A 116,087-nucleotide genomic window follows, 5' to 3' on the forward strand; every position below is an offset into this window, starting at 1 on the left:
ATCTTCTTATGTGTGTCTACCATGTTTAGTCAAAATTGGCCCCGCCCAAGGGGATATTCCTTATATGTTTATAGTAAAAACTTTCTTTTAAAAACCCCATAAATATAGAGGTTAGATATTAAGCATGATAGGTGTTTACCAAATTTGTTCAAATAGAAGCCCAGGGGTAAAATTGGTCCCACCCCAGGGGATCATTGATTTTTCTTATAATTATAGACACATCTTTTTGAACTGATGTTTTCCCTTAGCAATAGCAACCAGTAATGTTTTAACACATGCACTTTTTTAGATACAAATATGAACTTTGGGATATCAGCTTTAGATTTAGCTTTTATATCTGTTTTTGTTTATAGATTACATTATTACTTGTTCCTTGTCATGGAGAGCTTTATGTTCAGGAGAGCGATTTCAGGGCCATCATGGTCTTCTTGTTATTTGTTTGGACTACTCCTAAACTACTAATGTAATTTGAGTGAAACTTTACAGGATTGATCTTACTTCAAGTACTAGCCCATATTTAAAGGGATTTCCAGTTGAATGATATTGGTCTGAGTTATGGCCCTTGAATCAAAAATTCATTTTGGCCTGTTAATGATTTTGTATCTGCTGCTACACGGTAGCTGCAACATGCTACAAAGTACAATGTAGCCGCAACAAATTGTCTAGTCACCCCTCATTCAATACAACTGCTTAACTGCCTATCATCAGGTTACATATGATTACTGACACCCTTGTTATGATTTAAGGAACCAATCACATTTGCTGCTTAGTCACAATTTATTCTTGTTAATCAGTATCATCCTAAGGTCAATATAACTCTTGTTTTGTAGATGAGAAAGTAATTGTGGAGCAATAAAAGCAAGATGGAAGAATTTCCAGCAGTATTTGACAGTACATTTTACCCAATATCACTGGTATCATGTGTGATAGTTGTTATATTTTTCAAGTATCTCAGTCCGCTTGTTTCACGTATGATATTTCCTGGACTAGACACACTTTCAAAGGATAAACAAATTTACTGGCACACATGGTATGTATTGACACAATGTATAATGTTTTTATCAAATTAATTTTTATATTTAAATAGATTTAGATAGAAATGTTTATGCCCTGTTGAAGTCATAAAATGATAGTGAAAATGTCATAAAAAGGAGTTTTATATACATCCACTTAAATTTTCTGAACTTCATCTACTTTATCAAATTTGAACAGTAACTTCAGAAGGAATAAGCTGTGGTTTGTTAAAACTAGTTAAGAAATAGCCCATTGCCAGTTAGAGGTCATTAGACAAAGTCACAGTGACAGACTTTATGTGAAATCCTTGTATCTTCAATATCTAGATTATGTAACTGTTATGATGTTTAAAAGCACCATTTTGCTCTCAAAATGGAAAAAATTAAACAAACAAATCCATGTTCCTTTTTTTTCTTTTCAGTACATGTTCCACTGTACATGCCTTTGTTGTAAGTGCTCTGTGTATATATACTCTCTTATTTGAAGGCTATCTCAAAGAGGATCCTGTATGGTAATAATTTTACATGTATATAAATGTTGGTTGTTCTTCCTAGACATGTTTATATCAGGTGCTTAATTTATTCATGCAAAAAGAAGAAATTGTTATGATATTTTTTCATTAAGTGTTTTATACGTCAAATTTTTTGTTTAATATTGTACTGTAGATAAAAGATTTTATGAAATCACAAATTGAACGAAAAGAACCTTTTATGCTTCATGATGTTGAAAGGCAAATTAGAAGTCAATGGTTCTACCTGTGTGGTGGTTCTATTTGGTCTGTGGTTTTGCTTAGTTGCCTGAATGTATCAAGGGTATTTTTCAAAAGTTAAACTTGGGAAATTGTCATGGAAATTGGACAGTATATTTGACTTGTAATTCTGTTAAACATTTGATAATAATACAGGTTCATGTGGTCTGAGAGCTGTTTGTTTTGAGCTTCAATTTAACATTATTTAGTCAATGATATATATAGTTTGTGTGTTATTTAATGTGTGACAATATTGGTATATTTCAGGGGACACAGCTCTTTAGTGAAAACAAGCTGTGCAATTTTGGTTGGATATTTAGCTGCAGGTAAGACTGAGTGAAAAATACCTGTAATCTGCCCAATTTAAACTATTTTATAAGAGTAATTTAATCATTATAGTGAAAGTGGTATATAAGTGATTCAGTCAGATCATGTTGTATACTTATCATAAGGGAACTGTTGCACTTGCAGGGCTAGTGATAAAAGTTCTTAATTAGTATTATACACAAAAAGATTGTTGTGGTTAAAAAATATTTATTGTATATTAAATTAAAATAGAACCAACAATTTAGATTTTTAGATTATTATGCCTACCTTATTTAAGAGGCAGGGGTATATTGCTTTTCACTTATTGGTTCATCGGTTTGTCTGTAGACATTATTCTGTCAAAACAATAACTTGATAATGCTGTGTCACAGTCTGAAGGTTTGGTGGTAGAGAGGTTGGTTATGACCTGTAGATAACCCTTGTTGATACTTGGGTCAGGAGGTCAAATTTCAAGGTCACTGTGACCTTGACCCCAGTCAATCAATGGAATAATGCTCAGGCATACAGTCCTCATTTTTTGTGTGAATGTTGCTCATGTTCTAAAGATAACCCTTGTTAAGGTATCTGTGGTCACAGGAATGTTGGTCACAACTAGTGAATCACAATTGTTGATTTTGCAGTCAAGGTCACTGACCCTCACAACAAAAGCTGCTTAACTATCTACAGCTTTGGTAGAATGTTTGGTAATGATTTGTAGAGGACTCCTACCGATTTTGAAGTTCAAGGGTTCAGGTAATGGGAAAGAAAGAAAAAAAAAAATCTACTTTGAAATTGAGCGACACGAGGACAACATATCAACGTGACCATATTAACAGACATTGTCTTAATATAGTGAATTGTTAAGAAGTCCATGTAACATGTCTAATTGGTTATTTGTTTAACAAACATTTCTTGCTTAAATTGTATTATCTTTTTTCAGCTTTAATTGTACATGTATTATCTTTTTTCAGATTCTCTATTTATTTTGAGATACTACAAACAGATTGGAGATTGGTTTTATATATTACACCATTTTGCATCTGCATTTGCATATTATTATGTCATGGTATGTGTAAAAAGCATTTTCTTCCATGAATTTTTTTTCTGATTTTTACACTGATTACATATGTAATCTATAAGTTAGTTTTATATTATTGTAATGGTTAACTAAAATTTTGCTGTTTTATCATTTCTAGACAGAAACACTTAAGCAATAAAATATGCTAAATGTAACTATTTACTAATTTAAAAGGTTATCAGGAGATTTTATATGTATGTAATATAGATCAACATGTAACATGTAGTTATTCATTCAAACAGTCAACTCTTGTTATCTCTACCTAGCTTATCTCACTTTTTCGGTATTTTGGTCAAAGTCCTACTTTTCTCATGTCTTCTTTATCTATGCAAGCATTATTTGTTTATCTTGTTTTTCTTATCTCAGATTGTCAGTATCTCAAAGTGAAATTTCAGTAACGAGTATAAAAAGTCTGAAAGATTTTTATTTTAACAACTAAATCAAGATAACAAGATTTGACCATAATTTACATTTTTGATAATGTCCAAATTGCTGCAGCACTAAAAGAAGACATTAAAAAGTCTGCCTGTGAAATACCTGTAATACAATGTACAATGTATATATTAATTTACAACATGTGAAATACCTGTAATACAATGTACAATGTTTATATTAATTTACAACATTTGACCTTTTTTTCAGTCATATGGTGTGTTTGTCTATTTTGCCAATTTTCGTCTAATGGCAGAATTTTCTACACCCTGGGTAAATAACAGGTAATTATTTCATCTTTATTGTAAGTGACAAACTTATCATGGTAAAATTGAATGATCATTTGATTTCATCCTAGTTATAGGATTGATATATGTTTTACTGAATTTTTCATTCAGTCAGAATGTTTCACCAGAGTAACATTGCCAATGTCTTTTCCTGACAGTTATCATTCATTCTAGGTATTATATCACCTAGGGTGTTGTTACAACAAACTTTTAACTACTGGAGAGGCCATTTACTGCCGTAAATTTATAACTTTAATCTTGACCCTGTTTAATTTGTGTATTGTATTTGTTTTGAATTAAATTATTTAGAACTGCATGATGTTGATTTTAAGAGATTTCAATATCAACATACTAAATTATGCAGCCATCATTGTACAGTCTGTTCACACTGGACAGATGTGCTGACTCGCCAGGCTCTAAAAATTACATAGGCAAGATAAAAATGCCACCAGGATTCATAATGTTGAAATGATTATCTATAATCATATTAGTAAGTTACCGAGATACCTGGGGTGCGTTTCACCAACGTACTTACATGATAGTAACTCGAGTTTGAACGTAACTTTTTGCGTAAGCAGGACTTGTGTATTTATTTGTGTTTCATTAAACTTTGTTAGCTATGCATTTGCGTATGTTTAAACGTAAAGTTATTCTCACTTATTGCTTGCGTAGATTTCACGTTCTGTTTAACATATCACTAACATAAATTTACGTTTTGCGTAAGATACACCAAACTTACGGAAGATTAGTGAATAGCTCGCCAGTATTTTAGGATTTGTGGTTCTACTAAGATTCCTGCATGTGTCTGGCTGTGTGACATTAAACATGCTGGTACAGGTATATCCCTAATACCAATAAATTTACAGTCTCCTTTTAAAGCTACATGACCCAACATATTTCAAGAAATTCAGACTTGAGAAAAATGTACTTTTAAGTTCAAGATTCAAGTACATTTTGTAATAATTAAGCTGTTATGTGCGATTAATGACTGATTTTGCCGTATTTATCACCACATTATACTTCATACCTTACAAAGTAATGGCTATTTTTGCATATTTTTACCTTTTGTAATTTCTGTCCTTTTGCAAATGCCTTCTTTTACTGTGTTATATCATATTTCTTTCTTTGTAGAAGTGCATGCATTATATACATGACTATGAGTATTGGGCGGTAAAATCAGTTCTTTAACATTGTAGATACACTGTCACCTGATGTCTTGTATAATATAAGTAATAAAGATTTATGACAGAATATATGGCCCTATATAAACCGCTGTTTGTAAATATAACTGGAGCCACAAGGCAAGGGTTATATTGCAAACAACCGTTTATATAGGGCCATATAACTTGTCAGAAATATTTATATAGAATTTATAATACAGCAAGGATCGTTTTAGAGGAATAAAGAGAGATTTCTTTATAAATTGACAGCAGCTGTGTGTATAAAACTATATAAACTTCACGCTTATCCAATGAAAAGCGACGTTACAAACATGCAGTATTATAATATATATTTCAGGTGGTTTCTAGCAGAGATGGGGAAGAGGTCGAGTAAAGTATACTTCTACAACGGTTGTATACTGACAGCAGTGTTCTTCTTCTGTAGAATCTTTACCTTGCCACAATGCTGGTATATGATTTACTCAGTGTATGGAACAGAATCATTCAATCGTGCACAACATTGTAGATATGTACTGCTCTTTTCGTGTCTATTGTTAGATGCGTTAAATATCAAATGGTTTCACAGACTTCTGAAAGGCGTTCATAAACAATTAACTCAACCTGATCCCAATGCGAATATTAAAGTAAACAAAGAAGAATAGAATGTTTAAGTTGGCATGGTTACATCAGTGGAGATAAATGTGATCTGTCCTCTTGGCAGTATATAGAATTCCATGTGATTTTGGTAGATTTATCAAAGCTGTATAGCACTTTGTATTAGATTCCAGGTATTATGCCATAATATATATATATATATATATACAATACTGTGTAGCATGTAATTTTCAGTGTGAGAGACTCCTTTTAGATATAATTGCTTGACTTGTGATTGTCACTACATATTTGTAAATTTACACTGTTTGATTACTGAAATCCACTTGAAATTTTAAACTTTAGATTTTATTTCTATACTCAAGGCAAGTTGAAACCAAGATTTTGATAAAATTACAATGAAAGAAAAGAAGGAATTTTGTATAAAAACAGAATATTTCAATGAATGTAAGAGGATTGTTTCCTCACACTACATAATTGAGCCGCGTCACGACAAAACCAACATAATGGGTTTGGGACCAGCATGGATCCAGACCAGCCTGCACATCCGCGCAGTCTGATCAGGATCCATGCTATTAGCTTACAAACCCTATTACAAGTAGAGAAACTTATAGCGAACAGCATGGATCCTGATCAGACTGCGGGGATGCGCAGGTTTTGTCATGACACGGCTCATATAACAAAACATTTATAGCTATCCTTCATAATCAATAATCTATTACTTACATGAACTTATTGTTAAGTCTGATGTTTATTCTTTTACTGTAACATACAGATAATTTTATATAAAACAAGTTATCATTTCATAGTTTATGTAAAATTCATTGTGCTCATCATCATTGTATTGCATGATTTTAAAGAGAATGATTTGGTTGTAAGATAGTATTAATATTTGATACTACAGTCAACTCTAGTTATTTTGACCAATGTTTGTCACTACAATAAGCCTTTACTTTTGTTTTTAAACATATTATAGGTTATAGGACTGTTTGCTTCTGAATATTAGTTAAAGCGTATCAAAATAACAGTTAACAAATAGTTGTGTACTTGTTTAAATTGTTTTATTATTGATATAAAATGTTCACACTTTGTTTTGATTTGATAAAGTTTAATAAACATTGCTGATGTGTTTGTACACTGTTAGGTCTGAGTTCATTAATTGATAGGTAAGTGCGGAAACAATGTTATTTCTGTGCTGATAAATTGTAAGGTCTGTGCTGATAAATTGTAAGATTTGTGCTGATACAATTTAGATCTTGGCTATAACAATGTTTGGTCTTTGTTGATATATTGTTAGGTCTGCGCTGAGGCATTTTAAGGTTTGTTCTGAAACAAAGTAAGGTTTGTTCTGAAACAATGTAAGGTATGTGCTGAAACAATGTAAGGGTCTTTGCTGATATATTGTTAGGTTGATGCTGATACATATTGTTTCTATAGACCTGTCTTTTCATGTCAATATATATTTGATTTTTTAAAAATCTGATTTGATTGGGTTTGTTAGTGTATACTATATATTTGGGAAGCCATTAACTTTTTTTAAAGATTTTGTTTCATAATCTTGTGCAGGATTATAAATGTTTATATGCAGGTTAGGTTACTTCATTTTATTCTGGTAACTTGACAATTGTATTTTGTTTGTATTGAAATTCATTATAAGCATGTTAGGTTGTATATACAATGAAGTGTAATTGAAATTGGTTGTTTTTTTAAACATTTTTTTTGCATATATGCTAAGACTACACTATTGAATTTTAATGTTTCCTTGTATTTTATTTTAGATTTTTTTATTGTTACTTTCCAAGTTAAAGCATGTTATGGTTAAATATTGTTATGTACATTATATGAGATTTTATTTTTAAATCTAAAAAATAAATAAATATCAAAACCAAAATTTCAAATCATATCTTGCGACTTATACTTGTTTATCTTAATGTCTTGTTTTATTGAAGAAACAATATCCCTCATTAAAATATTCAATTGGGTAATAGATATTTGGAATCATAAAATGATCTGTCTATGTGTTAATACACTACATGAACAATATGATGGGTTGATGTAAAACCATTGTCAGACATACAGCAAAAAAAAACTAAAAACATTTGTATCTACAAATGCCATGGTTATTGACATATTTTATAATCAAAATGGCAATCATTGAAATAATAGTTGTATATATGATGTTTTAAATAAATCAATGTCTTTCACAATTAACATTTTACCTGTGAATTGTAATCAATAATTATTGTTTGTTTGATTTGTACTTTCCTATTGATTTTGCTTTATTGATGTGAAAGGTTGTATTTAAGATTTATTGTAATGAAAGAATATAAGTATAGTATATATGTAGTTTTAGATTTTTTTGACTTTTAAAATGATAAATAAAATGATTTATTTCTTTTTATTCTGGTATTGTTATGCAATTATTCTGATTTATTTTAGAGGTAAGTAAATATAATAAATAACAGGGCTGTGTGGTGAAAAAATGCAATAATGGTTTTTAATCTTTCTTTTTTTCTTTAACTAACTGTAAAAAACCAATTATTAGCCATGTCTGTATCACAATTTATTTCTCACTTTTCACAGTTTAACTAATATATCTATACACATTTACAGTTTCCATTATAAGTACAGATTTTAAAGGTAACATTGAATGGCAAATTATTTCAACAAATAGATGTTTTGGGACCACATTACCAGGCTTCCTTTTTGTTTCAGTTTTTGTTAAGAATTTAAGTCTCTATGCTAAATATTAAGTTATTAAGTTTTATTGTTTTCAATATGTTATGAGAGTTGTTCCCCTTAGATTTGTGAATGCCACAAGGTTGTATATGTATGTTCTGTACTGCATTTAAAGAAAATGCTTGTTATATCTATGTAAGCATATCACTTGTTTTTATTGTCTGCTGAGAAATCATCGGCAGTTATTTTCACATTCCGTCAATACTGTGCACAATCTTTTACTTTTGTTTTATGATTTTCATGGTATTTATTAATGACAGTAGTGGCATTGTGCAATACAGAATTTATACAAACTTGTACATGTATATACCCTCAACTGTGTACCTTATATTATAATATGGTAGTTAAATTAGTAAACTATTAGAGGGCATTGATTGGTCTGAATATTAAGACTTGTTTAGAGCTTTTAAAGTCGTTTAAACCACGTTGACTTGTATTTTAAACATTTTAAATTGTCTGAAATAGAATAGTAATGTTTTAGCTTAAAATTCCAGACTACATTTCCTGGTATCAGCCTAGATATTACAATGGCTTTAAATGCTAAAGCTGCTTACTATTTTTGGTTGAAAACTGTGCCATTTTTAAAAATCAGCAAGTAATTGTTGACGTCACATTGGCAGCTGATCGCAAAACTCGTAAACTCTGTAAACCTAGTTTTGTTACTTAAATCCATGTTTGTGTTCTTTTTAATTATAATTGCTTTACCATTAATGTTGTAACTACTTTTGTCATACTAGTCTTAAAAAGTCTTGTGTTGAAATTAAAGAGATATTGTTATTTATCTTCAGAAAATGCATTTGTGGTAATACATGTACTTTAGAGATGTTTGATAGATAAATATGATATATGTTTATAATCCAGTCAACATAATAATTATGTTATTCAGTCAGAATATACCTCAGTCAAACTCATCTCGGAAAACCATTCAAGGAGATAGTAATTTGTATTAATTAAGATGACAAATGCTGTCTTGAGACAGATGATTTTTCAATTAGGAAAAGTAAAAAAAGGGATACTTTATATGCAGGTCGGCTGGATGAAGGTAATATTTAACACGAGTGGTACTGTATTTTATTAACAGTATTTTATTGTTTTAGTATACATGAACTTGTGTTTTTTTTATAAATCTGTTACAGTAATGTAAGGCTATTTTATAATGCCTGAAGGTTATGAAGACTAGTATTGTAAAGAGAATAATTAGAAATGAGCCGCATCATGACAAAACCAATGTATTGCGTGTGCGACCAGCATGGATCCAGTCTGAGTGGTCTTCTAACTTTTACACTTCTGCTCTTACTGCCTTTATTTAATGACCATGTTTGGGTGTGTTCGTATTTTTGTTTTCAGAAAAAAGAAAATTGAGGAAAAAGCTGAAGTTTTATGGTGCTTTTTAATTATTTTATTTTCTTCCTTTATAGAAAACTTGAGTATTTATTAGTGTTATGTACTGATTTCTTTGTAAGTGACTCTTGAGTTGTTAACCATTATGACAAGGAGATTTAAGTACATGTATAAACAACACAAAACATACCTCTACCACATATCCTGTCCCCTTCACCTCATACTTTATTTTCATTTATATATAATTTTACATGTTGTTGATTTTTGCATTCTACTGATACTTTAAGTTTGTTTATTTATTTATTTGTTAATGATATATGATACTTTAAATTGTATACAACGTTGTTCTTTACTTAATTTTACCGAAATTGCACAAGTGTTATGTGAACAGCCTATTGTAGTTTGAAGTATTGAATCCATTAATGAGGCCAATAGCTGTCAGTATCTGTATTTTCTGTTTAGCTCACCTTGCACAAAGTGCAGGTGAGCTTTTAGGATGGCCAACCAAATGGCGTCCGTCGTCAGTCGTCCGTCCACATTTTAAATATTCTAAGGACATCTTCTATGATACCGCAAGGCCAATGTTAATGAAACTTGGCAGGAATACTCTTTGTATGAAGCTCTATCAAGATTGTTCAAAGAATTCCATTTCATGCAGAACTCTGGTTGCCATGGCAACCGAAAGAAAAATCTTTAAATATCTTCTTTTAAAGAACCGTAAGAGCTAGAGCTTAGATATTTGGCATGAAACATCTTCTAATGAGTGTCTACCAAGTTTGTTCAAATAAAAGCCCTGGGGTCAAAATTGGCCCCGCCCCAGGGGGTCATTGATTTTCCCTATATGCATATAGTAAAAACTTAAAAAATCTTCTTTTAAAGAACTCAAAGAGCTAGAGCTAAGATATTTAGCATGAAACATGTTCTAATGGGTGTCTACCAAGTATGTTCAAATAAAAGCCCTGGGGTCAAAACTGGCCCGCCCCGGGGGTCATTGATTTTCCTTATATGTGTATAGCAAAAACTTAAAAATCTTCTTTGAAAAAACCCAAATAGCTTGAGTTTAGATAATTATTATACATGAAACATTTTTAAGTAAATATCTACAAAGTTTGTTCAAATAAAAGCCCGGGGCTCAAAACTGGCCCTGCCCCAGGGGTGTCATTGTTTTTAACTATATGTGTATACTAAAAACTTAAAAAATCTTCTTTTAAAAAAATCCAATGAGCCAGAACTTAGATGTTTAGCATGAAACATCTTCTTATGGGTGTCTACCAAGTCTGTTCAAATAAAAGCCCTTGGGTAAAAATTGGCCCGGGGTGGGGGGGCTATATACAGGTGAGCGACCTCAGGGCCATCATGGCCCTCTTGTTTATTTTGAGCCATTATATATGAGTCGCGCCATGACAAAACCAACATAGTGTGTTTGCGACCAGCATGGATCCAGACCAGCCTGTGCATTCACGCAATCTGATCAGGATCCATCTGTTCGCTGTCAGTTTCTCTACTTGTTATCCAGGGTTTGTAAGCAAACGGCATGGATCCATGTTGGTCGCAAACGCACTATGTTGGTTTTGTCGTGATGCGGCTCATACATAATTTTATTACCCCTCACTTTTTTGTAATGTTAATTTCCCATAGATCAATGGAAGTTATTTTATATGTTAATTAAAATGTACCATGTGACTAAAAATTTTGTATTATTACCCCTCACTTTTTTCGTAATGTTAATTTCCCATAGGCCTCTGGGAGTTATTCTTACTGTTAATGCAAGTGTACCACGTGACTACGAATTTTGTACTGTTACATAGGTAACAGTATTTTTTAACAGTATAAAATCTAGTCACGTGGTCTATTTTCTAAATAAAATGAAATAAAATGGCCGCCATTTTTTTCTCGATTCATTCTTATTTTCGACGATAGGGCATCGCCGAAGTAACTATTACTCTGATAAAATTTAGTTCTTTGCACCCTAGAGTCCCTTTCGCGTATTAAATATCTTTTTGTTGAATAGTCAACAGGAAACATCCGTTTTCAGCGGAAGTAATTGTAATGTAAATAATTTTGTGTCAAACTGGAACATGCAGACAATTAAAGCATGCAACAAAGGATAATTTAACAATTTTAACCAGTGAAACGTTACAGATACAGTAGAGTTGGTGGACAGACATCTGTAGGATAGCATCGTTATTTTCTAAATACTATGCGAAGAATATTCTGAATGCAGAAGGATCAGATTTCACAGATCATAACCTTATAAATGGGTTAGTGTTTTGTTTTCTGAACAAAACACAGCTTATTTTATGTTTATGACTGGTAGATATCATCACTTGCCTAAGGAATAAAAGAAAAACATCTTCTCAAGTAGGCCTACAGTGCACTTAAAACTTGCAAGGTAAGGACAGTTTAGTTATTGCTTCTCTTGGCTTATTTTTGTTACAGTTAGATTTAGTTGAGAAATTCAGATCATCCCAGTATTTGTTCGGGGTAATAAAATAAATAGCACATGGGTTTGTGGGTAACAGTAAAAATATCATCCCTCGTATAAATACTGTTACCCTCGGCTACGCCTCGGGTAACAGTATTTTCCTCGGGATGATATTTTTACTGTTACCCACAAACCCATGTGTTATTTATATACTGTTACAAAGGGAACAGTTCTTTTTCACAGTAAAAATCAGAAAAATAAATTCCTAAAGAAACAGTGTCCTTATGAAGTATTTGTTCTAGGTAATAAGATAAATTACACATAGGTTTGTGAGTAACAGCAAAAATATCATACTGAGGAAAACACTGTTACCCACTACATGTAATATATGTGTTATTTATATGAGAATATTTGTATGTAACTGTGACACAGGAAGTAGTTAACTGTGTCATCTTGTCAGGATATTATATTGGTTGTATGATCTTGCCACTCTTACTGAAATATTTTGACACAAATTAAACATTTTTGTTACCATTTTTTCTCTGAGATATCCTCAAAGGGAATATTTGCTCAACATAACTGTTTTGTTAAACTTAATAAAAATCAACTGACATAAACTCATGCTTGTATTTTGGCTAGATTTTAATGTACATAATTACAACTGTTTTGTAATAGGTGAAGTAGTTGGATAATATATAGAATGGGCATGTTTTCAAAGTATCAGTTTGTTGTTGTTGTTTTTTCTCTTGCTGTTTGAAGATAGATTTTAAGATAGATTTTAACAAATAAAAGACTTTAGAGTTTGTCAGATACCATTGTTTTGTTATATATTCAAGTTCCAGAAGATACTACAAGAATCCTAGAAAAGATATTTTATCAAGAATTTTACAGACGGTATTACTATTAGAGTTATCTGTCCAATAACTGCTTTCAGTCTTAACAGATGCGACTAAAACTGTTGATAGAATTTGGACATTAACCAGTTGATGCAGTAGTGATCTTCAACTGAATCTTTGTTAAAGATAGGTACACAAAAGTATTTGATAAATTACTAGCAAATTTCCTTGACATATTTTTTTGCCGGTTTTTTCTTTTATGTATTACAAAAAGAGTACAAATTGTGAGTGTAAGTCCTGATGAAATATCGTATTCTCAACTCCACACATTACTTTATAATTAAGCTTAACCTTTATAAAAAAACGCACGGAATTCTGCTCATTTTGTTACGTCTGTAATACTGTCGCCCTTTCTCACAGGGACCAAGAAATATAAACATTCACCATAGATTGGTGCTGAATGTCGCCTAACCGGAAGTGTATAAATAATGGCTTTATAATTCAGTCTCCATTCAAAGGTCAGGATAAAAAAAAATCTGATACACAATATTATAGGACATTTATTTAAGATATGAAACTTACCATGCCACTCGACTACGGACGTCAATGACGGTCAATAAATAATGATTTTTTACATACTTACACGGAGGTTATTTCATGGACTTCTATTGACAAAGTTCCAAAGCTTATTACAGCAGCCGATTCACTTACTTGACGATTCCAATTAAACTTTTCGGACTTAAATCCAATTAAAATAAAGGGACAAAGCTCTTAGGAAGAGCGTAGCTTAATAAAAAAAAAATCATTTTATTTAAGCCAAGTGCACACTGCCATGCATTTATAATGAAATAATTAGAAAATGATACATCCTATTATTTTTAAAGTTCCAGAAATGAATTAAGTGTGCATTATGTAGAAAGTTCATGGACGTGTTTTACCATCTTGTATTTATGGATTAACCTTTTACCCCATGAGCATATTGTGAAAAATGGCCGTTTTCATTGAAAAGCCTCCTGTTACAAGTTCCAACTGCTAAAAAACTATGAAAAATGCTTCAATACTGATGAAACTTGGCACATATGTTGGCTGAACCATAACCTCTGTAACAACATGCTCAATCTTAAATTTCCTGTTACAATGGCAACGGGGGACGTCGCAAGATTGCGAAAAATCACTTTTTTGCATTGTTGTTGTTTTTTCATCAAAACTGATTTCAAAGTGCTCCAACTTCTCAATGCAATGAGATAGAGTAAAAGGCTTTTCAGCGTTGGTTTCACGTCACCTTAAGATCGACCTGAGGCAATTTTTAGCTTGTCACATGTCCAAAATTTTCTTGGCGATGAGGGGACTGTCGCCCCACTTCAAACACCCCAAACAGAACTTCTAGCAACCCCCTGATGTATCATTTTGATAGGGGGCGCCTCGAAAAAGGCGTCACTTTTTAGCAACATTTCTCAAACAAACGGTGTTTGGGGCCTAAATAGGACATTTTTCGCTGTTGAGGCCTCAAAAAGGGGGGATGGACAAAAAGCCGTCAAAACACGCTTCTATGAGGGAAAAGGTTAAGAACATGCAAGATGCTTGACACCTGAAGAAAATACCGCTGAATGTGAAATAACTGAGAAAACTAGGAAAATGTAAGCAAAGTTATATTTTGACTTCCAGTCACTATGAAAAACACTTTAAATTTGTCCTGAAGTGCAAAGCTGATGAATGTGAATACTTTATGTACTGTTGTTTTTATTGACGCAAAGTAAATCGTGACGTTCCGTAGGTGCTCAAACTTGGCTGCTTGCCAGACGAATCAAGGTATTGATTTAACACATATTTTTATAAGGGATATTTCTTTTAATACTGAATGCAACACACAATTGAACATATAAAATAAAAATTATAATGTAACTAAAAGGATAAAGGACTTTAAATGGAAGGAAAATTGAAATGGAACTCGCACATCTATTTCATTTTGAGAAATATTGATGAAATAAAATGCATATTTTTATTTTCCGTATTTTCACTGTAAAAAATTATTTTTCACTGGTATTTTCCGTATTTTCACTGGTGTTTTGCCGGACTACTTTCTTCTAAATTCAGCTAATAAACAAAATTAAAAGGGAACTCTTCCTATTCATAGGCTAAATGAGGAAAAAAGGTAAATAGTAAACAGAAAATTCAAGTTTTTTCCATAAATACAGGATTTATTTTCATCTTGTGGTATGAAAATTAACATATTTCACTCGTGGCTATTGCCAGTCGTGAAATATTTATGGAAGAAACTTGAATATCCTCTATATATTGTTTAAAACACCAATACACATTTTTTATATCAAAGTGAGAAAAGGGTTGTACTCAATTCAAAAGTGCTTTATGTCAAGTTAAATTCTCAAAATAGACATTAATGGCTGCGTTGCAATCGAATGCCCCGCTTTCTGCGTTAATTGTAATCATTATTTGCAGGCCGCTGCGACTGGCGAAAGCTATGACAGGTGTGTACATGTTTTCTTTATATTGATAAGAGAAAAGAAAAGGGCATTTAAATTACGTAAGTCTCAAGAATTAAGTGATTTACGACATAAGAAACCCCGGGACTTCTGGAAACATTTTAAACAAAATAAAAAGGATAATACAAGCAATATTACGCCAGCAGAATTTCATGAGTACTTTTCAAATATGTTTAACGAATTACATGCGACACAGATTGAAGAAATCGAAAACTTTGTAAATAATAATTAATGATTTTAACGTAAATAATCCCACGTTTGAGTCTTTGAATATCCCAATTACCACAGAAGAAGTTCGTGAAACAATAAGTCGTATGAATCGTATTAAATCCTCATGTCCTGTTGATAATTTACTTAATGAGTATTTTATAGAAACTGCAGACATACTTGCAGGACATCTAACCGACTGTTTTAATAAGATATTTGATTCAGGTCTTTTTCCTAAAGCCTGGTCATATGGTTATATCGTCCCAATTTATAAAAAGGGGGAATAACAAAAATGCTCCCAATAACTACAGAGGAATAACACTTAAAAGCAACTTCGGAAAATTGTTTACCAGTGTTTTAACAAAGCGTGTTGAAAATTGGTCAAGTCAATGTAAGTACAGTCGACGCGATTTTCGTTTTAAATTCGTTAATCGAATATTTCTTATCACAAAAGTTACGCCTTTATTGCGCTTTTATAGACCTAAAGAAGGCCTTTGATTCTGTGTACAGGAATGCTTTATGGTTTAAGCTCTGTAAGGTTGGTTTGGATGGAAAAATACTTAGATTATTCAAAGCAATGTACGCTACTGTGAAGTCATGTGTAAAACATTGTAACACTTTTACAGAATTTTTCGATATTTCGCTGGGTTTGAAACAGGGCCTAATTAAATAATTCGCCAATTTTATTCTCTCTGTTTTTAGAGGATATTGAACTTTTTCTACAAGAAAATATTGATAGTGGTATTTCATTATTCGATTTGTGTTTAATTATTTTGCTTTTTGCAGATGATATGGCTATTCTTGCCAAAACTCCTATGGATTTACAAAATAGTTTAAATAAATTATATGAATATTGTATGAAATGGGGTTTAGAGGTGAATACAAATTAAAACCAAAATAATGTTTTTAGGAAAAGAGGGCCTTTAAAAGATAATGAAAATTGGTATTATAATGATATTCTATTAGAAATTGCCGACAATTTCAACTATCTAGGCGTAGTTTTTAATTACAATGGATCTTTTACACTTAATAATCAATACGTAATTGGTAAAGGTTTAAAGGCAATGTCTGTTTTATTAAGAACATCAATAAATATGAGTTAACCCCTAGCATTGCGTTGCAGCTTTTGACTCTTTTGTCGGTTCAGTTTCTCAGCTATTCTAGTGCTGTTTTGGGGATTTTCTAAATCAAAGGATATAGAGCGATTACATACTTTAAATTCTGCGTAAATCTATATTAGGAGTGAAAACAAAGTACTTGTACTGCAGCAATCTATAGCGAATTAGGTCGTTATCCATTATTTATTAAACGATATGTGCAAATTATTACATACTGGCTTAAAATAATTAATAGCGATAATATCATTTTGAAAACTGCTATGTACGCTTCATTTGAATTACATGAAAACAACAATCAATGTTGGGCTTCTAAAGTATATAGAATATTAAATGAGTACGGGTTTTCTGATGTTTGGAACAACCCATTTCAATACGAAGCCAAATATTTTGTTAAACTTTTTAAACAAAGGATGATTGACTGCTTTTTGCAAAAACTTTCTAGCGATATTTCAAACAGTCCATTGTTAAGTAATATATATGTACATTTGCATAACTCATTTGAAAATGGCAAACTACCTGAAAATTCTCCATAACAGAACTTATAGAAATTGCATAGCAAGATTAAGATTAACGTCACATAAACTTCGGATTGAAACAGGTAGATATGGTGCTAATAGAATACCCGAGAGGAACGCATATGTCAGCTTTGCGATAGTAATGAAATAGAAGATGAATTCCATTTTATATGTGTTTGTAATATATAGTTACTCTAATATACGTTCTCTTTACATTAAGCAATACTACTACAGAAGACCAAGTATGTTCAAATTGATTGAATTATTAAGTACTGAAAAGAAGAAGTCTGAATTAATAGGTTTAGGTAAATATTTGTATTATGCTACAAAACATCGAATTGAACAAACTAAATGCTCTGTAAATCAATGTATAAATTTTGTCTCGTTGTTATTTAAAAAGTGATATTGTTTATTTCTTGAAATTACTTGATAATGTGTCTAGTATGAAACATTGATAAATGGAATCTTATTACAGCATATAATTAAGTTTAAAATCCATTTTTTTTATATCTTTAAGAATGTAAACGCTTTATAATAGATAAGCTCACTTTAGTACTAAATGGTGTTAACGTTCATTCTCCAGAAATATGTAAATTGAAAATTTGTGCTACAATCTATCTATCTATCTATCTATCTATCTATCTATCATCTATCTATCTATCTATCTATCTATCTATCTATCTATCTATCTATCTATCTATCTATCTATCTATCTATCTATCTATCTATCTATCTATCTATCTATCTATCTATCTATCTATTCTATCTATCTATCTATCTATCTCTATCTATCTATCTATCTATCTATCTATCTATCTATCTATCTATCTAATCTAATCTAATCTAATCTAATCTAATCTAATCTAATCTTATCTAATCTTATCTAATCTTATCTTATCTTATCTTATCTTATCTTATCTTATCTTATCTTATCTTATCTTATCTTATCTTATCTTATCTTATCTTATCTTATCTTATCTTATCTTATCTTATCTTATCTTATCTTATCTTATCTTATCTTATCTTATCTTATCTTATCTTATCTTATCTTATCTTATCTTATCTTATCTTATCTTATCTTATCTTATCTTATCTTATCTTATCTTATCTTATCTTACTTATCTTATCTTATCTTATCTTATCTTATCTTATCTTATCTTATCTTATCTTATCTTATCTTATCTTATCTTATCTTATCTTATCTTATCTTATCTTATCTTATCTTATCTTATCTTATCTTATCTTATCTTATCTTATCTTATCTTATCTATCTATCTATCTATCTATCTATCTATCTATCTATCTATCTATCTATCTTTATAAAGAACATATTTATGCATATTTATTTCTGTTTCCACCCATGGAAGTTATGCACAAAAAGACTATATTTTCATAATCTTGGTGTTTGACTTGGAGTATGAGGTGACATTATAAGATTGTTGTGATTTTAAAGAAAGGCCATGTTAAGTAACATTATCCATTTTATGCTTGTTTAGTGATTTATAGAAATGGTGATTACTGATCAAGTTACATGTGGAGAAATAAAACTTGAGAAAAAATGATGAGTAATTTATCTTTCCTGTCCGCATGATAACTTGATAAATTTGTTTCGGGATAGCTTTGGATATTGTATAGGTCTATAAGAAAATTGTCAATTGATGCAAACCACGTTCTGGTAAATATATTTCATTATCATTATTTATTATTTATTTATTTATTATTATTATTATTTGTAGAACGGTTCAAATGATTTTAAATGAGATTCATTTACTTCAAATTTGATACGCAAGATGACCCAATTAGTCATTTTAGATTTTGGAGGATAGTGCACAAAATACAGATATTTGATAAATGTTTACGGTGGTAATAAAGTATGCAGTTTACACGGTAACATTCAATAGCGTGTATTCATAAAAGTTAACAGGAAGGATTTAAAGCGAATTTATTTAAAAGTCATTAAAACATTTATTGTATTAAATTCTGACACATATGCGGTATAAAAGCTATTTAACATAGAAAATTTGAGTCTACTTGTTTTAATCATTTGTTTCCTATTACATTGGAACTATTACTGCGATTCAGGTCTTCGTCATCCAACAGTTGTCTGCACATTATCAGGAGGAAAGTGTTTAACATTTGTGTGTTTTAAATGTGTAGCCTAGTTATTTCATTTACTATACATATTCAAACTCAATACTTTATAATGACACTAACTGATTTATAAACAGCCGTACATTGACACAGAATATCTGATAACAATGATAAATATTATTACATCTGAAATGTACATGTTTTCACACTGTGCAATATAAATACTCATAAAATCAGTATGAAACCTACTTGTTTTACCACATCACTATAATTTCCTACATTTGATGTACTTTAAAATGTAATTTGAAAGAAGTGAGTGGAAACATCTTAATTAATACTTATATATGTTAGCCTATATATGTGCGATAAAGGAAAAGGAAAATAATTAGTAAGTAGCATTGTACATATCTTAACTTGTCATGTGGATATGTCGTAGAATTTGTAATTATAGATAAATCATTTTGTTAATTTATATTACAGAGAATGCGAGATCAAATTCTGGAGTACGATCCATCCTATCTAATATATGGAGGAGGGACGAGTTTTGTTATCAACGTTATTATTTTCCGGTTTGTTAGTCCGTTCCTATCGAGACGTATTACGGAAACATACAGGGACCTGCCGAATCACGAACAGCAAGAATGGAACGACAGGTATTCCTTACATTCAGATAAAGTTGTTGCTTTTAAAATAACTAAAAAAATGAGAATATCAATATCAGGTATGTTGTATAAATACCTATTAAAATTGTTACATGATACCCTTTATTGCCAAATTAAAAGATTACCTTACGTAGCCTGATAAATATAGCTTTCGGTTAGGACCATCGCCTAGAAGTGTGTTGCTTGAAACGAGATACTGGGCAGTACGATAATAAAAACCGAAAATTTCGATAGTACGGTATAGTACAACGATAATACGGCAGTACGATAATGATAACGCGACAGTACGTTTTAACGATAGTAATATTGCGATAGTGTCTTGTTTTCGTTCGCATTAATAATCGTTGTCGTACAATAGCGTTATTGTACGATACATTTATATTTGTCAGATATAAGTGTTTTCTTTATTTAGAATTGTAGGTAGTCAAAATATTTTGAAGTTCAAACTAGATTTAGAGATATTTTTGTGGGTCAGAGGGAAAATTGCTCATACACGAAATAACACCATATCTCGTTTCGTAGCTAGTTATACATGACTTGCTACTGTAATATCTTTCTTTTATGTTTATCTCGGACACGAAAGCTGTAATATAATTATATTCTTTTCGTTTTATAAATGAATACTGTAATAGCTTTCTTTTAAGTTTACCTCAAACGTGTTCGATGTAATATATAAAATAAACGCTGTAGGTTTATCGCTGTAACAAAGTACAGTATTATTCCATGAATGCCTGAATGGGCAGCTCATATATATTAATCAGGCGATTCCCGCCATTTATTTAACTAGATTAATTCACATCTGTGTTCTTATTAATTTACTGCAGAACTCCGTAAAATTACAACCTGTATATAAACGTACACAAAATTGAAAATATTACAAGGTTTATAAAATAAACGCAGTTATATATTTCCTTTAGGTCTATTTCAAATATGAACATTGTTTTATTGTTCTTTGAGGTTCATAAAATGAATGTTGTCATATCTGTCTGTAGGCTGAACGCTGTTATATATAACCTTTAAAATTTATAAAATGAACGCTTTATTATCTTTCTTGAAGGTTTATCTCAAACATGAACGCTGTAATATAAGTATGCTTTATGAACGCTGTAATATAAGTATACTCTTATGAACACTGTAATATACTCTTTATGAACACTGTAATATACTCTTTATGAACGCTGTAATATAAGTATACTCTTTATGAACACTGTAATATACTCTTTATGAACGCTGTAATATAAGTATACTCTTTATAAACGCTGTAATATACTCTTTATGAACACTGTAATATACTCTTTATGAACGCTGTAATATAAGTATACTCTTTATGAACGCTGTAATATAAGTATACTCTTTATGAACGCTGTAATATAAGTATACTCTTTATAAACGCTGTAATATAAGTATACTCTTTATGAACACTGTAATATAAGTATACTCTTTATGAACACTGTAATATACTCTTTATGAACACTGTAATATAAGTATACTCTTTATGAACGCTGTAATATAAGTATACTCTTTATGAACGCTGTAATATAAGTATACTCTTTATAAACGCTGTAATATAATTATACTCTTTATATCTGTCTCAAACGTGGCCACTGTAATATATTCTTTTAGGTTTATGAAATAAACGCTGTAATAATTTTCTTTTAGGTTAATCTCAAACGTGAACTCTGTGATATCTGTACTGTTGTCTGGATATTGCCTGTTATATGAGGATGGTTCGAGGGCAGATGTATGGTACAACAGTGGTGTAGCCAGAACAGCATGTGCTGTCATTGTAGGTTATATGTTTGCTGGTAAGTATAGTATCTTGGTAAAACTCTGGAAAAGGAGAGCCCTTTAGATCATTGAAAATGAAAAAAATGCATAAACGATCGAGTCTGTTCACGAGAGATAATAAAAATGCACTGTATGTTTCCGGCCCTCTAGCACCGGCTTTTATACAGTATTTGGAATCAATAATCCTGAAGGACCAAAATATAACATTGATAACACATATATACATGTATTTATATGCATTCCAACAGTTTGAAGAAGATTTGTTTTTCTGAAGTAATTATTTTATTTGGGATTTACTTTCCCCTTTGGGTTTTTATATTCCTTATTTTTCTGTAATAAAACCCGCAACCAAAAGGGTTTTTTTCTGTAAAAAAAAGTAAATTGATGAAAAAAAAAAGTAGAAATGTTTTACAACAAAGCATTTTATTACACATTAGAAACTCCCATTCTAAATTATTACCTTGTTTGAAATGTTTTTATCACAGATATTTTGTGTATGATTTTTTGGTGTAAAATGAAAAGAGGAGAGTTCCTGGGTTATGTTTTTCATCATGCAGCAACGGTGTATGCCTACTATTTTATTTCGGTAAGAATATCATTGAAATTAAATGAATACAGGTGGCAGTTATGCTAGAGAGACTTTCTGGCGCTCAGTTACTTACATGGTTGTGTTATTTCTTAATTAGTGTTATTCACTGTTGCGAGAACAAGTTATCAATGTTAGTAACGGCATTAGATATGTCGATCTGTTGTTATTCTTTAAGGTTTCGTAAGAGCATCGAAAGCACTATTATTTCTTGATTATTTCACCCATGCACAAGGCATTATCACTTGTCAATGTCAATATGTAAATACTAAGTAGTATGTATATAGAGCAATTTAACAAAATAAATGAAAAAAAAAATATAAAATGATTTTATCGGTAAATGAATGACATGGATAAAAATGAATAGAAATTTCACATATTGCTTTACTAGTATTTAAGACTTTAAAGTTGTTCTTTTTTGCATGACGGTAACATAACAAAAACTTGGAAACATGACAATATTATCAACACATTGATAATTTTAACATACTTTTTTCAGGCATATGGGGTGTTATGCTATTTTGGAATGTTTCGACTTATAGCAGAAGTGTCGACTGTTCCGGTAAATCAAAGGTAATTCATCAAAATATACACACAATTTAATAGTTCAAGCATAACACACGTTTTCTATTTTCATTTTCGTCCCTTCCCTTACTTCTTGCTTGTAACGACAAAGTTTCTTCATTTTTTAAAAAGAAAAGTACAACACTTTATATATGAAATGCTTTGTGCCTTTTCGTTGTTATTTTATTATGATTTCCTTCTAAACAAAGGAAAAACAACAACATTTTTCAGACCAAGCTAATTTCGTAGATATTAACAAATTTAATTGCTAACATGTATATATTTATTTTATATTGTAGGTGGTATTTCGACATAACAGGGTACCCTAGAGCACGTGTTATAGTGGTTTTAAATGGATTTTGCATGTTGATCACATTCTTCATTTTCCGCATAGTGGCAATGCCACTATACTGGTACCAGATTTGGATGGTTACATACACTGAGGCCGTCTGGAGGCTGGGACACATACAATTGATCATGTATATACCGTGTTTTGTTTTAGATGTTCTCAATATAATGTGGTTTTATAAAATGTTTAAAGGCTTTATTAAAGCACTAAAAGGAATTAAAGCACTAAAAGGAATTCTAAATGTCAGCGGTCCTGACAGTAAGGAGAAATTGAAAACTGTATGATAGTTATCTATTTGATACAATTACCTCAGCATAATCTTTTGTTTACATGTGTGCTTGTTCATTATAGCCAAAATAAATATGATGTTTTAATTAATTAGTGTTTTTGTCAGGACTGATATTGGCATTAATCTCTTGAATAAATGTGTATTTTATACATGTATGTAAATGCAATAAATTTGAGATCAGTTGCAGAGTTTTGTTAATCATTTATAGTAATATGTAAATCTCAGAACCATATCACATACGACGGTGTCACCTAATGACAATGCTACTGAATGGTGCTTAAACAACAACATTCTAACATTAAATAATACAAGGGCCATTAGATATGTATCAGTCAGGATCGGGAACATGGAGACAAAACAAACACGTTGTACTAGAAGTCGAGATTCTTGAACAGACATGGAGAAGAATGTTCATACGACAAGTAGGTCATGTCAGATGGTACTTGTCAACAAATATCACAATATCAATTGTGAACATAAAAACTAAACTATGGCTGTTTTTAAATAGCGTTTAACACAATTTTTTATGGTTTTATATCATAAATATGATGCTCAAACTAAGATTTATCAATTTTGTAAGTTCCAAAAAGGATTATTTATAAAGATATTACCGAATTTAACATTTCATGTAAAATAAATTTTTTTATAAAGACTAAGTCAAATTTTTCAATGAGAAATGATTGCATATATTTTAATGAATACATATAATATGTACAAATATTTGCAGTACATATTTTACATATTCTTCGATGTTTGAAAACTGTTTTATAAGCATAATTAGCACAGGTTACTGTACATTTAGGTTCTCATTGACCGCCGTACAGTGACCTACTTTTGGCTCAAAATTCATATCTTTGGTTAATACTCCGTGGAAATTGCATGGATGTAAATTATCACCACTTTGTGCTTCAAAATTAACTCTTTAAGGACATGACTGGTGACATGTCCGGGGTCCGTACTCGACAGCGCAAGCTGCATTTTGTGCCCGAAAGGTCGGATGGACCCTTATTAAGCTTTAACTTCAATCAACGGGCGGATGGACCCTCATTAAACATAGACTATAGATAGATTCTAAATACAACGTCAAGTACAATATACAGGATCTTTAAAGCTTCTTACACAATCCGTGAAATTTATTTGTATGTAATTCATTATGAAATGAAAAGATTATAAATGAAAATTTTGTTTAAAATACATTTTTAAGTTTGCCATTGAATATTAAATAACATATACAGAGCATCGCAGCTCTCTCATTGTCTGATTTCTTTGTAACGCTCACTAAATGACCTACATAGGTTGTCAGTTCATTACCGGAATTATCTAAATCTTACAGAACATTACATAATCACCGGTATATCTGTGTAACTTACCAGAAGTATGTATACCAACAATGTCGGAACGAATGCTTCTTAACCGGTACCTGTTCAAGGACTTCAAATCGATCCAAAACCATGTTCGTCGACCCTGAAGTGTCAAAAACTTAAACACTTTTTATTCGTTCAAAAGATCCCATTTACCGTACTTTAGATAAGATGTACATGAACTTTTTATGCTAAATGATAAATAACGAAAGGACCAAGATTGATCGCTCATCATGATTCTTCAACACAGGAATAATAATTTCATAATGAGGAGAAGGTCAGTTAGAAGGTCAGGTTACACGCCAAATATCTTATGGACATGTTCATTATGATGCAAGTCTGTGTCTAATAAGATCTCCAGAGCGAAGCCATTTTGAACACGAGTGCATGAATTATATAAAACTTGTAGAAATGCTGTATGCCAAAACTTTAAGCCCTGTGCATTTATTTTTAGTATTGAAATGTTTGTGGAAAAAGGGGATCTATACGGGAACATTGGAACATATAAATTAATTCACCTTAGCACTCTTACTAAATTTACCCCACAAGACTTAGTGATTAAAACAAACTGTTAATTAAAACGCTTTAGGGTTTGAGTAAATATATTTCATGATTTTAAGTTTGATATATCTAAAGTTCTTCTTGTACTGATGATTTATTATGAATAAGATGGTCATGATCCTGACATGTTGTATAAAAATTGGCATTCATTTCTCGAATATATTTACTCTTTATGAACCTTAAAATAGGTTTGGTTAACCTTTTTCTTCATATTAGGAATGTATCTGAAGTTTTACTTGAAAATTATACATCTCATACGCTCTACCATGAATCCTGGCAATTACATAAATGATGCATTTATTCTCGGCACCTCGTCCTTACAAAAAGGTACCGTTAATATAAACTATTTTGACAAAACATATATATTAATTTATCATAATACCAATTGCTGCATATTGTATAAATCAATGACCACATGGTACTCAAGTAACGTAACTTATGTTTCATCAGTAATCTCCATTAATTAAAGTAGCAATACTAGTTATTAATTAGAATTATGATTTATTTTTCAACTTCAACCGTTTAATAAATAGGACACATGCAGCATTAGATAACATTAGATACGTCAGTCTCATGTATCCCGCTATTCAATAATCTTTTTTCTGGTTGTCAGATAAAACAAAACAAACAACAACAACAAAAGAACAACAACAACAACAACAACAACAAACAAACAAAAACTAAAAAACAACAAAAAGTAAATGTCTATTCGTACATATTCGACGCATCTTGCCGGTGATTCTGTGAGACTGGGGAATTGCCGGTGGAATGCGTTCCGTGCATGAAAGTCTCATTACATATTAAATTAAATTAAACGAATTAAAATCAATTAATACATCTTAACTATATAATTAATGTACGTAGTTCGTGTAATAAAGAGCGATGATATATAAATATATAAACTAATCTGGCCGCCAGATGTTACCACATAATGTTGTTTATGATAAGTTTATACAACGTTGTTGTTCTGTGAACGTGGTTATATAGATCAATACAATGTACACCATAGGTCTTCCTTTTTTAAAACTTTCCTTGCCAATTATATTATGTAGAAAAATGATTCATTTATTCAATTATGGAACTTAACATTCAGCTAAAAAGTAATCTTATAAAATAGATAGAGACACGGATGTATGATATTGACTAGGATGTAGGAGTGAAGTATCTTATAAACAGTGTAAAGTTCTATTAACCTCATGCAAACGTCAACGAAGCTGAAACAACAGTTCAACATAGTAATACACGCTTGTGTAAATATATACAATGTACATGTTTATAGGTTATTTTCGCTATGGAAATTGGCATACTATTATAAGTGCAATTGCTAGATTATACTCTCTCGCATTTTACAATATTTGTGTTCAGCGATGATGAAATTTTCTTGATAATGTCAGATCAAGTTTTAGATTACGATAATTCGTACCTGATATATGGAGGAGGAACCAGTTTTGTTATTTATTTTGTCTTGTTCCGGTTTGTCAGCCCCTTCATCTCTAGACGTATAACTAGTTCGTACAAGGACTTGCCGAATTATGAACAACAAGAGTGGAACGACAGGTACTTTGTTTCTATTTCTATCCTTAAATAATTCATGAAGATTTTTATTGTGAACATATTTTGATAAGGAGATGTCGATAGAATATAATGTTTGTACGATTGTACATGTATATACGCAATGTTTTATATCAAGAAGCACTGTATATAGACTGTATAAACAAGATTCATCGTAGTCAAAAGTTAAATAAGCTCAAATTTTTTAACACCACGTAAAACATGTACAGTCTTTCGCTTTAAACTAATGTTTCATTCTTTGAAATGGGATAGCATTTAGAAATCTACGATGATTTTATAAGCTAGCATAACATTTAAAAAAATGTCCGGAATTTGATTTTCGAGCTTGTGACCAACAGTTTTTCATAGTCAATAAATATGACAATCTTTTTGGAACTTACGTGAAAAAATTAAGGGGAATTAAACGTTAATAGCCAGATAAGTTATGTTCATCATTGATAAATGTTGTAAATTTCATGCATATCACTAGTCTCAATATTTCGACGGCAAGACAGACCGATTTTATAATCTGATATTTCATAGATGTCTTTCTTTAGCGACTATCGTCAATATAAAAAAGCCCTAAAGCGCACAATTTGTTGGGCTAGCATATCACCTGATCTTCAGCCTTGAGCAATGAGCATACTAATGCGTGAGGCTATTGTGCGTATCATTCATTGCAAATCAATGTTTAACCATTAAGAAGCGATGAATCATGTTGAAACGCTTGTAATTATAGGGTTTTAGATACACAAAGAAAGAAATGTTAACTGTTGTAAACATACGTTTATTTAATAACATATAAAGGACATTCAAGCTTTTTGTATATTTTCATCGAGTTGTATGAAATAGTATAATAATTTTCACAGCATGAAATGAAAATAAATCCCGTACTTATAGGAAAAACTTTAATTTTCTGTGTACATAAATGTTGCTTTCTTTCAATATTTCTATGCCTACCCTCTTCTATAGCTAATTTGTGTGAAGAGCACAGGTCTTACCTTGATAACATGTTGTGATGTTTTACATTATTAACGCAACTTAGATACTTCTCTTGATTAAACTCTATTTTTAGCACATTATAGCTATTAATTTAGAAAAGGCACACATTTCAACGCACAATTGTTGCATTTGATGATATTATAATATTTAATTGTTATCATTATTCCAAAATATAAACCTAAATCTGACGACATATTTTAACATTTTTTTGACCAGAAATTTAATAAATTACCATTTGTTTCTTTTAAAAACACCAATTTGTATAAAAGAGAGTTTCGGGATTTCAGAATTCTGTAGAAGTACTTAATAATTCTGACTTTTTTGCAGAACTAATGAAGCAAATCGTTCTAAATTCACATAGAACCGCTGATGTTGTTGTCTGCTGGTGTACAGCAACTTTATTGTTTTATATTTTATATTTCAAAAATGATTTTTTTTCAAACTGAACCATAATGTACAAATCGGTAAATCTATACTTTTTTATCTTTTCTGTAACATTTAGGGAAATTAAATCAATTAACGAATTATAGAATACTGTGCTTTAGGTACTTGATAAGACATTTATGTTCACAAAAATTGGCTGTGTACAAGGATGCAATTGCAAAATATAATTTATCTTACTCTTCAGAAGAGAGAGCTATTCTTTTTAGAAATAGAAAATATTACAAATATCAATGGAGAAAATCAAATAATGTTTTTTTTTAACAATTCTCATAGTCGTCGAAAAATGAACGATTTAAGGAAGAAATCACCAAGAGAATTTTGGAAAATATTCAAAACTACAAAATTATGCTGTTCTACAATATTTAGATATATTACAGGTTCATATCAAACATCAATGCTGTCATATCTGTTATCTTCTCTGCATACGTTTTGCTGCTAGAACCTGAGACAAGAACAGACAGGATATGGTTCGACAGTCCAACAGCAAGAACAGCATGTGCCATTATTATAGGTTATATGATTGCAGGTAATTAGGTAGCGATTTATCTAGTGATATTTATGATATGCAATTTTAGGGATTTTTTATTGAAAGACTTCGCATTTTCATTTTAAACAGTTAAGCCGTTGTCGGAAAATGCGGATTTGGCCAGTGTAAAAAAATAGCTTCAAATCGGCGGTATACATGATGTAACATCTAAATTTTAATGTCATTCATTAACTGGATAATATAGGATTGTTAGAGATACCAGCAATTACTAATTACTGCATTTGCTGGATGGCGGCGTGGCGAGTGGTTAACGCGTCGGACTAGTAATCTATGGATTGCTGATCGCATTGGTTCAAACCCTGTCAGGGGCAAGCCGTTGTTTCCTTGAGCTAGAAACTTTACATTCATTGCTTAGTACTGCTGGTTGGTTCCAGGAACGGATTCGACACTGTAGCTTCCAACACAATCGAACTAAAATAAATTTGTATAAACTAATTTCTGCAGTTCTTGGTTAAATCAAAATTTGTTACTAACTATATATTCAAATATATTTTCATGTACATGAGTTTCTTTTATTTGAGAAATTGTCAGTTTTGTATATTGCTTGTCTTACATAATGCAATATTTCAGATTTATTGTGTATGTTTATATGGTGTAAGACGACAAAGGGGGAAATGTTCGGCTATATAGTACATCATGCTGCAACTGTCTATGCATACTTCTACGTTGTCGTAAGTAACTGTTGATCTAGAATGCCTATGTTTTAATCTATCTATTTTGTATGCTTTGATGATAAAGTTGATGAATAATGTGCTTTTTATGACACTTTACTAACGAAATAGCATTTGCCGACTCAAAAACGAGATCACTGTCGACCACACTGAAAATGTCCAGGGATTGCGATTTAACAAAAATATTTAATTAAAATTACTATATCTATGCATGTTCTCTTTCCGAAATAATCTTTTCGTCATGTAATATGACATGTGCTTTAGTTATATTCGTTCGTCTTTTGTTCAGTTTAAACATAAAGTAGAGAACCAAATTAGACAGAAAATGACTGAACTTTAACGGTTCAATTTTTAAATTCCAGGTGTATGGGATATTGTGCTATCTTGCCATGTTCAGACTAATTGCTGAAGCATCAACTGTTCCAGTTAACCAAAGGTCGCCTTACATTATTTTACAGTTTCTTTTATAATTAAAATACATTTAAAGTATGTCGCTTCAATGTGGGGTGATTTTTGTTCATTGTTCGATTTCCATTTTTTTCAAACTTAGCATGATTTGATACGAATCAGTAGATACTTTCATGTTGTAAATAACGTTACGGTGTAATTACAATGTATAAGTAAGAATATAAATAAAACAAATACATTGATACAGATCATTTTTTGCTACTTTCAGATGGTTTTTTGATGTCAGTAAAACTCCAAGGTCAAGGACAATTGTAGTTGTAAATGGATTTCTCATGGTGTTAACTTTCTTCATATTTCGTATTGCCGCAATGCCAATATATTGGTATAAGATAATCATGGTAATACGAGCAGAGTCCGCGCTAACACTTGGACATATCCGACACACTGTGCTTATACTAGGATTCTGTTTGGACAGCCTTAACTTATATTGGTTCTATAAAATGTGTAAAGGTTTTGTGAAAGCCATTAAGAACAAATTTCAACAAGAGGCTTGTAACAGTGAAAATAAATCAAAGATATCTTGACAATCGCTGATTTATTAAAAATCTACAGCACAATCGATTATCGGGTTGTATTTTGTGATACCCAAGAGGTTCGTTTTTTATATTCCAGGACCGCTTAGGTTATGACTGTCAACGTCAATATTAGGCTGTCTGATATAACTGTTTATTCTTTGTAAATAAGAGTCTGAGATAAAGTCAATCACATTTTTGAGTTTTCTTAATACTTCCGTCCTAATATAGTAAATGAAAAAATGACGGCTAAATTTGCCAAGATATATAAACATTAATTAAACCATTTATTAAATCACCAATAAATTAGGACTCGTGACCTTAATATGTTGATAATGTTATTGATATTCCTATTTTTCATATTCAGCACTATGCTATTGTTCTAAAATTAGAAAATACATAAATTGATAAATATAACTTTATATAGATTAAAACTTTCATTGACGTCAACGAATTTTAATTTAGAATTAACCCTGGCTACAAATATTGTTATGATATAGGACCCCGCGAGCCATAGATAGTTTAAATACTGTCTATTTAACACTATTGTTTTTCTTAAGCGACCTTTAGCTTTAGATTTCGTTGTTGTAACAGTATACACCTTGTGAGGTAATATCATACCATGTCGCATGTCAATCAATTCTATACCTTATACGGCTCCGTTCTGTCTAATAACTGAAAGGTCGGTCAGCTGGTTGAAAAATCAGAATTCTATTCTTTCGTACATTTAAAAAGAGGCAAAAACGCTATTTAAAATCTAGACCTTTATTCATTTCACACTTTTGTACATAAATGTTTGAGCCATCTTTTTCTTTAAAAGAAACATGTTCTATATGAACATCAATTTTCTATAACAAGCCTTGTGTTTTTCATTTATTTTTGTCATATTTTTTTGTTTAATTGTCTAATGAAAAACAATACTAATAAGAAATATGATTCTTGAGTATTTTTCTCTCTCTCTACATCTTTGCGCTATAACGGCCTTTAAAGGGACCGTGCCGTTGTCATATTTGGAGTATTCAGAATTCACCGTATATCGAAAATAGGATGATGAATTCTAGCTAATACATATGTACTTGTTGTAATAAGTATATTCGGAAATAGGCAATACAAAAGATGCTTCGTTCAAACATATATTTTATAAACAAAAGAAAATATAACTGAACTAAAGGGCATTTATTCATACATTTTTTTTAATCTAATATTCACATGTTGATAAACAAATTACTTGTTAAGTGATCACACATATCAGAACACTTATAATTCATGTTAAATGTAGAAAAGATTTTAACTTGAAATTTCTTCTTTTTTATGTTTCATAATTATGGATACAATCATACATAATTGATAATCTTTATTTTAATTAACAGATATTACTAAATAACATAGTATAAAGTTAAACTTTGATATAATGTCACATGATTTTATATATAAAAAAAAATGTTACGTAGATTCTACGTGTCTCTCTCCTCTCTTCCGGCGTAATAAACACATTCACAGTCAATATTAGGTAAGGCGAATGTTTTAATATTAAGTCAAGACTTAAGGCCTTCGTTAGCTGCCTCCTTTCCTTCAACGCTTTCTTAACATTGACTTGAATATCATCATACTTTTGTGAATGTTTCTCTTGTCTCCAACAGGAGCAGGTTTATTTAAGCATTCATTTTCCCAGGACTCTTTTCACAAAATTATGTTTCCTTTTCCGGAATTTTAGTCCAGCTGTCGTCATGACCTCAAACACGTGGTTAACGGAGTCATTATCGTACGCCGTACATTCAACAAATGAATCCGCACCAATATCTTTGGCAAGTTGTCGGCCTTCCTCGGCACTAATTGAGTCTTTGCTTTCATCTTTTCTCAGGTCAGTTTGAGTAGCCACGAGAATGATCGGTTTTCTACGACGACAGTGACTAACTTCCGGTACCCAGAATTCCTTGATGCTGTCAAGAGATGTACGATCAACAACAGAGTAACAAAGAACGATAACTTCGCTGTCCTTGTAGGAGAAAGAACGCATGTTCTCATAATCATGCTGACCAGCGTAGTCCAAGATACTAAAATTATGTTTGTGTCCCTGAACATCAAGACATCCTGAAATTATAACAAAGGCAGGGATATTAATATACATTGTCATAAACAAAAGTACAACGTTAAATATAAAATACAAAGTAAATCTAAATAATAATTATTATATCTGTTTAAACACATTAGAATAATTTGAGAATCTCATCCTGTAAGCTCAAAATGAAATGATTTTTTTACATTTGAATAATCTATATTAAAGACGAAAAAATATCAAAGTAAATATGAATTTACCTTCATAAGTTTCATGCACAGTTGCTACATAAGGTGTCTGTGGAAGATGTTTTTCCATGAACGCTTGTACCAACGTACTTTTTCCGATCATTGCATCCCCAATCAACATGCAGTTCACAGGTTTCTCTACTTTCAAAACCATTCTGAATTTATTTCGTCTTTTAAGAAATGCGACTCAATGTGATCCCTTGCTTGGTCAATTTTAGATTAAGTTTGGCAATAACGAGCACTCGTATTTATACACGCGCTGAGATATGAAAGGATTGGAACAGAAAATAGATATCATATCAAAGATATTTCAGTGAAGACCTCCTTGTTGAGAGATTACCCCCTCTGAGAAGGCAACTAGTGAAAATCCCCAAGTGTCGTTGTACTCTGTTGACATGGTGTAATCTTTCTTGTGGAACATATCAAATGTCTGTAAATAGATTAGCTTTCATTTGCGGTTTGATAGTATTAGTGTTAGAAAAAGTAAATGGATTCTTATCTTATACTAGGTGCTGAAGATGTAACTTTTCGGCATCTCTTGCAACTGCGGTTCATCGAGTGAGCTTGCATTCATTAGAATGACTTAAATTTAGAACACTTGCATATTTTTTCATATAACATAAACAACCTTTTTCTGATTATTATTACTTCTAAAGAAGTCGGATTTTAGTCATAGAATATTGACACTGAATTAACTGCCACATTTAACTAAATCAAATAAATATTATTGACTGAACTGATTGATTCTGGGTTCAATAAACCATTAAGGCCGCTAATCGGTCAAGTAACCGAAAAATTTAATAACATTTGTTACAAACTGATACACTTATCCCTTGTCAAACATGGCTGAATGAGAAATAGTTTGTGAGAAAGAAAAGCACAAGTTACAATAACATTTATTTTTAATTTATATTTAATTAAATGCAGAATGTTCATATGTCAATCGGTGTAATCGGGCTCTAAATTCTAAAATTAAAATAGAATCGCTGAATGTATAAAATTTATGAAATACGATTCCATGTGTAATTAATGGATTGATTGATAATGTCGTGTCACCGTGTATCTATTTTGCTTATTGTCTTAATGACCAAATTGTTAATCTACATTGTTTTGACCACTACATGGGGTATTTTTTATTACTAAATAGTTACAAAATGTCAAATCTTTAGCTGTCATACGAACCGTTGCTTATTTTCACCTTTAAGACAGGAGATACTAATTATCTGTCAGATTATGTTACCCCATACAGAGGTATTGTTTTATAAGACGGTCTAGCAGATTGAACCAGTTTAAAAACGAAACTTAAGTGCAATGTAATTCATAGTCGATTGAAACATATATACAGTAAAGTGAGAACGTGTATTATATCGTAATTTAAGACTCCCTATGAAATATAAGGGCGTTTTGTAAGGCACCATTTTATATCTTTTATCTTTCAGTGAGCACCGTACTGTCGCAGTTTGTAACACAGTTCACTTGATCATTTTGAAGTTTTGATTCGAATAGACGGTCACCCCAACCGACTACAGCCAGGCCTTTAAAACCAAATAAATTACATTTTAATAGATTTCAACATAACATTTATATAAACCATTAAACCTTTTCAAGCTAGAGAAAAAGTGTTGTTTTAAAAAAACAGAAGAGTCTTGGAGCCTTATGCAAAACACTGCGTACATACAGACTCTTCTAGACATTTTTTAACTGAAGAATATTGCAAAATATTTATGTCACCTTCTTATTGGGCCACTTGTAGAACGCCTACCAATAAATGAAATATTTCATAATCACGGATCCCCTTTCAAAATTACATTTCCTTAAGACGCATGCATTCTTTTATTTGGAGACCATATGGCGCTTTTCAAGGAATGGCACTATATATAACGTTTAACATTGAAGGTTTCATGATAACCGCCGTATGAAAACTTCTACGAATATTTCAACATTAATTTATATTTTATAAGTTTATGTAAAATATTGAGTTCTGCTTAAGCCGGTGCTAGGGGCGTGGATAGAATGACCGTCCGTAAACAGGCTTAACCAAAGCGAGCGTGCAACATTTTCAATATTTCAGTTTTGAACGTTCTTTTGGGATTTTTTTTCTCTGTTTTTGTTTTATCTCTTCTGCAATGATAAAGATAAGAATGAATCCCATGCAGTAAAAAAAAGGTAAATTGATCTATGTATGAAGATATTTGTATAAAATCATTTGATCAAGATATTGTCAAAACCCGCACTTCAATACTTTGACAATTGGCGAGTTTTTGTTTGTTTGCAATGATAATTATGTAATGTGTTTTTTTAGCATACTTTCAAAAGATCGACTTCCTATCGTTAACAGAATAGGGATGATAACATAAATAATGTTTTTGATAGTATTTTGTTGATACGGGGAAGTCAAAGGCCGGTCCCGCGAAACGAGCGGGCCCGGGGCTTTGGCTTGCCCGACAATAGACTACATGTGTATATTTAAATGGAAATTTGAAGTAAAAACAATTGAAAAATAAATTTCTATATCAGTCAGAAAAATTTTCAGTGTCATTCCCAGATGGGTGCCGCCATTTTTATGTAATATTCATTGATAACCAGCGAGGTATTCCGATACGATAGAATCGCAATATTTCGGTTATGAAATAATAATCGAGAAATTGAATAGAATAGAATAAACTTTATTTCCAATCATGGGCCTTTACAGGCATATAATCACATAATAATGATATTGTACAAAATAAACAGAACATAACTAAAGCCTAGTTATAATTAGCAAACACAATTAACAAAAGACTTTGTAACAATAAGAAACTAAGGCATATTAAATGACAAAAGTGAATTAAAAAAGAAAATGTATATACTTGTAAGCCAAATGATCCACTATGTAAGTTCAACGAGATATTACATATCTAGAAATTCTAGTCTAGATGAAAAACATTAATGGACAAAGTTTGCTACAGGATTAATAGTATCATCATTCTCACATTGATATATCATTCAAACTTCTTATAGTTGTAGGATTTTTGAGAAGTGCAGAGTCAAAGAACCATAACTCTACATTACCTAGTGTTTGCATTATCTAATTGCATAATTTTTAATGATACTTGCTCGAAAAATAAATTGAATTATTGGAGGAGTTTGACTTAAACTTCACACAGTAAAAGAGATTAGCATGAGGAAGTGCACCGTACAAAGGCAATCATAACTTTTAATGGCATGGTTACATGCATATTATGTGGTGCAAACATATTGAACATTTGATTTGGGTGTTTTCTTGATACTCATACAGAAATATATTTTGTATCATAATATTTTGTTCATAGTTTTGTCTCCATTTACTGCGTCTAGTATCTAAGTGTGACAGCTCTTGTCAAAAAGGACCAACATGAGTTTGTGATGGCCATACATGTATAATATACATACAATTAAATTATATATGTACATGTAGGTCAAAGAATAATTGATTCAACCTATAAACTGAATAGTGCAGTTTATTTTTTTCAACTGGCAACACTCATCACTCATTGAATTATATGTCCCCATGCCGCCCCCGGAAAAAGTAAAAATGGTTATTTTGAGCTACAAGTGACGCACCAATTCAAGTACGCCCTAACTGCAGTGCTTCAGCACTTTGATTAGTGTTATTTTGGTTCCCTGTCCTAAAATGGTTCCCATCCAAGAATTTCCCAAGTCTGTCTCATACTTGAATTCAATAATGATCCCAAAGTCAGCAACAGTGGAAATGATAAGGTTTGACCTTGTTTGTGAAAGCTTATAGTCTGTTATGCAAAATGTTAAGAAAACAAGCACTAAAGATATGTTTTGATAATCTAACAACAGTGTGATCCAGCTTTCAAGAAATTTTACTAGTATAATAATAAATAATCAAAACATTTTCTTCCATATTGTAACATTCAAATTGGCTCTCCTTTTGTAACATTCAAATTAACATTTATGTTGTAACATTCACATTAATTTCCTTACAGTAACATTTAGATACATTTCTATATTGTAACATTCAATTTAACTTGTAACATTCAAATTAACTTCTATATTGTAACATTTAAATAAACTTCTATATTGTAAAATTTAAATAAACTTCTATTAAGTAATCTTCAAATTAACTTCTATAATGTGACATTTAAATAAACTTCTATATTGTTACATATTTAAATAAACTTCAATAAAATAAAATTCAAATAACATCTATATTGTAATATTTAAATGAACATGCAAATTAACTTTCATAATAACTTGTATATTGTAACATTCAAATTAATTTCTATACTTAAACACTCAAAATTAATCTCCATGTTTTAGCATTCAAAATAAATTCCAAATTATCACATTCAAATTAAATTCTATATTGTAACTTTCAAATCAACTTCGTAAATTTTACGATAAATACGATATTTACGTATATTCTTTTAATATGCGTATATCACACTTCAAACACCTAAGTGTTATTGTAATTCCACAAAATCATTCTATAGACTTTTGGTTATTAAATAATTCCACAAAACATAGTTCCTTCTCTCCATTACAATAGTCATTTGAACTTTCACAACAATATTCCATTCCAATTCATTTTATTTTATTAACAATTATATATTTAACAAAGTTATTCTAAACCTGTACGATTATTAAAGGAAACCTGTACGATTATTAAAGGATCATTTTTTTCACAACTGATTTTGTTAAATAAAATGAATCAACATAGAAGTAGCAGTGTGAATGGCACCTAAAACAATACTTCAAAATTTCAGTAAATACAAATCAGATACAATTAAGGTCTTGTTTAGTGAAAAGATCTTACAACAAGAGGGCCATCATGGCCTTATCGCTCACCTGATTATTACGGCTCTTTATGAAGGAACAATAAATATTGTTAACTATGAATAAGAAGCAGATATCACATCTTTAACATCAACATTTTTTTACATATTTCCACGACATTTGGACAAAGGGTGGTAATAGGTTTTTCAATATTTGGGCTGTGTGGCAACGCTTTTGACAGTAGGTGGCCCATATTAAAAGATGATCAGGAAATCGTAGCATCAACCCTTTTTACATGTATCCAAGACATCTGGGCAAGGGTTGTAACAAAGTTATTCCATATTTGGACTATGTGGCCAAGGATTTGGAAGCAGGTGACCCATATTCAAACATGATTAGTAAGTCGTAGCATCAACCTTTTTCTTTTTTTTTACATATTTCCAAGACATTTGATGGTCATTCTGTCTGCCATCTTCCTCATATTGCACGAATATCAATAAAAGGAGAACAATTCAAATTCATAAAAAAAATCAATAAGTATATTGTATTTAGATCATATTGTATTATACTGTGCTTCTCTTAGTTCACGGTACTTAATTGCTTCCAAACAAGAAGGGAAACAATAAACTAATGGTACAAAAAATGTAATTAGCTGTACATAACATTTAGGTATTTTTCAGATTGATGTTTCCGTGCGCATGTACAACAGGAACGCGAAAATGCGAAAATGTAACAATGCGAAAAAGCAAAAATGCAACAATGCGAAATGTAGCAAGTTGTAATCTACATATTTTATTCCCAAATTGTTTCCTTAAGAGTTTATTGACTGATTCCATATATATTTTGAAAGTGTAGTTTTCCATTTTTTGTCATTGATTTCATGTTTATTATCATATGTCAAATCTACATTTTATTTTCTGTTTCTAATTCACTAGTATCACGTAAGTCATTTAATTCTATCATTTCAGTTGTTTCTTCTATTGTCGAAATAACATTGAATTTCGGAATTTATAAGTTCTTGCTATTATATTTTCAAGGGAAGTTTATTTATACAGACGTTTACACAAAGACTAAAAGACCAATTTCTTCAAGAATTTTCATCACATATACATAATAGTTCGAAACTACAGTGTCACAGTAACTTTAAAACAAACTTTGAAGACGAAAAATATTTGGAGATGGTTAACATAAAAATGTTTTAGAAGTGACCTAGCCAAAATAAGAATTTCAAATACTAGTTAGATTTAAAAAGAGGAAGATATAGAAACATTTATAGAGATGAAAGTCTGTGCGAAATATGTCAGGTGGACCATTGCATAGAAACAGAATATCACAGATTTAATTACAGTGAACTTTGATGATATATTTCCATATTTGACTAAATATTGTACTGTTTTGTTTTTGGCTGGTGACCTATGAAGCAGTAAAGATATTGTATTGTATTGTATAAAGTTACTATTTTTAACTGACAAATACGAGCATTATATTAAGCATTTATAAATTCTTGTATATCTATCAATATTGTAAAATTTGATAGAAAACAGTTAACGCGCTGCTCTTTCACCTAATCACATACATGTACTTGTATGATAAACATTATCAAGATAGCATAACACAGTGTACGCACTATGCACATTTGTTGGTCATCTCCCATTTACCGGCACGCAATTTATACTATTGACGAGGGAATAGTGAAAGTGCAGACCAATTTTGCAGAATTTAATTTGACTTTCACCTAAAAATTTCTCTCACTATATACCCTTGGATGGGCTTTATTAAATGTCATTTTAAGAATAAAATGGGCCATGCTAGTTATTTATCTTTTGTGTTAAGTAAATCATAAAGTTGAAAGGAATTATGGCAAAACATAAACTTAATTTGACTTTCACCTAAAAATTTCAATCACTATTTTACCTTGGATGGGCATTAAATGTCATTTTAAGACTAAAATGAAACTGTACAAAAACATATAACATTAAGCAAGTAGCTTTAAAACCATATTGGTCATGCTTTTCAATCTTAACATAACTGTCATGGTTTGACAGGAGAAAGCAAGATATGAAGAAAAAGGCATAATATAATGAGGTAAAAGTACTTAATGACAATTGGTTTGGTACTGACCTATACAATAATTTGATGAACACTTTAATATCAGGATTTAATACAAAATGATATCATATTTAACTGGATTTCACTGGAGCTTTCAACCTTTAAAGTGAATTGCTCCGTAATATTATTCACAATAAATAATTGTGTTGGCATTTATTAGTATCAGACATAACAACAAACCTGAAAATAATTATGTATGAATGTTGTTGGCATCCAATATGACTATATTTATATAGCAGATGATAAAATGTTCTAGAACAAAATATTATCATTCATCATATAAAATCAATGTCAAACTAAATCACTTAGAACTTTTATCAACATTTTTTTCAAGCAATATTTTATAAGAATATCGAAATGATACATTTCTATTGTTTCTATTTTTAAAACAAAATAATTTAAAAAAAAATAGAGGAAATAATTATTTCAGTCATGTCAGCGTTGCCTTTGCCATCCACAATGTTTAACCTTTAACTTTTGAAGTTCTATGTATATTGTCTTCATACTTGGCCACAACAACCCTTGGGACAAAACAAGTAGACCGGACTAACTTTGACCTTCATTCGTGAAGGACCTTGACCTTCAAGGTTAAATGTCTTAAATTTTGCTTGTGGCTATAGCTTTGTTATTTTTGAATGGATTGTCTTCAAACTTGAACATAATAATCTTTTAGGGTAGACCCTCAAGTTCAGACCTTCAGACAGACCTTGACCTTCACTTGTAAATGACCATGACCTTGAAGGTCAAACTATTGAAATTTTCATTTTTTTCTGTAACTGGCTTAATCATAATAACTTTGTTATTAATGAATGGATTGAAATCATATTACAACATAAAATTCTTTAGGATATGACCTTCATGTACATTAAACTCGAATTGACCTTGGTTCATTAATGACCTTGACCTTGAAGGTTGTATTATTGAATCTTTACTGATTTTTGCTATAATGGACTGTTTAAACTTGGTAATTAATCAATGAATTATCCTCACATTTGGATGAAACAACCTTTTGGACTAGACCTTCTTAAAGGTTGAAGTGACCTTGACCTTGAGCTTAAAATAATCTGACAGTCAAGGTCAAATTATAATATTTTGGTTATAATTGTCATAATTTTGTTATGCACAGATTTGATGAATAAACAAACATAATTTTTATTGTAATAATTCAGATGTGATTTATTGAAATTCGCTTATTTTATCCTTTAACTATGAAATTTGGACCATGTGCACAGTTTAAGATGTAAAATTGAAGTCTTTGATATCATCTGACCTAGATTTTGGTCTAGTGACCTAATTTCTTGTCCTTTGATGTACAGCTTTGAAATTTGGACCATTTTTACAATTTAAGATGTAAAATTGAACTTCGTTATCAGCTGACCTAGATTATGACCTAGTGGCCTACTCTCTTCCTTTGATGTACAGTACAGCTATGAAATCAATTTGGGCCATGTTCACAGTTTTAGATGTAAAATTGAACTTTGTTATCAGCTGGTCTAGATTTTGACCTAGTGATCGACCTACTTTCTTGGTCTTTGATGTACAGCTATGAAATTTGGACCACATGCACAGTTTTAGATATAAAATTGATCTTTGATTTTAGCTGATCTAGATTTTGACCTAGTGATCGACATACTTTCTTGTTTCTGTGATGTTCAGCTACAATGTATGAAATTTGGAACATGTGCACAGTTTAAGATGTTAAATTCAACTTTGATATCAGCTGACCTAGATTTTGACCTAGTAGCCTACTTTCTTGCCCTTTGATGTACAGCTATGAAATTTGGACCATCAGTACAGTTTCAGAAGTAACATTTAACTTTGTTATCAGCTGATCTAGATTTGGTGGCTTTTTTACTTTTTTCCGTAATTTTCTTTTTAAAGATTTATTTAAACCTTTTATTTGTTTGCTTTTAGGGAAAAAAGAAAAACGTTGAGCGTTGCACCCTCCCGTGGATGGCTCTTGTCAATATTTGATATGTCCCCGTTGTAGACCAATCCACTTAAATTGTGTTTGTTATAACACAGGAACCTTAAATTCTATCCAAAACAAAAAAATAACGATTTAAAAAAAAATCCCATACACATACTATAAGTGTTTTTTATAGTATATGTATGGGATTTTTTTTTAAATCGTTATTTTTTGTTTTGGATAGAATTTCGGGTTCCTGTGGTTATAATATTTAATCTGGTCCGAAATGTCCAAAACAATGGTCCGAAGTGTGTAACGCATGATCCGTAATGTCCAAAATATGTTCCGAAATGTCAAAAATCTGGTCCAAAATGTCCCTAAATATGGTCCGAAGTGTCTGGTCCGAAATGTCCATGGTCCGAAATGTCCTATTACCGTCGGAACATCCCCGGCTATTTTTCATAATAACCCAAGGTGTTCCGATTTGGAAAAAACGGGTAACAGATATTGATAAATTTTGTCTTTTTGACAGTCTTTGCATTAGCTGAGATAGTTGAAATATGCAATTACCTTATTTATTATGCGTAAAGTGTATAAATGATAATTTGATTTTCAGTCAGAAGACAAATCATGCAAAATTCATTGGTTTACGCGACCTGTCAAAAAATAAACTGATAAGGTCAGACTGCTGTATTTATTTTCCCATAGACTAAGATTATAAGAAATAACCCACTAACCTATCTATTTATGCTAAAGATGTAATTTTTGAAGAGAATGACGTGTCTGACACATTAAAATAATCTTGTTATATATACTGTAGGGTAGCCAAACAAATTGTGTGCTTTTGGGCTTTTTATTATATAGACGATGGTGGCTGTTCGCGTCAGACATCTATGAAAAATCAGATTATAAAATCGGTCTGTCTTGCAGTCGAAATATTGAAACTAACTGTAGCGTTGGCCAAATTTTTTTCGCAAAATATCCCTAAGATGATTACCCCCTTTTCACTGATTTTCTGCTGAATGACAGACTATTCTCTCCCTTACCAGTTCCTCTCCCTGACAGTTCTCTCCCAAACTGATTCCTCCCCTGACAGTTCTCTCCCAAATTTGAAATATGCAGACAGTTCTTCCCCATTTTTTATTTGTCAGTTATTGTCCCCCGCCTTTTCGAAGAAAAAAGGGGGATATAGTAATAGGCTCCGTCCGTCCGTCCGTCACACTTTCGTGTCCGGTCCATAACTTTGTCATTTATCAAAGGAATCTGAAATAACTTGGCACAAATGCTTGTTATAATAAGACGATGTGTCATGCGCAAAAACCAGACCCCTAACTCCAAGGTCAAGGTCACACTTGGAGGTCAAATGTTAACATAGTCTATTACAGGGTATATTTTGTGTCCGGTCCATAACTTTTTCATTTATCAAAGGAATCTGAAATAACTTGCTCATTCAAGGTCAACATTGTCTATTTGATGGTATATGTCGTGTCCGGTCCATAACTTTCTTATCTTTGAAGGGATTTTGTAAATACTTGCCACAATTGTTCACAATAATGAGACGATGTGTCATGCGCAACAACCCGTCACCTACCTCCAAGGTCAAGGTCACACTTGGAGGTCAAATGTTAACATAGTCTATTACAGGGTATATTTTGTGTCCGGTCCATAACTTTTTCATTTATCAAAGGAATCTGAAATAACTTGGCACAAATGTTTGTTATAATAAGTCGATGTGTCATGCCCAACAACCAGACCCCTACCTCCAGGGTCAAGGTCGCACTTGCTCATTCAAGGTCAAAATTGTCTATTTGATGGTATATGTTGTGTCCTGTCCATAACTTTCTTATCTTTGAAGGGATTTTGTAAATACTTGCCACAATTGTTCACAATAATGAGACAATGTGTCATGTGCAACAACCGGTCACCTACCTCCAAGGTCAAGGTCACACTTGGAGGTCAAAGATTAACATAGTCTATTACAGGGTATATTTTGTGTCTGGTCCATAACTTTTTCATTTATCAAAGGAATCTGAAATAACTTGGCACAAATGTTTGTTATAATAAGTCGATGTGTCATGCCCAACAACTAGACCCCTACCTCCTGGGTCAAGGTCGCACTTGCTCATTCAAGGTCAACATTGTCTATTTGATGGTATATGTTGTGTCCTGTCCATAACTTTCTTATCTTTGAAGGGATTTTGTAAATACTTGCTACAATTGTTAACAATAATAAGAAGATGTGTCATGTGCAACAACCGGTCACCTACCTCCAAGGTCAAGGTCACACTTGGAGGTCAAAGATTAACATAGTCTATTACAGGGTATATTTTGTGTCCAGTCCATAACTTTTTTATAGATCAAAGGATTTTGTAACTACTTGCCACAAATAGTCACTATAATAAGACAATGTGTCATGCGCAACATCTGCATCCCTACCTCCCAAGTAAATACTTGCCACAAATAGTCACTATAATAAGACAATGTGTCATGCGCAACATCTGCATCCCTACCTCCCAAGTTCAAGGTCACACTTAGAGGTCAAAATATAACATATTCTGTTTTAGGGTATATTTTGTACTTCTTCAGGATTTTGAAATAACTAGGCATAAATAGTCACAATAATAAGACAATATGTCAGGTACAACACCTGCACCCCTACCTCCAAGGTCAAGGTCACACTTAGAGGTCAAAGGTTAACAGAGTCTGTTGTATGGTTTATTTTGACTCCCATCTATAACTTCTTTATAGATCAAGGGATTTTGGAAATACTTGGCACAAATAGTCACAATGATAAGATGATATGTCATGCATAACACATGTGTCCCTACCTCCAAGGTCAAGGTCACACATAGAGGTCAAACATTTACATACTCTGTAATTGGGTATATTTTGTGTCCAGTCCATGACCTGGGATTTTAAAAATACTTTGCACAAATAATCACAATAATAAGATGATATGTCAGACGCAAAACATGGGTCCCTACCTCCAAGGTCACACTTAGAGGTCAAAGATTGACATAGTCTGTTATAGGGTATATTTTCTGTCCGATCTATAACTTTTACATAGTTCAAGGGATTTTGAAAATACTTGGCACAAATAGTAATATTAATTAGATGATATGTCATGCACAACACCTGCACCCCTACCTCCAAGGTCAAGGTCACACTAAGAGGTCAAAGGTTAACATGATTTTTACATTCCGTGTTTCATTTTACTAGTATTTCTTTAATAAATTCATTGTTGCTTTTGCAGATATAGCATGGATTATAATTTTGGAATGAAAGTCCTGACATCCATACCTCAATCTTTTGAAATAGCACAATTTTATGCTTCATATAAAACTTCCCCGAGGTGGGGGACGTTGGTAACTCTGTTACAAATTCTTGTCATTTTAGTTTTGACTTAATCTAATAATATTTCTTGAAGATTATTCAAAGTATGTATTTGATATTAAGTAAAGTGCATTTTATGTTTATTTGATTCTGAAAAGTGTTTGTAAATTTAACACCTTTTTCAGATATTTTAATCCTATTCCTATTAACACCTTCAATGTGAGAGGTTAAGATTAATGGACAGTGATTGATATACATACACCTGTAATTATGTGAAGGTCTAGTGATATTCATTCATTTGTTAAATAGCGAAAAAGGTGGTAACAATTATGTTATAGAAAATAAATAAGCAACAACTGGTATGCAATCACATTTCACATTTACTTTTACATTTACTTTTATACAAAATTGATTAAAGAACATGTAGTCATAAAATGAAACAATATATATTACCAAATAACTAATAAATATATTTGTTTATCAACACCTTTTGCTTTTCACAGTTATTTTAATCATTAGATTACACCTTGATGCTTGAATAATGAATTAATAAACACCGTAATTATCTCTCACAGCAAACTTAAACACATATGTGTATTGAACTCCTTTCTTCATTATACAAAAGTATGAAATGTAGCAATTAAAATTTATAAATTTCTTTTTTTTTCTTATAAATTTCAATTAATATTATAATTTAACAATAAACTTATCCATTTATTAAAATTTATCCATTTTATCTAAATACTTCAATAATAGTGTATTAATAAAAATGAAGATGGGGAGGAACTGTCTGCTTATTTGCAAATATGCAGACGGTTCTCCCCCAAAATAGGGAGAGAACCGTCAGGGAGGAACTGGTAAGGGAGAGAATAGTCTGACTACCTTTTCTGCTGATCAAGTATACTTTTACAGGACTGACATTTACTTTTTAAAATGCAAATATTCAAGTGAAAAATTATATTAGAGGCTAAAGACTTATAAAAAAGTTCATTTTCTTAAGAAAACTGTATAGTTTTAGCTTCTTTAACAATTTTCAAGCATTTAAACATTTTCATCCAATCACCTCAAGTAGATTCTACCATTTAACCAATTAACGGTTTTCCTTGCACTTACAATCGCTTTAAAAAATGATTAAACTTGCTTTTGTTGGCAATTATAGTAATGATGTTACAATGTATCACGTGATTTCTACAGTAGCATAGTGTAAGGAAAAGCATGTTGTGTGTTTGTCATGGTCACTTAAGTTGGCAGATTTAAACATCTGCAAGAACATATATATGCTAAAATAGACAAGTGGGAAAAAGTTCACCCCAGCTGCATGCAAGGTCTTAAAATGTACATTCATGATTCTTTTACTAAATATTAGTTTACAAAAGGTCAGAGGCAAAACATTAATATGCCAAAGAAAATAGAATCTGTTTAATAACATGAAAGTCTCATCATAGTGTATCATTTTAAGCCAATAATATGAAATTATAGGTGCTACCTATGGCGCGGAAAGCTCTTATGAATTATGATTTTAGCATAACATGTTTAGTGTACATGTAAACCAGATTTTTCTTGCAGGTATTTTGTACCGTAAACAAAACGAATAAATTGGTGGTGTCATCATCTATCATCAGAGCGCTCAGAATATTCCGAAAATCTCCGAACATAAAGGGGAACCACTGCGCATGCATCGGCGTTTGGAAAATCCCGTCCGACATTTTTGTTAATCTCTATTCACAGTTGTTGTTCTAAAGTTATTTTTTAATGTGCTAATTTACCAAAAAGGATATGTTAAAGTAACTTTTTATATTTATAATCGTTACAATAGTTCTTATCAATGAAATGCATGTTTATTTTAATAATAATAATAATAATAATAATAAAGACTTTATTTAAAGAGGCAACATAGTTAGGCAAGCCCAGTCTTCCCTATGAGCCTCTATCAAAAATGTACATATATACAGTTACAAACAAAGACTTATATAAACAAAGAAAGAAAACTAAATGTATACAAGTTATACAACAAAGAAAAGTTGAGTAATTGAAAAATGCAATAAGAAAATGAATACAAACATTTGAAAGTATGAAATTGTACATTTTATGAGACATACATGTATATATGTGATATTATAACATAGCTAGATTATTTGGTGCCCACCAGAGAACCACCATTTAAGATAATTTGTTTTGAATGTTTGTAAGTTGGAAGAATTTCTTATGTTTAAAGGGAGGGAGTTCCAAAATTTTGAGCCTGAATATGATAGGGATTTTCTGCAGAATTCAATTCTTGGTTTGGGGACTAAAAGAAGTTTTTGTTCATATGATCTTAATGATTTATTTTCTGTATTTGTAAAAAGATTTTGCATATAATCAGGGAGAAGATTGTTTTAGGGACTTGTATACTAAAATGGCCTTTTTATAATTCACTCTATCAGAGAATTTCATCCAGTTCAATTCAGAAAATAACTCATCAGTAGGCGCATCAAAATCTTTATCAAGTATTATTCTTGCTGCACGTTTTTTGAAATTTATACATGTCGTTTAACAGTTCCTTACTGCAATTACCCCAAATAGTGCAACAATAGTCTAAATGAGGAAGAATGTATGCATTAAAGAACATTTTCCTAACTTGAAGATTTAGAAATGGTTTAATTCTCAGAAGTAGATATAGTAAGGAATTGCATTTATTCAGCGTCATCTTGACATGTGTTTTTCCAATTAAGTGTATGATCAACATGGACTCCTAAAAGTTTTTCTGTTTCTGAGAATTGAATGCTTTCATCTTGCAGAGTGATGTTGAAATCACTAGAATTATTGATGATATTGTAGATATTATGTGAAGGGGAAATAATCATTGCTTTGGTTTTTTTGGCATTTGGAATCATTGAATTTCTGGTACACCATTGTTGAATAGAGTCAAGGTCAGACTGAAGATTTATACAGATTGAATTGATAGCTTGTCCAAATACTGTAATGGAAAAGTGTCATCAGCAAACATATTTGAAATGGAATGTGATAAGTGCAAAGGCATGTCATTTATGTAAATAATGAAAAGAAGAGGGCCTAAAACTGAGCCTTGAGGTACACCAGATGTAACATCTTGAGCATTAGAGTATTTTCCTGACACACATACTTGTTGTGAACGATTACTTAAATATGATCTGAACCAAGAAATTGAATTTTTTATCTATTTTATATACAATTTTAGTTTTTTTAATAACAATTCATGATTGATTAAGTCAAATGCTTTTTGTAAGGTCAAGAAATATTGTCCCTATAAGTTTCTCTTCATTTATTGCTTTAATCCAGTTGTCAACAATTGAAGTTAGAGCCGTTTCACAAGAATAATTTGTGCGAAAGCCAGATTGATTTGGTTGAAAAAGAGAGTTAGCTTCAAGAAATGATTTTAGGTGATCACTAACATGTCTTTCTAGAATTTTTGACAGGACTGGTAGTATTGAAATTGGTCTGTAATTGCTTACTTCATTCTTGTTGCCCTTCTTATGTATAGGTGTAACTTTTGCTTTTTTAAATATTGAAGGAAATATGCCATTTGATATACTGAGATTAAAATATCTTTTTCTAAGGGTTTGGAAATAATTTTAGAACTCATTTTAAGAAATTTAGGTCCTATACCATCTAGACCAGTTGATTTTTTGAAATCAAGAGATTGAAGTTCTTTGATTATGAATTGTTCAGTAATTTCTGGTATTGTAAATGGAGAATCAGTCTTTGAATGCATTTCAATAAACTCATGCAGTTTTATTTCATCTTCTTGTAATAAATTTGAACAATTTGCTGGAGCAGATTTAAAAATATCAATGAAATAGTTATTGAAAACTTCAGCTGTTTTTAGTGGGTCTGTAATTTTATTTCCATCTTCATCTTGAATATAACTTGTCTGGTGATTAGAAGATTTCCCTGATAATTGTTTGAGATTTTTCCACATTTCTTTAGCATTGTTTTTATTGTTATTTATTGTTTCTGAGTAGTAACTTTTCTTAGAACTAGAAATCAGGTTTTTAGTCCCCTACCGGTTTACCGGAGGGGACTTTAGGTTTACCCTCCGTCCGTCTGTCCGTCCGTCAGTCCGTCCGTCTGTCCGTCCGTCAGTCCGTCCGTCCACAAAACTGGATCCCGCGATAACGCAAAAAGTACTGAAAATATTTTAATGAAACTTGATATATGGATAGATGGCAGTATGGAGATTATGCACGTCTTTTTCTTTTCTTCCTATGTTGAAAATTCTGGTTGCTATGGCAACAAATAGACTGAAAATATGACAAATTTTACACATAAACTGGATCCCGCGATAACGCAAAAAGTACTGAAAATATTTTTATGAAACTTGATATATGGATAGATGGCAGTATGGAGATTATGCACGTCTTTTTCTTTTCTTCCTATGTTGAAAATTCTGGTTGCTATGGCAACAAATAGACTAAAAATATGGCAAATTTTACACATAACCTGGATCCAGTGATAACACAAAAAGTACTGAAAATATGTTTATGAAACTTGACATATGGGTAGATGGCAGTATGGAAATTATGCACATCCTTTTCTTATCTTCCTATATTGAAAATTCTGGTTGCTATGGCAACAAATAGACTGAATTTCAAGATTTCTTATTCTAGTTTTTAAGTTTTTTGACTATAAGTTCTTTATTTCTTAAGGTATTTTCTTCAAACTTTAAATATAAGTTGCTTGTCATCAACCACATCATATGTGACAAGGTTTACAACTCTAGTACAAAATTTATCAGAATTACCTCCCTTGAACTTAAAATTTTTATGAAAAAAACACGTTTTTTTTAATAACTTCTTTTTCTGAATGTATCTACTTCAAACTTCATATAAATGTTTCTTATTGTCACTCAACATTTGTGAGTGTTCAATACTCTAGCAAGACTATTTCCAGAATTATGCCCCTTTTGAACTTAGACTTTTTTTTGAGAAATTGGTAATTTTTACTCCAACTTCTTCAATCATGATAGGATTTTAAAAATGTTATATTTTGATAACAGGGATGTTTAAAAAATAACTTTAGAGTGTCCTTCAGTCCGTCTGTCTGTACATAAAAACTGTTTCCTGTGATCACTTTTAAAGAACTTTTTCAACAAATTTACTTGGCCCTTCAGAATGTTGCTTGGGCTCTTACCGGTAGGGGACTTATGGATTGCTTGCAAAACTATGATAATTGCTTGTTAACTTTGTTTCTCCAATACTTATAATCTTCATTATTATTTATTTTTTTAGCTTTATCTCTTTGTTTAGAGGCATGAAGAATATCAGGATTGTACCAGTCTGGAAGATGTGTGTGTTTTACACGTTTTCGTTTTAGAGGGGCATGTTCATTTAATACCTGACTAAATAAAGAGTTGAAACAATCCAAGGCATCATTTGGATCTTCAAATATTTCTATCAATGACCAAGGTTGTTGTTCCAGAGATTCAAGAAATTCTTTCTCATCAAATTTTTTAACATTTCGGTACTGTATTATCTGATGTAAAGACTTTTTTATAATTGTATTTGAAATTTTGCGTGTGAAACAAATTGGAAAATGATCACTTATTGACAACTGAGGGATAGTAATTTCAGAAATATTATGAGGGAAATTTGTATATAGGTGATCTATTATGGTCTTTGATGTTTTAGTTACTCTGGTGGGTTCTTCAACAACCTGCTTTAAGTTGAAACTGTTAGTAATATTATTCCAACAAGTGTTGTTAGTAGATAGTGTTAGTGGATCATAATTATAGTTGAAATCTCCAGTTAAAATAATTTCCTTGTTTTCAATATATATCTTATCTAATATTTGTTCTAAATCCAAGTTCCAGTTTGCAGGTGATGATGGGGGTCTGTAAATATATCCTAATATAAACGTTTTTTGTTGATTGTTCTTGATTTCAAGCCAGATGGCTTCAATGTTCTCTTTTTGTAAATCACTCCGCGGAAAACAAGAAAAATTTTCATTAACATATAATATAAGTCCACCCCCATTTGTTTTTCCTGTCCATTCGAAACATTTGATATCCTTTAAACTGGAATTCATTATCTGAGAAGCTGTCATTTAAAAATGTTTCACAAAGTCCAATAATGTCTAGATAAGAATGAGTATGCAACAACATTTTTAATTCATCCAGTTTAGGATACAGATAATGTATATTAAGATGGAGAAATTTCATCCCTTGTTTGGATAAAAAGTTGGGTTCTTTAAAGCTAGAAGGGCTGGTTTGGTCTATAGTGTTATTATCTGTTTTATCATTATTTTTGTATTTGTTTTCAAAAATTAACACTATCAATATTAAAATAATTGGTATTTGAAGATTCTTTATTGTCTGGAAGGACTGTGTGCATATTTGTTTGCTGTTCTAGTAAAAAGACACTCTGATTGTTTTCTATCTTTGAAGGGGTGGGTATCTGTACATCCATGGTGGTAAGTTCCATGCCCCAGGTGGGTGATGGAAGTGTTGAAAGCCCCAGGGGATGTTTGGTCTCTTGTAGTGTTGGTACCGTGGTGTTCTGTATGAGTGGCTGGCTTGACGAAAATTTCCTTGGGTGTTCCTTTGGTTGATGTTGAGTATTTTTCTTATTGTGGCTTTTAATAGTTTTGCAAATACTGCAGCGCCATGACTATTTAGGTGAACTTCATTTGAATAAAGAGATTGATTTGTCTGCTGATTTTTCAGAAAGGAATTTGTATGGTCAATAAAAGTCATACTGTTTTCATTACAGAGGTTTCTTAAGAGTTCATTTGTATTTGATATCTTTTCCGAGTACCTTTTATCTGTTTTCATAGGCAGTATTGAAGAAATGATTATTTTAACATGTGGGTTGATTTGCTTCAAAAGTTCTGTCAGGTCATACAAATGCTGCTTTATTTCCTCTGGCTGATCACCATGCAAGATGTTATTAATTCCAGCATGAATGACAAAAACATCAGTATTCTTCATATGTGGCTGGTTGGCATTGGGGGACATTTTGCTATGGATATCCTTAACATGGGCTCCTCCTTGAGACTTTATCTTAACATCAGTTTTGTGTGTTGACATTTTATCTGTCCTCAATACTTTTGTAACCGAGTCCCCTAGAATAAAGACTGAGTTTTTTGAGGTGTCTTCTTTGTCATTGAGGTCTATTTCAATGGGATTGCGGTAACTACCAGTATTTACAGTTCTGCTTGGTTGTTCTGTGTTTTCATATTTTGGTGCTGATTCTGATTGAGAGTTATCTTTCTTTGTCTGTTTCCTCATTTCTGAACTGAGCAAAGAAATATCATTTGATGATGCTGCTTTCTTGTGGATATTCATCAAGGTGCAAATATTTTGTTTGATGGTAGTCATATCATCCATTATTTCTTTTGAACATTCACATTGTGTTTTATCCTTATCACTTTCAATGCTTTTTATTGCAAATTTATTGATAGTCAGCTTTTGTGTTTCTTCTGTCACGACACTATTTATTTTCTTAAGGTTGTCAATTTCCTCACTTTGTACCAAGCATTTTGCATTTGCCTCTGCCAGTTTACGCTCCAAGGTATCAGATTTTAATGAAATTGAACGAATATGTTTGCTCTGTTCAGAAACTTTTTTCCTGGTATCTTCAAGGGTTGCTTTTATTTTTTCAGCAGAGTCTAAAGCCTTTGAAAGTCTGTTTCCTTGCTCGCTGTACTTTGCCTTCAACTGAGTATTTTCTTTCTCAAGCCTTCTTATTTGATTTTTCATTTCTTCATTTTTCTGTTTTAGTATTTCTGTTTCGTTTCTTTTATTTTCACCTATCTGTGTTGGATTATGAGGATTTTCTAGTGTCAAAGAACAAGGAGAGCTCACATCATTTTTTTCACAAAAGTTAGTAGTGATTACTTTACTGTCAGCTGTTTTACTGTCATCATTTTCTGCAGAAAAAGAGTTATTTGGTTCAAGTATTTCTTTTCTTAGTGTTTGATCATTGTCATGATTGCCATCACAGCATTCTTTAACTTCTATGCTCATTATGTGTTTGGTTGCTTTTTCTCTCAATTTGTTTTGTATGTGTGTTTCTTGTGGTTTTTAGCTCGACTTTTCTATGAAAAGGGGAGCTATCCTACTCGCCCCGGCGTCGGCGTCGGCGTCGGCGTCGGCGTTGGCGTCACACCTTGGTTAAGTTTTTCGTACCACCCCACTTTATTTCAGAAGTATTACAAGTATGGCTTTGAAACTTACCATACTTGTTCACCATCATAACCTCCATCTACAGACAAGAGTACATAACTCTGTCAAGGTTTTTGACAGAATTATGGCCCTTTTTTGACTTAGAAAGTGTATTGAGCTTGGTTAAGTTTTTTGTACCACCTCACTTTATTTCAAAACCATTGGAGGTATTGCTTTGAAACTGACCATACTTGTTTACCATCACGACCTTCATCAACAGACAAGAGGACATAACTCTGTCAAGGTTTTTGACAGAATTATGCCCCTTTTTGACTTAGAAAATACATTGAATATGGGTAAAATCCACTTATTGCCTTAACCCTTTGAGATATTGCTTTGAAACTTTTAATGCTATTTCACATCATTACCCCCATCTGTACGCAAGAGAAGGTAACTCTGTCAAGGATTTGTTTAATACTATTAAATTTATTTAAGGCTCAACTCAGTTTTTTTTTCTTTCTTACCAGCCCTCTTTTGACTTAAACATTTCAAACTTTGCTGCAGTGTTCAAGGGTATCACACAATTCAGTAAAATAATTCTTCACTAAATATCTTAATGCTCATGGCCATTGTTCACTTTAAAAATACAGAGATTCTTGTATTGCCTTTTACTGCAAAAACTTTTTTTATTGGCAAGCAATAAAAAAGTCGAGCGCGCTGTCTTACGGACAGCTCTTGTTTATTATATTGGTGATTTAATGGTGTTGCTGAGTGACTGGCTGGTTTAAAACCACATGTTTCTGATTTGTTTGACAGTACATCATTAAGACATTTGTTGAAATAATCTTTATCAACAGGTGGCCCTCCTTTCTTAGCTACCTTTTCTGCTTTCTTCATTTGTTTAGCAACTTTCAGAAGTCCTTTGTCTGGAGATGGGCCAAATAGTTTGGTAGAAACAGTTGTTAATATGTTACTTGACTTAGATTTTTTCTTCAGCTTAGGGATATATTGGTTCAATGTGTATGGTGAATTTGGTTTGCTCTGTTGATCTACAGTTTCATTTACTTTTGTTGATGTTTTAAGCTTTGTTGAAAGGGTCTGAAAAATGGTATTTTTCCATACTCTGCATCCTGGTCCCTGGATTAGCATAGTTAAGGTATTATAAACTGTTATTACAACCTTTTTGTCTGTAATGTAGATAGTTGTGGATAATCCAGTTTCATCTTTTGTTGGTGTAAATTGATACAACTGTTGTAACAACTCCAATAATTCTTCTTTAGTGGATTGGTGATAAAAATTAATTGACACACAATCTGCCACTTCACTAACAACCATATCAAAAAGTTTTCCATTATTGCAATCAGTATAATCTGCAGAAAGATCACATTCAGAGAAGCCACTAAAGCTGTCACAGTCTGTAGAGGTGTTGACATCCATTATATTTTAAAAGAGTATGATATAAGAAGTTAAGAGGATTAAGTTTTCACATTTTCTGATTTTGTACATTATTCTTTCACCGATTAGCATGCGTCTGCTAGCAATAGTCTGAATTATGTAGACGCTCATTAATAGCGCTCTGATATCTGTATTTAGCTCAAAAGGATTTCAAAATGGCAGCGCCCAGTTATCTAAGGATTTTTTCACAGCTCATTAGGTATATCCCAGGATATATATATTTTTGAAATTTTCATTTACTTTTAATTTGATTTCATTCATGTTATCTAAGAGCGCTACAGCCCTCACGAGGCCTTTGGCCCCGCTCAGACTTTCCGCGTATCAATTTTCTTTAAAGGTGTTAATATGTAAAGATTGATGTTTTTTTGGTTCTTTTTTATTAGCTCACCTGTCACAAAGTGACAGGGTGAGCTTTTGTGATCGCTTTTCGTCCGGCGTCCGTCCGGCGTCCGTCGTCCGTCCATAAACTTTTGCTTTAAATGACATCTCCTCATAAACCACTAAGCCAATTTCATCCAAACTTCACAGGAATGTTCCTTTGGTGGTCACCTTTAAAAATTGTTCAAAGAATTTAATTCCATGCAGAACTCTGGTTGCCATGGCAACCGAAAGAAAAATCTTTAAATATCTTCTTTTAAACAACCCTAAGAGCTAGAGCTTAGATATTTGGCATGAAACATCTTCTAATGAGTGTCTACCAAGTTTGTTCAAATAAAAGCCCTGGGGTCAAAATTGGCCCCGCCCCAGGGGGTCATTGATTTTCCCTATATGCATATAGTAAAAACTTAAAATATCTTCTTCTAAAGAACCCAAAGAGCTAGAGCTAAGATATTTGGCATGAAACATCTTCTAGTGAATGCCTACCAAGTTTGTTCAAATAAAAGCCCTGGGGTCAAAATTGGCCCCGCCCCGGGGGGTCATTGATTTTCCCTATATGCATAATTAGTAAAAACTTAAAAATCTTCTTTTAAAGAACTGTAAGAGCTAGAGCTAAGATATTTGGCATGAAACATCTTCTAGTGAATGTCTACCAATTTTGTTCAAATAAAAGCCCTGGGGTCAAAATTGGCCCCGCCCCAGGGGGTCATTGATTTTCCCTATATGCATATAGTAAAAACTTAAAATATCTTCTTCTAAAGAACTGTAAGAGCTAGAGCTAAGATATTTGGCATGAAACATCTTCTAGTGAGTGTCTACCAAGTTTGTTCAAATAAAAGCCCTGGGGTCAAAATTGGCCCTGCCCCAAGGGGTCATAGATTTTCCATATATGCATATAGTAAAAACTTAAAAAATCTTTTTTAAAGAACCCAAAGAGCTAGAGCTAAGATATTTGGCATGAAACATCTTCTAGTGAGTGTCTACCAAGTTTGTTCAAATAAAAGCCCTGGGGTCAAAATTGGCCCCGCCCCATGGGGTCATTGATTTTCCCTATATGCATATAGTAAAAACTTAAAAATCTTCTTTTAAAGAACTGTAAGAGCTAGAGCTTAGATATTTGGCATGAAACATCTTCTAGTGAATGTCTACCAAGTTTGTTCAAATAAAAGCCCTGGGGTCAAAATTGGCCCCGCCCCATGGGGTCATTGATTTTCCCTATATGCATATAGTAAAAACTTAAAAAATCTTCTTTTAAAGAACCCAAAGAGCTAGAGCTAAGATATTTGGCATGAAACATCTTCTAATGAGTGTCTACCAAGTTTGTTCAAATAAAAGCCCTGGGATCAAAATTGGCCCGCCCCAGGGGGTCATTGATTTTCCCTATATGCATATAGTAAAAACTTAAAATATCTTCTTTTAAAGAACTCAAAGAGCTAGAGCTAAGATATTTAGCATGAAACATGTTCTAATGGGTGTCTACCAAGTATGTTCAAATAAAAGCCCGGGGGTCAAAACTGGCCCTGCCCCGGGGGTCATTGATTTTCCTTATATGTGTATAGCAAAAACTTAAAAATCTTCTTTGAAAAAACCCAAATAGCTAGAGTTTAGATATTAAGCATGAAACATCTTTAAGTAAATATCTACAAAGTTTGTTCAAATAAAAGCCCGGGGGTCAAAACTGGCCCTGCCCCAGGGGTGTCATTGTTTTTAACTACATTGTATATGTGTATAGTAAAAACTTTAAAAATCTTCTTTTAAAAAACCTAATGAGCTAGAACTTATAGATGTTTAGCATGAAACATCTTCTTATGGGTGTCTACCAAGTCTGTTCAAATAAAAGCCGTTGAGTAAAAAATTGGCCCGGGGGGGGGGGGGGGGGGGGGGGGCTATATACAGGTGAGCGACCTCAGGGCCATCATAAATTTCTTTTCTATTTGTTAAAGTTAACTATCATTTATACTTGATACACAATTTTTTTTCTGAAATTTATAGATTAATTAACCAAAATGTATTTTTTCAAGAGGTGTAAAGGTAGTTATGGATAGCACTGTACATGTATGTAAAGAGGTATCATATGCTTGTCCATTTATGATTAATCAACATGTTTCTCAATGTACATACATCACTACACACATAAATTTGAATGTGGAAAGAATTTAACCAGCAACAGATTTTGTTTTGATATCATATAAGGAAAACCTCTTTTACAGGTTTTAATTTGTAAGACAAGTTATCTGATTGTGCAATAAGATTGAGAAAATTGGCTGTAAAAGTTATTGACCAAGGAACAAGTTGACAAAAATAGTAACTAGTTAACCAACGTCCAATGGACAAGTGGATAAAAGGACCAGCTTACTTGAAATTGTCCCTGTGCACCATCTGTGCAGGGTGGGTCTTTTACCTGCCAGGGATTTGAAAATCAGAGTCGCTGTTATCACTCTTTGCCTTATAGGCAGGGTTACAATTGAAGGTGCATTATCGTGTGGTATGTTTGGTGATATGTTAAATCATCAAGATAGGGTCATGTAATTGTTTCTTTGGTCAAGCCATTTAATTGAAAATAATTCCAAGGGCAAAGCTAATGATTATGTTTAACCTAGGAATTAAGATGTCGTAAAACATAATCATATTGATTAAACTACACATTTCAGGTGATCAAATATCAAGTTATGAGTGAGAAGAAACCATTCGTAAAACCAGAGCCACCAGAGGGCGGATGTCATTTCTTTGTGGATCGTAAAAGAAGATATTGCCGGTTCAAACCAACAAAGGATTCAACTTACTGTGCTGAACATGCTAGTGTCTTTGGAGTAAGAATTAAATACTTACAGCTTTACTTTGATGACTCATTTTATGTTCAGATATATAATTGTTTAATCAGTAAAATGATTGCCACCATAACAAAAGGCAAACATACTGTCCAGAACATCAAACTATTCATTTATATTTTGTCTAAGCTAATATATTGATCTGTAGCACAAATAATCTTATATGGATGACAGCATTGTCGTGTTAGTTGAGGTCACTACATTGTCTGACAATAACAAAGATGTAATTTCCTACATAGAATAAAATGAATGTCTGTGCAGCTGAACTATTTGATGGTTTGTTTACTACTGGTAGAAGCTTATAGTTTAGTTAACATAAAGATTGTGTTGAAATGTATATTTAATTTTAATTAAATGGTAGCATAATGGTTTTTTATTATACCCCCAAAAACGAAGTTTGGGGGGGTATATAGGAGTCACCCGGTGGTCGGTCGGTCGGTCGGTTGGTCCAGACGTCCGTTGCATTTTCCTTGTCCGGAGCATAACTTGAAGACTAATGGTTGGAATTCAATATAACTACATACAATGGTCAAGCACATTGAGAGGAAGTGCAGTTCACAAGAACCATAACTCTATCTTGACTAATTACAGAGTTATTGCCCTTTGTTACTTTTCCTTGTCCGGGGCATAACTTGAAAACTACTGGTTGGAATTCAAAACAACTTCATACAATTGTCAAACACAATAAGGGGAAGTGCAGTGCACAAGAACCATAACTCTACCTAAAGTAATTACAGAGTTATTGCCCTTTGTTGCTTTTCCATTGCTTTTTTTTGTCCGGACCATAACTTGAAGACTAAATGTTTGAATTCAATATAACTACATACAATGGTCAAGCACATTGAGAGGAAGTGCAGTGCACAAGAACCATAACTCTATCTTGACTAATTACAGAGTTATTGCCCTTTGTTACTTTTCCTTGTCCGGGGCATAACTTGAAAACTACTGGTTGGAATTCAAAACAACTTCATACAATTGCCAAACACAATAAGGGAAAGTGCAGTGCACAAGAACCATAACTCTATCTAAAGTAATTACAGAGTTATTGCCCTTTGTTGCTTTTCCATTGCTTTTTTTTTGTCCGGACCATAACTTTAAGACTAATAGTTTGAATTCAATATAACTATATATAATGGTCAAGCACATTGAGAGGAAGTGCAGTGCGTAAGAACCATAACTCTATCTTGACTAATTACAGAGTTATTGCCCTTTGTTACTTTTCCTTGTCCGGGGCATAACTTGAAAACTACTGGTTGGAATTCAAAACAACTTCATACAATTGTCAAACACAATAAGGGGAAGTGCAGTGCACAAGAACCATAACTCTATCTAAAGTAATTACAGAGTTATTGCCCTTTGTTGCTTTTCCATTGCCTTTTTTGTCCGGACCATAACTTGAAGACTAATGGTTGGAATTCAATATAACTTCATACAATGGTCAAGCACATTGAGAGAAAGTGCAGTGCACAAGAACCATAACTCCATCTTGACTAATTACAGAGTTATTGCCCTTTGTTACTTTTCCTTGTCCAGAGCATAACTTGAAAACTACTGTTTGGAATTCAATACAACTTCATACAGTTGTCAAGGACATTAAAAGGAAGTGCAGTGCACAAGAGCCATAACTCCATTTTGACAAAATACAGAGTTACTGCCCTTTGATGCTTTTCCTTGTCAGGAGCATAACTTAAAACATACTGGTTGGAATTCAAAACAACTTCATACAATGGTCAAGCACAATAAGAGGAAGTGCAGTGCACAAGAACTATAACTCTATCTTCAGTATTTATAGAGTTATTGCCCTTTGTTCCTTTTCTTTGTCTTTCTGGACTTATTACAGAGTAATTCAATTAAACTTCATCAATGGCCAACCACATTGAAAGGAAATGCAACATATAAGAACCACAATTATCTTTAATTGCCCACAACCATAACTCTATATTTCAATTCTTTTACAAGGTATTCTATTAAAAGTAACATCCTCATTTCAGAAGCAGTCTTGTGGGGGTATTAATCACATTTAGTGATACTTCTAGTTTATCTTGATAAGCTGCTAGCAGACATTTTTCCATTCCATTTTTGTTGATACATATATTTTGTCCTGATATTGTTTAAAGTACATTGTAATTAAATTATTAACAGAAATTTAATTTTTAGGTTGATTTGGGAAGAAAGAGAATTGAATGCCCATATGATTCGAAACAGTGAGTTAAATTACTAAAGTAAAAATTAATATTGAATCTAAAAATTTTGATGCTGTTTTTGAAAAAGAAATAATAGTAAAACAACTATGTGCTTTTACTTTTACAAGTGGCAAAAATATTCAAAAAAAGAGCATTTAGATTTATTTATAATTTGTGAACCATTTAGTAAAGGTTTTTTTACCCCGCGCACAACAAAGTTGTAAGGGGGGTATACTGGAATCAGCTTGTCCGTCCGTACGGCTGTCCGTCCGGCCGTCCGTCCGTCGTTTTTTTCTTCTCCGCCCAATAACTTAAGATTCCTTTGACCCTTAGTCTTCATATTTGGCATGGAGGTTAGTCATGATTAGTAGATGACCCCTATTGATTTTGAGGTCACTAGGTCAAAGGTCAAGGTCACAGGGGCCTTGACTTCAAAAAGCTTGTCCACCCAATAACTTAAGATTCCTTTGACCTACAGTCTTCATATTTGGCATGGAGGTTAGTCATGATTAGTAGATGACCCCTATTGATTTTGAGGTCACCAGGTCAAAGGTCAAGGTCACAGGGGCCTTGACTTTAAAAAGCTTGTCCGCCCAATAACTTAAGATTCCTTTGACCCACAGTCTTCATATTTGGCATGGAGATTAATCATGATTGGTAGATGACCCCTATTGATTTTGTGGTCACTAGATCAAAGGTCAAGGTCACAGGGGCCTTGACTTCAAAAAGCTTGTCCGCCCAATAACTTAAGATTCCTTTGACCTACAGTCTTCATATTTGGCATGGAGGTTAGTCATGATTAGTAGATGACCCCTATTGATTTTGAGGTCACCAGGTCAAAGGTCAAGGTCACAGGGGCCTTGACTTCAAAAAGGTTTTCTGCCCAATAACTTAAGATTCCTTTGACCCAGTCTTCATATTTGGCATGGAGGCTAGTCATGATTAGTAGATGACCCCTATTGATTTTGAGGTCACCAGGTCAAAGGTCAAGGTCACAGGGGCCTTGACTTCAAAAAGCTTGTCCGCCCAATAACTTAAGATTCCTTTGACCCATAGTCTTCATATTTGGCATTGAGGTTAGTCATGATTAGTAGATGACCCCTATTGACTTTGAGGTCACCAGGTCAAAGGTCAAGATCACAGGGGCCTTGACTTCAAAAAGCTTGTCCGCCCTATAACTTAAGATTCCTTTGACCCACAGTCTTCATATTTGGCTTGGAGACTAGTCATGATTAGTAGATGACCCCTATTGTTTTTGAGGTCACCAGGTCAAAGGTCAAGGTCACAGGGGCCTTGACTTCAAAAAGCTTGTCCGCCCAATAACTTAAGATTCCTCTGACCCACAGTCTTCATATTTAGAATGGAGGTTAGTCATGATTATTAGATGACCCCTATTGATTTTGAGGTCACCAGGTCAAAGGTCAAGGTCACAGGGACTTTGACTTCAAAAAGTTTATCTGCCCAATAACTTTAGATTCCTTTGACCCACAGTCTTCATATTTGGCATGGATGTTGATCATGATTAGTAGATGACCCCTTTTGATTTTGAGGTCACTGGATCAAAGGTCAAGGTCATAGAGACTTTGACTTCAAAAAGTTTGTCCACCCATTAACTTAAGATTCCTTTGACCCATAGTCTTCATATTTGGCATGGATGTTGATCATGACTATAAGGTGACCCCTATTGATTTTGAGGTCACTGGGTCAAAGGTCAAGGTCACAGGGACCTTGACAAAAAAAAAAGCTTTTCTTCTCAATTGCTAAAGAATGTCCTGTCCGCAATGTATTGATTTTGACATTTTCACATTTGAAGCATGTAGAATACATAACTTAGCAATGCACTGGCTTAGTAACCTCAGATTTGGCAGGGAGGTTGTCCTTGAGCTCTAAATGGCCACTGTTGATTCTGACAAAGTGGTATGCGGGGGTATTCACGCCATGATAGTGGCAGTTCTAGTTTTGACTAATGCAGTCACCCATTTGTCGGCGTTGGCGTCCCTGTGGTTAAGTTTTTGCGTGTAAGCAAGTATCTTCATAACTACTGAAGGGATTGGATTGTAGGTTCACACACTTTTTCTCTGTGATTATCTAACATGATTAGAACAAGTCCCATAACTCCGGTTGTTTTTTTGTGTGCATATTTATGCCCCTTTTTCGACTTAGAAATTCTTGGTTAAATTTTTGCGTGTAAGAAAGTATCTCCATAACTACTGAAAGGAATGGATTGTAAGTTCATTCACTTTTTCTCTGTAATTATCTAACATGATTAGCACAAGTCCCATAACTCCGATTGTTTTTTTGCATCTTAAAGTGACATTATGCTCATATTTTCATTGTCAAGTTCAGGTGAATGGACTTTATATTTCAAAAGATTGACTGTTTAAATGATGTTTGACCAACAGATTATATTGGAGAATGTTAAGGATAAAATTTGAAATCTGCTTAAAATATAAAAAGACTGCCCCACTCTTTTTATAAATTGAACGTTACAGGTAGATTCTAAATGACATTCACTGAAATTGTGTTCGAATCTGGTGGTTATTTATTTTTTATGCAAAGTAAATTATTAAATCAAAAGGAATGATGGCAAAATGAAAATTTATTTTGACTCTCACCTGTTCACTCACTATATACCTTTAGATGGGCATAATGTCACTTTAATGCCCCTTTTTCGACTTGAAATTCTTGGTTAAGTTTTTGCGTGTAAGCAGACCTGTATCTCCATAACTACTGAAGGGATTGGATTGAAACTTCACACACTTGTTCTCTGTGATTATCTAATATGATTGGCACAAGTCCCATAACTCTGATTTGCTTTTTTGCATAATTATGCCACTTTTTTGACTACTGAAGGGTTTGTGCCTTTTTTTGGGACAATTTTATGCATTCATAATAATGAAGCAGTGATTTACTTGGTAAAACATCTTAATAACAAACCTTTGTACCTTTTTGGACAATTTTATGTATTCATATAGGTAAGTATTATTATTCTCAATGAAACACCCTTTTGACAATTTTTTCGAATAGTCGAGCATCGCTGTCCTCCGACAGTTCTTGTTTTATAATGGTGCCAGTTTAGTTTGAGCTTCTGCTCTTTATTGTATATTTATATGTGATTCCAATTCTTACCAAATATCTCTTGCAGTACATGCTATGCTGACAAACTAAATCACCATATGAAGAAATGTCCAAGTAAACCAAAGCAAATGCCTGTAAGTTAATATTTCTCTTATAATGTTAATTTATCATTCAAAGTTGTTTTTGCTTAACTATTTATTTGGAGTTGTGCAGTTATAGGTTATCTGGTGGAATTCTTGTTTTTATTGTATAAAATTTATAACAGTCATGTTTTGATGTCTATGATAAAAATGGGACTAGAAATTGGTGCACAATCATGGAGAAAGCTTTGTATATGTGTTAATATTGTTTGATACAGGTACAATACATACAGGAATAAATATCTTATAATTTCAATCCACCATGCAAATTAAATATACTGGTAGGAAATCAATGTATCTTATGAAGAAGTTCTAACTCACGTCTCAGAAAGAAAACATATTCTTGGAACCTTCATCATAGTACATGTAAGTGATATATACCTTAACTGATATTAATGTACTCATGTAAAAATGTAAAAACTCTTCTTATAAATTTTATTTTATAAGTTTACTTTACTAACATTTTTCACATTCTCAATTTTTTAAAGAGAGAACATTCGTCCTACACTAGGGACTAACATAATAATTCTTTCTTTCAGGCTTACTACAGTGCTGGAATAAATTCCGGAGATGATGCTGGCGAGACAGTTCCTGATCCAAAAGTAATTTACTTTCTTACTTTCTTCTGTTTATAATCTAACTTCTATCTTCACACAGTTGTTAGCCAACTATCTTTATAGAATATGATACACAAATTCAGTGACTCTTTGAGAGGATTGTTCCATCTTACTGTTGGACGTAGACATAAACAACAAGTGTATTCTACTAAACCTGATATTGTTCAGCTTACCTTTATGAAGACTTTGTTAATGAAAAATGTATAGATTTTTGTTTGACTTTAACTGGCAAGAATAATCTTAATTAAATATATAATTATGCATGTATATATATTCTAAAAATTTAACAATTCTGCAAATTAACACACAATTCAATTTTTTTCTACTGACTATATGATGAACAAACAAAGAAACGTAGAATTTTGTCCTGAATATTGTTCAACTTGTACAATTATGATTGTACAATGTATTAAGATATGAGCCGTGCTATGACAAAACCAACATATTGCATTTGCGACCAGCATGGATCCAAGCCAGCCTGCACTCCGTGCAGTCTGATCAGGATCCATGCTGTTTGCTTACAAAACCTATTACAAGTAGAGAATCTGATAGCGAACAGCATGGATCCTGATCAGACTGTGCGAATGCACAGGCTGGTCTGGATCCATGCTGGTCGCAAACGCAGTATGTTGGTTTTGTTGTGACGCGGCTCACAGCACTATAAATTTTATATTACAGGAGACCGTGTTGACAGTTCCTATAGAGGAGTTACAGTCTTTCATTGTAAAAGTGAATAAGTTATATGATGGTAAGTGTTTATCTGTATCATTTATAAACCTTCATATAAACACTTTTTTTAACAGTTGACAATTAAACTCCTGCTGCAGAATCGTTCTTACTGAATAGTCATTTAGATAATATCATAGCATTTAGACATTCTTTTATTAATAAAACATTTAAAAATCATTTTACAATGCCAATGGTCCCTATCAAGATTACTAAAGACCATGTAAATATACAACTCATTGTTTGTAGCAATGTTCTGTCTACAGTGAACCTTTTATATACCTCCCAAAGCATATTGCACTATAATTGGTATGTAGCGACTCCCTGTGAGATGTGTTTAAAGGCTCTAATATTTAATCCAAAATTAGTTATATCATTTCTTGTAATGTTTTAGAACATGTAGGAGTATTAGAGGAGGAAATACTGACACATGAGTGTCTCAGAGACGAGTTAGAAAATCACTCATACGGCAATGCTGCTTTACGTCACAGAAAACAACAGGTGTGTGACCGTTATCTCTTACTCACTTTGATTAAAAAACATTTTTAATTGATTCTTTAGTGAATTCTTTTTTTATTGTATTGCTGGTTTTAACTGGATTTCTTTTATTTGTAGTTCTCTTTTAACAGTTTTTAGATTTTTTTCTTCGGTTTATTTTGTACTTTTTAACAGATCATTTTTGTGATTGTTTTTACATCTAAATTATAACAGGTAAAGTTTTCATTAATTTATTCAGGCATCACTTATAGGTCAGATGGAGAAGTTGGGCTTGTTGACAGAGGGGAAATGTTTCTTGGAAATGGGGGCAGGGAAAGGTGAGTTGGCTTGATACATCACATTAGTAAATATATTAATCCAGGGACATAAGTAGGTGATATTTTATTAAAAAGGAAATAATGTCTGTTAAAGTATCAAGATAAAATATCAAGTAAAGGAGCTAATAGTCATTAAGATTAATGATGATGTTGTTTTGTAGGTCAGTTATCACATTGGTTACATGGTGCTGTAGAGAAATATAAAGATATAGGATTTGTGTTGATTGATAGAAGTCATGTTAGAAATAAGGTAACTTTTACATATTTATTGATCCAGTTTCTAATATCAAAAAATGTTTATTTTTATTATCTCTTGAAAAACACACAACCAACATGGGCCAGTTTGATAATCCAATCTTTTTCTCAAACTAACTTAGATACCATTTATCATAGGGCTTATTTGACCTCTATTTGAAATAAATCATATCTAGATATTTTTGCATGAATTTCTGCCCTTAGATATTCAACATGGCCAAATATACATGTTTGTACATGTGCTCATAGAGCCTTCAGTTATTTATCTTTACATTAGAAATTTAGTCAAATTTAGATGGTTTGAATGAATGAAGAATATATTATGTTATTTCAGATGGATAATCTACATAAAGAGGAGATGATTATGGAGAGAATAAAGATTGATATTGAACACCTCAGACTTGGTATGTATAGGAGATATACACTTTCAAGTTACAAGCAGCTTATAATTACATGTGTCTGTATTGAGTTGGTGCCTTTAAGGACGTTTTTGGGAGTTTTCATATAGACATATAGGCAAAATTAAAACTGTTCAATAGAATTTATTTAAACTTAGCACATTGTTAGAATATGATATCAGAAACATTTTAAGCGGGAAAAAAATGGGGTCACCATTCTCATTTTCGAGTTATCTGCTCTTGAATTTGAGTTTTTCGTTAAATTCAAGGGCAGATAATTTACAATGAGGGGAAACAATACAATTTTTTTCTTATTTTCATGAAGCTTACCTTCCTTTTAGTCGATATGCAAAATTTCAAGAACAAATTTAGAGTGGGTAGTTTTTTTTCCATATTTTCTTTTTACCTGTGCATTTTTTCTTAAAAAATGCCCTATTTATGCCCCCATTTCGAAGAAAAGGGGGTATATTGCTTTGCACTTGTCGGTCCGTCGGTCCGTAGACCAAATGGTTTCCGAGTGATAACTAAAGAACCCTTAGGCCTAGGAACTTCAAACTTGGTATGGTGATTGGTCATGACCAGTAGATGACCCCTATTGATTTTGGGGTCAAGGGGTCAAAGGTCAAGGTCACATTGACCTTGAAAGCAAAAACGGTTTCCGATCAATAACTAAAGAACCTTAAGGCCTAGGAACTTCAAACTTGGTATGGTGATTGGTCATGACCAGTAGATGATCCCTATTGATTTTGGGGTCAAGGGGTCAAAGGTCAAGGTCACATTGACCTTGTAAGCAAAAACGGTTTCCGATCAATAACTAAAGAACCTTAAGGCCTAGGAACTTCAAACTTGGTATGGTGATTGGTCATGATCAGTAGATGACCCCTATTGATTTTGGGGTCAAGGAGTCAAAGGTCAAGGTCACATTGACCTTGAAAGCAAAAACGGTTTCCGATCAATAACTAAAGAACCTTAAGGCCTAGGAACTTCCAACTTGGTATGGTGATTGGTCATGACCAGTAGATGACCCCTATTGATTTTGGGGTCAAGGGGTCAAAGTTCAAGGTCACATTGACCTTGAAAGTAAAAACGGTTTCCGATCAATAACTAAAGAACCTTAAGGCCCAGGAACTTCAAACTTTGTATGGTGATTGGTCATGATCAGTAGATGACCCCTATTGATTTTGGGGCCAAGGGGTCAAAGGTCAAGGTCACATTGACCTTTTAAGCAAAAACGGTTTCCGATCAATAACTAAAGAACCTTAAGGCCTAGGAACTTCAAACTTGGTATGGTGATTGGTCATGATCAGTAGATGACCCCTATTGATTTTGGGGTCAAGGGGTCAAAGGTCAAGGTCACATTGACCTTGTAGGTAAAAACGGTTTCCAATCAATAACTAAAGAACCTTAAGGCCTAGGAACTTCCAACTTGGTATGGTGATTGGTTATGACCAATCAGATGACCCCTATTGATTTTGGGGTCAAAGGTCAAGGTCACATTGACCTTGTAGGTAAAAACGGTTTCCGATCAATAATGAAAGAACCCTTAGGCCTAGGGACTTCAAACTTGAGATGGTGATTGGTCATGATCAGTAGATGACCCCTATTGATTTTGGGGTCAAGGGGTCAAAGGTCAAGGTCACATTGACCTCTTAGGTAAAAGCGGTTTCCGATCAATAACTAAAGAACCCTTAGGCCTAGGAACTTCAAACTTGGTATGGTGATTTGTCATGACCAGCAGATTACTCCTATTGATTTTGGGATTAAGCCCAAAGGTCAAGGTCACAATGACCTTGTAAGTAAATACGGTTTCTGATCAATAACTAAAGAACGCTTCGGCCTAGGAACTTCAAACTTGGCATGGTGATTGGTCATGACCAGCAGATGACCCCTATTGATTTTGGGGTCAAAGGTCAAGGTCACATTGACCTTGTATGTTAAAACGGTTTCCGATCAATAATAAGAGAACCCTTAGGCCTAGGAACTTCAACCTAGGCATGGTGATTGGTCATGACCAGCAGATGACCCCTATTGATTTTGGGGTCAAGGGGTCAAAGGTCAAGGTCACATTGACCTTGTAGGTAAAAACGGTTTCTGATCAATTTACTAAAAACGCCTAGGCCTAGGAACTTCAAACTTTGTATGATGATTGGTCATGACCAGCAGATGACCCCTATTGAGTTTTGGGTCAAGGGGTCAAAGTCATGACCAGTAGATACTTTATAACCCTTATTAATTGTTTGATCACTGGGTCAGAAGTCATGCATAATAACCTTATCACATGACTAATTGGCTGCTGATAGGGGGCATACATGTTTTACAAACATATCTTGTTTTTAAGAATTTTAAAGTACCTTTATTTTCATTGAAAAAAAATAACAGAAACGATATAAGGAATTGCATGTTATTATGTATTGTACTCAACAATAAAAAGAAAAACATAATCCAGAAGTAAAATCAAGAATTGGTTTAAGTATATATAAGTTATCTGCCCTTGAAATGACCTCAATTAAGTAGAAAATTCTGATTCAGGGGCAGATAACTCAAAAACAAGAACGGTGACCCTATTTATTTTTTTTTGCTTAAAATGTTTCTGTTATCATATTCTAACAACATGCTAAGTTTAAAGAAATTCTATTGAAAAGTTTAAATTTTGCCTATATGTCTATATGAAAACTCCCAAAAACATCCTTGAAGTGATTTCTGTAGTAAAATGCTAAGAATAAGCACAGTCTATAGTATATAGTTTGGAGCATGCTTGTATGTTGTTTCATATTGATAACATAAGCAAGTCATTGCTGTTGTTACTGCTACTGTTGTAGAAAAAATAGGAAGATGGTGACCTCCTTTTAGTTCAATCAAGGGGATATCCTCCAAACTTTTATGGTAAAAGCAAAAAGCAAACATTAAAACTTTAATTATGGAAATATACCATTCTTTAAAATCCCTCGACCTGTGGGACCTTGTCATGATAACTTCACCATGTTTAAATGTTGAATGTAGTGATATTTATAATTTTGTCAACAATTTGTGGAAAAAAATGTATGAACTCTGGACATAATCACAGGTATTTATTTTCAGGTAAAGTTCCCAGTATAGAGTCACATGACAGAGGTGTTGTAGCATTTGGTAAGCATTTATGTGGACCAGCTACAGACCTTGCATTAAGATGTGCCACAGAAACTTTATCTATAGAGGGAGACAACTCTATCGAGAATATTCAACAAAGAAAACGTCTCAAATCTGATCATAGGTAAAAACTTTGTAATATTGTTGAGATTTGAATATGAAAAACTGAATTATTTATATGTTGTGGCGTATATTTTCAGTACTCTCACATAAGTGCAAACAGGTAGTAGTATTTGATACTTCTAATTGACACAGTGTTATCTTTTTGAGAAATAGAACATTTATTTATTGTGGGTCTTTCTTTTTCCTTTATATGAAGTAAGAAAAGGACAGTGCTAGAAATTATTTGTGTTTAATAGTTAACAAGAACATTGGGGTTTTATAACATACCTATTGACTTCAGTCTTTTAATAAAATGTTTTGTTTTGTAGGAAACTAGGTGGAGCAGTGATAGCTCTGTGTTGTCATCATAGATGTGTCTGGAAACCTTATGTAGGTAAACAGTTCTTCAAACAATGTGGACTTTCTGCCAGAGACTTTCAGATCATGTCCAGCATGAGCAGCTGGGCTACCTGTGCTTGGAAAGGTTGGAGTCATGAGAAGAAGGTGGGAGGTAAGAGTTGTGAAGCTACTGACGGACTCATAGATAATGATAATAAAGAAACAGTTAAATTAAATGAGGAGTCAAAATCCACTAAAGCAGACTTAGATTATTCAGATGAGATTTCTAGCAGAAGAGCTACAGACTTAGATTCTAGTAGCAATACATTAGAGGTCAAGGTTTCCAGTTCATCTGAAAGTCAGAAAGTTGATTTAGATGATGATGATGAAGACGAACATAGTCAAGAAGAGAGTACTACAAATACTGGGTAACTTTTTCATCTTGTATAATAATATATATAAAACTAAAGACAAATATTACATGCACCATGGTGCAAGAGTGTAATAAATTCATTTAATAAAAGCGATATTACACTAGTGTAATAGCACTTTGACTTGATGTCATTTGTATACAGATATAGTGTTAAAGCGCGTTAATGTTAACGTTTCTATGTAGGCACGCTGATGAAAAAACCTTTTTACTGTAAACCTTTCTTATTTTGACTATGTGATACTTATATTATATTCTTTTATATTCAATACTAAATTTATTGAACTTGTTGAATATAACAATATTTTGCTTGTAAATAACTTTAATATTAAATCTACACTCATTCAATATGCTTTGTATATAAAACTAAAGACATGCAAGCAATTTTTAAATAAGATAAACATAGCTAGAATTTTTTGATGCCAGATTCTCTGAAATTTAATTAAATTTCAATTTATAACTTCACTTCCATAAACCTTTTTCAATTTTGTTGATAGAAGTATAATTGATTTGATTAAAGTTTATTACATATTGCATGCTCTTTACTTAATCAATTGATAGATTTTCATTCTATTTTTATCTGCATTGTTTTCAGGATATCAACAAAGTTGAGTCAAGAAGAAAGGGAGGTCATAGGTAGAAAATGCAAGCGTCTCATTGATCTTGGTAGAGTCCATTTCCTCCAAGAGCATGGATTAAAGAGTTCACTGAAAGTTTATATTGAGGAATTCTTTACACCAGAAAATGTTGTTCTTGTTGCAAGTTAATGCCAACCTACAGATGTAAATTAGATTATCAAGAGGCAAAATGAAAAAAAAAATAGAATTTTTGGGCATTATTTAAAGTTATTATCATTTGATTGTATAAAGAAATAGAACATTATTATAGGCTTATTTTAAATAAATCCAGGCGTTAAAGAAAATACAAATGAATGATACAAGGCCTTGAAAAGTCTTTGAATTTTGTGTTGAGAGATCAGTATGATTTTTTAAAGCATTTTTGAAGGGCTTAGGTCTGAAAATAAAACAAAATTATTGTTGACAAGTCATAGTCTGATCAGTGGATGAACTTGTCATATTATTAAGAAATTTTTGAAATGATAGGGTGTACAAGTAATAGTTTTTACAGTGCCACGACTCGAAAATAAACAAAAGGCAAGATTAAATTGAAAAATGCATTGCTAAAAAAGTTCATTGTATTAATTTTGGGTTGAAAAATAAATATCAAATTTATAAATATCCATTTTGAGTGCTTTGTTTTATAGTCAATAATGCAGAGTTCCAGTTCATATAAGCAGTAATGTTATCATGAAGGCCAGTAGACTCAAATTATTAATTACAAAGCACTTTCACCATAAACCATGCATTATTATACATGTATAACAAAGCACAGAAAACTTGATGTATTTTTGTTGAACTATATGTATATTGTGATGAGAAGTAATTTTTATAACTCATTTGGTTTATTGATGTCATATGATATGTAAGCATTCTCTTTTTTACTCTGTGCATACAACATTTAATAATGTGCTCAACCCATTATCTAATAGAGGAATAGTATGAAGCATGCTAGAATTGATAGTTTATTCTCATTTTGTGAAGAAATAAAAAGGCACAAGTTGATGAAATGTTTGTGTTACCTGGTTTAATAAAAAAGAAATAGTTAATTTTCTGTGAAAACAGTATGTACCAAATGGTCATTGTATTTCATGTTTTCTTGTGTTAAGTACTGCTGAAGGTAATTGTGACATTGGGCATAGAAATTCAAGTCAACTGAAGAAGCATGAATAAGCAAATATTCAATATATCTTTGAGTTACATCTTTGAATCAAGTGGTATCACTAAAGAGAGTGTTCAATAGAACTATCTGTGTTATCAGTCTGTATTAAGTTTAATGATTATAAGTAATGTGATGGCATTTAATTTGATAAAATTATGACATATTGTTTTGCCTTGATTTGATTTACCAGAAATAGGCTGGGCCAATATTGACCCTAAAGGCAAAATTAATATCACTTTAGTGCAGGTTCGCAAGACATGGCTACATGCCAAATCAGAAAACTGGGCATAGTAGATTCTCAAAATGATACTTGGTGTTTTCTTGCATAATGCTCTATAAATGAAATGAACCCCAGAAAAGGGCCAATTTTGATCTGAGGAGATCTAAACCTGGATTCTGTATATTGTTATTGGAACATTTCTCCCAAATAGTTTTAATTTCCTTCCATCAGTTCAAAAGATGCAAAGTGGACAAACAATTTTAAAATTTTTACATAATGGCATCTATGACCTTCACTTTGGCCTGAGGAAAGTCAAACCTGTGCTATGCACATTGTTGTGTTATGGTTAACATTTCTGCCAAGTAGTTTCAATTTCCTTCCATCAGTTCAAGACACAGAGCGCACACCAAATTGCTAACACACAAAAGGACTCTCAGGTGCAAAACAGTATAGGCCTAAAAAAATTTGGGGGCATATAAACATAAACAATGTAAATGTTTTGAAAGAACTTTACTTGATACAAATGTTGAACATTTAACAAAACAAACGTATAGGAACTATCAATCAGCTGGCTACCAATACACTATAAATACAAACATTTCATCTTATAGCACATTGTTCTTATATTTTGTTCTCAACAGTTAACTTTATATGTAACATGAAGATCTATACTTCATATTAAAGCACATATATACCATTTCTTGTTATAATTTACAAATCAAGTCACAAAACATCACTATTCAAATGTAAGTTTACTCGTGCATAACGGAAATATAAGGTTATGTGCACACAAATTATTGAAAACACTACAAAACAAGAGAAACACCGTACACTCTCCAAAAATAACTATGTATATTCGTATTTATGTAAGCTTGTAAAATTATCATATGTATATTTACAATACAATAAAGTTTTGTGTTAATGCCAGAAGGTTGATGAATCAAATGTTGATAAAGCATGCCTCCAAATGAGATTTCATTAGATAAAAGTAACAGTTAAAACTACTATAAGTTAATTCAAACATTGTAAAATTATTTCATTATAGAAAAAGGGCACAAAAAGTGAAAAAAATGGAATTTCAAACAAGGTAACTATGTTATTATAATCTATTTCTTTTTAGTTGGTATCTTAAATTACTAATATTACAACTAAAGATTACTCAGTACATAATGTAGTGATAAAAACCCTGCCATGTGTTTGACACAGGATCTTATGTTAGTCTATTCATAATTATTTTAGAAGATGAACATTTATACTAAGTTTGAAGAGTCTTAACAGGTTATAGGATTCATAGACCAGACACAAAATTGTCTGTGACAACTGACCCTCAAGTGGGAACTTGAATTTGAGTTGGCACAAGGGTGGTATGGGTTGTGCTCATAACTAGCCTTATTCAGATGGATATGTTGGGCAAGTTTAAAGAAAATCCTGACAACTGTTAAATAAACCTGATATAACAACAATTCTAGTTTATATTTGAATCAACTTATACAGTACTGCTCTAAAAAAATGATATTTTAGGTATATTTTTATCATAGATACATTATGAGATGATATATTCTTTTATTTAAACAACAACAGAAAGCACCCTTATATATGATATCATGTATCACGCAATAATTGCAAACTAATGATATAACTACATGTATATGAAAGCTGATATGAATAAACATTTGTCATACTTCATTTAATATAACATATTAACATGCATCATTTATTATAACAAAAACATGCATTATTGAGATACCTGCATCAGTGACACTCTTCAATAATCATAATATATAGACACAAGATGAGTCATTTGCACCTTCAACTGTTATAACATATAGACACAGGTCAATAACGCGCTTCAATTATATGTTAAAATACAGACATGCATCATTGATACAAATCATTTCTAATAATACTTGGACATTTTTTAAACATGATGACATTACATTTTCAGGGTTTTGGCTGCAATTCACCAAGTCCGCAAATGATGAAAAAATATTGGAAAGTGGCAAATTTTTTTTTTATAAAAGAGCATTATAATTATTTTTCCAATGCTTATATTTTTCTTTAAAAATTTCCCTAATTGACTGCTGATTGATAAATCCAGATAAAAGTGTGTCTGCCTGCCATGATTACATGTCAATTTGACCGGACTGTTGCCTATTTTTCGGTCACATGCTGGGAGAATTACTCACCGAAATTGCACATTTTGAAATTTTTGTATTAAGTCGCCAGTGAAAAACAATGTTTTACAAGGTAAGAAAAAAGTGGGGTATCAATATATCAGTTTATTTTGAGTATCCTTATCAAACTGAAAAAGTTTTAAATGAAATGTACATTTAATCAATTGCTTATGTTAATAATGGAAAATCATGAATAGTCCACTGAACGTTTGGCTATAATTCCTTCAAGTTGAAAATATTGGTTATCATTTTTTTAAAGCCAGGTGTGAGCCCTGATCATAATAAGTCAATTGTTAGTTGCTAATATGATGTATGTAGATTTAGAAAATAGAAAAATATAAGGATTTGACATTTTTGAATTAAATCTAGAAAAAAATGGTTAAAGATAACAATCACCAAACCATCAAGTCATGTGCAAAACAGAAACTTCTTTAACATTATTTTTATACAGTAGGAACTAGGAATACAAATAATAGTTGGTAGCTTTAAAATAAGTAGTATTCTTCTATTTAATATTAAAAATTAACCTTGAACTTGTTTAAATACTTTATATTTTTAAGATTTCTATACATCGCATTTATTTCAACAGTGCAAAAGTTATTACAACATATTTATAATCATATAAAAAACACATTTCATAAGTAAAAGGTAAATGAAACAATTCTACTGTCTAAAGCAAATATTTGTTCTAATCAGTATATTTCAACTCTGGTAGGTTATAAAGTACAAATGGTATAAAAACTAATGTGATAACAAAACAATGCAATTAATAGTAGCATTAGACAAGAACAGTGTGGAGATACAAACATTCTATATCACCGTGACAAGCTAGAACTTGACATTTGGCACAGACAACATTTCAATATTCTAAACACATGAATATATTTATGACAAACTAAACATTTAATACTTCACTGTTCTATCACACATGCAGAGCATTTACATATTCAAACAGTAAATTCTTGACTAATAATACCGGTAACAATTATATGTACATTCTTGATGGGATATAACATAACGAGACAAGCAACTGAAAATTAGGGCTGCGTTATCTTTTCATCAAATCATGCACTCTAGCCACCATTTTGTCCTGTTGATCATTGTGAAAGATTATATTTTTGTCCAAAATAAACAGTGTAAATATCGGTAAGACAAATATAAGCAAATTGGCGTCAGTGTTTAAAAGTTCTTTAGTATTAAAATGCTCTTTACATTACTTTATGAAAATATGTCAATTTAATGTTTCATAATAACAGCATAATTATATGATTTTTATACACTACTTTTATAGATCAACTGGCTGTCAATTGGACGGCAACATAAGACTGCTTATCAAGTAGGTAGTTGCTTGTACCGTTATATTACCTCTCAGATTCTTGAAACAAATTTAATTCACATATATCCAAGAATTTGTCCAGTTCATATAAAGATCGAAGATTATAACAGCTGTTTGTAGGAAATACAGTTGATATCTTTTCTGAATAGCTGGAACTTTTCTTATTCAAGTTTATCAATAAAAACTTTAAAAAAATAAAAATTAAGAATTGAAAGACTTAGTAATATGTTTATATTCCAACTAGGCTTGTATTCTATGGTACTTCATCTGTGTACCAAAAATTGCAAATGTCGACCAAAGAGTTAACGGTATTGGCAACCAAAGAGCAGTATTAAGTAAACATCTAGGTCAATGAAGGCCATATTTGTAGCAAACTCTGTAGGCAAATGAGCACAAAATTGGAATTATACCACTGTGTGTAGCAAGCATGACATATCCAAAGTCAACATTCACTCTAGAAACTTTCAGTATGCTCCAAAACAACATTCTAGTTTCATTCAATTACACTATAAACCCTCAACCTTCCTACTTTGTGTAATGGATTTGCCCAGTTTTGAGTGTGGAACAGATCGATAGAAATTGAAAGTTCATTATCAAAATAAAATAAATTGAGCAACCAACAGTATAGAGCCTGGTCAAACTGTTTGGATATGCAGGCTGGCCTGGATCTATACTGGTAGCAGTGGCTAATCACTTTTAGTTATAGCAAAGTAATGGTTCAAACTTTACCACACAAAAAATGAAATGAAGCATGATAAAGCTGGTGGGAAGACATTAATGCTGAACAATCATACATACTTAAAGTTATTGTTTTTTAAATACAGAAATGATATAAATTTATATGTGTACCAAGAAAAAAATGGCTTATCAGTGGAAGGAAGTTTCTGTAATAAAACACTTTTACAAATTCCTTACAGAAGTAAAATGGTAAATGATGTGTATTCTTTTCAAGATATATAACTTAATTTATTAAATTGTGCAATTCCAAGTCATACAAGATGCTGTCAGGAAAAAAATATGTTATCCATTATAACCATTTAAATGATATATATAGAGGATAATGAATGAGTGTAGGTTTAATACTAAATTTATTGAACAAGTTGAATAAAATCATATTTTACAATCCTCTGGCGAAAATAATATTGTTTTATTCAACAAGTTCAATAAATTTAGTATTAAATCTACACAAATATGATATTCTATTTATCACATATACAAATTTACAGTTAAAATGAGGCATTTTTCAATGACGCGCCTATAGTATAACGCTAACATTAGCACGCTCTAATGCTATGTTTGTATATAACACAAATGACATCACGTCAAAGTGCTATTACACTAGTGTAATATCGTTTTTATTAACATGACTTTATTACACTCCTGCACCATAGTATATGTGATAAACATGTATAAAGCATATGTTTTACATTATTTATGGATAATAATCTGAGAATAGACTGGTATAGATAAAAGTCAGGGAAATGTATTGACTTGGTTATAACAGTTTATACATCTATTATCTTGTAATACCGGTATTAGAACCAATATCTAAACATCTAATATTGTTATTGAAACAAAAAGCATAACAGAACTTGTAAGTCAAATTTGGTCAGATATCATAAACAGGGAGAGAGAGCTCTTAAGCTTCTATATAAGACTTTGATAATTTCATCATATTCAACAGAAGTATTAGAGTGCTGTTGGGAGACATTTTACATTCGGTACATTACCAAATACAACATGATAATTTACACAGAATTAAATCTGTCTCAGACGACTTTTTGAAAGCCAATAAAATAATTCTCCTGAACAGTTTACAGTCCCCTGATTAAACTTTTATTTGAGTTTTTCTTTCAAACATGTTATAACCAAGGTACCAAATAACCATCCAGTAAATTATCTAAATCTCATCTCTGTTAACAAACCAATAAATATCAGCAACTGATATATCAGACAAAAGCTTTAGGCAGTTATCATTTACCATTCAATATTCAATTTAATCATAAGGCAAATTCTTAAATTCCTAATAGACATGTCTGTTAATGTTTCTTCTTCTTTTTTCTTTGACGTTTTCCTGCAGCTGTATTGGTTGGATGAGATTGGGCAGTTGAGTTCCATGTTTGACCATTAGACTGTGGAGGTTGCCATGATTGAGTTGAAGGTGTTCCGTCTGTGCTCATTGCCTGGTGAAACAGATGACTTATAAAGTCTTCCAGGTCTTCCGAACTGAAATTCAAATTATGAACTTCTGACTTCTTTAACATAAATGGTTCAAAGATATCAAACAATTTTCACAAGATAATCAATTCATTTACTAAATCAATGAAACAAATAATACTTTTTTGCGATATTGAATGTCATAAAAGCACCCCTATGATAACAAGCATTTGATAGTATTGCGGGCAATACAGTAGTCCCCTACCGGTCCCTCAAAAAGTTCTTTAATTGTCATACACACCTGTGTATTGCCATTTATAATGAATTTGAGGATGAAGTCTGTATTTGAAAATATCAACCACAAAACATAATAAATAAGTTTGTCTATATCACAGTAATGTGTTAAGTTTCCATGCTTAGTAAGGAAATTATGTTTATACAACCTTGTCATATTATTACGATGTGGGATTTTAAAGTAAATCCTATAAGGAATGAAGAAGTTGGAGTGAAAATACCAGTTTCTCGAAAATAATCTAAGTTCAAGGGGGACATAATTCTGGAAATAGTCTTGCTAGAGTATTTAACCTTCTCAAAAATGTCGAGTGATAATAAGAAACATATATATAAGGTTTGAAGTAGATACATTAGGAAATAAAGAAGTTATTTAAAAAAGACAACATTTTTTCCCCTAAAAAATCTAAGTTCAAGGGAGGTAATACTGATATTTTTTGTGCTAGAGTTATAAACCTTGTCACATATGATGTGGTTGATGACCAGAAACTTATATTTAAAGTTTGAAGTAAACACCTTAAGAAATAAAGAGCATATAGTGAAAAAGCTGAAAAATTTAAATCAGAAATCTTGAAATTCAGGCTATTTGTTGCCATAGCAACCAGAATTTTCAACATAGGAAGAAAAGAAAAAGATGTGCATAATCTCCAGACTGCCATCTACCCACATTTCAAGTTTCATAAAAATATTTTCAGTACTTTTTGAGTTATCACTGGATCCAGTTTATGTGTTAAATTTGCCATATTTTCAGACTATTTGTTGCCATAGCAACCAGAATTTTCAACATAGGAAGAAAAAAAAAAGACGTGCATAATCTCCATACTGCCATCTATCCATATATCAAGTTTCATAAAAATATTTTCAGTACTTTTTGCGTTATCGCGGGATCCAGTTTTGTGGACGGACGGACTGACAGACAGACGGACAGACAGACAGACGGACGGAGGGTAAACCTAAAGTCCCCTCCGGTTAAACCAGTAGGGGACTAATAAACTAATTTATATGAAGGTCTGGTGATGATTTTATACATGTCCCACACATTTTCTTTAAAATATACTGAAAATTTCATTCTAGAGAAGTAGGTATTAACTTATCATTTAAACCATTGTAATCACAATATAAATGTTACAATAATTTTACAGTTCAAAGACAGCAAATATATAGCTTTATATGCTTTAGGATAAAATGTTAGATTATTAAATGAGCCGCATCATGACAAAGCCAACATAATGGGTTTGCAACCAGCATGGATCCCTACCAGCCTGCGCATCCGCGCAGTCTGATCAGGATCCATGCTGTTCGCTTACAAACTCTATACCAAGTAGAGAAACCGATAGCGAACAGCATGTATCCTGATCAGACTGTGCAGATGTGCAGGCTGGTCTGGATCCATGCTGGTAGCAAAGGCATTATGTTGGTTTTGTCATGACGCGGCTCAAATATATTTCATTATAATAAACATACCCAGCACCAGTCCCATCCTGTCCATGTTTATCATTATTTGATCGTCCTCGGTGTCCACGGTTACCTTCAGTAGCAATACGATAAAACACATGGTGAGCATTAGCTTGCATGTGCTTGAAAAACTCTTTCTGCAATATATAAATGTGACAATATTACCTTCACTTCCTATTACAAGAAGAGTTTAATTCTTTTCCATTGACATCACTGCAACTTGATTTTATTACATTTATAAACAAATATGATACATCAAACACTTCTAATTTAATTCTAATCTGTGGACACGTGATTAATGTTGTTAAAACTTTAATGAAATGATAACAAATACTTTCTATTACCTTGCAAGCAACCCATTCTGTAATATCAAAGACCTTTCCTTCCATACAAGCATAATAATGCCAGAGAAATCCTAACATGGAGGTTTCTGCCCAAACATCTCCCTACAATATCAAAATATTGACACAAACAATCAGTACCACAAATCTATTATGCTTATATATTCACAAGGGCCATACCAGTAAAGATTTGCTTTTACTTCAACACTGATAAATGATATTTTAAATATATGCATCCTCTCTCTAAAATTCATACTGAAAAGAAAGCCAGGGTAAATGTATCTTTGTATCTATCCTTTATTATGTCTTCTCATTATAATAGAATACAGTATAGAGAAACTGACGTGTCCAGCAGTAAAATTGTACTCATCTTAATATACAAGACAAATTTCTAGTTTCTATTATATATTATAAGCTCACATTAAATGATATATCTTTATGACTCTTTATTCAAACAAGAGCTGTCGGTAGGACAGCAACGCTCGACTATTCTTAGTGCTTGATAGTAAAAAAAAAATGCTTGATACAATTACCTCCTCCTGTTTAAAGGTTGGGGTCATGATGGTGAACAAGTGTGCAAAGTTTGAAAGCCATATGTCAATGGACTTTGAAAATATTTGAACTATTACAAAAACTTTAACATAAATTCTAAGTCAAATAAGGGGCATAAATCTGTCAAAATGTTTGATACAGTTACCTCCTCCTGTCTACATGTTGGGGTCATGATTGTGAACAAGTGTGCAAAGTTCCAAAGCCATATGTCAATAGACTTTGAAAATATTTGAGGTATTACAAAAACTTTACCGCAAATTCTAAGTCGAAAAAGGGGCATAATTCTGTCAAAATGCTTGATAGAGTTACCTCCTCCTGTCTACAGGTTGGGGTTATGATGGTGAACAAGTGTGCAAAGTTTCAAAGCCATATGTCAATGGACTTTGAAAATATTTGAGGTATTACAAAAACTTTAACGCAAATTCTAAGTCGAAAAAGGGGCATAATTCTGTCAAAATGCTTGATAGAGTTACCTCCTCCAGTCTACAGGTTGGGGTTATGATGGTGAACAAGTGTGCAAAGTTTCAAAGCCATATGTCAATGGACTTTGAAAATATTTGAACTATTACAAAAACTTTAACATAAGTGGTTACGCCGACGCTCGGGTGACTACAATAGCTCTACTTATTCTTATTGAATAGTCGAGCTAAAAATTACGTTCATGATATACAAATTGTGTTGTAGAAATACACTAACCTCTTTGGCCGAGTGACGTATTTTACATCTATCACAGAAGCGGGCACTATACCATGGTCTCTCTATAGGCACACGTTTATGTTTACCTCCACAATTGTCACATCGCATCATATTACTGGCCTGATGGATTTTCTCTTGTAATTTTGTCAAAAGGTCATTGAACTCGCGCTAAAAATAGAAGCAACAATTTTTGTAAAGATTTTTGACAAATCTCAGTTCAAATGTAGAATCAGGCATAATCACAACAAGAACACTGACTACTGGTATGTAAAATCTTAAGTAAACATGCTAACAAGTTGTACACTATTATTACAAACAAGAGGGCCATGATGGCCCTGAGGTCGCTCACCTGTATATAGCCCCCCCTCCCCGGGCCAATTTTTACCCAAGGGCTTTTTTTTGTTTATTTGAACAGACTTGGTAGACACCCATAAGAAGATGTTTCATGCTAAACATCTAAGTTCTAGCTCATTGGCTTTTTTAAAAGAAGATTTTTTAAGTTTTTACTATACACATATAGTTAAAAACAATGACACCCCTGGGGCAGGGCCAGTTTTGACCCCCGGGCTTTTATTTGAACAAACTTTGTAGATATTTACTAAAAGATGTTTCATGCTTAATATCTAAACTCTAGCTATTTGGGTTTTTTCAAAGAAGATTTTTAAGTTTTTGCTTTACACAAAAAAGGAAAATCAATGACCCCCGGGGCGGGGCCAATTTTGACCCCGGGGCTTTTATTTGAACAAACTTTGTAGACACTGATTAGAAGATGTTTCATGCTTAACATCTAAACTCTAGCTATATGGGTCTTTCAAAGAAGATTTTTAAGTTTTTGCCATACACATGTAAGGAAAATCAATGACCCCGGGGCGGGGCCAATTTTGACCCCAGGGCTTTTATTTGAACAAATTTGGTAGACACCCATTAGAACATGTTTCATGCTAAATATCTTAGCTCTAGCTCTTTGGGTTCTTTAAAAGAAGATTTTTTAAGTTTTTACTATATGCACATAGGGAAAATCAATGACCCCCTGGGGCGGGGCCAATTTTGACCCCAGGGCTTTTATTTGAACAAACTTGGTAGACACTCACTAGAAGATGTTTCATGCCAAATATCTTAGCTCTAGCTCTTTGGGTTCTTTAAAAGAAGATTTTTTAAGTTTTTACTATATGCATATAGGGAAAATCAATGACCCCCTGGGGCGGGGCCAATTTTGACCCCAGGGCTTTTATTTGAACAAACTTGGTAGACACTCACTAGAAGATGTTTCATGCCAAATATCTAAGCTCTAGCTCTTAGGGTTGTTTAAAAGAAGATATTTAAAGATTTTTCTTTCGGTTGCCATGGCAACCAGAGTTCTGCATGGAATTAAATTCTTTGAACAATTTTAAAAGGTGACCACCAAAGGAACATTCCTGTGAAGTTTGGATGAAATTGGCTCAGTGGTTTATGAGGAGATGTCATTTAAAGCAAAAGTTTACGGACGGACGACGGACAGACGGACGCCGGACGGACGCCGGACGAAAATCGATCACAAAAGCTCACCCTGTCACTTTGTGACAGGTGAGCTAAAAATTGCAAGATTTATATAAATTATTTGTGGTGTGGTACCAGGAAACTTTCACTTCATATACAAGTCAATATCAAAAAGTAACCCATAGGACAGGGCCATATTTGATCCCAGGGGCATGATTTATTTGTACAGGTACCTTAGAAATTGCTTCTTACCAAATATCTAAGCTCTGGGCCTTGCAGTTTTCAATAAAAAGATTTAAATGTATTTTTCTATGGCAGTCTTAAAGTCTTTATAAAACTATTTTATGCCTGGTGTGGGACCAATTTTAATCCCAGGGACAAGACTGTTGTTTTTTAAAGTCTATCTTTAGCTCCAGTAACTTACTTTTGCATAAATTTTTTATTTAGTCATTTATGAAACTTTTGTAGAGAGCCTCCAAAGGATCATTCTGTCAAGCTTGGTCAAAACCTACCATCTCGTTAAGCAAATATTGTTGAATGAAATTGTGGATAAATGAAAAACAACACAATGCCACCACAAAAGCTCATATCTGATTGCATAGTGCACAGATGAGCTAAACAATGTATTAATATAAACATTAAGCCAAAGAGTAAACATTATCTAATTACTATATTAACATTATACAACTATATTCAAACACAAGCTTACCATAGCTGCCTCAGCTTCCTTGGCTTCCTGTAGCTGCCGATCATATGTCTCCCGCTTTGACTGAAATTCAAATAATACTTAATAACAACTCTATATAAATGATTTATTCATGTCACTTTTACATTTATATGAGCAGAAATAAAATCATTAAAATCACGAAAAACAAAAACCAAGCCCGATGATCACACAGATTTTGACAATAGGATCAAGATCAGAAATGATGACTAAAATTCACATAAAATTTAAGAAGAAAAAAAATACAATACAAAATTTGCTTTTCAAAAAGTACTCCATATATTGATAGTGATCCCAAAGTTGATCCTTATTTTGATCCAGTTATATCTGTTATTTGTATTGTTATTCCTATATTAAATTTTTTTGAGAGCCAAGGCATATGAGTTGCATTTTAACATGGCACATTATAACAGGATGGCCTTGTTGATGAAATAATTGTTTGTATTGAAATAAAAGTCTTACCAAAGTACCTTATGTGGAAAAAATATGGTTAAAAGAATACATGAAAGCATGTGACCCATGTATTAACAAAACAAACAAACATAGAATATCTCGTCAGGAAACATTTTATTTACTTGTGATATCCATGTGCTTAGAATAACAGAGATACAGTACTCTTGAACTTTTTTCTGAGAAATCATCAACAGGATATAAAAACACTCTTATTGTATTCTAAATTTGTATAGTATTTTCAACATTGTATTGCTTTACGCCATTTATAAATCATGAACTTAAGAAATGCTTATTGAGTTTTGTTAAAGTCAAATTCACTCGTTAAAAACATGTAAATAACAGTTTCCCAGTTCATACACAGTACTGAAATAAATTATAAACATACAAAATACATTGCAGCCCCGTTATAGAGCTCATGTTGGGGTCCGTGAACTCAAGGTCGCGTTATAACAGGTAACGGTTTAAAACACTCCTCTTATAATTACTGCGAAATTATCACATTACCCCATCCACCGCCGAAACTTATAACGCTAATTAGCGTAATTGATGTTTACTTACCTATCAATGGATATCAGTTATTTTCTAAGCATTTTGAATAATTTTATATTGTTTTGTGAAGTATTACTGAGTACCTTTAAAGGAAACAGGAAATTTACAAATTAAAAATATAAACCACAAATGTATATAAATTTCCGTATAAGGACAGTGATAACGTGAGTACTGTGTAATTATGAAAATTAATAACACGCATGTGTGATCTGGGACAGATAGATACACATAAAAGTTTCATTTTAAGTCCAAGTGTGATTTACTCAATTCATCGGTGTTTGCGTGTCACAGCTACGAATTTCAAGATTGTTAAAACAGTCCAAAATGATTCACATTCCTGTGTATGATTTCACACCTTCTGCGCTCACAAGTGACCTAATTACGACTGTTTATTGCACTTGACTGACACATTGAACAACTGTTATAGCAGATACGGCACATTATTAATATACATGAACAAAATTTATGATCGGCAAAAAACACGATTTTTGGGGGGCGGGAGGGGAGCCAAGGCTTACAAGCGATATACTGAGATAAGCGTTATATCGGAGAGCGTTATAAAGCGACTGCAGTGAATGTTAGTCTAACAGAACAAGAGTTGACAAAATCAGCATTTTATATAGAAAGATACTCACTGCATCTCCAATAAGATCAAAGGCATGTCCGAGAATTTTAAATGCTTCTTCTGCACCAGGTTGTTGATTCTGAAAAACAAATTTTAATTATATCAGTACTGTTTTATCTTTAGGTGTATTGTGACAGTACTTGTGGGGAGAAATTGAGTTGTGGGGGAGAAAATAAAGGGAAAAATTAAAGACATTACCTATACAATTATCCATTTTATGTAAAGTTTTAGTATTAATCAATCATCTTGTAATATGCATATAAAACAATTAACCTAAATTATCTCGCAGATCAAAGTTTTTACTTCAGTATTGAAACAAAAAGTTTTTATTATTCACATGTGTCAATCTCTGTTGTAAAATAATTCAGATGAAGAAACAAACCTTATCAGGATGGACTAGAACAGCCTGTCTTCTATAATACTTCTTAATATCATCGTCAGTGGCAGTAGATTTTAATCCTAAAATACTGAAATAGTCAAACACACAGTGTTAAAACCAGTACATCCAGTTATAACAGATGATACAAATCCATCTCAAAGACATTTTTTAAGTTAGTGATTTTAATAAACAGATTGCATGAACATTTATTTACAACACATTAAATAAATAAACCAAGTTTTATCAAACAACCCTCTCTTAAAGAGATACACAAGCAATCTAAGGCTCATTTTTGCATTATAAATTTTCTTTATAAACAAAATATTGCATGTTTGCTTTGTAACAGCAAGTTAAACACTTCTTTAACAAAATTTTAAGTTTGATATTGATGCACTTTTGCAAGGTAACTGTAAACATCTCAACAGAGATTAATTTTTGATTGTTTTGTCTGGTTTTTGAGCCAATTTTAACACATTTTTTCATCATATCCTTACTTTCAGAGTAAGTAACCAGTAAATTCTAATTTCTCCACAAGTAACTAATTAATAATCCCTCATGATAACTGAATCAGCAATGAGGGACAACTAACCAGACTCAATGTCCCGAGATCACTATTCTTCTAACTCGAGATAACAATGTTTCAAATTCGAGCTGAAAATGTTTCAAGGCTTCAGCTTGTTTGGTCAAGTTCATAGACAGAAATCAACAAGTTATAGTTTACCTATAAGGGTCCTTTCCTTTACAGGCAAGAAGTCTCTGCATGGCCTCTTCTCCTAAAATATAAAATTCATTTATTCTTAAGGCTAAAAAGGTTCTCAAAGAGAATTTTAATGTATTTTGTATAGTAAATTCAGCTATACAAAAATCAATTTTGTTCACGTCTATATTGTTCTCTTCTTTTCTACAAGTATAAATAATAGTTAAACTTTCAAATTGGTAGTTGAGAGAAGAAAGTAGCCTCGGCTTTTTTCCATCTCAAAAGATTTTCATACAGACACTACTTTGTAAGTTTCACAATTAATGTCATAACTACTGATATTGGGGTATACAAAAACTAATAGTTTCAGCTCAACCAACATCAGAACAACTAGGTTAAATAGCAGCATCCCCCTACTTTAATAGTCATCACAAAAAAAACTTTGTCACAAATACAACGACTGCCAGACAGACACTGGAGATTATCATTGTTGATTTATCAATATTTTTATATATCAAGTAATATAGAATTTTAAACATGAACACAAAATGGTCTGATATTTGACTTAAAGGTGGCAGTGGCACCATGAGTTCTGCACATTGCTGTGTTCTGGTAAACATTTGAGTCAAGTTTTAAGAATCCGTCAAGAAATATCAACAAAACTGTTTGATATTTTACATCTTCCCATTTAATCTTTACTGTGACCTTGACATTGAGGATGGCATTCATTGGTACTGTACATAACCTTGTTCAGGTGATCATCTGAGCTTATAAAGTTTGAAGAAAATCCTTGAAAGGGCGTAAGTTTTATAGAACACTGGAGTAGGGCAGATTATCTGACAAACACGACAATTTGAGTGATTCCAGTATTACCCCAAAACAGTAATATGATGGGAGTGTAATAATTTTCCAACAAGTACCTGTTGCTGGCAAGCTTATATTTTCCTCAAGTCCAATCTTCTTTGGTGTATCAGTGACTGTTTTTCTCCATCTATCTCCACCAAACAATTTTCCTTTAAACACTTTATTCTCCAGGAACATCCATAGTTTACCCCACAACCAACTGCTTATATGAACACAGCCAGAAACCCTGTGAAATACAACAATAACAAGTACTGGTTATTATTAGCACAACAACTGAAGACATAAGGCTTTATTTATATATTAATCATGGCATAAACAGTAATATTCTTTGAACTTGATAAATATTCAGGGCAATATTTGTGTTAAATAGTAAAATCTGGAAATGCCAATGAGATGTATGCATACTACATAACTAATCAAGGGCCATAAATCTGAGTTTTAAGTATCATGGAACAAGGCGTGTATATGCATATCTCCTCTTAGTATCCCATAAAGTTTCATTGAATTCCAGCCAGTAGTTGCAGAGAAGTAGCGAGGAAACAAATATTTTTCTATATGGATACTGCATAACTAATCAAAGTTAAAGTGTCTGACCGGAACAAGCCAACGATATGCGCATCTCCTCTTGGTATTGAAGGTTCCCATAAAGTTTCGTTGAATTCCAGCCAGTAGACCGGAACAAGCCGACGATATGCGCATCTCCTCTTGGTATTGAAGGTTCCCATAAAGTTTCGTTGAATTCCAGCCAGTAGTTGCAGAGAAGTAGTGCGGAAACGATTTTTACTCTATATGCATACTACATAACTAATCAAGGGCCATAACTCTGAGTTAAAGTGTCTGACCGGAACAAGCCGATGATATGCGCATCTCCTCTTGATATTGATGATTCCCATAAAGTTTCGTTGAATTCCAGCCAGTAGTTGCAGAGAACTATTCCGGAAACGATTTTTACTCTATATGCATACTACATAACTAATCAAGGGCCATAACCCTGAGTTAAAGGGTCGGACCGGAACAAGCCGACGATATGCGCATCTCCTCTTGATATTGATGATTCCCATAAAGTTTCGTTGAATTCCAGCCAGTAGTTTCAGAGAACTACTCTGGAAACGAAATTCGGACTGACGGACGGAAGGACGGACAACGCCAAAACTATATCCCCCTCCCGATTCCATCGGCGGGGGATAATGAAATGTAATACTTATGCACATGGTTATTTTACTATATTCTAACAAACAGTCAACAAGAACCAACTTGTTGTCTCATTGGCCTTGATTTACCTTCCTTTGAATGATCAAAGCAAAAATCTACCGCAATTATGAATGACAATTGATATTGCATATCTTAAATTTTGTCATAACATGTGATATCTCTTTCAAAGCAGAATACTTGCAATAAAGTTTTTGTTTTTTTAAAATATGAATACTTATGAGTTTCTAGTTGTACATAATGTTTATAACTTTATGTTTGACTGATTAAGGATATGATTAGGACTATGGAGTACATTAAAGAATGTTGGCTGTGAGATCATATTATGAATCAAAACTAATACATGCACTCCAGCCCCTCAACTAAAAGTGAAACGTTCAATAAATATCATCACCCCTACTGGTACATCTGAGGGAAAACCTTGAATGTGTCTTTCATATTTTTGTAATAAATAAAATTTACTTTTTAAATTTTTAAAGGTCAAATTTTTTTTTTGCATTCAAAAGTTTTTTTAAGTTTCTTTTACAAATTTTACTATATAATTTTTACTTTGTTTACAAAGGCTCATATAACAATCCGGAACATAAATAAATAATGATACAAAATATATACTTAAAAGTAAACAATTTTAAACTAACAATTTTCAGAAAAAGAAATACTTCAGTTCAAATGAATAGTAAAACAAAAGGGAAACGATGTACATACAGGTAAAACATGTGTACTACAGGGATTTCAATGTGTACATCAGGAAAAAAATGTGTACTACAGAATACAATGAGAACATCAGGTAAAAATTAAACGGGATCAATGATGAAAACAGGGATAAAGATGTACAAAAAGGGAACAATGTTACATACAATTTTTACAAAATTTTTACATAAGTTGCATAAGGGTTTCAAAGTGTACATCAGGGGATACAATTGTACATCAAAGGATCAATGTTACTTCAGGATTCAATAAAGTACTTTCAGATATATAATGTTGTACATACAGTTATACAATGTTGTACTTACAGGTATACAATGGTGTACATACAGGTATACAATTTTGTACATACATATATACTATGATGTACTTGCAGGTATACAATGATGTACTTACAGGTATACAATGGTGTACAAACATATATACTATGATGTACTTACAGGTATACAATGATGCTGAAGATGAGCAGTATCACCATTAACACAAGAGTCCATAGTTGATGGAGACAAAGTTTTGCCTTGTCATATAGAAAACTTAGCCATTCATCTGAAATATAAACATGAATTTTGATAACTATTATCACATAAAAGTGGATAGTCTTATTTCAAATCACCCATTTAGATATATAGTTCAAAACCCATTGGCCAATAACTGACTGACCAACTCTCTTCTAAATGACACCTTACATAGTAAAAATTCATTACAATGTTCCTGAGATTGGCTCCCTATCTAAGGAGTATATCCCTGATCCAATATGACCTTTGAAATGTCACATTTATCACATATTCGCAAAAGGTCGTTTATATACATTTTCTGATTTAGAATTTTTACAACATGTCTGGCCAATTGTATATGTCATTGTTGAGTGAAAAAAAAACACATCAAGTTTATTTCTCTGAACACTGACAAGCCTACATGTATGCCACAAGATATATAGCAAGACACAAGCATATCTCCCTGTTTAAAATATTCATGAGAACTAACGGGAATAAACTATATATTTATCACATGTGTTTTTCTTTTAATATCTTTCTTTATATGTCTTGTTGGATTTTTCTATTTGCAATTCCACAACTGTTATTATGTATTCACAATGCTTGTATATTCTATCATCTTACATTTTTAATTAAAACTCACTTTCTTAAACAATTATGAGAGAATGGCATATTTTCTATATGAAAGTACATGCAACATATTTACACATTGTAGCTATTCCCAAAACTGAAATTGCTTTTGTCCATAATGTACTTATTTTGATTTTTTTTTTCAAAAATGAGACGAAGAAATTGAAATTTATGCAAAAAATATAAATTTATAGGATTAAAACAATGTACATGTATTTCAAAAATGTTTTTGTAGTTACATTTATTATCTTAATCATACCCCTATTGAAACAATTCAAATCAATCCCAAACTGAACCTGGATGTTGATGGTAGTCCACAACTAATGTAAAGAAAACCATGACAACCCAACACTTTAATTACAATGTCAAGATTTAGAGACTTAATGTTAGAAATGTTTAAAAGGTAGATGGCAATGTAAAACAAAATGAAAACAAGATTGCATTTGAGAAAAATGCTATGCCACCGCATTAATACAACACTAAATAGTAGTGTAGGAACATATTTTTTTTGTTTCTATACAATTGAAGATTGTCATAATGCATAGATCCCTGACCTATCTAATTCTTATTATCAGATTAGTGATTAAATCTGTTGTTAATCAAATAAAAGATCAGAGCAGGAATATATCAATGCACTTGAGTCTAGTGAATTTGGTGGTGAAGGTCATATTTCACGCAGCCTAAATTTCATGACTACATCAAAGGACAACACAGTAAGACACTTTGTCAAAATCTAGGTAAGCTGATATCAAAGTCCACTTTACATCTAAATCTGTGCACATGGTTCAAATTTCATAGCTGTAGATCAAAGCACAAGAAAGTAGGTCACATTATCAAAATCTAGGTCACCTGATATCAAAGTTCAATTTTTCAACTAAAACTGTGCACATGGTCAAAAATTTCATTGCTGTACATCAAAGGACAAGAAAGTAGGTCACTGTCCCCTTGGTCAAGGCAAAATTTTGACCCAAGGGTTTAATTCAAAACAATCTTGATACAGGTCCACCAAACAACATTTCAAGTCAAATATCTAAGCTGAAGCTTTCTCCCATTCAGAAAACATTTGTTTTATTTTCTGTTTTTACTATGTGTACATAATGAGAATCATGCCCCCGGGCAGGGCCAGTTTTGACACCAGGGGAAAAATTTGAATAACTTTGGTAGAGGACCTATAGATGATATTATATAGCAAACATGAAAGCTCTATGCCTTGTACCTTCAGACAAAAATATTTTTTATTTTTTTACTAGATATACATAATGTAAATCAATGACCCCCGGGGCAGAACCAATATTGACCCCAAGGCTAAAATTTGAACAATCTTGGTAGAGGTTCACTTCGCAAAGTCTCATGCCATATATTTAAACTCTAGCCTTTGTCAATTCAGAGAAGAAGATTTTTCAAGTTTTTACTTTATACATATAAGGAAATCTAGCACCTCTGGGGCAGGGCAATTTCAACACTAGGGGCATAATTAAAACAACTTTAGTAGAGGACCCAAAGATGATATTATATACCAAATATCAAAGCTTTAAGCCTTGTACCTTCAGATAAGAAGATTTTTTAATTTTTTACTCTATGTTCATAGTGAAAATCAATGACCCCTAGGGGTGGGGCCAATTTTGACCCCAGGGCTATAATTTGAACAATCTTGCTAGAGCTTCACTACACAATGTTTCATGCAAAATATCTTACCTCTAGCATTTGTCAATTACTAGAAGATTTTTTTTAAAGTTTTAACATATCAGGATAACCAATGACCCCCGGGGCGGGGCCGATTTTGACCCCAGGGCTATAATTTGAACAATCTGGGTAGAGGTCTACCAGACAATGCCTTATGCAAAATATCTAAGCTCTAGCCCTTTTGGGTCTTTACAAGAAGGTATTTTAAGTTATTACTATATGTACATACAGTGAAAATCAATGACCCCCGGGGCGGGCCAATTTTGACCCCAGGGCTATAATTTGAACAATCTTGGTAGAGGTCTACCAGACAATGCCTTATGCAAAATATCTAAGCTCTAGCCCTTTTGGGTCTTTACAAGAAGGTATTTTAAGTTTTTACTATATGTACATACAGTGAAAATCAATGACCCCCGGGGCGTGGCCCATTTTGACCCCAGGGCTATAATTTGAACAATCTTGGTAGAGGTCTACCAGACAATGCCTTATGCAAAATATCTAAGCTCTAGGCCTTTTGGGTCTTTACAAGAAGGTATTTTTAGTTTTTTACTATATGTACATATAGTGAAAATCAATGACCCCTGGGGCGGGGCCGATTTTGACCCAGGGCTATAATTTGAACAATCTTGGTAGAGGTCTACCAGACAATGCCTTATGCAAAATATCTAAGCTCTAGGCCTTTTGGGTCTTTACAAGAAGATTTTTTAAATTTATTCTTATAATTTCTTTCGGTTGCCATGGCAACCAGATTTCTGCATGGAATGAAATTCTTTGAACAACTTTGGAAGCCCTTCACCCAAGGATCAATCCTGGCAAGTTTGGTTTAAATTGGACAAGTGGTTTTTCACAAGAAGATTTTTTAAGTTCACTATATAATCTATATAACACACACACACACAAACAAACACACACACAGGTGAATCGCTATATGCCACCGCATCGCAGATGCTGCGGTGGCATAATAAAGTACATGATAAGTATATTATACAAAAACAAACTCAATAATTCCAATACTGGGAGATTTGTTATAAAAAAATTGCTTACTGTCTTTCATAACGGATGATTTGATGGCATCCAAAATAGTTTGTTCATTTCCTACTATCATTCTCTTATCAAGATAACAAGTATAACAAAAACTTTAAATTTCTACAATTATCATATATGTGTATTGTCATTTTGATAAGAAAGTCAGCAAGATCTAACTTATTCTGCTCATAATTATACCATGCCTTACATTAAGTCTTAACTCCAAGTATGTACAGTTATGAGCACTTGTCTATTCAAAACAAATCTCAGCAATTAAACATTTTATAAAGAATTTATAAAATGTCTCATTTTAAACCAGGAAGTTAAATTTATTTCAATGAAAAAATTTATTCCCATATTATACACAGTCAATTATACACTATAATTATGTCACTCTTTTCTTTGATAACTACATGTATATAATCCAGTTTTAACAGAGAATAAAGAAAATGAAGGACAGAAAAATATTTTAGTGTAAGCTATAACTGGTTACACAAGATTGTAATCAAGAGGTTCAATATCTCCTATATTTATCAATGTGTAAATACTATAATCAATGTAAACAAGTAGGACTATCATGTACTGGATAAAATGTTCATGTTTTTCACAATTCTCTAAGATGTGCTAACCTTCAGTACTGTAGGGACAAAATCAATAAATACAATGTATCTGTTTGTTTTAACTGCCAACATATCAATTCTTAAATAAGAGTTAAAGACACAGACATATATATATGTATATATTGTTCCTTTCTATCCATCTATTGTACATATTGTTAAATTGAAACTAAAGATACAAAATGCTGAATTGGCAATTTTGATATGCACGATATTGTTTACAGTCTAACCCTAGTTTGACAGTACATGTATATAGTTGAGTAGTAATCATCAATCACTATTATTCAGATTTAGATTATTCAAACCCATTAATCATTTGAAGTCAAATTGTAGTCCCTGGTTCCTTGAATAATTAAGGTTGAACTGTATCTTGTTTATCAAACAAGTATCATGATATCCTAGTTAGAGCCCCGAGTTCATGATTTGTACAAGGAAGAAAGAATGTTTGCATTGTGTTTCTATAAACTATTAGAAATAATGTTCATAAAACATATTATCCATCTTGCATAGAATGTTATACAAATGTAAACACATTTTTGGATAGAAGTGACTCAGAAGTCAGAAGGCTGCCATCTAACTGACTTTCCTGGATATTATGATAATAGTTCAAACTAAGTCAGAGATGATACTGTATTATTCTCCGAAAGTATTTGCAACAAATTATCAAGGTGCATAAATTCACATGATTACATAAATTCAAATAAGTTTCAAGTGAATACCTTGAAAACAATTTAACAAAGGGCCATTTAATATTCAGACAAAATTTATGTCAGATTTACTGACCTTAGACAGTGGCACAAAATTTAAGGGCTTGAAGTTACATGTACAAGGAAATATCACTAGTGGGTGATGAGGCATGATTTTGTACAAGAAGTTGCACATTACCTTTAGTTATAAATCTGATGTGTTATATTGTAGACATAAAAGCTGACATGAGTAGGATAGCCAAACTATTCCTTGAAAAGTCAAGCTAAAAATGCATTCTGACCAAATGCTACTGATCTGACACAATAGCCATTAATAGTGCACTTAAGGTGAGTTTCAAACAACAACATTATTATGTGTCCATCATGTTCAGATATATCACAATTAAGTTGTATCTTATTATAGCAACAAGTGCAAGATAACACAGATCTATGAGCAGAGGTGCAGCTTTTTGTGTTTTACTTTCTTGTCATTTTCTTATAAAAAAATATGCCTATTCTGGCAATCCTCTGTTTCATATTTTCTCTTATTTTCTCTTTTTCTAATCATATATAGTAATGAAAGTTGCCTCACCTATTCTTCAAAGTATCTTCAGAAAAATTAATAGATGTTTTACCCTTTATAAGCAGAACTTATTGAGTATTTCATTATGTTGACTTTGTATCTGGTATATCTGATAGTGATAGTCTACTGTTATATACATACAACAAACAAGCTTAATAAGAGCCTCTGTCTCCAGTTATTTTAACATAATATGTAAAGATATATATATATATATATATAGAGGAAGGTAAAACAAATTGACCCCAGACATGCCAGAGATAACTACCTTCTTCCTTAAGCAATAATGTTACCAAGGACAAGTTTACTTTATAAAGAAATATAATGTGTTAGTGAACTTAAGTCATGGTAATCAAAACAGCCAACTGTTTTATTTCAAATACAGGGGTTTTATTATCTGTTTATCATTATAAAATAATCCCACTACTGAATTAGAACATGAGAGATTGTCTGGATTAATATCCTGGTCCAACTATATAAAAAGTAGACGTTATACTTCAATGCTTTGATGTAACTGGTAGATAAATTGAATCTTTTTGTGAGGATATAAATCTATACAAGCCAAACAATTTTAAGTAAATAAATGGAAAGGTAGAGCTGAGATTGTTGCTACAGTTTTCATAGATTATTGGTTATCTGTAGAGGTTATGGTAAAGAAGAAACAAGAGCTGTTAGCCTGTAAGTAGGCCAACATGCTCGACTATTCCCAATGCTCAAGCCTGGATATTATAGAAATTTTCTAAGTTCAAAAAGAGTCATAATTCTGCCAAAATCCATGTTAAAGTTAGGGTCTTGGACAGAGATCTTCTTTATGCTCTTAAGTATTTTCAACTCATTCCCTTTAGTAGTTTTGGAGATACCAACTCGCATGCAAAAAATTAACCAAAGTGTCTGAGTGATTTCAATAACTCTCCTTATTCTTCAAAAAGTCGGGGGAAATAAACAAATCATTCCATTTTGTGCAATGTCTCAGTCGTCAACTACATAAAAACCAGAAAATGATATCTCACTCCCATAAATGCAGATTTTTTGTGGGGTATAAAAAGATCAAGATGCAAGTTTTCAATCTAATTCTTGAGATCTGCATGCAATAAACCCCATTTGAAATGTTAAAGTTTTTGAAAGACCATTATTATAAATATACCCAGTAAGAGATTATATTTGTCAATCATTTTAAATACATACATGTATAAAGTTTCAGTTTTAAATGTTGCTAAGGGAGTATTATATGTTTCAAATCAGAATTTTTGTATATATGAAATGAGAATGACCCTGGGTCAGAAATTCAGACTCATGAAACGTGTTATAATAAATGCTGCAAAATTTCAATATTTCCAGTATAAGACTATTACATAGGATTTTTACAGATTTGGAGAGTTTTCAATACATACCAAACTGAATTCATGAGTATTATGAAAAGAAAGTACAAAAGGCTATAAATATAAAGGACTCACCAATTAGTTCATGATCAAAAGAAGTCTGTAAAGACATCTCATTCTTGGCAGTTGTTGACCTATTCTTCGCCGAGCCTTGTCTTGTACGAGTTTGCTTTTCAGATTTTGGCTGTGACTGAGGATAGACATTTTCTGGCAAAATAGTCTGACCCTTTAGCCCTGTAGCTGGATTCTGATTGGTTTTCTTTTGTGAGTCACGAAGATTATTATTGATATAATGAGTTGATTTCTTGTGAGCAGCTGATGAGCACCATGCTGCATAGGAAGGTTTTCCATTATTCAGTATAGTAGGTCCACTATCTTCATCGGCAAGCTTTGACTGTCCTCTTCGCTTGTTGGTATCTTTTGTCTGTGACTGAAATATTCTACGGGCATCAAAGAAAGGTTTTTCCTCTTTAGATGATTTTACATTTTCTTTATCCAGACCTTTTTCTTTTTCCTTGTTACTTATCTTCTCAAAACTGGTTGGTTCATCACTACTGTTGCAGTAACTATTACATGTTTTGTTCAGGTGAATCTCTTCAATTCCACTAGTGCCACTACTGAGACTACTTGTACTGTTTTTACGAGTTATAACTGGAATGCCGTCTAAACCAGCACTTGATTCTTCTTTCTCATTCTTCTTGATTTCCACATCTCCAAAATCATCTAGACCATATTTTGAATCTGGTGACACTGTTGTTCTGCACATGTCATCTGGGACACTGTTATTCCTACCCCTTATTGGTCTTGGAACAAATTTTTTATTTCCCTTAAATGACCTTGATGTGGAATTTTCCAATGATCTTCTTTTCCCTGTCTCAGGATCATCTCTTTCCTTAGTAGAACTTTGACTAGTTTTCAATGTTTTCGCAACTTCAGCAAAGCTTGGTTTCGTATTGCCTTGCTGATCAACCTCTCTAGGTGGAGGTGTGGCAGAAGGTGAACTGTTTAAAACATCTGATGTTCCAAATGGATCATAAGAAGGGTATCCAGAACCCAACTTTTTCAAAGCTTCAGCATAAATATCATAACCATCTTGACTTGTCTGGCTGAATTCAAGGGGATTCTGCATTGAAGACATGTTTCCATCTTGCATTGGGTTAAGTACTGGGTTTGGTGAACTAAGAGCTTCGAGGAGAGACTGGGCAACTGGTGTAGAAGCAAGTTTATCTGTATCATTAGTCATATTAGCATCAAAATTTGGATTATTCTTGCCCATTGCCTGCATTACATTGTTTAAATTGGAGTAATAGTTTGGATGATTAAGATCTAGATTCTGTCCAGCAGATGGTGTGTTAGGAGGAGTTACAAAACTGTCCCATCCAAAGGAAGCTGCATCTCCTGGAGAAGGTGGGATGCCACTAAATTGTGTCCAAGGTGCATATCCAGGATATGTTGAGGAGGGAACATTTGGCTCTGCCATGGGTTGGAAAATGCCAAAGTCTGCATCCTGAGTATGAAACTGACCTTCAGGACGAAGAGATTTTTTATCACCCATGACCACAAGCTTCTGATTGGAACTGCAATACACAAAGTTTAAACATAGTATTATTGCTGTTATATTATAAATAAGTCATACATCTGAGAACAACTTCACGTTAAGATTATCATTTCTATACAAAATCAAATTTTGATGATTTTCATCAAAATCTGCTTAGCAGTTAAGAAGAAAATATCATTTACAGCTTATTTCTATTTCAAGCTTTATAATATCTGCTTATATTGACCCAAATTGAATCTAATAATACCATTATCTTTTAAACCACAAGGCCCCTCTCTGCTCCACAAACAGATCTCATACTTTTCCCCAATACTTTTGGAGGGCATTTGAAAACATACTGTAAGGACCAAATTAAGACCTTAAATTGGCCTTAAAAAAAGGACTGAAATACAAGTAGTTTACAGTAGAGCTGTCACTGATTCAGTGCAAAGCATATCAACGATATATTGATATGGGATGAAAAATATCAACAATTCACAAATATTTCGTTAATTACCTATAACTTATTGTCTGTCATTCACTTTTATACATGTTTAAATGATTTCAGTTTATAAAAACAGGTTCTATTCAGTGCCCATTGCATGATTTTTTTCCAGACCATTCTTTGTCATCATTTCTATGAATATATTTCCACTTTATAACAGCATAATGTTAGACATGGATAACTGCTTCTGTATATGTTTTCAGTGAATTTTCATCTGGACATTATGAAAATTCACTGATTATGGTATAATTTACGCAAACCCAGAAATCGTCAACGCACCAATGGTGTATCTGTTTTAACCTATAGCTCCGCCCAGAAACACTTACTCCTTCACTGAAAATTATACCATAGTCTGGGTATGGTATAATTTACGGTTATTGGAAATTATACTTAGAAGAATTTTACATAAGAAGCGCTGAAGAGCTATAGGTTAATTTCTGCGTAAACTTGTGTATTTACTTTATTTTTTGTATGGAATTATTCGTATGAAATGATATTCAATTATTTTCTTATAAAGAAATAACTGTTTTATTTCAATTTAATTTAAAAAAAGGCCGAAAACATCTAGTTCGCTATTACACTCCATTAGGTGAATTCCCCAGAGCTATGTACAGAAAGTACCGGAAAACGGTGTTTAGCTAGGTTTTCGAATTCGTGAATTGATTTAGGGAAAAATTATCCCTAAAATTGCTGATTTGGGAAGTAAAAAAGCTGGTTTAAGTTCAGATTTTTGGGAAAACTGCATGATTTTTAAGAAAATTTCAATTGGGAAGAGGCCTTTTTTCGGAGTCTGTTATACAAGTAGTAAAATCACTGAATTAATAAGTCAAAATTTTCGATTTTTTGAAATGTGTATCGATTATTGATGGACAGGACAAAAAATAATAAAAATATCAATAATACATCAATTGTCTAACTTCCTATCGATAACACCTCTAGTTTACAGGTGCAAAGCCAAATGTCATAATTCTATGAAAAAGCTTTGTAAAGGAAAACCCTAACTTGTTTCCCAATCTGACTAAAGTTCAGATCTACTTATTTCTTACATGTAGATCAGATTACCATTGTATATGTTTGTATATGTTTCGCCTTCATTGTAATTCACATTTCCTGAGAAACCTATTTTAAGCAATGCAATCAAACTGTTCTTTACAGATAGGCGTTATACCAAGTATCAAAATATTGTTGTCTGTTGAAGTAAAACATATTTTTCTTTTTTGTTAGAAAAAAATGTTTGAATTAACTTGAAACAAATAAACTCTGGAAATAATAGACTCAATTTGTATCGGGTAAGATTGTTTTGCCAATTTACCTGCTGGCTATATGGACCAATGCCATGCAAGTTCTCAAAGGTGTAAAAATTTCCTAATCAGTACTGGTTTTCCAGCGGTTCAAATTAGAATCACTTTCAAAATTTTAAAAGCTTCCCGATGATTGGCTTGTTTGAAAGATCACTAGGTGACAACCTACTGATGATCGTCAGATTCTAATGCGTAGCATTATCTAGGAGCTTATTATAATAAAAAACCATGTGATATCAGCTGAAACCACACCCCCCCTGTCCCCTTTGAAAGCCCAAGGATGGGTGATAAGTCTGTCCCTATTCTGCCAGGGCAATAAGGACAGTAGTTTTTTTAGGCAATAAACCATCTTGGGTGACAATTTTTAGCAGAGATTTTACCTACTATTCTCCAGGGAGGAGCAAAAAGAAGGGAACAAGAAGTCAATGTCTGTGCCATTTAGTGTTGTCCCGATTGTCTCTGAAAATCGATAACTAATCGGACCACCCCATAATCGGCAACAATCGATAGTCCTTTTTAAAAATCGATTATTTTAATGTTCTACCACCGCTGAATTGCCTATGGCGTAACTTATTTACATGCAGTCATAAAGAAGTTTCTCGACTGAATCTCTTTAATTCCAGACAATTTTAAAGTATTTTTTGTATTCAAAACCTATTTAACATGGTTAATACTACTTTAGAAAATTATAGTGTGTAGTAACATAACATTATAAACTTATATATCTACTGTAGTTAAATTAGTGATCTACAATACTACTCATTGATATTTTGACCTGTTGACTAGTACTAATATTGACTGCCATAAAGTTGTATTTTACAAAAATTGACTGTCACAAAGAAGTATTAGGTATTTGTGTTGTTTTTTTTTAATTCAAAGAGCAAATCATGCTAAAGAAAAAAGGGCCATTACAATTGCGAAACTCGATGGTACTATCGGCAGACAATCGATTGTGGTGGTCCGATTATCGATAGTGATTTTTGAGTCCGATACCCAACACTAGTGCCATTCCACAGGGCTAGATGTGCCATGGTTTCAAATTACATTTACAAATGCATAAAAAGAAAATGGGAAAGATAGCAAAAGTGACATTCATCATGTAGCTACTTTGTTTCATATAATCTACATAAAATTATGTCACAATTTCAGACATGAATATATAAATATTAGTTCAAGAAATGTCTATGTCACAAAAAGTTGGTTCAGGGTGGACAGTTTCTTTAAATTTTCTGGAGACTGCAGTCACAGAAGCGAGAATCCAGAAAAAAATCCGTGTAAGAAATACAGTAAACATTATTTCCAAGCGATCTGCCGATGTGAAATTGTCTTAAATGACAAAACAATTGATCCATATATTAACTACGTTTTTACATAAACTTTTATACCTAATAATTATCAAATTTTGACCATTTTCGTGCGAGTGTTGTTTCCCTATGTGCTTAGATTCAGTCACGTGACTGGAACCGTGAATAAGCGAGACTTAAAATCGAAAGTAGAAATTAAAAGACGGTACCTTAAAAGACGGAAAAACACTTGGTTGAATGGCACTAAATATGTTTCTTCTTTAATAAAGGTTACTTTAACAGTACGGCACCAATACCGAAAAAAATACGGAAGAATGAACGAAATTTACACGGAATGATTCATTCCTATCAAAGAAATAATGTTTCAGTAGATATACCATAATATTCATGTGTCATAAAACTAATAGAATTAGGTAGGCCTAGGTATAGTGGACTTGTTAATCTATAATAAATAAATAAAAAAAACGTAACAAAAATTGAATACTGTACTGTAGAGCTACTGTTTCATTATTTTTTTTTAATATAAATTTAAACAAACAAAAGTTTTAATAAACCATTACGATATATACCATTTTAAAATACAATGCTCGTATCTTTTAAAGTCACAATAAATTTATTTTTCAAATTTCATAAATGTGCTATTTAATTCATGTCCAGTTTTATCAAGTAAATATTAAATACTGAAGATGGTTATTTCCGATGTATTTTCTCTAAATGTTACATGTAATGGTGCACATGCTAATTCTTAGGATTCGGTAAGTTATTTTGGATTAACCATTTACCAGAGTCTTGCTTTTAGTTTCATGATAATATCAGGCATTCAAAGACTAATTCTAGACTAGAAAATTGACTTCTTATCTTTCCATACTAAAAAGCTTTTGGTCATGACTATTATCCGATGTCAATTCGATTATTCTTTAACTGAGTGGCTTTATTTTGCATCACAATCTCTCAAAAAAAAATTACAGATCTCACGAAACAAACTGATATGATTTGTAATGTATGATGGTGATAGGGCTCATAATGGTACAGACCAATTTTCTTTTGTCAAATGGTTACCAGTTGAAAACAGTGTAGACTTTAAAACTCATTTTAATGTCATATGTTCAAATTTATTCAGGTGATGTACCTGCTTATTTGAGTAAATATTTCTTGTGAATGAACAATTCATTCCAGCAATTTCTGTTCACAATTATAGCACTAGCTTTAGGGTCTCTAATGAGCAGTTAAATATGTCTTTTCCTTAGAGTGGTCACTAGTAAAAAATCATTCATTTATTAAGGTTATACTTTCTATTTATAAAGGTTGTACTTTGAGGAATTAGGTTCCTTAAAGTATAAAATATTTTAAGTCCTTTGGTGTTTAAGGTCACGATAAAATACACTTTACAGCTCAGTTCAGGTAAAATATGATAAACAAGATCAATGAACGCAACCCCATATGATCCAGCAACAAGAACCAGTGGCAAGGAGCCCAGGCGGACCCCAAACAAAAACAGGACAGGGCAAAGACAGAGCACGGACAGGTTAATCACTAAATGATAAATAATCTGTAACTGATTAGGAATTCAAAGAATTGAATAATAGGCCCACAAAGGGGAAGGGGACAGGAGACCGGGGGGACGGGGGGGGGGTTAATCAAAGAAATAAAAAACTAGTGGTAATGGGGAAGATACTTACCGTAGACGAGAAAACAACAAGGGACACAAGCAAAAGTGTCACAAAAACAGTATGAAACAACATAGACATACATCTGAGGAACACATAGGGGCGCCGCCTTGGAACGGTCATCTGCATAATATTGACTGTTGGGGAGTTTAAACCGGTTAATGGTGCCCCAAACCTCGCTCTTAGCCCCACCATGTTCCTATAAACGAGACAGTATAAATAAAATGAATCCCCGCCAAGTGAAATACTAACAGTTGTCACGGTTACAAAAGGTTAAATAAGTAAAACACTAAAATGATCATGTAGAAACATATAAAAGTAAACCCAATGACCATAACAAAAGTACTCAATGTCCTAAAGGAAGACAGAGCAACAAGAAAATCACCTACAAGGGCCCGACGAAGCAAGGCAGAAGACGAACATTAAGACAATTCAGCCCCAAAAGGGCTTTAAGAACTATCCATCATAGAGTCTCCCACTTGGTCCGTCAGATAGCCTGTTTATAAACTCATGGGCCTATTATAAGTTAGACAATATATCGAGTATTCTTCTCCTTTCTGTCAAAAAGAGTGATCTTTAAGTATTAATTCGGACTTTTTCAAGATATTGACTTTTATTGAAAGACAAAAATATGCTCTTTATATTATTGATAACTCATTAAAAAGCCTGAAAGTCCTCGAGGCGTTTGTTCATTCTATCGACCATGATGGAAATACTAAAATCCGTTACCATACTATTGGGAAATTATGCAAATAATATGAAGCATAATTAGTTTAAGCGATAAAATAATATACATGTATTGTGAATAATTTTGATTTTACTGTTATAAACATTTTGTCTAGTCTTCAAAGTATAGCACACTGGCTTAAACACGACTTGGAAAATGTCACAAAATCGATGTTCGTTTACTGCTAAGCAGAGTTTAATGGATCGCTGCGGATAAGAACAGGATGCTAAACTGCCGCACATACATGTACTGTACATATCCTGTCCACGGATTGCGAAACCATCTGCCTTGTGAATTCCAAACGTTCCATAGAACGACTTTTAACATTGCAAAGCTTCACCCAATATATCAGGAGAGTAAGTTTTTTTAAATACATGTACAAAGATATAGTGGTCATCACCACAGAGAGTGCATTTCCGAGGATCTGCAAAATCAAGACAGCAAAATCGTCAGACGACTCGGGTAATGTGTTGTTATAAGACGATTAGAAAACAGTTAAAGTCAGAAGATTGAGAAGGTAACACAAAGCACATCACGTCTAATATCGATATCAACATAACAGGTATGCGACTGTTTAACATATGAAAATATGGCCTTCTTTCGATTTCTAGAACAAAAATCACGTGGTCCCATTTTTCCATATCAAATATCTTAGTTTCTTTTATAACTTTGACGTTTTGAAGAGACCATTCTCGTTTTTCTAAGATGCTGTGATCTTGAGGTCTCCAATCGGCGTTCAAGTTCACAAGTCGAAAAAATGACCAAGAACGAGTTCATGAATGTAAATCATTTGAACATGTTTGTTTGTCAAGTGGAAATTTCTTGAGAAACAGTTTATAAATCTCACCCCAGATCGTTACGCGACCTTTACGGTTAACCGTGCCATTCCATTCATTTTCACCGAATCAAATATCGTCCCAAATGTGTTTTGTAGGGCAATATCAGGAACCCAGATATTTTCATTTCACCGAATCAACTATCGTTCGAAATGTGTCTTGTAGGGCAATATCAGGAACCCAGATATTTTCTGTTGGTACTGTAATTGATTCCGAACAATCAAAGCGTTGCAGAACAAACACAAGAAATTCATCTCTTAACTGAATATCTACAACTCCAAGAACGGATATCATCTGCTGTTGTATTTCTTTTATCTACGCCATGAATTGAATAAACAACCAAATTTAGAATTACATTTACCTCTTTTGTTACATCTTTGTTTGGAGGTGCGTCTTTATTGTGGCCATTGAACATATTCATGTATGTTCGTTGCATCTAATTTTACTTCTACAGAAAATAATGCAAACATCCATGATATAACATCACGAAGCATTTCGACTACATTATATACGTAATCTAACGAAAACGCGCTATATAGTTTTATGACATTCTTCAAATACTTAAAATTAATAAAGTAAGTTTAGCAAAGCAAGTACACTTTTAACTGCTCAGTAACAAGACTTGTGTAAGACATTAATGGATAGGACATTAAAACAAAATAAGAATAGACTAGGAATAGTTAAAAGTGCCATGCCTCACAAGATTTTCATCAAACCTAATGAGATGATAAACATCACCGGCTTCATCGACAAGAAGATCGATTACAAGCCAACTGCAGCAATTATACAGGAAGCAAGCGACACAACTTTACCTGATTTCATAGATGTTGAACCAAGTGTTATCAACTATTACTATCGAAATTCAAGAGAAGTAATCGTTACACTCTCCAATTTGACCACCAACACTGTTACCATTCCACCAAGATCGACGATATGTGAATTACATCCAGTCACAATTACAGATGAAGTTATAGAAATAGTAGAAGAAGAGGAGTTAGAGAAGAAAAGAAAGAAAATAGTTACAGACTTGAACATAGATCAAGATAACATTCTCGACAAGCCACAAAAAGAGAAGCTTCGAGATTTACTGATGAAGCATAGAGACATATTCAGCACAAGCGATACAGATATAGGACAATGCAACAGGATCAAGCATAGGATCCTACTCCCTTCAGACAGAGACATCGAAGGATTCCACCCTCTATGGTAGATGAAGTAAGGGCTCACATAGAACACCTGTTGTCCTGCGGAGTGATACGACCATCCAAATCCCCTTTTGCATCACCAATAGTCTTAGTGAGAAAGAAAAATGGAAAGATCAGACTATGCGTAGATTATCGCAAGCTCAATGACAAGTAGAGATGGAAGAATCACATAAAGAGCGGACAAGTTTCACAGTTAGACCATTAGGATTCTACGAATATAATAAGATGCCTTTCGGACTTACTAATAGTCCAGCAACAATCAATGTCTCATGGAGGGTTGTTTAGGGGATATGAACTTGAAAACTTGTATAATTTACCTGGATGACTTGATAGTTTACAGTAACACATTTGACGAACACCTTGTAAGATTGGACCAAATATTGACTAGAGTGAAGGAGTGTGATCTGAAGCTTGCACCATAGAAGTGTTTCGTTTTCAAGGAAAGAGTTAACTTTCTTGGACATGTTGTTAGCAAGGATGGTATAGAGACAGACCCTTCTAAGATTGAAAAGGTACGAAATTGGCCATCACCATCAACACCAAAGGAATTACATTCTTTTTTTAGCCTTTGCTGGATATTACATGGGGTTCATTAAAGACTTCGCAAAAATAACACGTCCTCTAGCGGAACTAATCCCATATCCATCTACAAAGAAAGGTCCAAGACAAAAAGAAAACACCAAGGAATAGAACTGGACAGAACACTAGCAAGAGATTTTTGATAAGTTGAATGTTATCCTGTCATCTCCGCCAATACTCGCCTACCCTGACTTCGACAAGCCGTTCGAACTACATACAGACGCTTCGATCCTAGGTCTTGGTGCGATTCTTTACCAAAAAGATGGAAATCATAAGCGTGTGGTTGCTTATGCCAGCCGTTCACTATCTAAATCAGAAAGGAAGTATTCTGCATTCAAGCTCGAATTCTTAGCTTCTTTCAAGTTGGCAATTACGGACAATGTCAGATGTTACCTAGCAGGAAAACATTTCAAATGCTTTACCGATAACAACCCCTTGACACACATTCGTACGTCTCCGAAATTAGACGCAACAGGACAGCGATGGGCTGCAGCCTTAGGAGAGTTCGATTTCGAACTTTTTTACCGTCCTGGTACTAGTAATGTAGATGAAGATGCTCTAAGTCGATATCCCTATCAAAAGGATGATGATGATGGAGAAGAGAGAATCAAGATGGATACAGAGGTGGTTAGGACAATTTGTAGTGCACTGATGACATCGCAGCCATTAATTGATGCTTTACCAGCAATGAATCTGAACATTGTTGAAATAACAGAAGATCCCGGAACATCAATGGCTCAAATTATTGTGATGAGGGAGATCAGGCGTAAACAGATGGAAGATCCAATTATTAGTAAATGGAGAATTGCAGTGATAGATGGAGATGGACAAGTGATTGAAAAGACATTTACCAAAGAATACCAGATAATGAAGAGGAATTTCAAGAGTTTTAGGATGAAGAGAAGTATTTTGTTTAGAGAAATAGAAGATAATGAGGAAAAGATTGAACAATTGGTAGTTCCTGAATGCTATAAACAAGACATTTTAAAAGGCATGCACACAGACATTGGCCATCCTGGTATAGAAAGAACTACAAGACTAATTCGTCAGCGATTCTTTTGGCCAGGAAGGACTTCATGTATAGAGAACTGGGTAAAGCAATGTGACAGAAGAAAGTCAGCCACTAACATCCGTGCACCTTTAGTCAACATCAATACAACATACCCCTTGGAATCAGTATGCTTTGATTTCTTATCATTGGAAACAGCAAAGGGAGGCTATTCAAACATGCTTGTCATCACTGATCATTTCAGAAATTCGCAGTAGCAGTACCAACAAGAAATCAGACGGCCAAGACTACATCAGAAGCATTCTTTACCAACTTCGTCGTTAAATATGGTATTCCAACTCGTCTTCACTCTGACTATGCAGCTTACTTTGAAAAAAATCTGGAAACAAAGTGATTGAAAGTGATTTAATTAAAGAACTATGTCAACTGATGAATATCAAGAAATCGCATACCACAGTTTACCACTCACAGGGAAATTCGGGTCCGGAACGATTCAATAGAACGTTGCTTAGCATGTTGGGGACGCTTGAAAACTGACAGAAACGAGATTGGAAGAAGTACATTGATCCATTAGTCTTCGTCTACAATTGCACCCCACACGAATCGTCAAAAGTCTCGCCCTTTGAGCTGATGTTTTTGAGAAAGCCAAAACTCCCAATAGACGCCATGTTTGAATAAGCTGGAGTAGAAAGAAGTACAAGTGAAAACATAAAAGACCTAAGAGAAAGAATTAAGAAAACTAGAAAAATAGTGGAGACTTGTGTTGGAAAATCGAAGACGAAACAGAAGTATTATTATGACAAGAATGTTAGAGGTGTGAAATTAAACAAAGGAGATCAAGTTTTAGAAAAGATTCTATCTAGAGGACAGGGAAAACATAAACTAGCTGACAAGTATGAAAAAGAATTGTTTACTGTAAAGAGCCAGCCAATCCAAGACATACCAGTATATGAAGTTGAAGGAAATGAAACTGGAAAGATCAGGAAGCTACATCGAAACCATTTATATTTGGTGGATTACCAGATAAGTGACAAAATGGAAGATGATGAGAAGAATGGTAATGATGATGAGAAAGATGATAATGATGATGAAGAAGTTGAGATTATTGAGGAAGAAGAAAGAATGGATGCATCCAGAGTGATAGAAGGTGACGTCACCAGAGAGAGAGCTCAGACGATGATGAAGGCATGTTACTTGCCCCATAGAAATTAGTACACGGGGACGCCCGTGAGCCTGATATTCAGAATCTAGAGGAAACAGAAGTGGAAGATGTGAAAGAGCAACAGAGCATTGGTGTTTCACAGACCATTGATAAGAGTACAGAGGTTGAACAAGAAGGTAGACATGATGTAGCAACAGAAGATGTAGTATGTATAGAAGAACATGTAGAGAATTTAGACGATAAAGACGTAACGATACATACAACAACACGAGACACCACAGAAAATACGGTAGAAGAAGATAACATTGAGGACACAGTAGAAGAGTTGTGGTTGTCAGACCAAAAGTGAAGAACATTGCCCAAAGAACCAACCCGACGTTCAGAGCGACACAGAAAGACAAGTGAGGAATATGACGAATATGTCATGTTTGGAATGCAGAGAAGAGCATTTGACAGGAAGCTTCATGCTCTTCGTGCTATCACATTTTCTGGAGTCCTCGACAACGTAGATGAAGATATTGCAAAGAAGGTTATACATGTCATCCTGAAGTAGACTCACTTTTATGTTATATTGTTGAACAATAAAGTGTATTTTATCATGTTTTTAATCTATTTCATAAAATGATATAACCTTTTATCTATTTAGGTTAACAGCGAGGACGCAATTTTGGAAAGAGGGGAGGAAAAGTAAGAAATGTTCATTTTGACTGTATTTAGATATGTCTCTTTTTACAGGTGTGACTATATTTAGATATGTCTCTATTTTATTACAGGTTTGTCTGTATTCACATATGTGAGTTTATTATGTTACATGCTTCAAATGTATTTTGTTAATCATAATAAAGTGGTACTATAGTCAAATAACTGTTTATCGTTTTTTCTCATAAAGGTTTATTGTGCATGTTTGAAAATCGCGTGTTTTTAAAAAAACAAAAACTTATAGATGTATAAGAATATATATCGAGAATACCGCTTGTTGTCTTACACAATGAACGATTTATTTACAAAAGATATAAAAGTAAAATCATATATTGTACGAAACAATAAATCATTAATATACTAAAGGTATAAATGCTTATCTGTTGATAGTATTGTAGGGGTAGAGAAGTTGTTAGTATTAGATGTAGTAGCGTCATTGTAGTGACGTTATACCTAATGCTGACTTGACCACAAGATTATTTAAAGTATGACTATTAATATATTCATTGAAATCATTTATAGACATACATGTATGATATCTTAATCTTTATTTATTGCAATATGTTATAATAGTTATTGCTTACTTAGAGGGCTTTAAAATATACACAGAATAGAACGAAATCTGACTTTGTTGTATCGGAACCTTTCTATCTACTGCTGGCTGGGGCCAGTATGGTTGGCCAATATTATCTACATATATGGGTTGGAGCCCACCTGGTCACATTTATTGAAGTTGTTATCAAATTATTGGGTTTTTTTAATATAAGTATATTATATTAATCATAATTTTTTGTTAAGTCATATTCATTATTGAATTAAACTGATGTCTTTTTTATTTGATGAGTTATTGATTTCAGTTTATATCTCCAGTGGTAATTGTATAAAACGAATTAGTGTTTGAAATTATTTTTTGTCCAATCGGATTGCAGTATTTCAAATGAATCGTAACACTAGTAAATCGACTGTTTATTAAAATAATTTCAAACACAAAGCCGGTTAAAGTTTATTAGTACGTAATTGCAATATGATATTGGTCGTGCAGCTGCGCCGCGCCTGACCATTTTAATTTTGTAAATACGTACTTTATACTAAAACATCGGTTGAATTAACTGACTCTTAATTGGAAATGATTTTATTCTTATTATTGCCAAACATGTGAAACTTTCCACAATTTGATTTCCAAGAGTACAGTACTGAATATTTTTATACACTCATACAGATTTATAGTCAGTGAAAATTGATATATTATACATAATACTCTGTATTATTTTCACTGATGTAGCATACAACCAGCACGAATTACTCAAAGGGGTTTTGTACTATCGAAGTATACACAAGTTTATTTTTATGTTTCTTGGTTCCATGGGTTGGATTTTTTCTACATAATTAAAGTTAATCATTACTTCACCTTATTTCATGTTAAAGAACCATTTACCTGTATATCGTATTTGCTAATGACAATGCATTAGTTTCTACAAAATCTAGTAATTCTAATGCTAAACCAATACTGTATCTAATGGCAATACATAAAATATAATAAGTAAATAAGTGCCTCAAACCTCCCATACAATATTAAATTGACTACTATTCTACAATATCTTAGCTTAGTTAAGTTATTGCACTAAAATACACGTTTAGCACAGTTATACGTGCATAAAATGTAAAGCTTTTTATATTGAATATCGTCACAAGAACATGAAAAGCACCACAATTTTCTGCATATGTCGTTGCTTTTGCGTGAATAAATACATATGACTGATTGAAGAGACCAATAGTTATGTAACAATTATGAATATTGTTAAGGGTTATTAAAGTGGACGGGGAAAAGTAAATGTGTTGTTCATGTAATTTCATTATTTACAAATGGTAATATTTTGTTATAATTGAAATATAATTGAAATAATATATAGAATTTTTATTTAAATTATATTTTATTGTTAACAATTTTCAATAGAGAGAAATAAGAACCCCTAGAGAAAGCCCAACACGGCAAAATTGAAAATGTTGAAGGCTCGGTTTGATTGGGCCTGTTCATGGCCGATACTAGTAAGTGCAAGTTACCGTCCACGCCCCCTAGCACCATATGACAAATAACAAATGAACAGATGAGAGGAGCCCTTGTTTTAAGTATCATTTTGCATTAATACTAGTTAATTATTTCAGCAAAAATTAAAACCGAAACTTTATTGAAATCCAAATCTTTTAATGAATAAAAAGACTTTGTCCCAGATAGTCGATAGACAATCATTTTCATGGAATGAAATAATTCTCCTCACTGATGTTTAAAATTGAATAATTTTCTTTGTCTCCCTCTCTCTTTTTTCCTTAAATTTTCATAAAAGATTTTGACTTGTAAATTGTTTTTGAAATTCTGCACACTTTCTTTTTTTGCAGAATCGAATCGTTTGATATTAATTATCGCAGCATTTCATCTGTCAAACTGTCATACTGTAAACATAGCAAACATCTGGGGAGTTTCATATTATTCACGTATACAAAGACTTCGTTATCAGTGACTAGATCGACGGTTTTTCTCAGTAGACATCTTTTTTCCGAAGTTCAATTCAATTAAAGAGTTACGTGATCAACGTTAAAATGATTGTTCTCTATATTATATGATGTATTTACTTTATCATAAAGTCACACGTTACAGACTCAAACAAATTCTATCGAAGCTATTATAATCTCTGGTATTCAACATGAAGCATATTTATGATAATCTTTAGTAACATTTATCGGGATAGCGTTCATTGAATGTTGCTCTCCCTCGTTGATAAAAAGTATCCTTCATTTGTACTTTGATTCAGCAGATAATTATATTAATATAAGTGACTACGAGTCAATATTTACTTTCCACTTTTCAACTTTTAAATGGATATGACATTGTTGCTTTGTTTCAGAAAAAAATGATATTACATGTATTTGACGGAGAATTTAATATTTCAGGTGGTGAAGTCCCCAATGAATTTGCCTTTCTGAGTGACATATTACATTTTGTAACTTGCTTATGTATAATTCATAAATGTCAGTCTCATATATAAATTAGTACGTACTATGCCATCGATTTATCGGGATAGCGTTCATTGAATATTGCTCTCCCTCGTTGATAAAGAGTATCCTTCATTTGTACTTGATTCAGCAGATAATTATATTGATATAAGTGACTAGAGTCAATATTTACTTTCCACTTTTCAACTTTAAAATGGATATGACATTGTTGCTTTGTTTCAGAAAATAATTGATATAACATGTATTTGACGGAGAATTTAATATTTCAGATAGTGAAGCCCACAATCCATTTGCCTTTCACATATTAACTTGCTTATGTATATTTCATAAAAGCCAGTCTCATATAAAAACGTACGTAATATTCAAGGGACAAGGCGTGAACTAGAGACACTTGGTTCAAACGGGCGAAATGGTTGCAAACTTGACAAAATGGCTACCAAGTCATGAATATATATATCGTCCAGTCTCTTGTTGATCTTTGTTCTATTTTTTTACAGAAAATGTTACAGGCTCGGTTTGATTGAGCCATCCACGCCCCCTAGCGCCGGCTTAAGTAGAATAGCATAGAATAGTCAATTTGTTTCGTATATCAGCAGCCCCTTATTTATTTTCATATTGGGCTTCAACACATGTGAAAATAGATATTCACTCACTATTAACCTACTCTTGATCTCGCACTGATACGAAAAATATCCCTTTTTACGTATTATTACTTATTTTTGGCAGCCTATTGAATCGTGTTGTAGAGGAAAGATATGGTTAATATACAACAGACGAAATTTTCAGTGATTTCTTTTCTGATCAATCGTTTCTTAGCATTTAAGTAATTAACTTTGACGGATTAATTAATCCAAACGCATTAATCTTGATAGTTTTTCTTTTATTTTCCAGAAGTAAATACTGTAAAATCATTATTATTCGTGGGGCACGAATTTTCGTGGTTTTCGTGGGTAGGTCAATCCACGAATTTAAGATCCCACGAACTTTTATCCCAACAAATACTACAAACATGCGTCGGCTCTTTTCCGGCCGATATTTCGTGAAATGGATGTATATACATACAGATAATCAGGTTAGTGACATATTAAATCCGTTTACAATATTTAAGAAACTTGAAAGAAAACTCGATTATATGTCCTCAATTTACTGTCACAAATGTCGCATATACGTACTTGATCGTTGTAGTCATTGTGTCAACAAGAATACTTGACATAATCGAGTAAATATGTGAACCCAGGCAGTGCAACAATTAGCGCTAATAAAAATTGTCAGTTTGCTCTTATTTATTAAAAAAAAAATCTTTGATATTAATGTCGTAAGTACACAAAATTATAAAAAAAATACGAGCGCTAAAACAGATTTATTGTACATTCTTTTGCCGTTTTAAATGATCCAGTTTATATGAATTTTAATCTGTATTTGTGCGAATGCTATTCCGTCAACATCAAAGACGCCACCGACTTTAACAAGATCCACACATACTCGTGTTATTTACCGAGATTAATTTATATGCATGTAAATTTACACAGTCGCTGTGACGTTGCGTGTAGTTACTGTCAAATATGTTAAGACCAATTCAGGGTGTAAACTTTTAAACTCACCTGTCAGTTGTTGTATAAATTATGCGATGTTTACATCGGCGAATTACAGGGGCACACTGTGTCCAATGGAGGTGCATATCATGTCACATAAATGTGTTAATTGCAGTCAATTATCGGCAGTAACTGTGCTATATAATTTATGCCCATAGAATTTATGCCCAGAGGCAAGGATTAAATTTATTGACAAGTAAAAATATGTACATGTTGTAAGTAAAAATGTTCGGCGATTAAGTTTAAGATTATTTTGCATTAGGTTACTGAATTTTTTTTTACAAGAAAACGAAAATCCACGAATTTAAGAACCCACGAAAATGCCTTTTTTGATAAATCCACGAAATTTCATGCCCACGAATTTAAGTGAATTCGCAGTATTCAGTTCTTACCTACTTTTCATGAAACTTTAAATTTATAAATTTAAATCAAATTAAAGTTATTGATACAAAATGCACTTTTCTTACATTTAAATTCCCACCAGAATCTACAAAATTTCAATACTTCCACTTGAAATTAAGATGTTGATATACTAGTATTTGATTATTATTGCGCTAAATAGAAATCAAAGTGCTGCAGCACTGAATGCGACGAACATGCAACCGGAGAGACCTGAAGGCTTTTTTTAGAAAAAAAAACACAAAAGGTGTAACAGAGAAAATTTGTTCCATACAAGTTCGAGATTTGTAGAGCAATATATTTTATCTGGTATAATTCAGAATTTCTACTTTCAAGCAGAACAAGTCCAAATTTTTAAATACAGAATGAAATTTATGCCTTAAAACTCTGGTCAAACTTGTAAATCAGTGTCCTGTCCTTATCGATTTATTCCAAGAAATGATATGTAAAAAGAAAAAAACTGTCAACGAAATATTTCTAAAATAAAACCATGCAAATAAACTTCAAGCATAATACATAATACATGTGAGAATGTTTATTAAAATTGCTTAATGTTATATCATAGTGGGCATATTATATAGACAATAAAATATAAGTCATTTGTATTTTTATTGCTCTTGGATATGTCTCATTAAAAATATTTTTGGTTAAAATCATCAGCAATTAATGGTGTCTTTTTTTAGAATTTATTTTTCATTTACAAGGTTAAGATGTAGAGGCCAGAGCACATCGTTTTTATTTTAATTTAAATGTCACTTAAGCACTACAGTGTTTAGTTGTCCCTTTCAATTTCACACTAAATTCCATTTTCAACTTGATTGCTTCTTACAATTGTATAGAATTTCTGAAAGTATTGCATGTAAACAAAGTAAGTATCCGCTGGTTTATTACATGTATAATGTGTACTCCCTAATCGCTTGTCCGAAAGTCAGCACAGGTGATGCAGAATCTATTTTTAGAATAGTGTTGGCTATTATAATCTCATAGCAGGTTAACTCATATCGTGACCTAGAAAATTATGTAAACAAAACACAAGAATCGGAAGTAGAACTGATATTATAACTTCCTTCAAGAAAGATTACCATGAAAGACTACACGGTGGTAAAGTGTTGATCCCATGCATTTTCAAAAATAGATATTTATAATACTAACCATTGTACTGTAGTCTAATTTATTAATAACTGCTGCATATTCAGCTAAACCACCCGCGGTATGAGTCATGGAAAGAGTTCTTCTTTTAATAAAAGATTTTTATTAATGCGCGAGTTATTCTAGAGTCACGAAAAACTTTTGATCTGTTAATAAAAATGTTTAATGGAGAAATGTTTTTTTCCTACTAATAATTTCTACGAATTATTGAGCTTACTCCTTAATTATAGCATAATTTGCTGTCCTACTTTTTCGACAGCGGTAGATCGTTTCAGCAGTTATTTGCATATTGCGCAATAATACTACGGGGGCTACAACGTTTTTATCAATCAAATACGTTCATATTTTAAGTTGGATAACTTAATTCGAAATTGAAAAGGCTAAATATGGAAGTTTTTAAGATATCCCGACAAAGTATGGGAGTTTCATAGGATCAAATTCATGTACTATTTCTTGGGCTGTTATTCGGTTGAGGACACTTGCGCGATTGTAGCCGAGGAAATCCCATGTGTAGATGACATAGCTCTGAACGCTCCTGAGGGCGCGTCCGTCGCAAAAATCCAATATCTTATGATTAATTTAAACCACGAAATCTAATACAATTTTTACACTTTCTCTGGCATTTTATTTAGAGGTATATCTTTGTTATATCCTTTCAACAAAACTTCATGTAATGTGTCGCATATGATTTCAATTGGACATAACATTACTGCTAACAACTATTTAACCTTTGGAATAATTGCCATTTTCAAATCATTTCACACAACATATCGGCAGCCTCCTGGTACCTTGATTTTGAAATAAGTTATTAATGTACAGCTACCACAAATAAAGTTAATGAACTATATATTAATTATATGCATCGTAACACACATTTGCAAATTCACGCTTAAATCTCAGTAACAAGCCTTTCAGTTTGCGTGATTCTACCTCTGCCTCAATCGTATTGTTAGGACTACATTGATTCTCACATCAAAATGAAATCACCTGTTAAATTTATCTTATCATTGTTGAAGGAATGGAGAAAATGTTCTCGTTGAGGTACCATTGACCACTATTATATTTATCTGCATTATAAGATAACCAACTTAGAACACAGTTTTCCTCTTAATTTCAGCCATACTCTATCATTGTAATGAATCACAATAAGGTAATTGTTTATGTGTACTATACCATATTGTTATATTTCTCATAGACTATTGTGCATTTATATTTGACATTTAAATATTGTGGGTAACGAATACGGAACTCCATATGCAATATAAGCTGATATGAGTCTTGTCATATACGTTATCATTAGATAAAAACAAGAGCGATCAGTAATCACATGTGTCGCCTCATGATGGCCAATTTTATGTTGGGACAAATTTTGTGACAGACGGACAGACAGACGGACAGTGCACAACAAGACTTGGTACTGATCATTCCTGTAAAGTTTGGATAAAATTGCACTAGTA

The 116,087-nt window shown here is 32.6% G+C and overlaps 6 protein-coding genes across 11 annotated transcripts in view; 4 read left to right on the forward strand and 2 right to left on the reverse strand.

Moving 5' to 3' along the window:
- Nucleotides 1-10,604, forward strand: part of LOC132714333 (TLC domain-containing protein 4-B-like) — a gene marked incomplete at its 5' end in the record, with an annotated part of 15,360 nt that extends 4,756 nt beyond the window's left edge. The window contains 6 exon segments of the mRNA XM_060697174.1: nt 831-1,030; nt 1,436-1,525; nt 2,030-2,088; nt 3,040-3,134; nt 3,789-3,862; nt 5,384-10,604. Of these exon segments, the coding sequence (XP_060553157.1) occupies nt 864-1,030; nt 1,436-1,525; nt 2,030-2,088; nt 3,040-3,134; nt 3,789-3,862; nt 5,384-5,687 (789 nt within the window). The 3' untranslated portion in view covers nt 5,688-10,604.
- Nucleotides 10,605-18,770: 8,166 nt separating this feature from the next.
- LOC132714338 (TLC domain-containing protein 4-B-like) lies at nt 18,771-23,830 on the forward strand. 6 transcript variants are annotated; one of them, XM_060697185.1, is made up of 7 exons: nt 18,771-18,994; nt 19,402-19,457; nt 19,891-20,063; nt 21,732-21,877; nt 22,346-22,446; nt 22,946-23,019; nt 23,310-23,830. In XM_060697185.1, exons 3-7 carry the CDS (start codon nt 19,894-19,896, stop codon nt 23,641-23,643), a joined length of 825 nt encoding a protein of 274 aa, XP_060553168.1. In that variant the 5' UTR covers nt 18,771-18,994; nt 19,402-19,457; nt 19,891-19,893; the 3' UTR covers nt 23,644-23,830. The 6 variants fall into 6 exon arrangements, with proteins under 6 accessions (XP_060553168.1, XP_060553165.1, XP_060553163.1 ...); XM_060697182.1 differs by lacking the exon at nt 19,402-19,457 and having other exon boundaries at nt 18,772-18,994; XM_060697180.1 differs by lacking the exons at nt 18,771-18,994; nt 19,402-19,457 and adding an exon at nt 19,129-19,206.
- Nucleotides 23,831-26,560: 2,730 nt separating this feature from the next.
- LOC132714334 (TLC domain-containing protein 4-B-like) lies at nt 26,561-30,955 on the forward strand. The gene is made up of 5 exons (XM_060697176.1): nt 26,561-27,127; nt 28,945-29,093; nt 29,685-29,785; nt 30,148-30,221; nt 30,462-30,955. Exons 1-5 carry the CDS (start codon nt 26,958-26,960, stop codon nt 30,775-30,777), a joined length of 810 nt encoding a protein of 269 aa, XP_060553159.1. The 5' UTR covers nt 26,561-26,957; the 3' UTR covers nt 30,778-30,955.
- Nucleotides 30,956-31,964: 1,009 nt separating this feature from the next.
- LOC132714335 (rho-related GTP-binding protein RhoC-like) lies at nt 31,965-33,299 on the reverse strand. Its single transcript, XM_060697177.1, has 2 exons — nt 33,082-33,299; nt 31,965-32,856 (listed from the first exon to the last, which is right to left on the reverse strand). The coding sequence occupies exons 1-2, from the start codon at nt 33,221-33,223 to the stop codon at nt 32,426-32,428; spliced, it is 573 nt and encodes a 190-aa protein (XP_060553160.1). The 5' UTR covers nt 33,224-33,299; the 3' UTR covers nt 31,965-32,425.
- A 15,888-nt stretch (nt 33,300-49,187) lies between these two features.
- LOC132714337 (tRNA:m(4)X modification enzyme TRM13 homolog) lies at nt 49,188-72,096 on the forward strand. The gene is made up of 14 exons (XM_060697179.1): nt 49,188-49,979; nt 57,787-57,946; nt 60,122-60,168; nt 63,293-63,359; nt 63,905-63,992; nt 64,151-64,170; nt 64,661-64,730; nt 65,103-65,209; nt 65,445-65,523; nt 65,685-65,773; nt 66,113-66,182; nt 69,255-69,426; nt 69,734-70,171; nt 70,769-72,096. The coding sequence occupies exons 1-14, from the start codon at nt 49,966-49,968 to the stop codon at nt 70,938-70,940; spliced, it is 1,593 nt and encodes a 530-aa protein (XP_060553162.1). The 5' UTR covers nt 49,188-49,965; the 3' UTR covers nt 70,941-72,096.
- Nucleotides 72,097-72,665: 569 nt separating this feature from the next.
- On the reverse strand, nt 72,666-100,791 carry LOC132714336 (dnaJ homolog dnj-5-like). Its single transcript, XM_060697178.1, has 12 exons — nt 100,679-100,791; nt 96,026-97,527; nt 89,296-89,401; nt 86,998-87,167; nt 86,102-86,153; nt 85,384-85,468; nt 85,012-85,080; nt 83,360-83,419; nt 81,175-81,342; nt 79,930-80,031; nt 79,595-79,722; nt 72,666-77,908 (listed from the first exon to the last, which is right to left on the reverse strand). Exons 2-12 carry the CDS (start codon nt 97,503-97,505, stop codon nt 77,722-77,724), a joined length of 2,607 nt encoding a protein of 868 aa, XP_060553161.1. The 5' UTR covers nt 97,506-97,527; nt 100,679-100,791; the 3' UTR covers nt 72,666-77,721.
- Nucleotides 100,792-116,087: the final 15,296 nt, after the last annotated feature.

Source organism: Ruditapes philippinarum, unplaced genomic scaffold (genome assembly GCF_026571515.1).
Source record: "Ruditapes philippinarum isolate M1 unplaced genomic scaffold, ASM2657151v2 ctg2827_1_1_1_1, whole genome shotgun sequence".
Lineage (NCBI taxonomy): Eukaryota > Metazoa > Mollusca > Bivalvia > Venerida > Veneridae > Ruditapes > Ruditapes philippinarum.

Bases quoted from the DNA above. Each gene is read 5' to 3' on its own strand.
- LOC132714338 (XM_060697180.1), top strand. From the start codon at position 19,171: ATGTTTACGGTGGTAATAAAGTATGCAGTTTACACG. The intron at 21,878-22,345 runs GTAAGTATAGTA...TTTTTATCACAG, and splicing joins TGTAGGTTATATGTTTGCTG to ATATTTTGTGTATGATTTTT. The intron at 22,447-22,945 runs GTAAGAATATCA...TACTTTTTTCAG, and splicing joins ATGCCTACTATTTTATTTCG to GCATATGGGGTGTTATGCTA.
- LOC132714334 (XM_060697176.1), top strand. From the start codon at position 26,958: ATGTCAGATCAAGTTTTAGATTACGATAATTCGTACCTGATATATGGA. The intron at 29,094-29,684 runs GTAATTAGGTAG...GCAATATTTCAG, and splicing joins TATAGGTTATATGATTGCAG to ATTTATTGTGTATGTTTATA. The intron at 30,222-30,461 runs GTCGCCTTACAT...TGCTACTTTCAG, and splicing joins ACTGTTCCAGTTAACCAAAG to ATGGTTTTTTGATGTCAGTA.
- LOC132714335 (XM_060697177.1), bottom strand. From the start codon at position 33,223: ATGGTTTTGAAAGTAGAGAAACCTGTGAACTGCATGTTGATTGGGGAT. The intron at 32,857-33,081 runs GTAAATTCATAT...TTATAATTTCAG, and splicing joins TGTGCATGAAACTTATGAAG to GATGTCTTGATGTTCAGGGA.
- LOC132714337 (XM_060697179.1), top strand. The intron at 65,774-66,112 runs GTAACTTTTACA...ATGTTATTTCAG, and splicing joins GAAGTCATGTTAGAAATAAG to ATGGATAATCTACATAAAGA. The intron at 69,427-69,733 runs GTAAAAACTTTG...TTTGTTTTGTAG, and splicing joins CGTCTCAAATCTGATCATAG to GAAACTAGGTGGAGCAGTGA.
- LOC132714336 (XM_060697178.1), bottom strand. From the start codon at position 97,505: ATGGGTGATAAAAAATCTCTTCGTCCTGAAGGTCAGTTTCATACTCAG. The intron at 89,402-96,025 runs GTGAGTCCTTTA...TTTATATTTCAG, and splicing joins TTTTGATCATGAACTAATTG to ATGAATGGCTAAGTTTTCTA. The intron at 77,909-79,594 runs GTATGTTTATTA...TTTGAATTTCAG, and splicing joins CAGGATGGGACTGGTGCTGG to TTCGGAAGACCTGGAAGACT.